The sequence below is a fragment of the Cnephaeus nilssonii genome (genome assembly GCF_951640355.1).
Source record: "Cnephaeus nilssonii genome assembly, chromosome: 11".
Taxonomy (NCBI): domain Eukaryota; kingdom Metazoa; phylum Chordata; class Mammalia; order Chiroptera; family Vespertilionidae; genus Cnephaeus; species Cnephaeus nilssonii.
In genome coordinates this window covers 50,178,012-50,322,190 of record NC_137082.1, presented here as the reverse complement: position 1 = coordinate 50,322,190, position 144,179 = coordinate 50,178,012, and the positions used below count along the sequence as shown (strand labels likewise).

At 37.0% G+C, this 144,179-nt stretch overlaps 1 protein-coding gene across 1 annotated transcript; it reads left to right on the top strand.

Annotated features, from left to right (window-relative positions):
• Positions 1-87,542: 87,542 nt before the first annotated feature.
• On the top strand, positions 87,543-88,037 carry LOC307107372 (peptidyl-prolyl cis-trans isomerase A-like; the record flags this gene model as incomplete). Its single annotated transcript, XM_079784628.1, has 1 exon — positions 87,543-88,037. The coding sequence occupies one exon, from the start codon at positions 87,543-87,545 to the stop codon at positions 88,035-88,037; it is 495 nt and encodes a 164-aa protein (XP_079640754.1).
• Between the last annotated feature and the right edge of the window lie 56,142 nt (positions 88,038-144,179).

The following is a 144,179-nucleotide window of genomic DNA, read 5'->3' as shown; positions in this document are numbered from 1 at the left end:
AACTGTGCAATTACATGAGATTTAGATTACAAACATATCAGTCCTGCCTTGTCATTCTGTTTTTGTATTAACTTTATTTTATTTTTAACTTAACAACCACATAATTAACCTTAAAATGTAGGCAAGGAAGAGTTAGCAGTGGGTCTAGAAAAAGCCACTGGACACCTCAGATTTGTCTGTGGCCTTTGGTGCTATAACCAGATGTCCAGGAATTGACTGTCTGGAATATAACCGTGAAGAATGTAGGCACTACTCTGCACTTAGATCTCACATATAAATGCTTTTAGGAAACTATTCCTGTCCAATCCAGATTGGTTATTAGAAATAAATTTGAAACTTGCAAAATTATGGGGTACCACTGTCAGCAGAATGGACATGAATCTTATATCTGTAGCTTTGCAATTACCAAATTATAAAAACAGAAATACTTCCAAATTCAGTAGCTTCACTGTACAATCCATGCTATAAGCATTTTATCTCATCACCCTGAAAAATGCACTTTATAAGGCTGCAGCTGAGAGAATCATGGTGTAACACTTCTCAATCATTAGTAAGTTTTCTTATTGGACAAGAGCTATAATTTGTGTGAGTCTATCTGACAATATATCCTTTTGTAGTAGTGCAAAAAAATAACATTTTTGAATGCTAATCTAAGAATAGCATCTAAAAAGAATATATATGTGTCTTTAGAGGCATAATGTTTTCATTTTAATGTGTTATAACTTCGTGATATGATTAGCCTATTATACTGTCTTTTACTTTTCATCAAGAATAATGTTTTTGGCCATGAAGGAAAGGAAAGCTAGCATTCTGTTGGTTTGTTTTCTTTTTATTTCTATCTGGCCATTTTGATTCTTCCCAGGTTTGGAGTATATTGTTAAGCACACTGTTTCATAGTAATGAGGAGTAGCCCACAGTTAGCTCCACTTCCTAAGCTTACTACCCCATTATGTGCTAGTAAATGATTGGTTAGCATTTCAGATGCAACGATAATCACGTATCAGTTGGAAATATGAAAATACTGTTTTGCACAGGAGAATAATAATGACATTTTTCAGCTTTGCTAGCACTTTCCTGTAAATTATTGAGTTTTATTTTACTATTTAATATTCCTGAATTAAACATTGTCCCATGAACAAATATCACCTAATCTTTAGCAACAGTAAACACAAAGTAAGAAGAGTTTTCAAAGTCATCTGTTAGAAAGGGTAAGTGGTTCAGTTTAAGTAGGTAATTATTTCCTCATAGTCACGGGCATATAAGAGATGAAAAATATTATTTATTTCATCTCAGCAGTCTGGCTGTTCCTCTTGGTAAATAAAGATGGTAAAGCCGGTTTCAGACAAATTATGTACAAATTATTTACAAATTTAAATTCTCTCTATGAAGTAAAATTTTAAAAAAATTGTTTTCAGCTCGACATGGAGTAAGGTGATATGATGAAATTTGTACTGCATATTAGTATGTGAACAGAAAAATGCTTTAATCCATATTACTGAGTCTCTGGCTCTTCCTCTGTGTGTGTGTGTGTGTGTGTGTGTGTGTGTGTGTGTGTGCACGCGCACGCTAATAAGATTTAGTTCTTAACATTCTAACTAGGTCTTGGCCAGGATCCTCTTATCATACCATCATCAAACCTACAAATCTACCTTCGTCATCAAACTTCCCTGTTTCTCCTGATACAATAGGGAATCATCCTCCACTTGGTTTCCTAGTCAGAACTGGTCTCATTCAGAACCCCACATTGTTCTGATTGTTTATAAATTATTATCTTATGGAAGTCCTGCAACACCACTCTTTTTGTCCCATTTGAATTATTCCTACCAAATACAATTTATCAAACCATAATCTTTCTGCAGTCTTATCTATTTTTTGAAAAAAATGAAACAAAATCAACCGCAACAATAATATATTCTCAAGACCATTTTGCTTTCTTCTTGTCATTCCATATTCTGCTCACATTATGCAAATTTATACAACTGTTTGATACCTATTCTTCCTGGTTTGCTCATTACGCATCCAGGATTGCATTTCTGAGTCTCCTATACACATAGGAGAACCATGTAAATAGCTATGGACCAATGATACACAAGCAGAAATGATATGACATCTCCTTAATGACCAAACTACTAATCATTGTTTCTGATTTATCCCTACTTGAAGCATGGGAAATGGTGAAGACTAGACTATAGTCTCCTTGGTGGCCACATGATGGGCACGTCAACATGGATGTTCAATCTGTGCTGGAATGCTCATCTCTGCTATTTACAGAGAAGTTCAATATTCATGATATTGACAGAGGTGTTTGGCTTGTATAAATTCAAATTCCTCATCTAAAGCTCAAACTATGTGTTCAATTTTCATACAAAGTAATAACTGCATAATTTAGATTTTAAATATAAATCAAACGATTCATAATATAAAATGTAAATGTTCAGTGCAAAGATGTTAAGTATGTTTTTATTGAGGGTTTTAGAAAAGAATACATGTCATGTTTTTATATGGACACAGATTATTTATTTAATTTTCTAACCACCTTATAAAAAATTTCTCTGACCATTAAGATTTGTTTCTTCAACAAGTCACAAAAAAGTATCCCTTGAGAAGCTTCTTAAATTATTTTACAAATTCAGATTCTGTTTTAGTTTCACTCATATGTATTCTTTGAAGAAATAAAATTGCACCATATCTTGAAACTCACAGAGAATCATAGCAAATATATAAATGGAATAATAGATTTAGAAATATAGGTCATATGTTCATGTAACATATTAAAATCATCTAATTTCTGTGCATTTTATGCCTTTAAATGTGTATAACCATTTATTATTTCACTAAATCTTAGCCACTATGCTATGCTTAAGATTTATAATAATTACAAATATATGGATTTTTATATGATTCTGAAAGTCAAGAATTACATCATGTTTTGTTATTTGTATATTTAGTTTATTTGTACCACTCAAATTTATTAAATTTACTCATTTTTTTTCATTTAAGACTGTTCCTTCATTAAAGTAAAAAATAAGGATGGAAAAGTAACTGGGAACAACAAATTTAAGGGCCTTTATTTATGTAAAAAATCCCAATGATCATTCTAAATTAACTGGAAAGATATAGTAAAATGTGTACTAATAAAGGCCATGGTCAGATTTGTGCTGAAATAGAAACCTACACTTACTGTAATATGGACACAGAATTTGGAAATGGTAAAAAGTGGTTGTGGTATGACCAAAAAACTATTATACTAACTGTGATAGTGGCCCAGCGAGCTGAAAGTTAGGAGTAAATATATAGAAAGTCATTAGATTAGGATATGTTTAGGAGAAAAATTTGTAGGACATTAGGGTAATAGCATATGAGAGAGAAAGAGTGAGATATCTTGAGGACTCTATTTCTTGTTTGTGCACTCAGATATCTGCCCCTCCCATGAAGTAAAATAGGGGCACCTCTCCAATGTAGGCAACAATGACCCATTTGATTTTAGACAGGTTGGGTTTGAATTGCCTGTGAGATATCTAAGTAAATATTCAAATTAAGAGCTGAAAATATGAATCTGTTGTGAAGATGAGAAGTCACAAAGTGTTAAATGCATGTGGTGATAAAAAACACATGTGTGAAAAATAGGGCCTAGAGAGAAAGTGTAGGGAGAGAAAAGAGGTAGGTTGTTAGACATACCTGCCCAGTTGGCATGGCTTAGTGGTTGAGAGTTGACCTATGAACCAGGAGGTCGTGGTTTGATTCATGGTCAGGGCACATGCCTGGGTTGCAGGCTTGATCCCAGTAGGGAGCGAGCAGGAGGCAGCCAATCAATGATTCTTTCTCATGATTGATGTTTTTATCTCTCTCTCCCTCTCCCTTCCTCTCTGAAATCAATAAAAATACATTTTTTAAAAAAGTGAATGGCTAAAACCAAAGAACCTAAAAGGTGGTGACCAAGAGAAGTTGACATTGTGGGAGACCAAGAGAGCATCTGTTGCTGCAAAGAAGTCCAGGAGAAGATATCTCAGGGAAGAGGGCATGACAAATATTGCAAAATACTGCTGAGGTAGCATATCTTACAAAGGTCATTAATGATCTTTTGAAAAATATTTTGTTGAAATGATGTGCTTAATAGATAGGAAATGATTGAGGAATGAATGGGAACACTAGGAGTAAAAACAATGAACTTAATAACTTCTTTTTAGAAATTGCTTATCAATAGTATAAAAGTGATAGGATAGAAGAATGTAAGACATAGTGTGAAGTAGGAATTTATTTTTCCAAGATGGCAAAGATTTAAACATATTTAAATGCCAAAGAGAAGGAATGAGATGGCAGTGTGAGGATGTATCTAAATATTCACTAACTTATTCAATTATTATTGATTACCTACTACATTTCAAGCCTCATTCTAGGCACTTGGGGTGCATCAGTAAACAAAACAAACACTTCTGCCACCATGAAGCTTACAATCCAGGAGGGGAAAAAGCAGTCAAATGGATAATCACTAATGACATGGTAATGGAACATGGCATCCTTAGAGGCAAAATAGTTAGACAGCCAACAGAGATGTTGTTTCACACCTGCCATCAAATTAAGGTGAGGATGGAGGAAACTGAGGGTAGTCACCTTCCTAAGAAGACATGATCTGTTGCTCACTTCATGAATCTAAGCCAATGTGGAAACTTCTCACTAAAGAAGTGGTTCTGTCCCCAAAAGAAATGATTTTGCAAAATCCAAATATATACTATAAAGAGTCCCTATATACTCCCTGTAAATAGTATGCTATTTTGGGTAAGGATATTAAACTGCTTAGAGTTAATGGTAGACACCAATGTTTAAGAGTATGGTTTAAAAGTGTAGCATACTAGATCCCTTGTGTACTTGGAATTGGTTCAGGAAACTTTCACCAAAGGTTTGCCCATTTGGGATGGGCTTTAAAGAATAATAATGAGTTTACTAACTAAATATGAGGTGAGGTGAGATCTCTGTGTGGGTGATATTTTGAATTTACAAATGGCTTCTGGAGATAATTCATTTTGGAAATATTATTTTAGTTTTGCAATAGGACTCAAAATATATTTCAAATAAGAAAAGAAAAGTGTAGTATACTTTGTGAAAACAGAAACTTTACAAGATTTCTAGGCCTAGTCTCAGTTCTACTACTCTTTTATATACGTGATAGCTCTCCGACATGCTCCTTTTTCAAAATGAGTTGTTTGTTCTTGCTCAAGGGTATTGATGAAAAGATCTCTTTATGTACAGAGGGAAGAGCGAGCATCATATAAAATATATTTTCTATGAACTACAAAAGGTAAGTCAGAGTGAGTAGTTTAACCATTTAAAACTAAAGTGTTCCTTCTTTCTATCATTGAGTTATAGGATAAACTAACTGTGTAGATTCTACTGACATCACAATCTACATAAAATAAGGCCCCATTGTAGTTTCCTTGGTAATGCTCAATGCATTTCCAAATATAGTTTGCTAAGATTATAAAAATTTGAATTCTACCTCTAACAAAAATTTTGACTTTCCAATAACCAAAAGCACCATTACAAATTATCTCCTCTTTTGTGGGTAATAGGAACTTTGCATTTGCAGGTAAAATATTCTTCAATTCTATTAATGACTCACTGGAAACAAAAGTAAAATAACATATATGAAAAAACAACTATTATAGTTAACATAGAGAACAAATTGATACAAATGATAAAAATATCACAAAAACAAGATGGATTAACATTTTATTGATACTTTAATTTAAATTTCTACTTTTTTCTATTGGTATATTTATATTTATTCAATATTATTTATTTTACTTATAATTTATGTCATACCTACCACTAACAGGGCTAGAATGCATATGAATAATGCACATATTCTATATGCAGGTTTGGATGTTAAAAAAACCAACAACTCATTGACAATTATACAAAAAATAATCAACTGAATGACCATAATGATTCATAATGTGATTAATTTCATCATTTCCTTGATGTGGACATTAAAAATGGAATGATCCTAGCTTAGGTGAATTTCATTGAAAAATATTTCATGTCTTGAAGGAAAACAAACTTTACTTTTGGCAATACATTTCAGAAAAAGATTTATTACATACATCCTTATAAATGAAGCTATGGCTAAACTGTATTAAAATCCCTATTTTAAGCTATTGTGAATTGTTTTGTAGGTATTGGCAACCTTATTCTAAAATGTACATGGAAAGGTAAGAACCAAGTATAGCCAATTTAAGACTGCTGGTGAACAAAGTTGGAGGACACATGCTACCTGATTTCAAGAGTTATTATAAAGCCACAGTAATGACACAGCATGGTATTGCTAAAGAATGGCACACAGATCAATGAGACAGAACAGAGAGTCCAGAAATACAGCCACACAAATGTAGTCAACTGACTTTTAACAAAGGGCATTCAATAGAGAAATGATATTTTCAACAAATAGTGCTGGAACAATTCCATCTTCATACACAAGAAAATAAACCTAGACACAGACCTCACACCTTCCACAAAAGGTAACACAAAACAGGCCAATATCTAAATGTGATGTATAAGATGATAAAACTTTGAGGTCAAAACAGAAGAGCAAATCAATGTGACTTTGGGATTGGTGAAGTTTTTAGATACAACACACACACAAAAATGCTACATTAAAGGAAAAATGCTTAGTTAGAAAGTATTAAAGTTAAAAACCTCAATTATCTGAAAAACCCACTTAAGAGAATGAAAAGACAAGGCACAGACTTGGGAGCATACCATCAAAACAAAACCCTGACGAAGTACTTGCACAAGAAGTATACAGATAACACAAAGTTCAATGATAAAACACAAGTAAACCATTGAAAAATGGCCCAAAGACCTAACCGGAGAAGATACACAGATTACAGAGAGCACATACGTGAAAAGATGTTCACTATGATTTTTTTTTATTAGGGAATGCAAATTATAACAGTAAAATACCACTACACACCTAACAGAATGGCCCAGATCCCCAAACTGAGGACACCAATTACTGGTGAGAAGCAGACACAGGAACTTTTACTTATAACTAGTGGGAATGCAAAATGGCATAGAAAGCTGAGTGGTGGTTTCATAGAGAGCTAAACTCAGTCTTAGCATCCTATCCAGCAGTCATGCTCCTTAGTACTTAGCCAACTGATGTGAAACTTTAGGTCCACACCAAACCCTAGGTGCAAATGTTTACAGTAGTTTTATTCATAACTAGAGGCCTGATGCATGAAATTCGTGCAAGAGTAGGCCTTCCTTCCCCTGCTGCCGGCACTGGCTTCCCTCTAGCATCAGGGACCCGGGCTGGCTTCCCTCTGGCCCCGGCTTTGTCCGGAAGGACGTCTGGAATGACATCCGGTCTAATTAGCATATCACCCTTTTATTATTATAGATTGAAAAAAACTGGAAGTAATCAAGATGCTCTTTAATAGGTGAATGGATAAACAAATTGAGTGTATCCATAATACGCAACACTGGACAAACATAAGAAGGAAGGTGCTATTGAGCTATGTATAGACGTGGATAATCTTTTTTTTTATTATTGATTTTTTTTTTTTTTTTACAGAGAGGAAGGGAGAGGGATAGAGAGTTAGAAACATCGATGAGAGAGCAACATCGATCAGCTGCCTCCTGCACACCCCCTACTGGGGATGTACCCGCAACCAAGGTACATGCTCTTGACCGGAATCAAACCTGGGACCCTTCAGTCCGCAGGCCGATGCTCTATCCACTGAGCCAAACCAGTCAGGGCTAGACGTGGATAATCTTAAATGCATATTGTTAAGTGGAAGATACCAGTCATTAAGGGATACTTGATTTCACTTACATGACCATAGTAAACAGGTCAGTGGGTACAACAAATTCAGTGATTGGGTAGGATAGTGCAAAGTAGACAAAATTTGGAATTTTTTGTCACAATGAAAGGATTGTGTGATGATGTATACATGACACTGTGCATTTGCCAAAACCCATAGAACTTCCTAGAAAAAAAATGAATGAACCTTAACATATACAAATGATAATATCAAAAATATATTTAGGAGGTTAGAGAACCCCATGATATAATGCAGAATGTATCAAATTGATCTCATTAGATTAAAAATGTATGAAACAAACTTACTGAAGGGAGTGGGAGAAAAAGCTGCTCACCTAACTTCGTAAATGAGTGGAATTAGTAAGACTCAATGTAAAAGAAACTACCTCAGCACCACCGTCCTACAGGTTATAAAGCCATTTCCCACGGAGCTCAGGGGACAGTTCTGAAAACTCTGTATGTGTTCACTGGGATTGAACAAAGCAGTAAGAGTGGGGCAGAGGGTGGGAGCCAGTGTTCTTACTGTTGGAGCTAGAGGTATGCAAGGGGTGGCCTGTGTTTTGTGTGGTAGCTATAAAGTTTTTCAGTGCTCAAGGCTTAATACAAAGAAGCAGCAGGACCAGGCTCTGTGGTCCACAAAACACAAATTATTTGTTATCTGGCCTTTAACAGAATGTGTTAGCAGACCCCTGACCTGAAGACTTGCTTTCATTTTCCTTATGCTATTAAATGTTGACAACGCTGCCTATGAAGGCAGGATTGTAGTTTCAAGGAAATTAAAAAAAACACACACAAAAACTGGATATAACTGAAGGTGATAAATTTATGAGAAAAATACCTTAGAAAAACCACATGTTAAAAATACTAACCATGAAAAAATATTGATTACAATGAGGGGAATTACACTTGAAGCTTAGAAATTTTAAATTTAGTAGCCATCAAAAGAACTGCTTAACAATGTACTAAACAGTAAGGATTTCTTTCGCTGAAATGTCCTATAGTTATATAAATAGATTTGAAAATATCCTGGTTGAATTCAGATAAAAGCCCTGTAATGAGTCATGAAAGGAAATTCTGGGAAAATTCTAGAGGCTAGGTAGTCCCTTTTATTTCCTCTCTGTGGAGATTCCCTCACATTTCCTGTCATGGAAAAGTTTCCCTCCCCAGAGGACAGATGGAAACAGTCAGAGAGAGACAGTGCAGGGGAAAAAATTATAATTTACTTCAACTCTCCTAAATTCTTGACTGAGATCCCCTGTATTAAAAAGTAAACTAAGCCCAGCCAGCGTGGTTCAGTGGTTGAGCGATGACCTAGGAACCAGGAGGTCAGGGTTTGATTCCTGGTCAGGGCATATGCCCGGGTTGCAGGCTCCATCCCAGTGTGTGGCCTGCAGGAGGCAGCCAAGCAATGATTATCTCTCATCATTGATGTTTCTATCTTTCTCTCTCTCTTCCTCATTGAAATAAATTAATATCTATATCTATATCTAAACCAGGGGAAGGTTGCAATGCAGATTTAAATCCCTGCCTTCTCCACTGATAAGAATTTCTAGACTCTAGAATCTAGAGGTTTAGACAACTTCCTCTTATGGCAACACAGAGAGAGACGCCTTTACAAAGAGAGGTTTGCCTTAGAAATGTTCATGTCTCCTACAGAAGATTAATAATTTCTACTCAGTTTGAGGAGCTTCTTTAGTGTTGCCTGTTTTTTAGAAAAATAACAAGCTTGGAATAATCCTACGGTAAAGAGGTGGATATTGGGGTGGCAAATTCTACTGCCTTGAGATGGTTTTAGTCAAAGTATTTAAATGTGTAAATTTTGAAAACAGCAGTAATGTAAAGCATTGTCAAACACCCTACATGAACTTGAAAATGATTTTGTTAACACACTCGGAAGGTTTTATGTGTAAAATTGAGCTGAAAAACCTCAGGTGTTCTCTTGGTGGTGTTTTGAAATATATTTTACAAGGAAAATCATTAAAAACTTACTATACATTCTGAGGTAGTGCAAATTATGTAAGGCTGTGGGACCACCTATGACTAATACAAAAGAAAGAATAACAGTAATCAAGTATTAAGTTATGTCGCTATTCCTGGCAATCATTGTGGTTTGGCTCAGATTTGGAGCCCCTTGGACATCCCTGAGCTGGAGAGGAAATGATTTTTGCATGTTTCAGACACACTTGAGTAATGTACATTCCAAACCTAGAAATGATAGAAATGAGCTTCAACTCCCAGGGGTTTGAGTTCCATTTACAGTTGAGGAAAAAAAATGTACCTTTCAAAAAAGAGGCACTGTGAGAAAAGCAAAATCCTACTACCTGAGCTGTTGAAAAATGTGATAACTGTTCTTTTGAAAGATCTTGAGCCTCCACAAGCCACCTTTTCTGCAGGCATGAGAAACGGGGGGGAAGGCACACAGGATCAGAGGAGAACTGGAAGCTTCAAACTCGCTGCAAATTGAAATCTGGATAAGAAGGAAGGAAGACAGTAGGCAAGGTAAAACATTTCGCTTTTATAAGATCCAATCCCCAGTTCCAAATCACCTCGTAATTTATTTAAGACTTCAAAAATCATCCTCTCAGTTTATTAGCAAATTTAGGTAGGAGAGACAATTTCTAAGCCAAATAATAGACTTGTGAATATAGATACGAAAAGCTGGAGAAATTAAAAAAAAATGAATTTATTCTGCTTTCAAAAATGATCCCTTATTTTGGAACAAGGAGATGAAGACAGAGGCAATGATGTACTTAATTTAACAACTTGGGACTCAAAAGACTAGCTTCTGATGAGATAACACTTCTGAGTTCTCATCTGCTAACAAACTAATGAAAAGTGCATGAATTAAAGCATCGAAGAAAAACATGTTGTAAACTTGTGTTTATAGCTCTATGTAATTACCCTTAGTCTGAGGTGGTATTCCGCTGGGGTTCATTAGCGTGGTCTCACCAATTGTTGATGTCCACTGTCTGTTCTTAATTGCCCAGCCTGATAGTGCTCCAGCTCTTAACTATGTTAGGCATTGCCTTTGCTTACTGGGATGTACATTATCATAGTCCAGATTAGAAATTCATTGACAGGCAAAAGCCTTACTTAATCATGTAGGTTACAGTCAATGGAATCCCTGTAATACTTTACAATGACTCCTACATTTTGGTAATATATGAACTGTTTCTAAAAAGAAAACAACCCAAAAGTCACTGACTCGTATTACTTCCCTTCAAATGCTACCTAAGCATATATAAGTGTAAAACTAGGTAGGTACAAAACTTCCACTCAAAAATTGTAAATGATTCCCTGGCAGGCATGGCTCAGTGGTTGAGCATCGACCTATGAATCAGGAGGTCATGGTTAGATTGCCGGTCAGGGCACATTCCTGGGTTGCAGGCTCGATCACCAGTGTGGGGTGTGCAGGAGGCAGCCAATTAATGATTCTCTCATCATTGATTTTTCTATCTCTCTCTCCCTCTCCCTTCCTCTGTGAAATCAATAAAAATATATTTTTAAAATTTGCTAAATGATGTTTCACAGTGCTTTCCCCCATCTTCCCCTTCAAATGTGTCACCATTTTTGTAGTCCCTACCTACAGGTGACAGTGTACAAAAAAGTGTCCTTGTTGGTAAGACTCTGTGTATTTTCAAAGGTCATTTTGACAGATAAAGTTTGCATAGAAACAGAGTAGCTTAGATAACTTTTGTTGGTTTTTTGTTTTTGTTTCTTTTTTCCTTTAGAAAGAGTGTTAACAGCAGGGGGAGGGGTGAAAAGAAAATGTGTAAATGGCATGTCCATAGAGCTTTGGAGACTCCTACTTAGCATTTCGGAAATACTCTAAGCGGAATGACTGCAAAATAGAATGGATTCATCTAGGAAAATGAGACCAAAAGCACACAGAATCACATCCTTGGAGAGAAAAAAAACTGACTTTCTCTCAAGAGATCTGCAGAGTTAATGGGGGAGTCTTGACCAGACCAAAGCATCATTTCCACACCAAGATTTATATACCAGTGTCCACAGGAGCTTTATTGGTAATAATCCCAAACTGGAAATAATTCAAATGTTTATCATTGTGAATGGATAGAGTGTGGATATACATACAATGAAATACTACTCAGCAATAAAAAAGAAATTAACTGTTGATTCAAACAATATGGATAAATTTCAAAATACTAATTTTTATTCACTATAAAATATCACGGCCATTGTTCCTTTAGTACTGTGACATATGATGACTGATTGCCATTCTTTCCTCTACTACCAAACTTAGAGCATCATTCACTTGATCTTGCTGAGAAGTTATCAGTTGGACACTGAATGCAGTTCTGTTGCCTAGCTTAGCTAAGACATGTGACGTAGAATCGGCTGGCTCCAATGTGACCATAGACATAGGTGCAAAGGCAAGTGAGTGCTACTTTCACCTGTCAGGAAAAAATGGTCATTCCCATGGCACAGAATATGCTTATCATCCATTTTATAATCAAAATGAAACCTCTTTGGTACATCTTAAACTGAGACAGAGCCGTATGTCAATTACTAGTACATCCCAATGAAACTGAAAAAAAGTGAAATCATAAAAATAAAAATAAAAAATCTCACTGAGCAATAGTAACTACATCCTTAGAAGCAGCATGACTTTAACCAAAACACTGCAGTTCTTTAAGAATTGTTGTACTAGTCTGTTAATAAATATGGTATTATGTATCTCATATGACTCCTGTGTGAATTATATTAAGTAGCTAGCCATTTCTAAGTTCAAATGCACTAACTAATATAAAAATTAACACTGAACTCTAATTTCTTTTGTAAAATTATAAATTTGTTTTAATAGAAGATTATAGATTGAGAAGATTTATAATGTGGGAGACACTATGTTTCACCAAACACCATGGCTTTTTTTGGTGATTACTTTTTCGTCTATTTTACATTTGAGAAATAATGCAGAAATGAGTCGTAACTTCAAAATCACAAATTAGAATATGTTTCCCTAGCCATTTGGCTCAGTGGATAGAGAGCCAACCTGTGGACCAAAAAGTCCTGGGTTTGAGTCCAGTCAAGGGCGTGTACCTTGGTTGCAGGCTCCTCCCCAGCCCAGGCCCTGGTCAGGGCATATGCAGGAGGTAACCAATCCATGTGTTTCTCTCACATCCATGTTTCTCTCTGTCTTTCCCTCTCTCTTCCACTTTCCCTAAAAATCAATGGGAAAATATCCTTGGGTAAGGATTAACAACAAGAAAAAAAACAACAACAAAAGAAGAAGAAGAAGAAGAAGAAGAAGAAGCAGAAGAAGAAGAAGAAGAAGAAGAAGAAGAAGAAGAAGAAGAAGAAGAAGGGGAAGAAGAAGAAGAAAAAGGAGGAAGTGGAGAAGGAGGAGGAGGAGAAGAAGAAGAAAGAATGTGTTGAATGAATTTTGTCCCCTGATTATAAAACAAATTTACTTTTTCTTAATTTGGGCAATTAGTGATATTCTTAGGTGTCAAATACATATTTTCAATTTTTCCTACTTTTGTTACATAATATATGCTTTTAATCTAGAAAGTATTAATATTTTCATTAATAATATATTTTTTTTTGGAAATTCAATGGAGTAAAACTTTGTGTTTTATCAAACACAAAGAAAGTGCATCCCTCTTTTTGTGCACATGGAAATCTAAACAGGACAGGTGTACTGTAGAGAAAGGCAGCTTGTTCCCAGAAAAATGATTCATTTCTGTCATTTACTCTGTCTGTGAATAGAGGGTCACAATTCAAAATGGGTATTAAACATCAGAGGTCAAAGAGTTAGGTAGATTTAGTGCATCAGTGCTGGTTATGCAGAAGGAGGAATGTTAAATGAATTTGCATTTAAGCTGTTTTGTCATTTGGTGTTACTGCTCTAGGCAGTCTACTATTTAATTGTTTGCTTAATAATATTGATTTATAAGAAATTATGAAAATATCCATTGGGCAATTTTATAAATGAGAAAATACTATAATTTAGTGATTATACATTGGAATAAAATGGAGTCTTTATTAGAAGAAATATATTCAAAGTGTTAAAGAAAAGGAAGGTCCTATTATTTAGGATCTGTATAAGAAGGAATGGCATCCTCAACACAGTTTTCATGAGTTCTGTCTATCATTTTCCTTTGGGCTATGACTTGGTTGTAGGTATGCGAGAAACAACATTTAATGCTACAACAACAGTGAGCTTTCTTCTCAGAGGTGATATGGATACCCCCCCCGGCTTAAGGATACAATTTACCTGCTGCCTACAGTTGTATTTTGTTAGTGAAAGGTCAACCAGTATAGTGAGTCCTGGATTATCTCAATAACCACATATACGTGGGAAATCCATTCAGCCTCCCAGACTGTTCTTTTCTTCCCCCTTATGTAAGTGAAATGAAATTATCTCTAAGATACCTTGTAGATATCAACATTCTAAATTATATTTACCAATTTTTCATAAACTTATTCAAAATAATAAATGTATCAGCCCAGGTCTTCCAGAAAGCATACACCAAAGTAGGTAAGATTATGTGCTAATTGCAAATGCATACAATTTTAAAAGTTTCTTATTCATACTCAGTAATCTCTGAGTGAATAGACAAGAACATTTTATGATAGATGTCTTCAGGTCATGAATTTCCAGTTAGATGTTTGCATATTTTATTAAAATGGTACAGTGTCCTTGCTATACAAAGGTTTCAGCTCACTTACACTATTCTGTTTCATTGGGCAATTGCGAGAAAATCCTTGGGCATTCTTCATGAAACTGCTATCATGGTTTACTTTAGTAAATATGTGATATTACATTTCCCAAATAATTTGCTAAAATGATTTCAGTAAAAATGAGTTTAATTATCAGGATGAGACAATTTTCTTAAGTGAAGTCATAACTAGAACTTAATGCAATGCCATTTGTATTAATTTGACAAGTTCCTAAATGCTATTTTATTGGCTTGCAACTATTGCTCCAAAACCTTCTAAGACATTTTGTTTTATTTTTCTCATTAAGAAGCTACCAAAGAATGTTATTAGACCTAGGTCAGACAGTAATTGGGATGGGTGTCTTTATTTAGATAGATCACCTTTGGAATAGCCACAGCCACAATGAAATGTAGGATTGGATGTTTCTTTTACCATATTCTTCCAGAAAAATTGTTCTTCCTAAGAATACTCTAACAATGATATATACTTATTAAATCTTAAAACATGTTATTTTTTTAAATTGTACGCTTATATGTCCAGGTAGGTTGTAATGTTGCTGAGGGCTTCGTCTTGTATGTCATTGCATAGTGGGCATGTATAATATTAATTATATAGCCCCCCCCCCTTTTTTTAGACCCGATTCCCTACATTGATTACCTAACACACAAAAGAATAGTTCACATACTTTGAAGTTGAGAAGTGGCAGATACAGAGAGTATGTCAGCAAATGGCTTAATGCCTGTCAGCCAGAGAGACCAGCATTGCAAAGCAGGTGACTAACAGCTATTTGCATCCTGGCTTCCCATGGTCTTTTCAAAATGCAGGTCTTGTTATGGCAAAAATGCTGCTATAATTCTCATGGCTGTTTGAAGATCAAACCCTTCATGTGGCTTGACTGGCCGACAGGTGCTCCCTGCTATCCAGTGTCCCTCACTCCATGTCCAGTCTACTCTCTGTGTCCCACTGGCCATTTTTTAGTACTTGCATTCCCTCATTCTCTGAAAGAGTTCACTTCCCATTTTCCTAGTGACTTCCCACTCCTCTTTTATCATCGCTTTCTCAGATAAATCTAATCCCCCCAAAAAAGCAACTTTCTTTCTTTAGTACAAATTATCTCATTATATGGTTTTATGGCATCCTATATAATAAAAGGCTAATATGCAAATTGTCCCCTCAACTGGAAGTTTAACCTGGAGTTCTACCAGTGGGCAGGGCTGGCTAGCCAACCTCCTGTGTCCCCTCCCGCCGGCCAGCTCAATTGCCCAATCGGGGAGGGCTGGCCAGACCCCACCCGTGCACTAATTCGTGCACTGGGCCTCTAGTATAGTATAACAGCCTGCAATCTTGCCTTCAGATTTTAAATTTTATAATGATTTGTAACATTCTCTGCCTAGTTGCCTTCTTCACTGATGTTTCATAATTAAAGAAGTTAAATGCATCTATTTAACTCTTCTGTTTAATTCTAACATGGTTTCACCACTGCCCAGAATAGGACAAGAATTCAATAAATGTTTTAAATGAATAAATAGTTAAAATTCTCAATGTACAGAACAAAAACTAAGATTAGATATTTGACACTTTCTGAAAAAAAAAACCTTAAGAACAAATATATTTTTCATCACTATGTATTCTAACCAACGAGTAAAGTATACTTGACATGATTTTTAAAATTTTTCATATGCCATGAAATATAATAATATCAAGATACAAATGTGCCAACTATTAAGCCAGAAAAATAATTCCAGTCATCCAAGCTATGGATGTAGAGCAAGGTAAGTAATATATTTTGATTTCCTCTCCTTCAGAGTCAATGTATCCAGCTAAGAATTTTAATTGAAGCTGGTAGTTGGTCAAACAACATAAACAAAATAAGTATTCTTTTTCCATTGACTTCTGAAAAAAATATCAGACCACAGAGGTGATTTTTAATGAAACTATTATAAAGAGTCCCATACTGTCATTGATTTTTTTCTCACAAAATACCAATATGCGAGCTGGTATAATTTGAAGCAATTGTGCTGTATTGTATTCCCCATAAGTGCTTTTTCTCTGTCTAAATAGAAATTGAGTTTCAACAAGAAAATAATCTTTGAACAAATCATATTTGGAAAAATATTCAAAAGAATAAAATTGATAATATTTTGGACTTAATACAGTTCATTTTGCTTTCAAGTACTCTTTTCTATGCTTTTCCATATTTATAGGTGCATTTTCTTCCCCCAAATTGCCGTTTAACTCACTTGAAATAACAATAGCTTGAAAAATAAACCCTTTTTAAAGAGTGTATTTCCTTCAGACAACTCTAAACATTTGGAAAAATTCATGACTACCCTCTGAAATAAATACAATAAACTATAAATGCATTAACTATATTTCATGTGGTTAAAAAGTATGTGTTTGGAATTTATATTAAGCCTTAGCTAGATGCAGAATCAAAAACTGACTAGTTAGGAGAGGCATTTCTTAACATCTTGAACTACTTTCTTACTATTAAAACTTAGACTACAGATTCATGAATGTTTTAAAAATATTCTATCCTATCCGAAATATTTGTGTATGATCAATGTTCATCAAACTTCAAAGCCATTTTTGAAAATCAGTCATTTTACAGAGATACATTCTTTTATGGAGTAAGGCAGTAACATTATGAATAGTATAAGAATTGAGGATAAATGTGATTATTTTTAATAGTTTATATGATTCAAAATCTTACACTATTTAAGATATTCTTTCCTGTTTTGTCTATCCCATAATTTTTATTACAATCAGAAGCAGTGCCCTGTCTTAAGTCTCATATACTTTTTATTAAAAATATTACGTTTAGAAACTATAGGAACTCAGAAGAACAATATTTTGTAATATGGATATGGAGCATACCCACTAAGACCAGTGCTGTTGAAAAGAACACTGAGTAGGTCTGGTAATATATCTTTCATTCTGTGGGAACCAAGGTCATCACTATATACCTCCTGTGTGGGAGTCAACCAAGGGAAAATATCTAAGAAAAGTAGGTTCCTTGTTTATAAATTGAAGGTTATCATCCTTCCCTTGTTGGATTGCTACCAATCATCCTATAAAAAGAGGTCATATGCAAATTGACCCTCACATGCTCACAAGATGGCTGCCTACAACCAGGCCGGAACGGGGGTTAGTGAGGGACGATCAAATGACTGAACAGCAGGCTGCGTGGGGCAAGCAGGCCACAGGAGGGGGCAGTTAGGGGTGAACAGGCCAGTAGAGGGGGACAGTTGGGGGTGACCAGGCCGGCAGGGGGGCAGTAAGGGGTGACCAGGCCGGTGCGGGGGGAGCACTTAGGAGCGACCAGGCTGGCAGGGAGGGGGCAGTTATGGGTGACCAGGCAGGCAGACAGTGAGTGATTAGGAGCCAGCAGTTCAGGATTGTGAGAGGGATGTCTGACTGCCGGTTTAGGCCTGATCCCGGGATCAGGCCTAAATCGGCAATCAGACATCTCCCAATGGGTTCCAGATTGGAGAGGGTACAGGCTGCCTGCCAGCCTGATCACCCCCTAACTACTCCCCTGCCAGCCTGATTGATGCCTAACTGCTCACCTGCCAGACTGTTTGCCCCTAACTGCCCTCCCCTGCAGGCCTGGTTACCCCTAACTGCCCTTCCCTGCAGGCCTGGTCACCTCTAACTCCCCTCCCCTGCAGGCTTGATCACCCCCAACTGCCCTCCCTTGCAGGCCTAGTCCCCCCAACTGCTCTCCCCTGCAGGCCTGGGTCCCTCCCAACTGCCCTTCCCTGCAGGCCTGGTCGCCCCCAACTTCCCTCCTCTGCCGGCCTGGTCATCCCTAACTGCCCTCCCCTGCAGGCTTGATCACCCCCAACTGCCCTCCCTTGCAGGTCTGGTCCCTCCCAACTGCCCTCCCCTGCTGGCCATCTTGTAGCAGCCATTTTTGACCACATGGGGGCAGCCACCTTGTGTGTTGGAGTGATGGTCAACTTGCATATTACTCTTTTATTATATAGGATATATATGTCAATTATATAAATTTAAATACAAACACTTTTTATAGGCTACTTTTAGATGCATACATATTTAAATATTTGTTTTACATATCTACAAATATCAATATTTTCCTGTTTTTATATTTAGCATATCAGTATATGTTTTGTATTTAACATATAAATAAATATGAATGCATATATGTGTGTTTTCTGTGTATTTACTAGAATGATGGAACATTTGACCACTAACATGATCCATTCCCTTAGGTCCACATTTCAGATGACCTACTGGTGATTTCCAAGTAGCTGTCACCACTTTATACCTGATATTTGGAAGTAAAAGTACATTTCCAGCCATAGAAGTCACATTTCTCTTCCTAATGGAGCAGACAGGTTAGGCTAACTCATTTGCCAAGTTTTAGGGTCAAGTTAATACTTCCAAGTTCCCCAGGCCTCTCACCCATCAACATCATTCATTTTGGCTTCTGATACTTATAAGTTGAGCAGAGTGATGGGGACCTTGCTTCTAAAATCACATTTTACAAGATTAGTTTTTAGTTTCCAAGCTTCTTCAAAATGCTGGGTGCACAATTGTGCCACTTTCGTTAACTGCTTTAAACTCATGTCTCACTAATATCCCCGTAGTCATTTGGTTCAGGCGACATAACCCCCTCAAAGTTTTGGAACCCCCTGCAGGCATTCTCCCCTTCATTTGCTTCTCCAGCAGCCCCAGGAATGTCTAACAACATTACACCCAGATTAACCCAGCTCCACCTTCAGAGCTTCAAGCCTCTGCTTAGATGTTACCTCCCACTTTGTTTTCTCTCATTTACTCAGTTAAAAACTGCAAAGCTCATCACAAAATCTTATCACCCTCTCCTGGTCTATTTTTCTGCATGCACCTACCATTTTCATCACCTATGTTCACTATATTCCATGTATTTACTGTTTATTTTTTTATTGTGTTTCCTTCCAACCATAATAATATAAAAGCAGGGATTTTTGTGTCTTTTGTTAGCTTCTGTTGTCCCCAGACCTGATGTAGTTGACTGACAGCTAGCAGGTGATAAATGACTGCATTCCTCAGCAGTGCTAAGATGAATGATTTGGGTACCTACTTAATAAGAACTTTCCAGTTAAAATAGAAGGACAGATGGTGAGCGCTGTTGATCACACTGACCCACAAGCCAGGGATAGAATGGAAAGCAGTGAAGAGGATGTGAAATCTAGCAGGTTTGTCCTGAACACCAAAGTTACTGATTTGTTTGGCCAAAATTGCCCTCCAAATTACCGACTAAAGAAATGCAAGTGACTTTGTCCACGTTTTCTTCCTGTCTCCCCTCCATCCATGACTTAAGAATCATCAGAAACATTTTAAATGTTAGAAATGTACAATTGCTATAGCACGGGAGTGATGCCTGTCTTCTCACAGGTTTCCCTTCCTCACTAGGATTCTGGCACCACCTTTCTATCACTGAAGCTCCCAATTTTAAGCCTCTATCATGTTTTACCTGAATGATTGCAATAAATATTTTACATATAGTTTACTATCTTTCAATAAGAATACATGTTTCAGATATTCTACAGATGAGTATATTTTCCAAAATTGTTATTATATTAATATTGCTCTATTAATATATTTTCTAATAATTAGCATGGCTACATAATAAGTATTTAGCTTTCCTATTTTATTATTTTAATATGTTTCACGATGGTTTACTACATAAAAGTGATTAGACAACTAGCTAGTTCCCTATTAGAAACTATGAAATAAAATATTTTCCCTTTCAAAATATTCAACATAACAAAATCCAGACAATTTTTGGAATAAAGAGAGTCAACCTAACATTTATCAGAAATTGGTACAGATTGATATGTCTATAATTTTTGGTTGGAGTATCCTATCTAATAAAGAGGGAATATGCAAATTGACCACCACACTGTAACAAGATGGCTGTACCCACAGCGGAGGCAGGGATTCTGTAACACAAGATGGCTGCACCCACAGTGGAGGCCAAGTTCCTGTAATGAGCCTTAACAAGCAATCAGCAGGGACCTGAGTCTGCTTGGTGCTGAGCCGGAGCAGGGTACCTGAGGCTGTGCCCCCCACCTGGTGGGGCTTGACAGGGAACCTCAGGCCATGCACCCTGTTCCAGTGCCAGGTCAGGCGACCTGAGGCCGCGCCCCGCACCTGGCAGGGCTTGACAGGGGTGGGGTCGGCTGGGTCTGGGTCTCTCGTGATTTCGAGGTGAACATGGGTGGGCGGGGACTTAACTCTGGTTCCCGTGGCGCGCCACAGACTGACGGGAGGAAGATTTTCATATACATTTTACTAATTTTCTTTCATCTCTGACACTTCTATTATAGAGAAAGGGCAAATAGCAATATTAAAATATTTCCTCTAATTAATTCTCTTTAAATGTGCATGAATTTTGTGCTCCAGGTCACTAGTATTTAATAAGCACAATGACAAAGTCAGAATATTCTAAGAGCAGTAACATTAATTCCCTTTAATTAAATAGTACTATATGCCAAAACACAAAATAAATTTTGAAACTGAAGCTAAAAAATGGGACAAGAGGTGTTCTAACACCATAGCAGGTAAGGCATTCATGCTTTTAAAAATTAGGCGAGTAGATAGATGTAGGTATGTTTAATTATCACAAAATAATATACAATGCAAAATATGTCAGAATGACAAGAAAAAGGAATGCAAATTCTAATATGCATTTGTAATATTGTTAAAAATTTTGTCAGGTCAATAAAGGCAATTAAAAAGAGAAGATTTTCTTTATTGTATCAGAAAATAAATAAAATTTAAATAGAATGTTGTTTGCTATTGGTTAGAGTACAAATGATACGTGTAGTCTAGCTTTCTTTTGCCCACAAGATTTACCTTGTTATATATATTTTTTCAGTAAATTATCTCAGGCTTGCCCTAACATTTAGCTAAAAATCTCCATTACTATGTTTTAGAGTAAATGTTTACTATTTCTCAATTATAGCTCCAAGAACTTTACATGATTAAGTAATTTAATTCCCAGAAGATACCTGCTCAATTTTATTATCATTTTATTAAAAAGAAGCTATCATACAAAGAAGTTATTTTCCCAAATCTATTGCTCATAGGCAGAAGAAGGGTGATTCAAACCCTGAAAATCTGCCTTGGTTCTCAAGGATTGGGAAAATGATTTAATCTTGGTAATAGGATAATATTTTAACAAACATTGGAATTCTATGTTTTACATAAGAATAGTTAGTAACCCAAGTAATATTTAAATATATACTATGTAAATGCCATTATATTGACTGAATTTACTTATATTAAAATTTAATGTAACTAAGATCAGTATGAATTATAAGACAAATTATTTTCATTACATATATTTTCATCTATTTTTGCTTTAATCTCTAATGTACAAAAGCCATAATTGGAAAATAACTTCTTTATTAAAGGCAGAACAAATTAATTGAAGTTTTTTGGGTATTTTTTTGGCTTGTATATTTACATTTTTAATCTTTTAAAAAATGTTTCATAAGTCACAGGTTTACTTTGGAACTATGACTGGCATCTCATATATAGACTAGTAAATGTAATGATTATTACAAATAAAAATTATCAAAGTTCTGAAATCTTTATTTCTTTTGTCTATAATATTGAAAAATATATTTGTAAAATCTCAAATTGAACTGAAATGCCAAATAATTTTTGTTTGTTTTGCAAAGAATCTGGTGATTAAAAATAATTATTGTAAAAAAACGTTTCCTATTTAACATACTGTGAGAAGAAAGAAGGAATTTCAAAATAAAATTGGAATGTTATTTACAGAGCTTTCATTTAGACTGAATAACATGATGCCTTTTACCTGGGAATGTATTTTAATCTGTAGTGATGGGCGAGAGCTGGTGTATTTTTTACTGCCATTTCCCCTGGTTCCCTCACTTGCTATGTCTAGTGTCCTATTGGATTTTGTTATAGTTTATGATTGCTTTCTGAAGAATGATTCTCATGGCTCCCAGTTCTTTCCTTCTCCAGTTTTTGCACTCTTCACACTTTTATTTATTTATTTATTGTTTTTTAGTTCTTTATTGTTTAAAGTATTACATATAGTATCACATATGTCTCCTTTTTCCCCCCTTGACTTCTCTCTGGCTACCCCCATCCCCCATCACATGCCCTCACCACCTTAGTGTCTGTGTCCATTGGTTAGGCTTATATGCATGCATACAAGGTTGACCTCTTCCCCCCTACCAGCCCTCACCTTCCCTCTGAAGTTTGATGGTGTGTTCGATGCTTCTCTGTATCTGGTTCTATTTTTGTTCATCAGTTTATATTAATTATATTTCATAAACGAGTGAGATCATGTGATATTTATCTTTCTCCGACTGGCTTATTTCACTTAGCATAATGCTCTCCATGTCCATCCAAGCTGCTGTGAATGGTAAGAGTTCTCTCTTTTTTGACAGCAGCGTAGTATTCTGTTGTGTTGATGTACCACAGTTTTCTAATCCACTCATCTGCTAATGGACACTAAGGATGTTTCCAAATCTTAGCTATTGTAAATTGTGCTGCTATGAATATAGGTGTGCATATGTCCTTTCTGATTGGTGTTTCTGGTTTCTTGGGATATATTCCTAGAAGTGGGATTACTGGGTCAAATGGGAGTTCCATTTTTAATTTTTTGAGGAAACTCCATACTGTTTTCCACAATGGCTCCACCAGTCTGCATTCCTACCAGCACTGCAGGAGGGTTCCTTTTTCTCCACATCCTCTCCAGACTTGTTGTTTGTTGATTTGTTGATGATGGCCATTCTGACAGGTGTGAGATGGTATCTCATTGTCATTTTGATTTGCATCTCTCGGATGATCAGTGACTTTGAGCATGTTTTCATATGTCTCTTGGCCTTCTGTATGTCCACTTTCAAAAAATGTCTATTTAAGTCTTTTGCCATTTTTTTTATTGAATATGATCCTATCCACATGAAAAAAAAGTTTCAAAAACTCTCCATTTCATAGAGAAAAGACTGGGAATTCCCTCCTCATGCAGATTCCTGGATATGAGGATTCAATATTTGAGCTCAGAGTGATGTGGCTGAAGGACTAGGTCATGATGGGATAAAGATGGACCCTGATGGCAGAGAAATAATTTTAATGTCACCATAGCTTCCTTGATCTGAAGAGTTTCTGCACTAAAATATTTTATTATAAATAATAAAGTTAGATGACCCAAAGAATATTTTAATGTACTGATCCTGTATCATGAGCTTCACATTCACTCAGAGACATTATTTCACAACAAGGAGGCATTCAGTTTTACATGCATTGACTGTAACTTCAAGTACTTTGTTAACGAATAGCTAAATCATGAGTTACTATGGTAGTTTTATTGCTTAAACAATTTCAGCATTTTAAAAAATTATTCTTAAATTTTTAAAATTAGAGGACATTTTAAATAACCTGTCCTCTATCTAATATGCATTTTAGCAGGATGTTAATAATATTAGTAGCATCTCTAGTTATTAAATATTTACTAGATTTTAGCTTAGAGTCATTATTTCATTCCCAAATGAGATTACTATCCAGCAAATCTATCCCCCCTATTTTTTTTAAATATATTTTATTGATTTTTTACAGAGAGGAAGAGAGAGGGATAGAGAGTTAGAAACATCGATGATAGAGAAACATCGATCAGCTACCCCCTGCACAACCCCTACCGGGGATGTGCCCGCAACCAAGGTACATGCCCTTGACCGGAATCGAACCTGGGACCTTTCAGTCTGCAGGCCGACGCTCTATCCACTGAGCCAAACAGGTTTCGGCAATCCCCCCTATTTTTAAGATTAATAAAAAAAAGAAGTTATATGAAGAAAAATAACATGTAGATAAAGTAGCATGGAAAATCTGACCTTGATAACCTCACAGTCTGACAGTGACCTTTAAGTGCCTTGACCAGCTTTTATACATCCTCCAATTATATGTCCAATTTAGAAGTTATAGAACAATTGATCAAAGACTTCCACGACATGCTCTCACTCCACCCCTCATGTTTCTTTGTCCCAAGCTTTTCTCCAGGGCCACACTGGATGCTCTGAGGCTCTGTGTCTACCCGCGGACCACTTAGACTTCCCAGAGCACTCAGCATTTCTCTCCAAACATATTCAGGCCACAGAGCAAGGAATAAAATGAGGACAAAACATATTTCATATCTTGGCTCTTTTCCCTTCATACACATCAAAAAGTTATCCTTTCCCATCGTCATGAAAGAGGTTACTTCTACTTAGTTTCAAAATGTTTTCTTTCCTTTTGAAAGCAACTACCAATATTTTCCGGTTCTTTGGGGAAACACAGGAGATGAAAACTGTAATCTTTTCTTTCTTTGAGAATAGCACTTTGGGGGAGGGGAGAGCATTTTCCACTGACACGCTTACAAATTATGATTGTTCCTTTTTATGTCAGTCCTCAGAAGAAACCCTGGAAATGGTAGCTTTACAGATTTAGAAAATAATGAATAAGGCCTCCAAAAGAAGAGTCCCCTGGCTGATGTTAGCTTGCTTCAATGATGACATTTGATAGCAGTTTTTGTTCAGCATAAGGTTCCTCTGGCAACTGTTTTATTAGAAAGCTGGAAATAGTGAAAAAGCACTGAAATATACATTTTTATTTTAATAGGACTGGTGATTCTGCCCCCCATTTTTGCTATTTTCTAATGCGGTAAAATCATTTAATGGGATAGACCATTAATTTAACATTAATTTGTTTAAAGCACAGCTATATTTTTAAGGGATGGAGAGATTCAGGAAGTGATTTGGCTTCCATAAACTTAGTCTTATGTATATGACCTTCTTTAGGATTTGAGATCTCATGCTAAAGGTGGTAGAGTGTCATGTGGTCCAACCTTCCAAGTGTGATAGATAGTACATATTTGTTTTTTAAAAAATGTGTTTTTATTTATTTCAGAGAGAAAGGGAGAGAGAGAGAAACATCTATGAGAGAAAAAAATATCGATTGGCTGCCTCCTGCATGCCCCCTACAGTTTGCCCTGTAACCCCTGCATGTGCCCTGACCTGGAATTGAACTGGCGACCCTCTGGTGCATGGGACAATGCTCAACCAACTGAGACACACTGGCCAGGTCAGATTTCTTTTTTTCAATGACTAGATGTGCATTGTATGTATTGAGAAGAACCCGATCTTTCCTTTGAACAGTGGACGACAGTGATGAATTAGTTGTTATGTGAAAAAACACTAGATGAAAGTGATTAATGAGCAATAGAAGCTAAGTAAAATTTTAATGCTAATATTAAGTGTATATTTAATGAGACTGCAAAACACAGTATAATAGAATATTTATTAATTATAGTTTATTTCAATTACTGGCTGCTTTTTTCTTCAGTCTATTTGTACAATATATTTATTGATGCCCAAGGAAGACAGAATTCTGATGGCAAGTAGACGACTCCCTAATATGAGCATATAGTCCTGACTGTAACACTTGAGTTACACGCTTATGAGATTCATTTGTGTTTGTTGAAAACCTGATTATGTCAGCTGACTTTGTTATTGATATTATTAAATTGAATTAAATATTTTATAAGCTTACTAGAGGCCCAGCACTCGCAATGGCATGGCCCCGCTCACCCGCACCCACCCCACCCAACCGCCTGCCACCCCACCTCGACACCCTAACCTCTCCATCCAGAGCTTGAGCGCACCTGGCCCCACCCCCGACCCCTCCGGCCTTCTCTGGCCGCTTCAAGCCCCACCTATGGTCCTGCTAGTCTCCTCAGGCTGGTCTCGCCTCTCCTGGGCACCTCCCCACTTCCACCCGGACTCTGGAGCAATGTGGCGGCTCTGCTCCATCATGGCGCTGGAGAAGAGCATGGAAGCCTCACACCTGCCGCAGTTTCGAGTGCCACATTGTACTCCTTCCCCTGGCAGGTGGGTGGCGGGGCGCTCTGATTGCAAGCGGTGGGTGGTGAAGGACTGGTAAGGAGGGTGCTATGGGCTCTCACCCCCGCCCTCCCTGCCTCGGGATGGTCCCGCCTCCTCTGGGCGCCTCCCCACTTCCGCCCCATCTCTGGAGCAATGCAGCGGCTCCGCCCCACCATGCACCGGCACACAACCTACTGCTGATTGGTCGTTACAGCGTGAGGGCATGACGATCATTAGCATATTAACTCTTTATTATATAGAATTAACTATGAATGCAAGAATAGATCAGTTTGAAAGAAAATTAAGTAGAATGTATTAGAAAAATTGGTTAATGTAAATTTCTCAAAATGAGATGCTTTTCTGAAATTAAATGCTGAAGTCAGGATTTAGCAAAATTTTTGGTGAAACTATAGGATGATGTAACAACTGGAAACCACCACAGGGACCTGTGCTGGATAGAAAAACCTGAACTGTCATTGATAGGTAACTGCAGTCTCACTGTGGACAGTTACTGTGGACCCAGTCACAGGGAGCCCCCACCAGAGTTTGAGATTTACCTTCAAGACCTTGATCAGATTCCAGTTTATATTAGAGAAAAATTCCTTTGGGATTCTGGCAGGAGAAGAAGAAAAGAAAAATGTTGGAGAGCACAGGAGACTTGGTTGGAAAGTTTGTAAGGAGGACATTCTGAGTAAAGGGAATTGTATGGAAGGCTGCATGACCTATTTATTGGAATTCTAACTTAGGGGAGGCTTAGAGGAGTATCAAAAGTGGTGCCCCTATTTATTCATTGACCTTTTCAAACAAGTCTGTGCATATGCAGACACCTGGGTGTTTACTGGAATCCTTATGCTTAATCCCTGGATGCCCTTGCCTAGAGGACAATGTAAACACATGTGTCCTCCCAAGATTACTCACCCTACTGACTATATCTAAAGATAAAAATTTCAATAAAAGACTAATGAGGCAGGCAATTAAGGCTGCCTGGCTTCTTCAGTTTGGCCATCCCTTAGCCTCTCTTTCACAGTCAAACTGTGTTGGAGTAATCCATTTATCCATTGCTCAGGGTCTGCTGGCCAGCCCTGGCAAAAAAGCACTTTGAACTAAACCAGAGCCTTCTATTCTTAACAATGCCTTAACCTGGGAAAACTAGCCAACCAGAGTCTAACCTGGAAGGGTGCTATTAGATGTAACCTAGAGAAGAAAAATACCATCTCCAGCTGACTATAGTCATCCTGTCCCACCTGAACGGGGAGGGAAACCTGAGAAACTCTTATGAGGCTCACAGTCCAGAGGCACAGGCCTACTAAAAGGCTAATCATAGGACTATAGGATGCTTCCACTCACCCCACACCTCACCACCACATCACTAAAGGCCCATTTACCCAGTCCATTGCATCCAGCTATCAATAAAAATTGCTGGGCATACAAAAAGGCAAAAACATAGTTTGAAGAAACAGACCAAGAATCAGAACCAGACATGACAGGGGTGTTGGAATTATCAGAGAATTTAAAATAACTATGATTAACATGAAAATGACTCTATTTGATACAGTAGGCAGCATGCAAAATTAGATGGACAATGTAAGAAGAGAAATGGATATTCCAATGAATGTTTGAGATAAAAATAATAACAACAACAACAACACTATAATAGCAATGATGTCTTTGACGAGCTCATTAGTAGCTGGACATGGCTGGCTGAGTTGAGAATCTCTAAGTTGGAGTTTATATCTATAGAATCCCCAAAAACTGAAGCACAAAGAGAACAAAGACTGAAAAGTAATCAGAATACCCAATGACTATAGAATAATAATAATAATAAAAGATGTACCATAGGCATAATGGGAAACCAAAAAGAGAGAAAAGAAAAAAAGGAGCAGAAGTAATATTTGAAGCAATAATAAACTGAGAATTTCTCCAAATTAATGTCAGACACCAAACCACATATCCAGTAAGCTCAGTGAACACCAAGCAGGATAAATGCCAAACTATACCTAGGCTTATCATTTCAAGTTACAGAAACTCAAACATAGAGAAAAAAATCTTGACATAAGTCAGAGGGAAGAAACACCTTCCTTCTAAAGAACCAAAGATAAGAATTACTTCCAAACTCAGCTCAGAAATCATGAAAATGCATCCTTCTGATGAGTGATGTTGATAATGGGGGAGGCTGTGCATGTGTGGAGACCGAGGGCATATGGGAAATCTCTGTATCTTCCTCTAAATTTTGTTGTAAACTTTATATTGCTCTAAAAATGTTTTTAAACAAATAAAGTGATGCATCTAGAACCTGTTTATCTTGTTCTGATTTATTTTAATTTTTAAACGTTATTGAGATACAACTTATATACAATAAACTGTATATATTGAATGCCTATGACTAGATAAGTTGCCACATACACACACATTTACAAGTAAATGGAAATCTCTGTCATCGTTAATGGGTCTTCATACCCCTGTATGTAGAACCTCACTCTCCTCTCTCTACATACCTGTCTCAAAAAATAAATCTATAGCAATAAATTATTTTCTATCTTAAAGGTTTTAATTAAATGGAATCATATAGCTCTCATTCCTTTTGTCTTTCTTCTTTCATGGAATATCATTTCTTCAAGGTTAATTGATGTTGGGTGCAACAATAACTCATTCATTTTGAATTCTAAGCAGTACCCTCTTATATAGGAACTAGAAACCCGTTGCACGAAGTTTCGTGCAATAGACTTTCACCTGGCTGCCGGCACCAGTTTTCTGCCAGCAGCAGTTTTCCTCTGGCCCCTAACTCCTCTACCTGCCTGATCACCCCTAACCGGTCTGCCTGCCTGCCTGATCACCCCTAACCGCCTCTGCCTCAGCCCCTGCCACCGTGACATTGTCCGGAAGGTTATCTGGAAGGACGTCCAGAAGACGTCTATCTGATCTAATTAGCATATTACCCTTCTATTAGTAAAGACTAGAGGCCCAGTGCACGAAATTCGTGCATGGGGGCGGGGGGGTGGGGGGCCCTCAGCCCCGCCTGCACCCTTTCCAGTCCAGGACCCCTTGGGGAATGTCCGACATCAGGAAGGTCGTTTCGCTGTCTGGTCTAATTAGCATATTACACTTTTATTATTATAGATGGTCTCATGACTTTACTAGTATTTCATATTTTGGGTTGTCAATAATCTTTATTTTGTTGCTCAAATGACTCCAGCTTTGGATAATGGGAGAACTTTCAAATGGCTCTTATATCCCTTTGATATGTCCCTATTTAAAAATATACACTATAAAAACTTACATATACCAATCTTTGGCACATATAATTTATAATCATGTAGCTTATTTTTTCTGATAATCTAGTTTTATTAACATTTTTAAAAGTTTTTCTGATATGTCAATTTGATTTGAATTAAATTCAACATCCAGAATGAGTGAAGATAAGGAAAAGCATAATAGAGGAAAAATAATGCTTCTTTATGATAGGAAATTTCCAAATATCTCATTTTATGTCAGTACTAGAAACCCGTTGCACGAAGTTTCGTGCAATAGACTTTCACCTGGCTGCCGGCAGCAGTTTTCCGCCAGCAGCAGTTTTCCTCTGGCCACCCGCCGATCAGAGCGCCTCCCGCCAGCGCGATCGGCTACCCCCAGAGGAACTCCGATCCGGGAGGCGCTCCGATCGGCGGGTGGCCAGAGGAAAACTGGTGCTGGCGGAAAACTGCTGCCAGCAGCCACGCAATCGGCCACCACCAGCGTCTTCCGCAGGCCCCATGGGTCCTTCCGCAGCGTTGGCCTAATGGCCGGTGGGAGGAGCGGGAGTCGGGGACTCGTGAGTCCCCGCCCCCCGCACCTACCGCCAGCCAATTGGCCACCCTGAGTCCTGCCCCCCGCGCCTCCAGCCGGCCCAATCGTGGGTGTAGCGGAGTGATGCAATTTGCATATTGCCTTTTTATTATGTAGGATGCCACAATCTATTTACTCACTGACTTGGTGGCTATTTAGGTTGCTTCTGGCTTGGTTTTTACAAATAAAGCTGCATTGACCTTAGAGCACAGATCTTTGTATGGCATGTGCTTTCCTGGGTACATAGGTATGAAGGGGTTGAATCATGGTAGGTGTGTGTTTAAATTTTTAAGAAACTGCCAAACTTTTCCAAAGTGGTCCTCATATTTCCCATTCTAACTAGCATTGTATGAATGTCAGCTCCGCCATATCCATGCTGACATCTGGAATGGTCTGTCTTATTAATTTTGGTTACTAGAATGCAGACAGACTGCTAACTCATTGTTTTCATCTTCACTCCCTTAATGATTAATGGCATTGAGAAATGTTTAATATACTCATTTTCCATCCTTATGTATTTTATAAAGTATCTATTCAAACTTCTTGCATATTCTTTTAATTATGTTGTTTGCTTTATTTTTATTAACTTTTATAAGCCATGGATACAAGGTATGTTTTTTAAATCATATATATGGTTTGCAAATATTTCTTCTTATTCCTGAAAGGATTTTTTCATTTTCTTAATAGTATTTTTTGCAGTGCACAGATTTTTAGTTTTGATGAAGTCCAATTTCCCATATCTTTTCCATTAAAAATCAGACTTTGAATTTCTTACTTAAAACTATTTGCATAACTCAAGGTCTTAGGTTTTCTTTTTTAAATATTGCTGTTTTAGATTTTGCATTTAGGATTATGATTCTCTTTGGTTAATTTTAGTAGGAATGATATATAGATCAGTGCTCATTTTTAATGCATGCAAAACTCTAGTTTTTGGCAACATTTATTGCTTGAAGACAATGAAACCGTCTCTTTCCTGAAAGAGGCATCTGGACAGGCATATGGTGGTAGCCAAAAAGTGTAAATATCTTTGTATTGCATGATGAAGCCCACTGGAGAGCATCCAGGCGAAAGAGGTCAACAGAAATATTGCCAGTCAATGCCAGTCAGCCTGTCATCTCCCACCCTGGGACTGTTATTAATGGCCTCAGGGATGCAGAAATCATATCAGCAGTTATGGGACCTAGGGATGGGATAGCAACTTGTGTTCCCACTTACCAAGATTGGTTAGTTACTGCTACTGGTGAATGTCCATATTGCCAGTAATTTAATCCAATGCTGATCCCCATATGACACATTCCATAGGGAAGCCAAATTGCTACCTGGTGCAAGGACTTCATAGCATCAGGCCCCTTTCACCTACTCCAGATAAGAACTTGCATTTTCTGCCTTCAGGACCTTAGCCAACTTGGCTATGAGGGCTTACAGAATGTTTGATCTGCTAAAGTAAAATCCTGTACACCATAACCTTTGACCATTACCCCCATTTATAGCACAGCAAGGGTACCGGTTCTTTTGGATAACACACCACAGAGAGATCGCAGCTTGTTACAGGAAAAAGGTAACCTTTAAAGCTGGAGCTGAGGCATCAGCTTAGAGATAAATACCTGCCATAAAGGATGCCCCCATCAGGATGTGGTAATCCAGTGACCTTTATAAGTGCTGTCATCCATTGCTCCATGAGAACAATTGGCAAATTTAACAAGCCAGCCTTGCCAATTGCCCAATGCAGAGATAGTCATGTAACCTGGTGCACTGAGACTGTTCAAAGATTTTTGTGTGTGATATTAATGGAAGTGTTTACTTCAGTCTGTTCTTCGAATTACTCACCTGTGGACAGACTCAAAATGTGACACTGCACAAAATCATATGCCCTTAGTTAAATGGGGAGGACTAAAAGGGGATAATGTCTAATCCTTTGTACACAGGACTGTTTGGTCAGTTGTTTTACATTATGAACAAGCTAGAGGCCCAGTGCACAAAATTCTGCATGGGTAGGGTCCCTAGGCCTGGCCGAGGATTGGGGCCTTCCAGCTGCCAGCTGGGCCCTCCCTTTCAGCTGCCAGCCGGGCCCTTCCCCAGCTTCCAGCTGCCGGCTGGGGCCTTCCTTCATTCTGTGCCGTCCCCTGGCTGTCAGTGCGTGTCATAGTGAGCAGTCAAACTCCTGGTTGGTTGAACTCTCGAGGGGGCAATTAACCTTTTATTATATAGCAGGTTTACTGTATTATTGGTCATGGTTTTCTTTTCTACCACTGCTTGAAAATATTTGATAAAAATAACCTAGCAAGAATTATTTGTCTTATTGATTTTTAAATGCCCTTTGATTTTGGACAAGTTCTGACAATAGGCCAATTAATGTCAATATTACTTAGGTTCTCAATTAATGATGCTTTTGGAAATTAAGCTTTTACTACCATCAAGAACCAATGAAAACAAATCTATTATCTTGCCTATACAGATATAGATAGTAATAGATAAAATATATTTTAAAGCATCTTCTATATGGTTTCAAATTTAGATGAGTTGGACACATTTCTTTTGAGAAAACATAAAAGACAGGTAAATATGCTCCTTCAAACTAATGCCATCAAATTATTACATTAAAGCCAGAATTGCAGCAAAAAGTATGTTACTCTCAGTATTTCTTAAAAATGTCAAAGATAAAAATAAAACTATTTGATCTGACATACATGATTCAGAATTTGACGGACTGATATGGTTTAATAGCCCTCAGTTAATTAGTGTTTTCACTTACATCATGATATCTCTTCCAGCTATTTCCCTTGGCCAACAAGTCAGAGGCTGCATGGCTAGAACAATCCAGAGCCTCACTGCTGTGCTGGCCCAGGCTGTGATACTACTGCTGACACCTCTTTGATATGTTTTCAGGCCTAAGTCCATTCTCCCTGCTATACCTTAGAACTCTGGGGACTCAATAAAGTGTTTGTATAGGCACTGTTGCAGCTCAGACAGCTCCTGAGGAGACCCTCACTCTGCTGTCCCTGAAATCCTGTGGCCACCCCCTGTTGAGATGGGCAGTCTTTCAATTATGGAAAGAAAAATAGTCATACTCCTGAAAATGTTGTCAGTCTCACCAATTACCTACATGATTTCCCAAAGAATAAAAATCTGTACTTATTAGCAATATAGAGTATCAGGAGCCTATGTTCTTATCAGAAATGCATTCAATTGTTAACTCTAAATATGCTGTTTTGTAACAAATCATTCAAATTAGAATAATGCTCTGATTTTTATATCTTATAGTCAAAATGTCCTAAGTCATGAAGAATTTCATGATAAACATCTATCTACAAATAATCATGTTTCCTTGCACTCTGCCTACTATTTAAAATAAAATAAATGAGGATTTCACTTCAAGAAATAGTTGACCCGAAAGATGTCAAATATTCCCTTGCAGAAGTGAAATGTCTGTCCCAGGCATCACCTTTGCTCCTATTTAAGTCAATTTGATTCTTCTGGAGAAGCATTAATTAAGTATTGTTGCCAATTAGTTCATTCTTTGCCCCAAATAATGAATAACACAAACGTTGAATCTTTTAACCAAAAACTTCCAATGACCTGGATTGTACTGTTCTTTGAAATTGCAGCTACAATTTTAAAGGAAATTTTCATTTTAATTTAAAATAATTACTCAGAAAATGATGTATTGTCAAAAAAACACAACTGAACTTTGCACATACACACACAAGTTCAATACCCTTTGGCTCCAAATGTCAGTGAATATGCCTTGATACAGAGTAAGGGTGAAATAATAGCTTTAATTTGCATTGTTTTGCTGCTGGCACCTTGAGCTCCAAACATGATATCAGTTAGTCAGGGCTCTCTGTATTTTACTAGTATAATGAATTATTAGCACATGTGTGCATTAGATCAAATGTTAGAGTTTTTCTAGGAAAATGATGTAGAAGTGAGTATGCCTATCATTAAAAGACCTGAAGGAGTGTTATGCAAATTATGAACCCCACAATAATAAATAAATGCATATACACTATTAGCACTTTCTTTGCTCTTCTCAAGTGATTATTAACATAAAATAATGCATAAAAATTAGCATTTCATTGCCACTCCTGTGCTAGGTGAGCTTTGTCATTGGTAAAATTATGTATTACCAGTCACATTGTTAAATAGTTGGATAATTTTTTAAGCAAATTGAAAACCAAAGACATAGGACTATAATTAGATATTTATATTAAAAAAACATATTTGACTCCTTATCTTTTTCTCTTATTAGCTATTTGGTTCTGAAGAGCCTGTTAGTCTCTTTAAATCAGTTTCTTTGCCTGTGAAACAATGGGAATAATAGCTGGTTCTTCCCTTTGATAAGTCTGTGTTTAACATTCCCTGTGGGTCACTTCATTAGCTACCAAATATTATGAACAAATGAAATACATTTCCCCTGTGCCCATATATATTAAAATTCTGGCATTTTGGTCATTAATGCAAGGGTGGGCAAAGTAGGTTTAGAGTTGTAATACAAATAAATAATATAATAATTAATAAATAATAATACAAGAATAAATGGTGAACATACACAAAATGGTATTTGCCTCAAGCCAATGATAATGCTTATAAGACAAGATCTTTAAAGAGTTGTAACTTACTCCAAGCTTGAGTATTATATTTTCAATTTCTGCACTACCTCTCCAAGAAGTCCTGCTTTCTAAGTAATTTCAAACCAAAAAAACAAAAACAAACAAACAAAAAAAAACACACAAGTATTTATTTTGGGAAGTATATGTATTTTGTAGGAAAGGGAAGATATTAACTACAGTGTAGGCTGCTTTCCTGACCATAAAAGCAGACTTCTGTTTGTTCAGTTTTCGAAGAAATGGAATATTGGGATAGAATAGTGACAATAAGGCATTTTCTAGCCATCCCCAAGATTTCTCACACTCTACATCACTTCTTCATTAAGAAAGTGAATCCATGCAGACTACTTTTGTAGCTGTAAAAGCACGAGTAAAGACAACTGCAATATTTGGAAAGGGTCCTGGACAGTTTTAAGGACAAAATCACCTGATAGTTACATGTGAATTTGTTAGCTAAGAACCAGTTTTTTTTAAAAAAAGATATAATAATCAAAATGAAGAAAATACAGCAACTGGCTTTCCAGTCTGAGATGCACTATCCTTGCAGGATGAAAATTGATATTAGAGCTTCTAAATAACACTTCTGAAATGGGAGAACACTCCTGCATTCACTATGTTCATGGTCAATGGATCTGTTCCTGTTCTTCCCTTGACTAATGTGAAATCATGTTTGTGGCCCATTTGTCATACTGATATCTATTTTCTTTCTTTCTTCTATTTAAATGTTCTTGGTGATAGTTCCCCTGTCCTGTGATCCCGATTTTTCTTTAACTCAGGGCAGGAGGAATGAGAAGGATGGAGAAAATGGGTAACTGAGATGAGCTGATTGATAAATGAAGTGTAAAAATGAAATGTAGTATTTCATATTTCTAACATTTTATTAAACACTAGAGGCCTGGTGCATGAAATTTGTGCACTCGGGGAGGGACGGTCTCTCAGCCTAGCCTGCACCCTCTCCAATCTGGGACCCCTTGGGGGATGTCTGATGGCCAGTTTAGGCTTGATCCCTAAACTGGCAGTCGGACATCCCTATCACAATCCGGAACTGCTGGCTCTTAATCACTCACCTGCCTGGCTGCCTGATTGCCCCTAACCACTCTGCATGCCAGCCTAATAGTCCCCTAACTGCTCCCCTGCCGGCATATTGACACCTAACCACTCCCCTGCCGGCATGATTGACATCTAACTGCTCCCCTGCCGGCTTGATCACCCCCAACTACCCTCTCCTGCTGGCCATCTTGTGACAATGTGGGGGTGGCCATCTTGTGACAACATGGGGGTGGCCATCTTGTGACATGAGGGTGTGAGGGTCAATTTGCATATTGTCTCTTTATTATATAGGACTAGAGGCCTGGTGCATGAAATTTGTGCATGGGGGTGTGTGTCCCTCAGCCCAGCCTGTACCCTCTCCAATCTGGGACCCTCGAGGGATGTCCGACTGCCCATTTAGGCCCGATCCCACTGGATATGCATCTCACAATCCAGGACTGCTGGCTCCCAACTGCTCGCCTGCCTGCATTCCTGATTGCCCCTAACCACTTCTGCCTGCCAGCCTGATCACCCCCTAATGACTCCCCTGACAGCCTGATTGCCCCTAACTGCCCTCCCCTGCAGGCCTGCCACCCCCAACTGCCCTTCCCTGCAGGCCCGGTCGCCCCCAACTTTTCTCCTCTTCTGGCCTGGTCACCCCTAACTGCCCTCCCCTGCAGGCCTGGTTGGCCCTAACTGCCCGCCCTTGCGGGCCTGGTCCTTCCTAACTGCCCTCCCCTGCTGGCCTGATCGCCCACAACTGCCCTCCCTTGCAGGCCTGATCCCTCCCAACTCCCCTCCCCTGCTGGCCATTTGTGGCAGCCATTTTGTGTCCACATGGGGGCAGCCATCTTGTGGCAGCCATCTTTAACCACATGGGGGCAGCCATCTTGTGTGTTGGAGTGATGGTCAATTTGCATATCACTCTTTTATTAGATAGAATTATTACAGTTTTACTATAATAACTTCTGGAAACCAATACATACTCAAACATCACTTTGGTATATTTGGAATGATCTGAAGAAAATTAGGTGTTGGTATCTGGTGGGTACACATGGGAAATATGGTATTGGTGCACTTGTGTGTGTGTGACAGTCGGAGATCACCTGAATCTCTGAGTATGTTCTCCTAATCCAACAATCTTATTTCTAGACATGCCTATCACTTTGAGTTAAGTCGCGAAGCTGTCTTTTTTATCAAGGAGGTAGGCTTTCCACAAAATAGTCTGAAAGCTCAAGAGCATTGATTAGGAAGTGTAAGGAGACATTTCTATGCAGGGTTTTTATAGCATTTTCAACCCTACTCAAAGTCCACTTTATTTCGGAGTGCTGAGAATTTAACAATTTTAACAGTGACCAATTACTAATAAAAGAAAGCTTATGGAAACCCTAAGGAAAACAGAAAAATGACCTAAGTAGAAGAAAGTTATGCACTTTGCAGGTTTCAAAATTGATCATAATTTATGTTTGGAAAGAAATTTTATGTGACAAATTTTTATAATAACTATATCACTAAATTTTATTATTTAAGTAATAGATAAATTAATAACCATCTATTTAGAGTGAATATTTAGTATATATAATCATTCTGCAAATAAAATAAAATTATTACTGTTTAAAATATTCTATATTGGAAATGACATTTAGCAAAGAATAATATTTTCACAAATAATTTACTTTTTATTCACAAAGAGATTGTGAATTATCAATCACTTTAAATCAGAATAAAAGTTTTAGAAATTTTATTATGGAATGGAATACTCTGATACCTTATATTTTTTAAATCTTCATCAGAGGATTTTTTTCCCATTGATATTTTAGAAAGAGTGAAAGGGAGAGAAGGTGGGGAAGAGAGAAATATCAATTTGTGAGTGACATATTAATTGGTTGCTCTTGCATCTGTGAGGCAAGGATCAAACCTGCATCCCAGGTATGTACCCTTGACCAGGAATTGAACCTGAGACCATTAGGTGCATGAGCAGACACTAATCACTAAGAAACACTGGCCCAGGGCAGCATAATATCCTATATAATAAAGAGGTAATATTCAAATTGACCATCACTCCAACACACAAGATGGCTGCCACTATGTGGTCAAAGATGGCCGCCCCCATGTGGACACAAGATGGCCACCACAAGATAGCCTGCAGGGGAGGGCAGTTGTGGGCGATCAGTTCAGCAGGGGAGGGCAGTTGGGAAGGGACCCAGGCCTGCAGGGGAGGGTACTTAGGGGCAACCAGGCCTGCAGGGGAGGGCAGTTAGGTTCAACCAGGCTGGCAAGAGAGGGCAGTTAGGGGTGACTGGGACAGCAGGGGAGGGCAGTTGGGGGTGACCAGGCCAATAGGGGAGGGCAGTTTGGGGCAATAAAGCCAGCAGTGGAGCAGTTAGGCATTGATCAGGCTGGCAGGGGAGTGGTTAGGGGGTGATCGGGCTGGCAGGCAGAAGTAGTTAGGGGCAATTAGTCAGGCAGGCAGGTGAGCGGTTGGGAGCCAGCAGTCCTGGATTGTGAGAGGGATCCCAGATTGGAGAGGGTGCAGGCTGGGCTGAGGGACACCAACCCCCACTACCCCATGCACAAATTTCATGCACTGGGCCTCTAGTTTTCATATATTACCTCCTTGCCTTTTCATTATAAATTAAAAAGATACATAAATAATATTCTTGATGTCTCATAAAATATACTATTTTATCCATATATTTACTGAGGGGTATTTAAAGGTTTTTGCAATAGAAATATGTAGTATATTACCAAAATGAACTTTCTATTGTTTATATTTATTTATCAAAAGAGGAAACAAATATAAGTCTAATTTTCAATTAACTTTAAATTTTATTGGAGAAATTGAAGAATTATAGAAGTAAAATATTTGACCAAAATTTATATCATATAATTTTAAAATTCAGGGAAATACATTGAATAAGTTTCCTAGGTATATAGATTGATCAAAATTACTTGCACTTTTAGATACTAGACTGTAAAATAAGGTATATTTTATATTTACATGATAGCATCATCCACTTTAAATTTTAAACAGCTTTATTAAGATCTAATTAATATGCCATACAACTTATCTTTATTAAGCGTAAAATTGAGTGGTTTTAGTACATTCACAAAGTTATACAGATCATCATCACTATCTCATTCTCGAATGTTTATCACCCCGCACAGAAGAAACCCCATCCCTCTTAACTGTCAGTCCTCATTCCCCATGCACCAGAATCCAGCAACCCTAATATATTTCTGTGTCTATGGATGTACTCACTGAACATTTCAAATAAAGGTTCATAGAAACCCTCATTCTGTGAATTGTGCCTTTGCTATTATGTCTGAGGAAAGAAACTTAGTATCAAATGTCTTGTTGTTCCTCTAGATCACTTAATGTCTAGTAGGTGTTCAATAAATGTTCAATGGCTAATATAAATGCAAATCATACATAGAAAAAAAGTAAAACAATGACAAAAAATGAAAATTCATATTTATTATGTTTAAATGTTCATATATCTAGACCATATATTTCCATAAATATCTTTGATATGTGGCTGGATTATTTAATTCTTTACTTGTTCTAGTATCAAGTTTTTTTTTATAAAACAGGAAAACAAAGAGGGTAAGCTAGTATGCAAACATTTTAAATAACCAGCAAAGCCATAGCATGTTTTCCTTTTTAAAGAAAAATTTGTAAATCTTTGTATAAATCTGTCCCATCACAAAACCTGTGTACTCTTTAAACAGGTCATTTTCTGAAAATTTATAGAAGTGTGTGTGTGTGTGTGTGTGTGTGTGTGTGTGTGTGTATGCACGCACGTTTGATTTTAAGTGCTGGCATTACTGTAATTTTACAAAGGTTTCAAAGAAACAGCTGATGCAGTTCAGATATTTATGCCAATTTACTTCTCTGGGAAGGCTTCCTGATTTACTACCCGTTGGCTGCAGAGGGCCTCCAGGTCTCACCAACACCGGGCAATTTGATAGCATGCCCAGAAATGCTTTCACAGGCAAACGTCTCTTCCAGCACTAGAACATTATCACGTAAGATCCCCACAGAGCTATTTCCTAAATTGTCTGAGAAAGTAGAGTGGGAATTACTGAAAAGAAGACTAAATGTTTCTCTTACACTATGGTTGGCAAGAGGAAAGCAACTGACTCTTAGAAGATGGGTCCAGGAGAGGAAAAGAGAAACTGCCTTCACCTATAACTTGCATTTTTCTAGATGTTCTCAGAGGATTGACTTGGCACATTTACCTTTTCCATGATTTTCAAAGCACCTCATGTCTCTGTTCTCAGCACACATAGAGTTCTTGGTAGAGCTGGATTTATTATTTTAAGACCAAATGCGCTTCTTTTATAATTTTCGTTTGGTTAAAGCTTGAGGCCTGTGCAGCTTGAGATCTTAGTGTCACTGATGGTTGTCAGTTAAAGCTCAGGGAATGCAGGTGGCTCTTCAAGACCCTGATTTCACTTCCTTTGCATATGTACACAGAAATGGGATCATGGATCATATGGTAGCTCTTTAACTTTTGGAGGAACCTCCATGCTGTTTTCCATGGAGTTGGCACCAATGTACATTCCCACCATTAATGCACAAGGGTTCCCTTTTCTCTACATCCTGGGCAATACTTATCTGTTGTCTTTTTTGGTACCAGCCCTCCAAACAGGTGTGAGGTGATATCTCATTGGTTTTGATTTGCATCTCCTTGTTGTTTATTGTTTACTTTACCTAGGCTCCCACAGCCTCCTCCCAGAACCCTTATGGCTTCAGACATCTCCAATCTCAAAATTGTCCAGGTCCTTCTATTTTGAATTCCCTCAGATTACTCTGAGCAGCCAGTGTTCCTGGGACTGTCTCCTCATGTAACTGTTTTAATTGACTCTCGAAGCATCTCTGAACAATATGTAAGAGATTGTGTCAATTGTGGAGAAAAAATGACCAAAAAACACTAAAATTAATAGACTCTTCAACTACAAAATGTCATTGTCTGAGAATGAAATCATATTATTGTTTAGAGTCTTCAGTGCTACCAAAAAGAGACTCTAGCTTGTTGCGATTAGTTTATTTTGAAACATTATCTTTGTTGACTTTAAGTTAAAATGAGAAGTTAATTTCCTATTATAACAAGGCCAAACAGTTTATTTTTCTGAAGGAAATGATTTCCTTTTACTCTGTGTGGACACACCGAGACCTCCCAGCACACATGTATTCCATTGGGGATTTGTTTGGGAAGAGGCCATGCTGGTAACAGGTTCACACTGATTTAGAAGACACTTACTGTAAAACTCGTAGGCAGTATCTATATATATTGCAATATCTGGGTGTTGGAGGTTTTTATTTGCATTCCTATCCCTCTGCGTTCACGCTCATCAATCACACAGAGAAGCTGACTTATATTCTCCACACTGCACCACTAACCGCATTACAGAGCTGAAAAACTTTCTCAAAGTTTAAAATGTGATAAACGTAATCAAATTGCTCTAGTCAAATTCTAACAGTGCTGAATAGATGACACTAATTACCTTTTCTTATTATGCTACAAATGTGGTTTACTCCATCTTTATTCATGAAGAAATATCCTGCACCCACGAAGGGGGCTGTGGCAGGATCTAATATTGGCTTATTTGTTTCCTCGGTTTTACTTCTCTCTTTTATCAGCATCCAAGAGATGTAATTTTAAGCTGCAATATTTTTATATGCAGTACTTTTCTTTTACCTACTTTGGGAGATAATTGTTACTCACTGACAATATTCACAATCCTACGTAAATAAGTGCTTTCCGAATGCCAGTAAAATGATATAACTTTTTTTTTGCTGTTGTTGTTGGAGCTTATTTTTGTTTTGGAGAAAGTGAGATTGTTTCAAAGCAGTTAACACCAAAAACAGATGCAGCATATACAAGGGAAATGCATCAAGATGAGAGAAATTGTACCAGTCTTTCCATGGAAAAAAAATGTAAATATACTTCTTTTCAAACATAGTCTTCGGTTTTGCATGGGGACATGCCTCAGTAATTCGCCTTGAAAATCATTTACAGAAGTAACTAGCTGAACTGGCTTACATGCTAAGTAGGTTAAATAATTCACATCCCTGTTTCCAGTGTCTTGATAGCAGCAGTTTCACAGGTCTGTCAGCTAAGGATTGCAGGCTCATTCTCCACCCCAGATGCTGGACAGTGGACACTTCTCTGCACATGCTTGCTTTGTCTTTTCGCTTGCAAGGTGAAACCAACCTAAGTATTTCTTCACGAGTCTCTAAAACTTACTCTAGGATATTCAAACAATAAGCATAACAACAGAAAGACAGCAGAGCATTAATTAATAGGAGAATCGTGGTATGTTGCACATGCCAATGAATTTACCTGGAGTTCAGTAGAAGATTTAAATAAGAAGAGAAATTTGGAAATTGTTAACATACATACGGAAATTAAATTGTTGAGTGGTTTGGGATTTCCACAGAAGTAACTCAGAGTGGGCTACAAGATAAGAACCAAAAATAAAATAAAGCATATGAAGCAACTTGCAGAGCAGGAAAGCATAAACCCAGGATGCTCAAGGCAATCTAGTTTTATGCCTGTTGTTCTAGAGCAGTGGTCGGGAAACTCATTAGTCAACAGAGCCAAATATCAACAGTACAACTATTGACATTTCTTTTGAGAGCCAAATTTTTTTAACTTAAACTATGTAGGTAGATACATTGTTATTAACTTAATTAGGGTACATGGTATTTTGTGGAAGAGCCACACTCAAGGGGCCAAAGAGCCGCATGTGGTTCGCGAGCCGCAGTTTGCCGACCACTGTTCTAGAGTATTAACAACAGTTCCTTTCAGTTTTAAAAGTGACTTGGTCCAGATCTTAAATTAGGCAGGCACTCTATTTATGGGCAATTATAATGAAATTATATTATATTCTCAAAGCAACCGAGCCTTAGTAGGATTTTTAACAGGGGAGTTACTCCAGGTAACTCATACTGTGAAAGCACAATTGATAGATGGCACCAAAGAACAGAATGAGGACAAGAGTGGCTCTAACATAGGGGACAAGGGGGACAGTGCTGTGGCGTTAAGTCAGAACCAGGTTTTGTAATCCTTTATAAACCACAATGAGAAGTTTGCAGTATTTCCCTCTTGTGTGATGGGAAGCTTTGTAAAGCATTAAGTCGTTTAATTATAAATCAAATTTATTCTTCTTTAAGGAATCATGTTGGCTGTTGTATGGAGATCGTGGTGGTACAATTGCAGAATCAGCGTGAGCATTGGAATGGATTGGGACACCACAACCAAGAATCATCAGGCTTCAGATTGAGATGGGAATAATGGGAAGAGGAGGATGTTTGTCATATGGCTTGGAGACTGCGCAGATGGGAGGTACTAAGTAGACATGTGAGAAAAGTGGCCTCAGGGATGAATGCTGGATTTACTGGTTAAGCAATAAGATGGGTGTTGTTTAGGTGAAGGGGTGTTAGTGTATAGGATTTAGAGAGAAAATGTCCCCTGATTGTAAATATTAAGTTGGGTAAGTCTTTGCCCAGACAATGAGAGAGTAGAGAATAGGGATCAACTAAACTCACTCAAAAAAATTCACTGATTAGCTAAGAGTCTCAAAGCTAATTCTCTTGAATCTTAATGAAGAATGTTGGAGAGTACTATATTATACAATCACATGCTTTCTGAGCAAATGTACCTTGCTCCACTTAACAGTCTTTAGAGTAAAAATATGAAAATATACACATAACAGATATGCCCTTTTCATGGACAATGAAATTAATAAACAGAGTTACCTGGACAAAAAGAAAATTAGGCTTGCAAATATCATAAATGCAACCATACTTTAAAAATATCTACCTGTCAGAATTTAAACACTGTTCTGAACTTAGCCAAAAATATGAAAAAAATTTCTCAAAACATGAAGGCATTAATGTATCATTAATTCTGCTTTATTGAAAAACAGTTACTTTTTTTACACAAATGAAGAAAAAAGACTCCATTGATTTTGAGTCTCAGACACAGTTCCTCATGTGAGTTGCTTTTATATCAACATCTGGCCTTGAGTAGGTAAGGGGAAAAGAAAACCCATTCAGGAGCCAAGTTTACTTTCATCAACTGTGAATACTTCTCAAGGCCATCTTTAAACACTTGTATTTCAGTGCAAGATAGAGAAACAGTAATTAATAAAAGAGTCTCTCTAGAAAACAAATTGGTCAGAAACAATTCTTTTTTAATATTGCTGGCAGTGAAAATGTCCTGTGTGACAGGTTTTGGCTGCCTCCATCTGCTGTGAGTCTCACTCTCTGCCTCGAGGATACTGTTCTGACTTCTGCAACTCCTTCCATTCAAGTACAACCACATAACAACTCCATAGAGTAAGTGGGAGTGTGAATAGCATTGGATACAATGAATAATTGCACCTGCTTTTTTCCTTTTTATGTATTTTAAGAATTTACATCTAAGACTTAAAGGCAGTGAGTTCACCCAGTGATTGCTATATTGGATTGCAATTGCTCTTTCTATTTCATTAGAAGTGGTAACATGTGCTCACACTTAATGACTATTTAATTCACTAATTTAGTCAACTATGACAGTAAAATCCTGTTGACTTTACTAATGAATTATTGCTTATCAGGAGTGATAACATTAAAATCACTTCAAATACAAATTGTCTTGAGATAAAAGTACAATGTAAGGTATAATGGTTCACTGTGTTCTGAATTGATTTTAAATCTATTTCTATTGAAGAATAGTTGATCCTTCAAAAGTGGGCTGAAGGCTCTTCCTTTCTCCCTAAAACTATACGCTATTAAAGTGCTCTTTCAACATGTCTCAAATACAAAAGAAAAGAACACTGAATATGGTATGTGGATAAATTTAGTCCAAAAAGAATTTTAAACATTTCAAAAAAATGTAAGAGCCTCAGAGAACTTACCATAAAAATTTCCAAAGATATAAACTAGTTGTAAAAACGAAAGAAAGCATGCCAACCTGAGGGTGATATTTTATTTAAAAACATCTTGTGGAAATTAGTATGAAAATTAGGGTTCTAAAAAGTGATGAGCTTCCAATTTTAACATTGAGTTACATCTCCAGAAATGGCCACATGGTTGAGGGACAATAGCACTCCAGGCATTGGCATCATGATGCAAAGCCATGAAATTATCAACAGAACAAGGACTTACCCATCACCTTGGAGTGTATTGCCACTCTAAATTTTTACTAAGAATGACCTGATTCACTCATAAGACATCTAAGTTGGATAACGGAGAAAGGAGGAATTTAGGGCAATGGTTGCTTTGCAATAACCAAAATGGCTGAAGAATGATTATGTTGGTGTTTTCACAAGTCAGCTGCAGGAGCATCTGATGGAGTCAAATGCTTGCATACCTACTTTGTAACTAACAGATGAGGCCTTTTTTAAAAAGGTGAGCTTAGCAGGGGTGGGGAACATCCAGCCAGTGGGTCATGTAAGGCCTGCAAAATCATTTGGTCTGGTCCTGCCAAGGCATTAGGGTTGAGTAAATTAAATGTTTGACCAAATATAACAGGCTAATACTTTAAGTTGCTTATTTTATATGGCCTGGGAATGATGTTATAAATATCCAAATGGCCCTTGACAGTAAAAAGGTGCCCCACTCCTGGATGGGATATGGAGGTTCAGTGGATAGGAGGTGGTCAAATAGTAGAGGTCCCTTATTGGATGGATCATTCATATTTATAGTCAAGTCTCTATGGGTCATTGATTTATGAATCAATTAGTGTATTTTTTCCCATTTTTTCAAAACTTTAAACTGTTTTCTTCAATGGGGATTGTGTATATCATTCTTTTTTTTTTCATTGTTTTCCCCCACCTACTCTGACCTATTGGCTCAAATATTACATCATTGGAGAAGCTTTCTTGACTATCCCTCCTAATGGAATGCCCTGCTATTATTCTCTGCCACTTCCGGAGCCTTGCTCTGTTTGTGCTCTTTTCCATGTTCCTTGGTGGTCTAGCATGAAAGTTCCAGGACCTCAGAAGCCTTGTTTTTCCTAGTGGGCACTCCAAAGCAGTAGTCAACAGAGTGACAGGCTTTCATTTAGTGCCAAAATGTATTGATTTAAAAAAAAAAAGGCAAACTCTTATTAATCAAGAACAAATAGCAACATATGAGCTTTCTAATAAATGCACAGGATAAAATTAAATTAGAGGGGAATGATCAAGGAGATACAGAAAACCTAAGCATATCAAGATACGTGAAAAAATTAGAACTCTTTCAAATAGATTCTCCCCATAGAATCTCCCTCCAGATAGTTTTATGGGTGAATTACTGCAAATTTGGAATAGATAACTCTGATACTAGTTCTACTTTTCAATGGCATGCAGGAAAAGGATAGCTTCTCAATATATTTACAAAACAGTGCTATCCTGACAAAGATGACTCATAGAGAATATTTGACTTATAAATATTGATTCCAAGCCATAAATAAAACATTAACACATAGAATCAAATAAAGCATCAAATGAATAATATACTCAAATATAATTTATTTTGGCAAGGTAGGAATGATTCAGAACTAGGAAATTAACTAAATATACTTTATAATATTAACTGGTCAAAATAAAAAAAAGTCTAAAAATATTTACTGGTGTTGAAAAGGCATCCCTGATGAAATAGTCCACTACAATGTGAACACCGGAATATTTTCTCAGCCTGATGAAAAGTGTGGACTAAAATGCAGAATGCTGAAAGGGGAGACATCAGGAGAATGCTAATTAGGAAACAGGAGGACAAGGAAGCTTTCCTTCTTTTTAAAATTTTAATGGTGTTATGAAATATGTAGACAATTCAATCAGACAAATAAATAAGATAAAAATGTATATTTTAAAATAATGAGAAATCAATATAGTAATATTAACATGAAAAAATTCAGAAAGTATCCTACTTATAAAATAATCTAGATCAATAGCTTTCTCATCTATGGTAAAAAATAGGTCAATGGGGGTAATTCTACTTGCAATAATAAACACAATATGAATGAAAATAAACTTAGCACAATAATACTCAATATACATCATCATGTGAAAATGTGCTGATGGGTGAAAGAATTGGACAAAAGGAAAACTTATTTTTCTTTGGATGATGCAACATTTTAAGTATGTTAACTGTCCTAATTTCAATTGGATCTCAGTGAAAACCACATAATTAAAAATAGTTGAAGACTGATATTTTGAAGAATAATTAAAGTAGTAATTGGGAAAGACAGGATATAGTAGGATCTTATTCTACTTATATTAAACATTAAAAGTTCCAATAATGTAAGCAAAGGAGTAATGAATCTGATAAAGGGCATAGATCATATAGCAAAAAATCAAATTTAAGATTACACAAATTTTGTATCTTATAAAAGTTCAATTTTATATTAGTGGGAAAATAAAAAAGGTGCTGGAATAATTGACCCATTGTTGTTATTATGACAAAAATAACTCCAGATAGAAATAAATGAGAAAGTGTGATAATGCATTATAAACCATTTACAAGAATATATGACTATATACATATGAAATCTTGGGTTGAAAAAAAGCATCTTTACAGTTATTCAGCAACCATAGATGCATATGTATATTGATATATTTTAATATTTCAAACAGTAGTGATAACTTGAAAATTAATACTTTAATTTACAACACAGATTTAGAAGACTAGACTTTTTTGTTTTGATTTTGAACATTTCTACTAGTGACTACAATAATATTCCCTGAACACATGGAGAGTCACTAGCCCTATCAGAGAGCACAGGTCAAGCAGACCTGACCCCAACTCACGGTAGTACACAAGCCCAGCCCAGCTCAGACAAAATCGACCAAACTCCAGCCAATTGCAGATTTCTGAGTGAAAAAAAAAAGTTGACATAAACCACTAAGATTTTGAGACTGTTACACAATGAGAACTGACTAATACATCTATTCTCTACATTTTGTTGACTATCTTGTTCACATATCTTGTTGGGTGTGTGCTCATACACTACACAAGCCTAAATATATTCCAACTTATAATTTACAGCCTTATTGTGAACATTTTTTCATTATTCATATGTATAAACATATGCAGGGAGAGTAAATTACATTTTTATGTTAGAAAATATAATTAAGAACTGAGATTAATATTCATTCCAATGTGTATTAGTGTGTCATTTCTATACTGTTTTCACAAAATAGAGCATTTTGAAATAAATAACATTACAATACAATTTTTATACTTCTACATTAAGTATGCAATTTATATATTACTAGAGGCCCGGTGCACGAAATTTGTGCACAGAGGGGAGGTGTCCCTCAGCCCAGCCTGCACGCTCTCCAATCTGGGATCCCTCTCACAATCCATGACTACTGGCTCCCAACTGCTCACCTGTCTGCCTGCCTGATTGCCCCTAACTGCTTCTGCCTGCCAGCCTGATAACCCCCTAACCACTCCCCTGCCATCCTGATTGGTGCCTAACTGCTCCCCTGCCAGCCCGATTGCCCATAACTGCCCTCCCCTGCCGATCTGGTCGCCCCCAACTGCCCTCCCCTGCAGGTCTGGTCCCCACCAACTGCCTTCACCTGCAGGCCTGGTTCCCTCCCCACCCCAACCGCCCTCCCCTGTCAGCCTGGTCACCCCCAACTGCCCTCCCCTGCAGACCTGGTCCCCCCGCAACTTCCAACTGCTCTCCCCTGCAGGCCTGGTTGCCCCAAACTGCCCTCCCCATCTTGTGGTGGCCATCTTGTATCCACATTGGGGCAGTCATCTTGTGTGTTGGAGTGACAGTCAATTTGCATATTACCTTTTTATTAGATAGGATGTGAGAGGTTAAACATGTGGTGCAAATGTAATAGAAATCAGCAGAGAATGTAGCTCAGAGACCGTCTCTACAAATAAGAGAATTAAGGCAAAGTAAGTGAATTTGCCTCATTATAATAACTTGTCACTTCCCTCTTAGTGTGTTAGTTTTTTCCTTTGCAACATTGGATAATAAGATAGATGACTTAAGTAACTCTCAGACTTCATCTAATAAGTGGGTTGCCTTTTCTACAGTTATTTTCCAGTTACCCCTAATTGATTCCTATCTGTCTTTGGAATAAAAACATACCAGTAGAAGTATACAACTCTAGACAATCTTACATCTACAAGTTTTGCTTTAACATTTGAAAAATATTATCAAAATCAGAAAAAAACAAACAAAAAACCTTTGACAAAAGCATTTGGGTTCAGGAGTTCAATAAACTAATCCCTTCCTTTTCATATTTAGCTCACAAAAATTTTTTAACACTGGCACATGTATCAAATGAAAAAAACAAAATAAAACAAAATAAACAAATACCTTTAATTGGTAAACTGAGCAGATGCTCAGTCCCAAGATTATTCAGTTTGTATCCACCTGGTAGAATATCTGGTTTATCCCTGCAAAGTAGGTAAATTCCTGCTTTGCAATAGAAAGCGGATAAGAACATATATTCTGGGTTGGCATCTAGATCATGAACTGAGAGGGAAAGGGGGTTTGAGGAAAGACTATGCAAGTTGGTTTATCACCTTCTTTTAATTTTTCCTCTCAGATAAGTTTTTATTCCTAGTGGTAAGCAATGATGGGGAAGGGAGACTTCTCTGGGGTTTAGAAGAAGTGGGTTCATAGGAACTTGATACTGTGGACAGGATGTTCTCCCCTGACCACAGGTGCCTTCTCTTCATTCATCAGTACATGCATAACCTAGAAAACAGCACCTGAGTCCTTCCTCTGTGATGATCATTCAGAGTTCATCTCGAAGGTGAACAATACAGCCCCTGCCTGCAGGAAAGTCAAATTCTAAAGTGAGCTATGAACAAGTCAACATGGTAGATTGGGAGAAATGCTGTAATTAAGTTAACTCAGGATGTTGTGGAAGAAAAAGAAACTGCATGTAAAGTGCATTTCTGTGGAGAATGACATGCATATGCCAACAGGTGGAAGGCCTCTGAGCCTGCTCTGATAAACGAGGGAGTTTTATATAGTTTGATTCTGAGACGTAATACAGGAGAGGTGAAAAATAAGATGAACTGAGTTTATAACTAAACTTCTATTTCCAGTAAGAGAATTAACATATTGTCCTAAAAACAATAGTGGTGTATTAAATAATGTTAACCACGTAAGCAACAGTATTACATTTGTATTCTTAGAAATATGATGCGGACATGAGTGTGTGAAAAAAGTTAGAGGGGAAATGAAAGGAGGCAGTAGGATCTTGCAGGAAGATGCCAAAACATTTCAAGTAAAAAAAAAATCATACAGAGCTAAACTAGGGTAGTGGCAGGGGATGGGAAAAGTGGCTGGTGTAGTCTACATATGTTTTTTATTCTGCCTAGCAATTTCGTTGTTGTTTTGATTTTGTAAGGGCACCCTCCTTTGCTTACTGTATAATATAAGTGAGACTTGCCAATACAGGAAACTACATTTGTTGGTACAGGGATGGCTACAGCTCCACATTGTTGAGTCATTGAAATCAATCCCCAAGACAAAAGTAATTGGGTATCTGTATGGAAATATATCCCAGGAGAGGGGCCAAATCAGTGCTTTTTGTAACTGACATGAAGTCACTGAAATAAAGGATAATTGGCAGTTAACTTGAGCCCAAAAAAATAGGTAAATAAGGAGACTTCTGTTATTAATCATTAATGCCTACTAAATATTATATAAACATACATAACATTGGTATAGGATTATACAGACAAATATAGACTTGGAAGGATAATAATATATTCTCCATATAGGCAGACTTTGCCAACATGGCATCAAATGCAAAAGAAAACAAACAATAGCATCATCAATAGCATCACCCTAACCCTCCCCCAATATGCAATGATTGACAGATTTCACTGTATTAAAAATGTAAAGGCACACATTTCCTTTGCTCTATAATACCCAAATTGAAATATTTAAATGAAAAAGTATTATGGAAAATAATTAAAGGAAGATTAGAGGCAGGCATAAGCTTCATATTCTTGGAACATTTAAAAAAAATCTCTCAAATGCTAATCAGAAAAGATAAAAATCACAGGAAAATGATTAGAAGACATAATCATTCATAAAGAAGAAATGAACAAGTAAATACATATGTTGCCAATAAAATAGTAAAAATGGGTAAATGATAACATCCAATAATAATCAAAACTTGATTGAAATGACTATAGTAAAAATATAAATTCGCCTAGGTATTTTGGAGTATTAGAAAGTTGGTAATCCACTGGTATATCTCAAAAACTGAAAATTTAACTTATATTTTAACCAATAAATCTACTTCTCCAAAAGAAAATAATATGCATGCATAAAATTACAAAAAAATATTTTTATTGGAAAAAGTATGCCACTGTAGTAAATTCATTTTTAACTTTCACAGTCAACAATAAGGTTAAATTTTGTTCTTTCCATGAAATGAGATTCATTTAGTTAATTAAAAATGATATAGTGGGAGAATTTATGTATAATATTAAAAGTAGAGATGTTTTGGAGAGACTTATTTTTGACATATTTGCCTCCTAGCATTATTCATTCTAACAGATTCTCATCAGGATATGCTAGGAGAAAAAGACACTCCATAATATATAGATATATAGATTCCACCAATAGCTGCATAATTCTCAACGACATAGAAAGGTTTAATAATTAAAGTTCCTAAAAATATATTTGCAATGATATAGCATTCACAATGGTATCACTGTTGCCTAATTTGCATTTTCAACCATAACTGTTGCCAAAGGTAATTGGGTTGTGTGGGTCCTAAGTTTTGTCATTTTTTATCGCTTGCTCCTTTTTATTCCCCCTTGGTTGACTATTTGGTGAGGCTATTGCAAATTTCAAGGAAAAGAAACATGCTCAAAGAGTTCTGAGTGATGATGTTTTATTGTAATGACACTGGAAGAAATGAGAAATATAATCCTGACTATGCAGCTACATGTTCATGTCTCATGAAACTAAATGTTTATATGGACACAAGAGTAGTTAAAATCACCCTGATGAATCACATGCGATTGTAATACTTGAACTTCGGGAGCCCACATTCATTGCTTCTTCAAGTGGAAGTGTGTGCCATACTCAGATTAGTCCTCTGACAAAACTGACTGCCTCCTCAGTCTTCTCTCCATGTCACACATTCTTCTTAAGAACTTTTATTTTTGTGGAACTTAGATTCTTTCTGTCCCCACTTCACATGTATTCTCTTTCTCTGTACCTTACATTCAATATTTTTTTTTTTACAGGAGAGTTTGTTTCAATGACAGTCACTTGTACTCTGGTTACATCAAATACAGTCACAAAGCAAGATGACATGTGCAAGGAGCCACCATTGAGTGATTTGCAATAGTAATGTTAACACACTGGTATAAGGACGAAGAGAGAGGGATAATGAGCATCTAGGTGGATAATGATACTATGCAAGAAGATGAGAATTATAAAGGACCAGATAAATTAATGCATCACACTCTTGCTCTGTTTCCTATTTTGAAGGCGGCATTTTTTATGAATAATTGTGTGACTTTTCAAACTGAAAAATAAATTTGACATATGAAGGATATATTTCCTAAGTTAGAGCCTAAGTCAATATGCCATGAGAAAATTGAAAATAGACCAAGTGATCAAAGCCTTCAGTTTTGAAATAGATCCTTTGTTGAACAACAGATGAAAAGGAAAAAAATAAAGAGAGATCTGCCTTTTAGGAGACGTTGTCAAGGTATCATAATCAACATAAGGGACTCGGAGTAAAATAGATGTGGGTACTGGGACTTAGGGAAGTCACAGCACAGCTCTCCTCTCATCTCACAGCAGGGAAAGCACTTAGAGAGTCCTTGAGTGGCATGATGAATCAAATCACCTGGGTCATTTCTTTTAAAAAAAACAACAACACATCATTCTAAAGATAGAACACCACACTCAAAAACACTACTGGCCAGCATCAATGGAAGCAAAGAGACAGACTGGGAGAATGCACATTCAAGGCCGGGGTGAACACGGTGGCGCGTCTAAGATGCCCATCCCTGTGTCCCTGCATCCTGGTACGGAAACCCTTGTGTACTTACGACTTCCCCTGAATACAGTGCAGAGATAAACGAAGACCAACCAAGTGAGAAAAGAAAAGGTTGTTCATTCTGAGCTTCTTATAGCATGGGAGTCAGCCACTGATGCTTGCATTTTGGCGGAGATCGGGAGGCAAGCAGAGGAGGGGAAAGCTTTCTGGTGGTAAAAGGGAGGCTCCTGAGGCTGTGGGCCTGGGGAAGCTTCCATTAGGCCTAGAAGAGCATGTGCTCCCCAAACCCCAAATAGAAATTCTCGTGATCCAGAAGTCTCCTAATTCCGGAGCATCAGTGGCAATCCTGATCAAGCAAATAATATCGAGAAGAAATGGCTAAATAAAAATCGATTAATTTGAGAGTTAACAATTCCTTTCTTACTGCAGTTTCTTTGTGAAATATCTTAAAAGTGTTAATTCTTTGTGAATTCATTGGAACTTATGATTTATTTTATTCCCCAAATGTTCAACCACAGTAGGTCATTTAGATGACGAGACTATTCTTGGGTTTACCTATTGACTTGGGAACTTGGTACGGTGTTCGGTGAAGTGGATTTTGGACCCAAACTCGTAGTGAAATAAAGAACTTACTGAACAGAATCCACAGTTACATTCGGTATACGGAGCGAGCTGCACAGGCAGTGGACCAAATTGTTTCTTTCCTTTCTTGCAGCCAGGCTCTGTGCAGCACCATACTTTGTACATTTCTTTTCTTTTCATTTAAGGTCAGAGAGTTCACATGCATTGTTTCTTTTATTTTGTAACATTTGACTTCTGTTTTTTCTTTCCCTCTTTCTCTGCCTCCTGTAGCTGCATTTGCCAGATTTTCTGTTGGAAAGTTTGAATAGCGCTACAGAGGTTCAGCAGGAAAGATGGCTGGGATCTCCTCGCTTGTCAGAGAAATCCCAGGGTGCCTCTGCTATATTACCAACACATTGATTGATTTCTCTACTCCTGCAAGTCTGTGACATTATTGCACCATTTAGCTTCCAAAGTGAGAAGTCTTTGCCTAGGAGAAGTACTGTGTTACAGGTACCCTCAGTGGGATCCATGACCGAATATCACTTTGCAATCTGAAATATCACTCAACAAATATGACCCTAAAGAGAAATATTGGACAATGGCTTATTTCAAACATATTTCATATAACATGGATGTATTAATCACCAAATTCACGAAATAATTTACTTTTCTTCTTTATCTTTTTTTCAATATATTTTATGCCTTTGGATTAATTAATTAATACCCATAAAACAAATGGAAATGACATTAGTACCCATTAAGGGTGGCTGTTATCTTTGAAAGAACTTTTTCCTAAGTAGGTTTTTATAGATGAGGTCTAGCAAATGTTTATCATTTATTGTGATTTTACTTGTGATAATATATGGTTTTGTTTTATTCATTGTTTCAAAAATCAAATAGTCAATACCCTATGATTCAAAAATAAGCTGAAAGAAATGTATCTAACCATATATTGAGTTGGTACATAATACACACAAAGAAACCAATTTACTCAAGTTACTTTACAATACAGTGTTTTTGTTGTAATTCCATGTGGGTTTCTGAATATCCAAAAAACAAGGAAAAATTATGCTTTAAAATGCATTCAATATATTTATTATTACTTTGAAGTTATTATTATATATGTAATATAAGACATATAAGTAATTATATTACTTAAAACAACACCAAGATTATATATATATATATATATATATATATATATATATATCCCTACTGTGAAATCAAAGAAGTTAAAACAAAAACTATATAATCATACACTTCAATGGAAATTTCAGATTTAATTTATAAACTCATGAACTATGTAATCCTTTGTTTAATATGTTTTCCTTTTGAGAGCTGAGTTTTATCTCAGTACATGATTAACATACTTAATATAATAAGCGGAAAGAAAAAATAATTGAAACTAATAATAAATAAATGGATCTTCTGAAAAAATAATCACCAAACTAATAAAATCATCTCCTAACATCAAAAGAAAAAAGGTTGAGAGAGGGACATAAAATAAAATAAATACAAAAAATAAAAACTGGCAAGGGGGAAATAATCATTAAAAAAAAAAGAGAGGCGTTAAGTAGTATATTGAATGAGGTTATACAAAGATATGTGAATACCTAGATGAAATAGGACTAAGGTGTCTATCTATCATCTATCTATCTATCTATCTATCTGCTAATATAAATTCCAATAGAAAGAGCAAGTTTGAAGAAAAATTATATGTAGTAATATCTACAGATTTTTCTTGTCTCATAACTCAATAATTATCAATGACATAATAATAAAATCCTATTATAAAAGAAAATAAAAAAGAGAGGGAAGACAGGAAAATTTTAAGTGCATGCAAGCATAGTGAAATTAATAAATTAGAAAATGGAAAGAAGGAATGAGTTTATTTGAACTAACAAATAATACTCTGTGAGAAAAATACCCTATAATGAATGAAGTATTATTTGCTAGATATTTTATAGTGCACAATTGCCTATGTTCAATTTTACTTTACCAGTCTTTTTAATGGCATTAGTAAATATTAACTTCTTGTAATTTCTTCTCAGACCTAATATTTTGAAAATAATGCCCCTAAACTGAAATTTTAGCAACTAGTGCTGTTCACTTACAAAAATGTAAATATTCTTAAGTAAAACTATTCTCCCACAGTTCTTTTCTTCCAGTTTTTCATTTTGCTGTAACTAAGGAAATTAGACATTTAGCCTCTTCATTTGAGAGATTAGGATGAAAGAGTTATTAAATAGTGATGTTCAAATTTACATCTAGTACATTTTAACACACTTTGAATTTGCACCTTAAATAGGCTGACATGTGGCAAATTAAATTTAATGTTGACAAATGTAGAGTAATGCAAATTAGTCTCAGATATAATAAGCAACATAAAAATTATAGACAATTAAAGTGATATATGAAGACCTTGAAAAAGACCTTCAATTGTTTACAAACTTTCAGGAACCTTCTCTGAAAAGAAACTCAATGGTCTTTCTTGAAATGTCAGAAATTAAATACAAAAGTCTAAATACCTCCAGCTATATACTAATTGGGCCACATGGTTCCAAACTGGAAAAAGTTACATTCTTTTTATAGCCAGTGCATCTTCTAGAGAGACAAGTAACATCTCACTGTGATGCTTTCTAAAATATTTGCACATAGTAGAGACATTTTTCTGTCTATTAACATCTGGAGAGGAATTTTAGGGGCAAAGACCAAAAAATACTGCAAGGGTATTTGGGCATAGAACTCCAGCTCAGATCTCGGCCAGTGAGAAAGAAACTACCAGGTAGCATTGCTTCATCATGCTCCTAGGCACTGCTAAGCTATTAAGACACATTGCTGTCTTAGCCAGGTGAGAATTGGAGTGCCTTTTTCACTGTCTGGGCATAAACATGAGATTAAAATCTGCTGTAACTCCTTCTAGGCTATAAGATTCTTGAGGGAGCAATAGAAACCCACTGACCCACCATAAAAGAATAAAGGCAACACTGGAACTTCAAATGCTTTCTTTCTTTTTCTTTTCTTTCTTTTTTTGGCCAGTTTCTTTAATCCTTAAAAATCACACCGAGGGAGATATTATTTCCCTTCTTTTAGTTTTCTCTAACCTTAAACTGAAAAACTCAGTCTGAAATCCTATTCACATAATAAATGTGTCACAATATAAATGAATTAGAATTTCCTGTTTGATGCTTTTAATACTAAAATTAAACAAAATTGTGCACTTACACATATATTTTATGGATAAATGCATATAACATATCTGTGTGACTATACATTTACTAAATGCATTTAATTGCTTTAAGGAATGCACAATTTAAAATATTAGACATAGTCTCACATTAGTTTTTGCCACACTGTTCTATGTCCATAAAAGAAGAGCTTCAACAATCAAGATAAATAAATGTGCTGGTTTCCTGAGTTACAAGCGACTTATAGAAGGATAATAAATTAAACTTAAAAGTATAAAATTTAATTTTTAAATTTTTAATTTTTTAATATATTTTATTGATTTTTTACAGAGAGGAAGGGAGAAGTCTAGAGAGTTAGAAACATCGATGAGAGAGAAACATCGATCAGCTGCCTTCTGCACACCTCCTACTGGGGATGTGCCCGCAACCAATGTACATGCCCTTGACTGGAATTGAACCTGGGACCTTTCAGTCTGCAGGCTGACACTCTATCCACTGAGCCAAACCAGTTAGGGCTATTTTTTTTTTAATTTCTTTATTAAGGTATTAAATATGTGTCCTTATCCCCCCATTGCACCCCATCCCCCCACTGCACCCCATCCCCCCACTTATGCCCTCACCCCTCTGTTGTCTGTGTCCATTGGTTAGGCTTATATGCATGCATACAAGTCAAAATTTTAAATGACTTTCAAAACAAATTTAGATGAGAGAGTATTTAATGTCTTTGATTTAATTCTAGCTATGATTCTGTAAGTTATAAACCTGTGGTTGTTATGGGCTGTCTTATCTGTGTCTTCTCCATAGCACTTAGTACCTAGCTGTACACATGAACATAGTTAAATGCTTTTGATAAAGCTGGCATGCTTTCAGATAAAATTAAGTGGGTTGACAGAAACAAACATATATTAATAAACTATTTTAAGACATATTTTACAATGTACACATGCAGATATTTAATCTTCATAAAACACAGCAGAAGTATACAATACTAGTCTGATTGATAGGATATTGCATATGAGGATGGAATATCTTTAATTTCAATCCAACTACCATTACAATTTTAGAATAAAATATATAACCCCATCCAGAGATTTAAAAGAGGACCATTCATAATTCTTCATGAATCATACATGTGTAAATATGCATCGGTGTTTACAACTCATGTGAACTGAGAAATAAACATAAATAATATCAGGGTGCATATACATAATTTTGTAATCGTGACTATAACTAAATCCCATTAGTAATTGTTAACTAAAATAGTAACTGATATTTCAACCTCCATTTCCCCACATTATTAAAAAGGGAGGTGCTGGCGAATATTCTACATCTGTTAATACTAGTATACCTGAGAAAGCCATTCCACATTGTATTCAGAAAGTTTAGTACAAAACTGTTATTTTTTCTTTTAAAGCATTCATTTTATGTTCATTTACAGAATAATGTTCTTCCCAACTGAGCTGGACTGAGGGATGCTTATTTTTATACATAATACCAATAAATTTGTTCAAAGAACACATCTGCTAATGGCTAAAATGATTGAGTAGGACAATGGTGACTTTGTTTAGCTCTCTACTGACAGCTATTCTAAAAGGTTTATGTTATTCATTTTGGATCACTGATAAGTGTTGTGGTACAGCAGGTGAAACACTGATAAAATGCTTTCAGAGTTGGCACTACAATGTTATCCCCAGGAGGAAAAAATAAACTATATATAAATACATATAATTTTAGTTATGCAAGGAAAACAGTGCAAATTTTATGTAAGTTCAGGTGTAAAGTTATGATTTTTGGGGAAAGTGAACCAGCCTTTCACAACTTTATTGCTTTACTTTATTAGTAAAATCTCTAATATTTTATTACCTTCATTTTATGATGCTTTATTCTGAAAGGAATATTCCATCTACTCAGCAGAAATACAAAAGTTTCCTTTTACTTCTAACAAGTCAATGGAGACTTCAAGTGTTACATGCAGTCAAATAAAAGAGACATGCTTGTGAGTGAATTATGGGAAAGTATTGTCATCTTTCAAGAAAACGTGGTTATTTACTGTTCTTAATATTTTATATAATTGTTTAGGTATTGTTTTTTAAATAAATCTTTATTGTTCAGATTATTACAGTTGTTACTATTTTGTCCCCTGTAGCTTACCTCCATCTGGTTCCCACCTCACCCCATACCCTTACCCGCCCCACTGTCCTCATCCATATGTATAAGATTTTTGTCCAATCTCTTCCCACACCCCCACACCCTCTTTCCCCCAGAATTGTCAGTCCACTCCCTTTCTATGCCCCTGATTCTATTATATTCACCAGTTTATTCTGTTCATCAGTTTTTTTATTCACTTGATTTTTAGATTCACTTGTTGATAGATATGTATTTGTTGTCACTTTATTATTCATATTTTTTATCTTTACCTTTTTCTTCTTCTTCCTCTTCTTAAAGAATACCCTTCAGCATTTCATATAATACTGGTTTGGTGGTGATGAACTCCTTTAGCTTTTTCTTGTCTGTGAAGCTCTTTATCTGACCTTCTATTCTAAATGATAGCTTTGCTGGGTAGAGTAATCTTGGTTGTAGGTTCTTGCTATTTATAAATTTGCATATTTTTTGCCACTCCCTTCTGGCCTGCATAGTATCTGTTGAGAAATCAGTTGACAGTGGTATAGGTACTCCCTTGTATTTAACTGTTTTTCTCTTGCTGCTTTTAAGATTCTCTCTTTGTCTTTTGCCCTTGTCATTTTAATTATGATGTGTCTTAGTGTGGTCCTCTTTGGATTCCTCTTGTTTGGGGTTTGCTGCGCTTCCTGGACTTGTAAGTCTATTTCTCTCATGCGGTGGAGAAGTTTTCTGTCATTCTTTCTTCAAATAGGTTTTCAATATCTTGCTCTCTCTTTTCTTCTGGCACCCCCATAATTCGGATGTTGGTACACTTGAAGTTGTCCCAGAGGCTCCTTACACTATCTTCATATTTTTGGATTATTTTTCTTTTTGCTTTTCCGGTTGGGTGTTTTTTGCTTCTTTGTATTTCAAATCTTTGACTTTATTCTTGGGATCCTCTAGTCTGCTGCTGGCTCTCTGTATATTATTCTTTATTTCAGTCAGTGTATGCTTAATTTCTGATTGGTCCTTTTTCATATCCTTAAGGGTCTCACTAAATTTCTCAGAGGTTTCTAGAAGATTCTTGAGTAACCTTATAACTGTGGTTTTGAACTCTATATCAAGTATTTTGCTTTCATCCATTTCTTTCATTTGTGACTTGTTTCTTTGTCTCCACATTTTGGCTGCTTCCCTGTGTTTATTTCTATGTACTGGGTAGCTGCTAAGTCTCCTTGAGTTGATACAGTGGCCTTGTGTGGTTGGTGTCTTATAGGGCCCAGTGGCTCAGCCTCCCCAGTCACCTGAGGTGGACGCTCTTGGTGCACTCCTTTGTGGGCTGTTTGCACAATCTTGTTGTAGTTAACCCTTGATTGCTGTTGGTATCACTGGAAGGAATTGATCTCCAGGCCAATTGGCTGTGATGAACAGCTGTGTCTACACTGGAAAATCTGTTGTGCAGGAGACACCCTAATGGGGCAGGACTTGCTTCAGTTGGGCTTTGGTGCTCACCAAGTCGGCTCCTTGAGTGTGTCTCTTATGGATGTCAGTATGGTCTCACTATGATCTCTGGGTACACTGGCTCTTGGATCTCCAAGGAGGTGCGAGGTCAGCCACTGTCTGGGGCCGCCCAGCAGGAGCTACAGAGACATCTCCAGATTCCTCCTCTTTGTATGGGGTTTGGAAGTGCCCAGATGAGGCCCAACTGGGAAGCAAGGCCGGCAGGACCTTGGGCCTTCTTTTGGAAGCTCTGGGGCTCTCTGACCCATCTGCAGTTTGACAGGTTTTAGGCGAAAGGACAGTCCATGCATATGCAAAAGCTGATGCCCACAGTTTGGGTGAGGTTGTAAATTGGGTGGGGCAGGGTCTCTGGGAATCACCAGAGTGGAGCAAATGGCAATGGCTGCCAGTCAGCCCTGAACCAGAGAAGTCCCCAGTTCTCTGCGCCCCACGCCCCCGTGCAGGAACAATGATCGCTGCAAGCCCCTATAAGAGAAAGCTGCTCTCCTGTTCCTGTTCCAACGCCAGACAGCCCAGTTTCTCCCCATATGTGCCTGGGTCCCCCAGAGTCTCGCCTGGAACTGGAGTTCAGAGCAAGCGGGATCTTGTATCTATCTCCCTCCCGATTAAAAGAGCAGCACATCCAGGTGCCAGCACTTTCCTAGCCTCCGCACCTTTTACCAATCTCAATGTGCTTTCTTCACCTCTCTAGTTGTGAAACTTCCACTCAGCCAGCTTTCCCTCGGTTTTGGGTGGTAGTTGTTCTGCCGTTTAGTTGTGGTTTTGATGTGGTTGTGAGAGGCAGCAAGTATATGTGTTTACCTATGCCACCATCTTGGTTCTCCTAGGTATTGTTTTTTGAGTCCACTGTTTATAATTCTGGTGGCTTGCATAATATAAAGGCACCATATATCTTCATCCAAATATGTAAAAACTATATCTTCCCATCCAAATAATTTTATTTTGATTTTTGCCTTAGAAATTGGGAGTCTATTATTAGCTATTAATTTGTACATAATATGCTGAAGGATAGATATATAAAATCTTCATTTTTTCTCTCTAGTATCTAATTCAAGTTTTATAGTAAAGTATTGAAAATACATGCTTTATAAATAAATATGCACACAAAGACCCATCTCGAAGTCAAATGTACATACTAAATTATCAATTGTTGTACATTTCCCTTATAACAATAAAAATATTATTATTGTCAAAACAATGAAAATTATGAAAAGGACATAGGGAAATTTAGATACAGGATGCTTTGTGGTGTGTTCCCAGTGGTATAGTTTGAGTTCACCTTTCTTGATGACTTTGAGGTGAACACACCACCTCTTTGCTCACACTTGCTCTCTCAGTTTTGAGGAATAGACTCTTGTTTCTATAGGCTGAACTTGTTTGATAATAGCATATCATCTTGAGTCATGGTGATGAAATTTTATTCTAATTTTTTAAAAGTCTAATTTAGGCTTTGATTAGTTGTAAATGGAGAAGCCCATCTATTCACTGCTAAACAAAGTATCTTAGCTTCACCCAAACTATTACAGTTTTTAAAACCCTGTTATAACCAGATCAAGAAAAGTGTGTGGAGGTTGAGATCACCATTAATTATTTAACCTTATTTTGTCCTTTTGAAAAACATAGTAGTTTTCAAATGAATATTTTTAAATCAGAGAAGAGAGGGATGGAAAAAGGGAGGGAGAAAGGAAAAAAGGAAGAAGGAGGGATGGAAGGAGGGCAAGAAGGAGGAAGGGACAGGGAGAGCAGAGAGGAAGAGACAATTTGTTATGATTTTCCTTCCATTCAAGAGAAAGAAAAGTTGGACATAAAGAAAACACACACATCATTTAATCCTCCTGGAACTGTGTTTTGTGATTTATAAAGCCTATAAAAATACTATCACCTTAAACATTATTGAGTATGAGATGTCAGAAAATCCACTGGCGATTTTTATACTGGGATACCTTAAAGTGAATGATTAAGACATTTTTTATTGAAATAAGTGATAGTTATTACTAGATATCTATCTTATCTAATTTAAATGAAACCATACTTTAGAACTTGCTATGCCAAATGGTGAGAGACAGAGAGAACTTAATTACTCTTATATTCTTACTCCTGTAGGAAATACTTGTATATCTCAGTTAAAATTGTCAACATTATAGGTCACTATTTCTTCCTGGGCTCTCAGAAAGGAATAATCACTATCATTTTATATACACCTGTATGTTCCTGTCTGCAAATAATTATAGGTATCTCTTCATTGAACAACTATTTACTGAGCTACCGTTCCAGGTACAGAGTACCTAACAGCCAATAGAATAAAAAAATTTTTTCTATTCTTTTGAAATTTATGTTCCAATAGATATATGATAAACAAATATTTTTAAAACTAAAATTGGATGCTGTTAAGTGACCCGAGAAAAATAAAGCCTAGAGGGTGATGGGAATTTTGAAAGCAGATTGAGATTTTAATTGCTAACCAGGAAGACCTTGTTGAATAGGTAATATTTGAGCAAAGAGTGACTCACAGGAGGTATGGAGTCATGGAGATACCTGATAGAAGATGAATCAAACAGATATGTTAAACACCAAACCTTGAAATGAGGAAATGTGTATTGCAGGCATAACCAGGACAAGTGGGGTGGCTGGAGCAGAGAGAGTGGGCCGGGAGCAGAAATGAGAAATATATGGATTTGGGGGCAGATCATGCATAAACTCAGTTTTGCATAGATTATGGCTTTGCTCTGAGTGAAAGTAGAAGGATTTTCAGGCATTATCTAATCTGGATATAGTGTGTGTGAGAATGACAGGAGCCCAGTATGACTGCACAAGTTGTAGCTTGAGCAATAGACAGAGGGGACCATCAGTGAATGAGAAGGAGCAATATCGGCAATACTTGCAATATTAACATTCAAGTAAAGAGGTTGAATTAGACATTGGCATTTTAAAAATATATAATATCCATGGAAACATTTGGTGTGTTATTTATAAACATTGTGTTTTACTGGATACATCATAGTTTTCTCATTTCATTTCAATATTATGATGCTTCTAAAAACAAGAATTTTTAAAACTTACATTTAAATAATGAAGTAAACTTACTTATTGCTGGAAGAGTGCTTTAATCATTAGTGATTATTTCCTGTCATGTAATAGATGCCTTATGAGCAGTGTAAATATAAAACAACAGATATTTATAAGCTCTCTATCCACTCACAAGGTATGTTTGGGCAAATATGATCCTTAGGAAACACAATAGCTATTTTAACTTTATGCCTATGTCAAATCTCCACAATTATGCCTGTCAATCTTCCTGTTCCTATGTAAAATGTAAATGCTTTTAATGAGATATTTCAATAATTTTCAAAAAGTGTCAGGTATTATTTTAACATTAGAAAATCTACTCCCTTTATGTAATAATTATAAAATACTAGGTTTCATTCTTAAAGATTACAGATGCTAATGGTTTTCTGGTTGGAGTGGTCACCATGTCCCAGGGATGAGTCTAATTGACTTATAACCTTTCTAATTGGTTCTTTGATAACCCATAATATGAGTACTATTTTACCAGTGAGAAATTTGGGGTTCAGAATGTTGAAATATCTCACTAACAGGCCAAAAGTGAGTACCTGTTGAAGATTATTTTTAAACTAAGAAAATAAGAATTCAGAATATGTTCACTCAGCTTGCTTTCCTCGTCTACTCTATAAAACTGAATCAATTTAGGACTTATATGAGGGAGAAGGGTCCTGAAATAAAGACCACAGAAGTGCAACAAAAAGAAAGTCTTTGTTCACTGCTAGGAGCAGAAATAGTTTGGAAAGTAGGTAGCAAAGGTTTTATATGTTATAGGCATTCATATTGGTCAGAAATAAAAAATGGAACAAAGAAATAGAATTGTGATGTACAAACGAGAGAAAATGTTTCATTATCAGTTCTTGCAAGTAGATGACCTGAGGATAAGCAAGTCCAGACAGTACTTTCTATATATTTGAATTTTACAAAAAAAAAAAAAAAAAGGAAAAGTTTAAGCAAATCTGGGACAGTACATCTGTAGTTTCTAGTTTCAGGTTCAGAAAAAAAATTACTATAGACACAATTCTTGGTATAGAAGTTGCAAAAAAGTGAACCCTTTACTTGTATTATTCCATGTATTGCTATTTAATGACTAACAAGAACAGTAAATACATTCGGTTTCCATTTGTATCACTTTCCAATTACTCAAATCTTATGCAATAGCTGCGTGTGTTACATGTCATTGAGTCCACTCTGACTCCTGGTGACCTATGCATGACTGATGTCCACAGTGTCTTGTCCTCAACAGCCTTGGTTGCTCCTATATAGTCATGCCTATGCTTCTTTTACGGAGTCAATCCATCTCATATTTGGTCTTCCTCTTTCCCTGCTGTCTTCTATTTTTCCCAACATTATTGTCTTTCTCAAAGAACCCTGCCTTCTCATGATATGCCCAAATTAGGTCAGATTCAGTTTTGTCATTTTTGCCTCCAGGGTTGTTTCAGAATTAATTTTCTGTAGGGCCCACTTGTTTGTCTTTCTGGTAGTTCTGGGTAATAATGGTCGAACTCTTCTCCAGTACCATATTTCATATAAATCAACTTTTTTCTTATCAGCCTTCTTTACTGTCCAACTTTTACATCTGTACTTAGCACAGCTGACTCATGAACAATGGGGGTTAGTGTGCTGAACCCTGCACAGATGAACATCCAAGTATAACTTTTGACTCTACTTTCAGTCCTTCTCATCCATGGTTTCAACTGACTGCAGATTGAAAACAGTACTTTCAATTCATGGTTGGGAATCTGCAATTTGGAAAGCAGGGCTGGGAATTTGAAAATGCTATTTTCAATCTGTGGTTGGTTGAATCTATGGATACAAAACCCACAGATACAAAGGGCCCACTATTTATTGAAAAACAAAATCCATGTATAAGTGGATCCAGGCAGTTCAATCTGTGTTGGTCAAGGGTCAAATGTAATTAGGAATACTAGGGTGTGGATGATCTTAGCCTTGGTCTCTAATGACACATCTTTGCTCTTGGAAATCTTTCCTAATTTTCCTGTCATTGTCCTTCCCAGTCTCAGCCTTTTCTGATTTCCTGGTTGCAGTCTCCATTTGGATTGATGACTGAACCGAGGTAAGCAACATCTCTAACAATTTCAATGTCTTCATTTTGTATGTGGATGTTGTGTCTTCTGTAGTCATGATGTTTTACCTCTTAATGTTCAAATGCTGCTTTGCTGCTTTCTTCTTTCACTCATGTCAGAAGTCATTTCAAATCATTGCTACTTTCTACCAGGAAGATGGTGTCATATGCATATTTTGTTATTAATATTTTTTTCACTCATTTTTATTTCTCCTTCCTCTGAGTTTACCCCAGTTTTTCATATGATATGTCTATGTACAGATTAAACAAACAGGGAGCTAAAATGCACCCTTGTCTGACACCATTGCCTATTGGAAACTTTTGTCTCTCCTTATTGTGTCCTGTTGATAGTGGCTTCCTGTCCATAGCACAAACTACTCATCAGGACTCGCCCATTTCTTTCATAGTAACCCATAGATTTGCATGGTACATGCAGTCACAGGCTGTATTCTATAAACATAGACTCTACTTCTGAAATTCGTTGGAGCCCTCCAGTATTCAGCTAATGCTCAGAATTCACTTTGAGTGTTTCTACCTTTTCTGAATCCAGCTTGAACATTAGGCATTTCTTGTACTGTATAAAGCACAAGCCTTAGCTGATCTGCATCTTGAGCATGCAATAGTTATGGAAACAATATTTGAAGCTTTTTAAAATATCTTGCTTCACTGTGAAATATCATTTTAGTTGAGGCTATCTAGCTCTGGAGTGACTTAATAACACTGTCAAGTTAACCTTTTACATATAAAAGCAATATCTCCAAGTACCTAAGACAGGATTTGAGACAATATAGAGCAAAGACAAGTTACAAGTTACTACCTACTTATCAGTTTCAATTACTAATTTCAATATCCTTCAGTTTTTCAGTTAAATTCACTCTATCTCAAGGAAAATTATTGAATTTTATATAGAAAATTTACTTCCTCTTGTAAATAAAATTGTAATGTTTTCATAGTAGCAATGGCATATTTTATTTGAATCTTACAATAAGCATGTATTGATTGCTTACTGTTGAAAAAATTAGAAATATAAGCACAGATGCAAATTGAGAAGTGCATATTTTGTTTACATTGCCTAATAGTAAATCCTGTTTTGTTTAGCACACAGAATAGAACTATAAACTCCACTTAGTCTTATAAACTTTTGAGGGTAAAAAATATCATTAATTGTGATAAGAAGAGATGAGTGAATGTAAGAGGCACAGCTAAAATTTTCGGTGACCATTCAAGAATCCGGCCATGTAATCTAACTTGATTGATCTCACTGATCATAGGTGGCCACACATTAAAACCATGAGCATGAATTCAAGATTTTCTCCTATCCACACTGAATTTTCATATGGGCTACCGGCAAATTTAATTCATCACAGTCACAATATTTTGCAGATGTAATAAGAAAATATTTTCAGAAGAGGGGGAAAAAAGCTTTTCTTAAGGGTAGTACTTTTCTGTAGCATCTTGTAGTTCCTATGCGGCTAATATTTTTAAAACAGCACAGAACTATGATCCACTTCTCATTTCTTGAAAGACAAGATTAAATTACATTAAAATTCAACCAGATAGAGCGTGAAGTGGGCAGTTTAGAGAAAGCCTGAGTTAGACTTTCGAGGAAAAGTGGCTTTCTTTTTGCACGCGTTCTCTCAGGTTTGGAGGGATGACACACAGATACCCCACAGAGTGAGCCAAGAGGCTTCCCCCACTGTTTTTCTTCAAAAGTGCAGAATAATTAGCGTATAGAACAGATGTCTGATATTAAAATACTATGACGAGTATCTTGCCAATTGTTCTGTATAAAAGACACACAAAACAAACAATAAAAACCCCACTTTATTAAGGTGGCATAAAATAACAAACTAAGTCATTTTAATTGGGTCACTTTATACTGCTAAACGCTAGCATAGGATTTCATGTGTTTAAAAGTGTAGACTCCTCGTATAATATGAAAAACATGATCCCAATTGCTCCATTTTTCTTTATACTTGATACTGAACAGTTTATAGAAGGACACATGCATGTTGTATTCCCTGATAACCCATATGGGTACTCTTTGTCCACTGCCTTTACAATTGAAGGACAACTTGAATCTGTATTGACATTTTGGGACCACACGTTCCCTAGAAACTCTATGCATTTTACACCATGATATCTGGCACTGAGGTTTAAGATAGATCATTTTGAGGCTGCTTCCTACAATCCTCCATCAATTCAAGATTTGCATTTAAACATCTATTGAGGTTTAACACTTAAAGCAGTTAGTTGTTTCAATTGTCAGGGCCCAGGGCAGGCCACCCTAACTATCAGAAAAATGGTTGTAAAGTTTCCTATTTGAGCTCATTGGGGTTATTATTCATTTTCAGATTGGATTTGGTTTGATATCCACTTAATTAAATACCTCCTGAAAATTTTTCTTTTGATTACTGAAATACTACAGTCACTTAATTATGTGCTTCCCATTTTCAAGAAATGTTTCATTTCTTATAATTACATTAAGGGAGGCATTCCATGATACAATTTTGTATCCTTGACATCTTTTCTGCAACTTTCACTTTCTTTGTCTCCCATTTTCATTCCCTAGAGTCTTGAGTCAATTTAATAAAGCTGTGTTGGGAGGATTCATTTTTTTATTTACAATGTCTATATCTTGACTTACTTTTATTAATGTGTTTCTGTTCTTAGGTTTCTTTTAGAACAATAATGATGAAAGCAATATCTTTAGAGATCTGAGCCTCTACTTCATATAAAGAAATAAACTTTATTTTCCAATCTGAAAAATATAGACTGACACCATGATATTTGGGAAAACAACACATAAATAGATTGGCATATTTATATATAAATATATCAATAACTCAGTTAATAAGAAATGGTCTAAACACCCTAATTTCAGGCAGAAGTAAAAATATTGGAAAATAAAGCAACACATGATATGTTGACTATACAAAACTGAGGTTTAAATATGAAATGCATGTAGGTGAATGTGTATTTCATAAAAATATTTTTTTCAATATTTTCATGTCTATAATTCATCAAATATGAATGTGATTATTATTGTCATCAATTGTATGTACAATATTAAGAATGACTATTAATAAAATGAGTATTATTAAATTTTATATCAGGGAATAAAATAATGTCATTAATTAAATAATTTAAAGCTATGGAACAGCAACATTATTAATAGGAGTTTTCTCTGGTCACTGAGATTTAAGGAAATTTTTTTTATTGTTTTTTAAAATATTTTTTCTTGATTTCAGAGAGGCAGGGAGAGGGAGAGATAGAAATATTGATGAGAGAGAAGCATTGATCAGTTGCTTGCTGCACACTCCCTAATGAGGATAGAACCTGAAACCAGGGCATATGTCCTAACTTGGAATTGAACGGTGACCTCCTGGTTCATAGGTGGATGATCAACAACTGAGCAACACTAGTGGGACTGTATATTGGTTTTAAAAATTGTTTCTACAATTAGCATAGTTTTCAGTTACTGCACATAAATTATATCCATGAGTACATATACAGATCTACAGAGCACACACCCACTCTGTTAAGGTGTCCGGCCATGGGAGAGATAAAAATATGAATATTTATCCTTGTGCCTGTGCAGCCTAGAATTTACTGGTAGTAGAGTTTAGGAAACAGATACATTCTACTTTATTATTGAACTGAAATGCAAATAAGGGGCACAGATAAAATACTCTGGGGGTTCAACTGAACCCCAAAGGAAATGGAAAATTTGGTAGGAAAGGATCTGAAAGGCTTTGTGAAGATATTTGATGAGAATTTTAGCAATTCTGTAAAATCTGGAAGTGCTATCATGAGACTAAGAGCATTCTAAGCAGTTGAAAGATGATGTGGAAAAGTATAACTGTGCTGGCCAGGAAATGCATTAAAGGAGCCATCAGTAGCTGAGTCATTTTCCCATGGGGGAAATAGCAGATCCTAAAGTGTTCTACAGAAAATGGAGGTGGCCATTTCTGAGGATGACCTTAATTGCCAGAAAGGAAAAATCACACATACTTTGGTAGGCAATCGAGAGAGCTTAAAAGCATTAAAACAAGGAAAAAAAGCAGCTTATCATTTGTGTACCTGTCCTGTGTCTGTATGTTCATTTGAGTTTCTCTGGAGACAGAGGCTAAGACAAGTACTGGGTACAGGTAGTTTATTGGAGAGGAGATCTCAGGGGAATAAAGCTTGGGAGAGGGAGATGGAGTCAGGGAAGGGAAAAAAACCCACAATTGAATGGTGCATTATCCAGCTTGCTATTCTGTGCTCTGGCACCATAGTTTGGTGGCATGAACTCACCCACACTTCTCCATGAACTTGCACAGAAGCAAAGTGTTCAGAGTAGGGGCTTTTTCTGAGGCAGAAGATGGAAGTGTATTTGGTGCTTAGAACAGATTTTCTGCTTGGATCTAAGAACCCAAGGAAATGCTCATCACAGCTGAGGAGAGAACAGAAGTGGAATGAGGGATGTCCTCCATGCTTAAGTTTTTAGGGAGCTTATCTTATTTGAATTCCTACAATGACCTTGTGAAGTAAATATTATTGCAACTTAGGTTGTATTTTAGGCTAAGTTTTATGTCATGACAACCTTTTATTCTCCCTATGTATTTCACACTACAAATACCCTAAATTCTCACCATTACTTGAAAGGTATTTTATTCTATGTCTTTTCATATACAATGCCTGTATTTAAAATATCCTCTTATAACCATGAGCAGGTTATTTGTTTTATTAAGTTTAAAAAACACACCCAGTAGCTAATACAATACTATATAACTTATAATGCTCAATATTTCTTCCTTCTAGCACAAAGCTTGCCAAATAGACAAAAGGGTTGTGTTTTTTTTTAAAAAAAAAAACACAATTGTGACTTTAATTTTATGTCACAAGTGGATTGTCAGTTTCAATTCACAGTCTTCTTTGCTAAGTATACCAACCACCCTGTTGACCAATTGACAGTTAGGATAATTACAGTTAAAATACACTATAAGTATTAAAATAATTCTTCCTGCTTGGTCTTGCTCTAATTAATATTCGCTTTTAATCTGTTGGTAGGAGAATGTTCTGTTCCTTATATTTACAGTAATATCATTGTGTTTTTCCTAATACTGGATTTATTAATACTGGATTAATTCTTAATGTCCTTTCATTGTATTTGTGTTTATACCATTGAAATATTTTATTTCATTCCTAGACAGCTCTATATACAAGGTATATTAAAATTAAAACACTAATGGCAGAATGTGGAACAGCATATTCTCATCTCTTGGGATCTTTCTACACTGCTTGTTTTGTATGGAATGAGCAGAGATTGGTATTTGCATAGATTAGTTCTCAAGTGTAGTTTCCTTTGTAGCCTAAGTCAGACCCAATGGCAATTTCCTAGCAAGTGTTTATTTGCAGTAAAATGCTACTTGCAAAGTAGCATTTCCAATAAAGTACTTGGACTGTGAAGATGACAGGAAGAAATCAATCTGAAGTAAAATCAGTAAAGTTCATGTTGCATGTGTCTGGGATGTTTGTTGTTTTATCCCTTCTTTCTTTTTGACTTATGGTCACAATCACAGCACTTACAATCTCTTACATACTTATCATATCAAACTTGTGGGGTTATTTATGTTCCTAAGTGGATAATGAATATCTCATCAGAAATGTAATTTCTTATAATAGTGTTTATTATATGAAACCTTAACACCCCAATGTGATCATATTTGGAGGTAGAGATTTTGGAAGGTAATTAGGTCAAGAAGGTACAGCCCTCACGAGGGTATTAGTGCCTGCAATAGTTTGAATGTCTGGGTCCCAAAAATTCATATGTTGAAGACCTTTTCCCTAAGGTTATGGAGTTAGAACCTTTTGGGTGGGACCTTTCGGGTGACTTGGTTGTGAGGGTGGGGCCCTGATAGTTGGGATTAGTGCCTTAGAGGAGAAGACCCACAGAATTCCTTAGCCCCCTATACCTAGTGAGGTTACAACTGGAAGACATTCCTCACCAAACACCAATAGAGTACTATTTGAACACAATTGTGATTCCATATTATTTGTTCTGGACAGTTTGGAAAAAAGTGTATAAGAAGTGTCTTCCCAATCACTCAACACAAGTACAAACAAGTGTCAGTTCTTCCAACACATTCCCCCCCCCCCATTTTCCTCCTTAAATATTCAATTGCCATTACAATTTATATGTCAATAAGTTATTAAAATTTTTTTCTGAAAATTTAGTAATAAAACATGTAAAGGTAATGTAAGAACTGAGGCATGTTTTGTGGTTACATTTGGTGTTAACATTTTTTATGATGAGCTCTTAATTGACACATTATTGTAAGATAATTTTTCAAGGGTCTGCCAACACATGAGCCCATACAGAACCCCATGCTTTTCATCAACTGCAAAATGTGTCATGTTCTAAAATCAAATGAACACAATTTATATCAAGCAAACGTGGGCGGCATAGATCTTCAAAAGTTTGATAATAATGTACCATACTGTCTCTCTATTATTAAACAAACAAACAAACAAACAAACAATAACCCATGCTCAAATACAAACAAAAATCAGAATATATTCTGTGAAGAGTTACATAGCTTGATGATATTGGCATGTCCATTAAAAGTTGTACTGTCATGTATTTTTCATAAAACTTCATGTAATTTTCCTGCTAAATACAAATAAAGAACATAACTTTGTTATACTGAAGTTATATAATCTCATGTGCCTAGTAGTTGTTATTATAGTTTACACTTCATTATTGAACATATTTTACTCTGCTGAATATTAAAGGAAAATGGATTCTTAACTACAATATATTTTTAGGACAGGGCCTATGTCTTACTAATTATTGTCCTTTATAAAATTCATATGCGTAGTGCAATTTTATTCAATTGTATCAAATAATACACATATCAACAATGATTTATATTGAACACAGATATAATTGTGACAGTCTGACCAGTGGTCGGCAAACTCATTAGTCAACAGAGCCAAATATCAACAGTACAACGATTGAAATTTCTTTTGAGAGCCAAATTTTTTAAACTTAAACTTCTTCTAATGCCACTTCTTCAAAATAGACTCACCCAGGCCGTGGTATTTTGTGGAAGAGCCACACTCAAGGGGCCAAAGAGCCGCATGTGGCTCGTGAGCCGCGGTTTGCCGACCACTGAATTAGACAATCTCATATCCAGTTGAGTGTTCTTTTAGAAATTCCACAGACATTTATTATTAAACATAATAAGCCAGGAGCTGTCCTAAGGTGCCTGAGATTCACTGCTCATTGAGCCAAAAAACACACAGAAATCTTCATACCTGTATGTCATACTCAGTGTTGGGAAGCAACCAACAAATGAAGAAATTAAATTATTATTGGAATTATAAATAACAGGTGACATGATTAACTTTCCCTGTAAAATACATAAAATATTAATGGGTATTATCTTCCCCTTAGCACTGAAAAAATGGCAGGTACACAGTAAAGTGAACAGCAAGTGGCAGAATGACAGAAGCTAGAGTGTAAGTGTGCATCCAATGACTGGAGTATGTTAGGGGATTATGAGGCGTGTGTGTGTGTGTGTGTGTGTGTGTGTGTGTTCTTTTAGTGTCTTCAAAGCTCTGAGAAATATGGTCTTTTCCTTAGAAAACTAACTGCAGGTTTTGCTTAATACATGCTATAATTTCTCTTAGAGCTAATAATAAAAAAAATCCCTCAATTGTTACATCTAATATGAATTAGGATGGTTCAACCCAGTGGAATTCCTACAAGGTAACAAACAAGCCTGAACAGAAGGTTTGCACTTCCCTGAGAACTAAAATGAGCAGGAAAAGTATTCCCATCTGATTCATGTAGAATGTTTCTCTACCAGTCACATTAATTATTTGACAAGCTGAGAACACATATTGACAACTGACTCTCCCAAGCAGGCTGTACAATCTGAAGGAAATGTTTTGTTCCAATGGAAGGAATGTGAATGATGGCATATCACATATCTCAATTCTGAGCATGGATATAAGACCATATGCTAAAGTATAAAAATGATTCATCTGTGTCCTCTACCATGTGGAAAGTGAACATAATTGTGTCTTCAAGAATGCCAGTGTTTGTATTTACATTAGAAACCACATGGCTGAATATTGGTTTGTAAGTCATTCGATTGCTGGAGCATTTTTTTACAACTAGTTTTGCTAATGTAGGAATTATAGCACTTTCCTGTGACTTTTGTATGACTTTCATAGGACTGCCAAAAATTGGTGGCTTAAAATGACAGAAATTTATTCTCTCTTAATTCTAGAGGTGGAAGGCCAAATTCAAGGTGTCACAGTGCTGCATTTCTTTCAGAGGGTCGAGGGGACAATTTGTTCCTTGCCTCTTCTAAGATCTGGTGGCTGCTGGTTTCCGTGGTTTAGGGCCACATGAATCCAATCTCTGACTGTTGTCACAGCCTTCTCTTCCATGTGTCAGATCTCCTTATTATAAGGACACTTGGGATTTGATTTAGGGTCCATCTGGATAATCCAGGATAATCTCCTCTCATTTGCAGAGACTGGGAATTAGAATGTGGACAGATATTTTTCATAAATATTAGTTCTTACCCAACAAATACAATACAGCATGTGGAATTAGGAAAGGTTGTAGAAGTGTTCTCAGTTCTGATAAAGTTGCTTCAAAGAATTGCTCACTTCCAAGTGAAAATAAGTAAGTGAGCAAACCCAAACTTTCCTTGGGATTTCATTGAACAAGGATGGCATTTTCAGAACCTCATGAAAGTAAAAACTGTGACTCTTTTGTTCTTTTCTTCCCAGCAGAAGTGTTCCTAATCTATTTATAACACATTGATTTATTTAAAATGAAAAAAAACACACAAAAAACCTAAAGTGGTCTTTTGTTTCCCCCTCCTTTTCTAGCTGTCAGATATAGATTCTTATGCTGATTTTTCTTTTTATTGCAGGATATATCTTAAAGGACTAATAAAAAAGGTTGGCATCATCAAGGCAGCATTACTACATATTTATGAGTGCCCCAAGGGTCTGTTAGGGCAGCTACTGTGGTTGTGCCTCCATGCAGTGTGTAGTTAGTGGGGGAATTTGAATATTGCACACGCAATAAGGTGTCTATTAGAAATAGATGGCCCTTCTATTTATAAAATTTGAAGTCTTCCAACTATTCTTGATTTGTTTGAATACTTTTTCATAAACAAACACCATTGGATATAGCTGTGTCTGTCAGAAGACTAAATAAATACATGTTTCAGCTTGAAAACAAGCATGATGACATTGTTGGGTATGTAGTAAGAAGGCTGTAATTATAGATAGATTTGTTTTCCAAAATTAGAGACTTTCCCAGATAGTTCTCTGCATCTGACTAGTTACTATAGATTAGTCAATGTCATGGCTACCTAAGAGTGTGGCAGTTAAAACAAAACAAACCTTCAGAATGAGTATAAATGAATATTCATAAAGGTGATACATGATTGTTATTATATGCAAATAATCTCAAAAATAGTTTAAGAATTTCTGTCACTTTGTAACTGATGAACACTTTTCTGGTATCATTTCTGTGCAATTAAACACATATGTGACTCAAGAGCCAGTTTATTTCATTTTCTATCTTACACATGCTATGCCTGAGAATGCTATTACTTGTTTCAATATCTATTTTTAAGTAATTTTAAGCAAATATATTCTGAATCCTATTGATAATCTATTATCAATTGTTCAGTCAATGGTGACAAAATTAGTCTGTTGTCCATAGTTTCAAACATATTAAAAATTACAGAAATAATAAAACACTCAAGAAAATGCCGGGCACATAAGATAGGTCCAAAAAAATTGAATTGTTTTATTACTTTTCATTACCTTGACTCATCTTTAGATATTCCTCTATAGAGAGCAGATGCTATTTTATGCAGTGTTGTCAAATCTGAAAGTTTTAGAAACACTAACTTATTTAAAATTTAATCACACTTTTAATTTCTTTTCCTTTTCTATAAAGTTTTATTTTAAATAAGTAACATTTTAGTATTTAGCTAATGGGTCTGCTCAGTTACTTAAATATATCTGATTCTTTACTTCATGTAGCCATTTTATCTATTTGTTGACAGTATTTTGAAAATAATGAATGACTTATTTGACCCATGAGAAAACATATCATAAATGTGTGAAGCTTGGGCTCCATGTATTATCTTTAGGCCTTCACATTCATGGGAAGAGGCAGCTTGGAAATGATCAATGGGGCTTGAAGTCAGAAGGGCCGGTCTGAAAGCTCTTACAGTTCTAACTCACCACATGCTGTGAGGTGAATCCCTTCATCTCTGTTTCTTCAGGATAAAGTGCAGAGCATGACCTCCAAAAAGCCAGCCAGCACAACAGACTTAGCACGCATCTTAATATGATCTGCTAACTGGTCCTTAAGGCAGTGACAGGACATGCCAGTCAACAAGTTTGGTTCCAAATGAAGTCACTGAAATGAGCCATCCAATGTCAACATCCAGCCAAAGGTCCTTCCACAGTATAAGTAGGAGTTCAAAAAACATTTTACATTTTATTTTTCCCCTGAGCTAACTCCCCCTGCTTTTTCCCTTCACATTTTAATTTATGTGAGCATTTTCATCAGTAGTAACTGGAGCACAGAGCTAAGAAGTATGGATTGGAAGCCTGCTCTTTCATAAAATCACTGTTTTACCAGGAGCAAGTAGTTTATCTTTCCGTGCCTCTATTTGCTCCCGCGCAAAAGTGGAAGAGGTACTATGAGTATCTACTTGGGAGGGCTGCTCTCAGAACTAAATGTGATGATACAATATAATGCCACTGTAATACAGTATTTGGGGGGTGACATTGTTATCAGATTCATGAAATGACCAGGAGGGATCTGTTCAGCCAGCTGCCCATAAGACCCAGGGCTGAGCTGGAGTCCTCCAAATCTGTCACTTTGCCAGCAAGACTCGCTGCATTCTGGAGGCCATGGTCGACTCTGGGTTAATGTATTCTTGGGAAGGACTTGGGGTCCTTGGATGCTTTGGAATTCTACCCAGTCTAGTTCTCACTCGGTACAACCCATTGTTATCAACCCTTACCTCTGTGTGTAACCTACACACTCCCATTAGAAGATTAGACCTTAATCTGGGGTTTTTGATAGGCAGGTGGAGGAGAGGATGGTTGGGGTTAGCAGTGGTAATGGGTTCAAGATAAAGGAAAAGAGCAAGTATGTATCATCTCCACATTTGATTTATCTTGGTGTTTTACTGTGTCTGTATAGAGATTAGAAAGACATATTTTAAGCATTATACAAAGCTATTATTAGTACTCACATTATCATTATTATCATCTTCATTCTTTCCTGCCCAGATTCCCTGGCACATGGTACCCCCAAATTCATTCCCTCTTCTGAGATCAATTAATTCATATTTTATCTTTATGTTATAAAACTTCCCTAATTAGAAATCTTTACAAAATTATCCATTTCATGCATTAAAACAAGCATGTCAAACTCAAAGGCTAACAAGGGCCAAATAAACGAGGCATGTGGCCTGTGTGGACACATGTTTGCCATGCTTGCATTAAAGGGTTAGCTGCTGGAGATCAGGCCCAGGTTATTTCTTACAAACTTTGCACTATTCTACAGTTTGTGACACACCCTTAAGTACCCCAAAACACTTAACAAATAAGTGAGATATATCTGTTTTTAATTATTTTGTGAAAATTTTGTATGAAATAAGATAAAAAATTAGTAAAAGGTGTCAAAATGAAAAGTAAATATGAGATCTCATTGCCTGTTACAGTTCAGTACATCATTATTAAGGAAGATGAAGTGTTGGAGGAGGGGACTAGTTGAAGAGATAAGAACAAGAAGCCAAAATCGGGGAAAATGATTGAAAGTCATTTCCTACATATTGGACTTAAAGCCAAGGACTTAACATAGTTTAGGTACTAGATTTCAGCCTCTCCTGCTCATGGAACCATCCAATCCCTCTCAGAGGCCAGTGCCCATTCCTCAACCACAACAATGACAACAAAGGTGGACATAGGTAAGTCAAAGAATTTCAAGATGGGTCAAAAATATAATGACTAGTAATTTGAATTTCTGATGAGTCTAGAAATTACTATTTAATCTTGTAATCAAAACATTTTACTTGCAGTGGTCAAGTCCAAGAAGTATTTAGTAAAAATATTGAACACGACCTTCAATACCCCCTGGCTGAATAAATGCCTACTTGTAAAAACTCATATTTTGAGAGATAACCAGTATGAATTTGAGCATTTAGAGAGAGATTATGATTTCAACCAAGTGTAACAAAGGACAGGTTCTTCCATTTCAAAGTTTTATATATAATACAAGCACTTTTCTTTCATTTACAGAATCCCCAACATACAGTCTTTCTATGAAAATGGTTAGAAGAAAAGTCAAAGGAATCTCCATAGAGCTCTAATTTTGTTGGTCAAAGACATAAAAAAATAAGTTTATTTTATAATGTCCTACTGGGAGCTGAAGGAAAGGAAATCTAAAATTTAAAAAAAAATCTGTAAAAGAAGATAATTATACAAAACCACAAAAACTCCAAAACTCAAAAATACATAGACATTCAAAAGAAAATTATGGGAAGATGGCAGAGTAGGAAGTACCAGGAATCTGTCTCTTACCTACACAACAATTTATCTGGTAGACTCTATCTTATGGCACTATTTTGGAGCTTTGGAGTCTGTTGAAGACTTACAATTTCCAGGAGAAGGTTTTCATAGTAAATGGTGGTTAATTATGGTCAATAGCAGTTCTTTGCTCAGCAGTGATTATCCATGGCTCTTCTCAGTCAACCTTTATAATGAAAGTACTTAAGGGACAATTTACCCTACTGACTGGCCATTAAGAAAAGAACAACTGCCCTACCCATTTTCTTTTCTTTCTTATATACTAGTATATCTATATGTCTATATATCTATATATTGATTTCAGAGAGGAAGGAAGAGGGAGAGATAGAAACATCAATGATGAGAGAGAATCATTGATCAGCTGCTTCCTGCATGCCTCCTACTGGGGATCAAGCCCATAACCCTGGCATGTGCCCTTGACTGGAATCGAACCCAGAACCCTTCAGTCCACAGGCCTACCCTCTATCCACTGAGCCAAACCAGCTAGTGCCTTACCCATTTTTCTAATCCTGTTACTTGCCATGAAATACTTCAGCTGAGAGAGCATGACATAATGTCAGACTACATCCTGAAATTCTATAAAATGTGCACTAGAATGAATTGTAAAATTTCCCAGTAATTGATGGAATCATTAACAACAACCATTAAATTTTCTTTCATTGTAGTCTAACACCAGGAATATAGTTCCAAGAAAATATGTTGATTTGATTATAGCAATTGATACTATGCCTGTGGATAAAACTCTAGGTTGGGAAAGGATCCCCTCAAGGATTTTAAAGACCTGTTGCCTTGTGTTTTAGTTTCCATGATGCTACAGAGAACTCTGATGACTCTGATTACTTTGTGTATCTTGTATCTTTTTTCTTTCTATATCTGACAAAATTATTTTCAAAATAATACTTGTCTCTAGAGTCCCTTATAATATTCATATCATTATATATATCAATACAAGAGGAACTGAATATATATCAAAACATAAACAGCTTTTTAATTCAAATATTAGAAAGTTATTTGAGCAAATAATAAAAAATGAGGGAGAGAACTCATGGACATGGACAACAGTGTGGTGATTTCAGAAGGGTGAGGGCATTGTGGGGAGGTGGAAGAGAGCATAGAGGGAGAAAAGGTGATGAAAAAAAATAAAATTTTTTAAAAAAGTAAATTATTTTATTTTACATCTAAATTAGCAAGAATAATAAAACATTAGCCTGGCTAGTGGCTCAGATTGAACATTGACCCATGATCCAAGAGGTCACTCGATCAATTCCCGGTCAAGGCACATGCCAGGGTTGAGGGCTCAATCCAAAGTAGGGGACATACAGGAGGCAGCAGATCAATGTTTCTATCCCTCTTCTTTCCTCTCTCTAAAAAAATCAATTAAAAAACATTAAAATAATAAAACATTTAATTTTTTAATCAACAGTGAGTTCAGTTAATAATTGGCATGAAATGTAAAACAAAACAAATATTTCTAAGATAGTAATTTGCCAAATACAATGCAGAAATTAACAACAAATTTAATTATGGTGGTAGGTAGATCATAGAAAAATTTTACTGGAATGGTCATTGTTTAGATTTTTATTTGCTTTATTATCTAAAGACTTATTTTACTGAGTGACTTACCTTGGCAAGGTCTAACATTTACTATGTTTAATTATAAAAAGAAAAATAAAGTTTCTGTTTTCCATGTAATATTACTACTTAAGGGAAACTGTGTTCAGCTATCTTATCAAGATACTAGATACTGAAGTCATTATCTGAGTTCCTGTAACTACCTGAGTGCTTGTTCTTAGAAATAGTTTTGTGGTAGAAGATTATTTTTGAAAAAAATAAAACACAAATTCAGATGTCAGAGTAGTTGGATAGAGTAGTTTTGGCAGTGTGTGAAAATGCATTCTGAAGCTAATATTTGTCATTTAATGTCTACTCAATTTCCATGACCCAGATACCTTGCTTTCCCACAAAATATTTTTCCCTTGAAGAAGATGATGCATTATTATTTCATTTAATATTTTATACCCATCAAATGTTATTATAAGCTTTAAAGGAGATTAAAATATGCAAATTTTTAAGCTAGGTTATTATTACTTCAATTCAAATAGCAAATTTGGAGGAAGGAAGGGAGGGATGGCAAGAGAGTTAGGTTTGTGTCTTCATTCTTGTTAAGTAAAAATATTTGTGTAGGGTTTTAAGCATATGCACAAGTACTGAAGGCCATGTTTTCTTCAGAAAACATTCAATTTTTCTGTAGTTTCATGTGTGTTCAGTATCATTATCTGGAGCATTTCTCAATGAAATTTCCTTGAATGACAACAAAAAGATTTAATCAGGATACATTTTGATAACAGCTGAAAGTTTTTTGGCTTTTTTTTAAAACTAGCTTTGACTAAGGAGACAAGACAATTTAATAAAATGGTGAACAGCATTTCTGCTGACAGATCTGATATAGCAAGACAGTGACTGTCACATAAGAGGCGACCACACATACGTGCTCATTCCTTAGTTTTTTCTTTCCTCATAAGGCACAAACGGAAGCTATTTCTCCTGAGGTGGCATAATTATGGTGGAGCTTTGTAGATTTTACCCACCTCAAGACAAAGAAGACAGCCAGTGCTCACATTAATATTTGCCTGCAGAATGGCAGTTGACAGGAAAATAACTACCATTCATCATTGAAAAGTGTTCAATTCTAAATAGTATGTGCAGCTATCATGAGCCCAAACTAAACTCCATCCAACTATATTTTAATGTAGATTTTCAAAAATAAAATATAACTAGAAACACACACACACACACACACACACACAAACACACACACATATATATATATATATAAACACAGAATGAACTGCAGGCTCTGCCAGGAGGCTTCCTCGGGCTATTTTAAATTGCATAACACCTCATCATGAGCTGGCTTAGTCCTAGGCAGGAGGCAGACAGTGGGCACATTCTTGAAGCTGTAATAAATATCAGGTTCAAAATACTGATATCAAAATTTGTGTCATGTTTAAAAACAGCAAGGGATAGAAATGTCACATGCAAGATCCCCCCTCTTTTCTTTTAGAAGGTTGGAAATTGGATTTGCTTCATAATCTCTCAGAACACACATTTTGTGCAAATAGAATGTATTCTAATATCCTGTTTAGCGTAGCACAATGAGCTGTATCATTATGGGACAGAGTTTGATCTCTTAAGAATGTTGGCTTTCCTTGAAACATCTTAATCACATTGAAAACTTCTTATATGACATATGAGAACTTGAATTTGACATACATTTTATAAATATTTTATGCTTATTTCGTGTGCTCCCCTTATCTCTATTATCCTGAATGTATTTATTTTGAAAAGAATTTGAAAATGAATTCATGAGATCATTAAATGTAACTGCCACCACTGGAGTGGAAGAAAGTGCTTTGTTTCTGAGCCTGTGAGGCAGCACAAATCCCATTGGTAGACAAAAGCTTGCTGTGCGATATAAACTGGACATTTATCTCTGATCATATAAAAGGTGTAGACTCAATATTAACACATGCAAAGAAATTCTAAAGTAGGGGTGATTCTTCTCAACCTTAAAATTACACTTTTTAGGGAAATATAAAAATGCCCACTTTATAATGTGCCAGCCAATGGAGTTACAGGTTGTCATTCAAATGGCATCTTTGGACCTTGCATGGCTCATCTGTGAAATGTGCTGATGGAGAAAGCACCATAGAAATAGTACACTGTCACCGTGCTAGCTCCAAAGGCATTGCACCACAAAGGGCGACAGTGATCACAAACAATGTTAATGATTAGAACATTGCGTCAAGTCTTTCACATTCTGAGGAATGAGAGACCTGTACTTTCTGGGTGTTCATTAAACCTCTAATGTAGCTCGTTGACATTGGCACAGAGTTCAGTTATGGTGCAGGAAGCCCGGTGCCTGGCTGTGTGAGCATGTGATTCCACTGTCAGTTCCCCAGTAACAAGGAGGCCACAGCCATCCCTTTGCATTTCAGGAATAGTGATTGATCAGGCTTCCTTTGCATTTTTCCTTTCAGAGAGGAGAAACCTAGGGCAGCTAATTGAGGAGAAGTGACATCAGTCATTTGAGTTCCCCAGATGTGGCATCATGCATCATCCTTAGGTGATGCAAGGAAGGGAGTCAATTAAGGGGAGCAGGAATTCAATACACTGGAGATATGAACAAGGCAAAAAAAAAAAAAAAAGTCATATCCTGGAGCCAGAATTCATTCAGTAAGAATTTTACTGAAACATTTTTAAAACTGATGATTAGAGTAACATGATCCAAAAATACACTTTCAAAGGAAATGGCTATAATTAAAATGTGCAGAGGAAAAGAGAAAAAGAAAAGTTAAACAAGGGCATCCCTTTATATTTGTCTTCTATAAAAGCAACTTTTATAACCCAGGCCTACACAGGGTTTCTAGTATCTCACGGTATTTCATAAACTACGCTAAGTTCTAAAACCGGTGCCAATGTTTAAATGTTTATAACTTCCTTTCAGTCATGTTCTTTCATATGGTTCCAAGTGTTTGTATACATATATATTCCTGGCTATACACATTGTACACATTTATTTCTACAAGCGTTCAGTTGTATAATTGGAATTACCATTGCGGCCCCTGACTAATTATTAAAAAGAGGTCAATGAAAAGGCTTTTATTTATTTATTTTTTTAATATACAGGGACAGAGGTCTGAAGCAAAGCTCCACGAGGCAGGAGAAACCAGGACCCTGCCACCAGTGTGGCAAGTCACATATGACTAAAGATATTAGAAGGAGGTGCATTTTGACGGCAAAGAAAGGACACAGGGAGGGGGCAGGTGAAGTTGGCAGTCAACTGGATCAAGTGCAAACAACTTTGGAAAGGTCCACAGAATAATAGTTGGCAGCCCCGGCGCCTGATCAGAGCCTCTTTGAAATGGCTCTGGGAGAAAATGCTTCTCCTGTCACCTGTGGACTCTATATTCTACCTTGCTTTGACCTCTCAAGATCCAGCAAGAACACTATTCACCGAAGACTCTGTCAGCCGATCTGCCGGATTTCACAGCAGACATGCTCGTGTGTGTTGGCATGAAGAGCCAGAAGGGATCTCCTATGGCAAGAGAGCTGCATTCACCTCTTCTTAAATCAGTGGGTCGTATCAAAGGGAACCAGTGGTTTTGATCCGATAAGAAGAGTATGTGATATTAGCGTACATTCTCACCCACTGTTCTGCAAAGGGGGTCTGTCAGAGTTCTGACAAGAGGAAGTGGAGAAAAAAAATCAAACTGTTCCATTTTCATATATATGGAGAGCACAAAGAAATACTGATTTAGTGCCTAAGCCACGTAGGGTGTAACAGGAGCAGATGAAAGATACTTTGTCCACTGGTGGATTCTCTTGAAATATGTTGGAATGTGGACGGCAGCGTAATAGTGCATTCAATAAACAGCCTTGCAGGAACTGAGGCCACCTGACTCAAATAATTATCCAAATGTGTTTCCCTAGGAAGCAGGAAAAATAAATGTGAAACAGTATATATCAGAAATTCATAGCGAGGCTAAATGAGAGAGAGAACTGAGAGGGGCAGGGACACGCTATGTAGCTAGAAGCATTATGTTCACACACATAGATTTGAAGGAGATTGAGATGGTGGGATACTTCTGGCATAAACATGAGGTAATACATGGTATTTCATTGAATTCACTGGAGGAATTCTTTGGGGAAAGAAGGGATGGGGTGAGAATATCCCAGAATCCCAGTAATGAGAAACAAAGCCAAAATAATCTGATATTTCTCTTTCATTGTGAGATTATTTTACTTGCTGCCTGGTACACACTCTGCGGCCATAAATTATGTGTAAAACAATTTAGTCCCCAGAAGCCTAGTTACTTGAGCAGCATTATGTTTTGCATGTTTACTTGTAGTTTCTGTTAGGGAATTATCCAAATGGGGACTCAAGTCAGAGCACACAACATTCAGAAAGACACAGGGTCACCTTCTAATAACGGATAACAATGCATAGTCAGTTACTAGGAGGAAGATTGATATTTTAAAATCACAACTAAGATGCCAAGTACCAATCAGGTAAGCAAAAATAAAATGTTTTGCTTCCATTCAACATTAGGCCTAGTATGCTTTGAATCTCTCCAGATAATAATTGGGGACAGTCTTCACATAGGATGTCAGGTTGAGAGCTTACCTGTGACCTCAATTTTAAAAGGAGGGACACAATGACTGAATTCTAGACCTAGTTCGACTAGCTAGAAAACTACCCCTGCAGTAAATGTTCTAGTAGCCCTTTTTGGATGGAAATTAAAATACATAAATGGCAGAATATTAACAAAATTTTTTCTTATGCACCAAGTGGCAATCTACTTTCTTACATGTATCTGTTTATTTTTGGCAAATTTTATTATTTTATTATTACAAATACATAGAGAATCCCAAGTGTATGTAGTTTGTAATTATTTTGTAACAATATGAGCACATCTATCCTATTTAATAAAAGCCGAATATGCTAAGTGTCCAGTCACCCAGTCGGCCATTCAACCAATCAAAGCATATATGCTAATGATATGCTAAGGCCACTCAACTGCTCACTATGACGTGCACTGACCACCAGGGGCAGACGTTCCAACCAGTAGGTTAGCTTGCTGCTGTGGTCTGGCCAATTGGGACTGAGCAAGATGGGACAGACACACCCTGGAGCCCTCCCGCATCCCTCCCTGGTTGCCCAACCTCCTGCGTCCCTCCCTGGCCCTGATCATGTACCAGTGGGGTCCCTCGGTCTGGCCTGTGCCCTCTCACAATCAAGGACCCCTCAGGGGATGTCGGAGAGCCAATTTCGACCTGTTTCTGCAGGCCAGGCTGAGGGACCCCACTGGTGCACAAATTCGTGCACCAGGCCTCTACTTTAACTATAATGCAAGTCAAATATAGAAAAACTAGAGGCCTGATGCACAAAATTCTTGCTCAGATAGGGGGACCACAGAAGGACTCCAGGGTGTGTCCGGCCTATCTCGCTCAGTCTTGATCAGCCAGACCCCAGTAGCAAGCTAACCTACTGGTTGGAGCATCTGCCCCCTGGTGGTCAGTGCACGTCATAGCGAGCTGTTGAACTGCCTTAGCATATCATTAGCATATTATGCTTTGATTGGTTGAATGGCCGACTGGTCGACTGGACACTTAGTATATTAGGCTTTTATTATATAGGATTTCTTAATAACCGTGATCATGCCTCTTTCTTTAGGGTAGCATTTAAACTATTCTAACATTTATCTTTATTGGTGAGTTTTATTTTTTCTAAAATTGATATATATGGAATCACATTGAATGTATAATTCAGTGTCTGGTTTCTTTACTTCAAACTTTTGCTAGTGAAATTCTTCCATGCTTTTTTCATGTAGCAAAACAAATTATCTGCTGCTGAATAAACATATTAAACCCTCCTCTCCCACTTCCATACTTAGTGGCTTAAATCAACTTTACAAACTTCTAGTTTCTCATAGTTTTGTGAAGGTGGGTCAGCAAAGCATCTCCTTTCTGTTCTACTCAGAATTGCCTTGTAGGCTGAGGGCTGGGACTTAGTAAGATGAAAACTTACTAAGTCACATGATTGATGCTTAAAATGAAAATATGTCTGGCACACTTTGTCATATTGGACATCAGTCTATTCTATGTCAGAAATTAGCAGAGTGGATTAAACAGTCTATGATTCAATTACATGCTGTCTGGAAGGGACTCACTTCAAATACAACAACATGGAGATTGACAGAAAAATGGGAAAAAAAGAAATATCATGCATACAGCTATTAAAACACAACAATAATAAAACCTGAGCTACTATATTAAAAGCCATTCATGTAGATTCAGAGCAAGGAATATCACTAGAAATAAAGAGGGGCATTGACTAATGACAAAATAATGACCCTAAATGTGTACATATCAAACAGTAGAGCTTCATAGTAGGTGCTGTGAACACTGAAAGAGCTAAAAGGAGAAACAGGACATCCACAATTATAAATGTTGGAACTTCTACAACCTTTCTCTAAACCAGAAAGATATAAAACACTTGAATGACACAATCAACCAACAGAATCCAATTGACATACATGTATAGTTAAGAACTGTCAGAATTTGTGTCAGAGACCTCAACTTAGGAATCAGGAGGGCTGGTGGGAGGGTCTCACACACCCTGTGTCTCTGGAAAAGCCCTCCAGGAAAAACTAGGTTTACAACAGAGTTGTCTGGTCGGAGCAGCCCCTTGTCTTTCCTCAGTGAAAAGGGGCTTCCTGTTTCTTGTGTCAGGGTGTGCCTGTGGCTGTATGTACCAGTTTGCAATTATCTTTCTGCCAAATCAATCACTTATGGTGACAAAATTTCTAGTTGACTTTTGTTTACTGTTGGCAGAACAAAAACTTGTTTCATAGGTATTGAAAACTGTAATATAGCCTAAGTTATAATTGTTGCCTTAAATAGCTATTGTATTTTTAGATCACAATTCAAAATTGTGAATGATATTTGTATTTTTGCAAGTGTACAAGTAACATTGGTGCTGTTGATGTTTGTATTGTAACAAGTGTATTATAATTATCCTACATATAACTTAAAATCTGCTAGGCCAGCATATTTAAGGGTTAACTTATATAATAGGATTAATTGAAATAATTCCCACACTATTTCAGTTTGTTCTTTCAAAATGCATGTTCTTGCTGATCCCACTGCATCAGTCCTTGTCCCTCTTCCAGTGACCATATGGCATCTATGTGAATGCTCTATCATTGCCTAACTCTGTGTGCTCTAACAGCACGGCAATTCACTGCATTTCCAAAAGCTCTATCATGTTTATCACTGATGGCCATTTGATATTTTTATCTTATCATCATGATGTATTAGTGCAGAAAATAAAATTGGTATTAGAAAACCACTGGAGGCTTTGTGAATCTGACTGATATATAAAATTCTATTGTTTTTTAAAAGATCAATTGCTTATATAGATGCACAAAATTGGGAAAATAGCTTCATAATTTGTAAAAAGAGCAGCCATAGGTCCATAGCAGATGTATAGACATGTCAGATTGCAATAGAAGCCTCGTAATTTGACAAAAGGGTGTGATTAGAGGATGCTTAAATTCATCTGCTTTTTTTTCTCATCTCTGTTTCTCATGCTACTTTAAGGACTATATACATATGCACATACACACATACTTACATACACACATATATGCATACACGCATACATACACTACGTGAATCCTTAAGATTTTTTCTAAGCATAAACTACAATTTTATAATTCCAAATGGTGTCAATTCTTATGGAAAATTTTAAGTATTTCTGCTCTTCAAGAGGACAGTGATATTATCAAATTTTGATTTCTACTTCAATGTTCAAGGAAAGGATAAAGCCAATTCCATGAAATATAGCAGACATAGGGAATTGACAACTTATATTTTAAGACGACTGCTCAACATTTCAATAATTTCATATTATTTCAAAAACTATGTTGATGCTTTGCAGACACTGCCACCCCGAAACCACCGTGACCAGCCATGGTGAACCCCACCATGTTCTTCGACATCGCCTTCGAGGGCGAGCCCATGGGCCACATCTCCTTCGAGCTGTTTGCAGACAAAGTTCCAAAGACAGCAGAAAACTTCCATGCTCTGAGCACTGGGGAGAAAGGATTTGGTTATAAAGGTTCCTGCTTTCACAGAATTATTCCAGGATTTATGTGCCAGGGTGGTGACTTCACACGCCATAATGGCACAGGCGGCAAGTCCATCTATGGGGAGAAATTTGAGGATGAGAACTTCGTCCTGAAACATACAGGTCCTGGCATCTTGTCCATGGCAAATGCTGGGCCTAACACAAACAGTTCTCAGTTTTTCATCTGCACTGCCAAGCCTGAGTGGCTGACTGGCAAGCATGTGGTCTTCGGGCAGGTGAACGAAGGCATGGATATTGTGACAGCCATGGAGCGCTTTGGGTCCAGGAATGGCAAGACCAGCAAGAAGATCACCATTGCTGACTGTGAACAACTCTAATAAATTTGACTTGTTTTTTATCTTAACCACCAGACCATTCCTTCTGTAGCTCAGGAGAGCACCCCTTCACCCCGATTTGCTTGGAATGTTCTCTAATCTTTGTGCTCTTGCCAGTTTATTAGGATCCATAATTTCCTTACCCCTTCCCAGACTAGCTGGATTGCAGCATTAAGTTTATGATTATGAAATAAAAACTAAACAGTTGTCTGCCAAAAAAAAATATGTTGAATGTTAAAAATTTGGAAAACAACATATTCAGTTGATGATTATGGAGCAGAATAATAAATATATTCTAAAATATTCATATTTAATGAATACTATAACACAAAAGAGTTCATGGTCATGATAATTTTCTTGAAGATATTACACCACTCAAAATAACATTATGGTAAGATGGAGGTGCTTTTACAAAAATGCTGTTTATAAGTCTTAGTGAATGTCAGTGAGCCTATCAATAGCAACATTAGGGCTGAGTAAATGAATCTAAAATAAGAAAATAAAAGACATAATCCTAGCATCAAGTGTAAATACCCTATAGTTTTTACAGTAATAATAATGTAGGTCATGCCCTTTGAATACTTTCCGATATTCCTTTCTACAAATTAAAAATACATGTTGAAATGTGTTATTAAAAACAATAAAATAATTGTGTGTTAGTGTGAAAATATGTTAAGCACCTCTACACAAGAAGTAAACATACTTTCACCTTCATGTCAAGTAATGCATTTTTTTTGTAGGCAAGATGTCAAAACAATTGCAGGTGATTTTTCACATCCAAATTTTTAAAATATATTTTTATTGATTTCAGAAAGGAAGGGAGAGGAAAAGAAAGACAGAAACATCAATGATGAGAGAGAATCATTGATTGGCTGCCTCCTGCACGCCCCACACTGGGGATAGAGCCTGCAATCTGGGCATGTCCCCTGATCAGGAATCGAACTATGACCTTTTGGTTCACAGGTCGATGCTCAACTACCGAGAGACACTGGCCAGGCCACATCCAAATTTTTATAGCCATTTTTATAGTGAAGCACTGTCAACAATAATATTCTAAGAATGATACAGATGTGACATTCTGCGTTGTAATTGATCACAATGCAAAAACTACCTTCATGTATTTGGGATTGTACCCTCCACCCCTCCATTCACCCCTCCTGAAGCAAGCCCCAAATTTTTTGATGGATGATTTCCATAGTAGAAAGCACTGAGGCAGTCACACATTCAAACTCAGGCTCCTTGTCCTTCCACTAGGAAGGTGAGTCTATTCAACGAAAAAGGACATAAATATTTAAAGGACAATCTAGAAAATAAAAATATTTAATCCACCACACAGTTTCCTTGACATCATTACAACAAAATAAATCCATCTTCTTTTATTCTCTTTTGGGGGGAAAAAAGAGAATATGTTCTCCATTTAATTTAAGTGGAATCGAAAATGTAATCACACAATTTAAAATGTGCTATGCCACAGGCACACTAGTTATGAATTCAAGTGCTGGTTAATGAGATTTTTTTTAGGCCAACCCTGCCTCCTGTGACATAGTGCATTATACTCACCGAACACATGCGAGCAAATTATGAGAAGAACAAAAGTAGGGAATGCAGGTGCCTGGCTCTGCGAGGAGTCCCAGCTGCGCCGCCCTTTGTAGAGCTCCGACATGACATAATACCACCATTCGCTTAGGCAGAGGGTTGTAGCTACAGGATTTTTGAGATAGGAACTGAGTGTACCCACCTGCTAAATGTGGATATATTCTCATGGCTATTGAACTTGAAGTGCTTCAGGGTAAGAAAAAGGCAAAGATGTGTTATTGTCTGTCTTTAGGGAGCAGAGCCTATACTCATCACCAAAGGACAAGCTTGACTGTCCCAAATATGCCGCCTGAAATTCTCTATGAAATGCCATTTCACAAGTACATGGAAAGAATGACAAACTCTGTCCAACACTCTCAGTAGGATTTCAAGAGAAAATTATAAGCAGATTTATCTCAATGCATAGACAACTTAAGCTTCAAACTGTATATATATTTGGGTTCCTAAAGACAAATTTACTGAATGACTTTAATTTATAAGTAACTGACAAACTCAATTTGGTTTCTACAAAAGTGAAATTCAATTGGTGCACAGACATAATTTTTTTGTATCCAGAACTCAACCGCCCAGCTTTATTCAAGCATTTTTGCTTTGCTGGCATCACCTTGCCTGATAAAACTAAAACAAGATTGGCCGGAACACCATTTATCTTTCCCTGGTAAACCCATTTTTATCTGTCACAATATCTCTAGGGACAACTGGGAGGAAGACATGGGGCTGGTGTGAATCTTATCTGTCTCCTCATCACTTCTGTCTCAGCTTTCCTGTTTCTGCTGAATTTTATATATGTTATCTGTTATGCTCTCAAATAATACTGAAAAATACGTCAGATGCGTTCATAGCTCAAAAAACTACCTAAACAGTTAGATGCATGAGGCTCATTGTTTCTGATTCAAAGGAAGAAAAGAACAGGAAGCATTGAAGCTGAGTTATTTAACCCTGGATAGTGAGGTTACTTTGCCTAAAATCCTTGCACCATTTTGCCCTTAAACTTTTACCTTTCTGTCATTTCCCCTTCCCCTTCTTCTCACCCCTCCTCACCTCTCTACCTCAGGCTGCCCTTAGAAACACCAAAGGTTTTCTTAATTGCTACGCACAGTGATTTAGTCTACACACACACACACACACACACACACACACGCTCAGTCATTCCTGGTCCAACTGGGCATCTCCATTCCTTGAACAGAACAACTAATAATCTGATGCTGAAAAAAAAGAAAATTTACTCCCTAAAAAATTGCTGATGGTCTGCTTTTCCATACCAGCTTTATGTCCAATCTTGAATCTGTCTAAATCTGTCTAAATAATGAGAAGAAACATGTGGAAGCTCACATCCTAATTATAAAAAAACAGGAGCATCGTACAATGTCTGAGGAATCCATTGTAAGAGCAGCGCATGGCGAACTGCTGGTAGTCAAGTGAGGGGTCTATACAACACCTTCCCTCCTTCCCCTTGTGCTCCAGCCACACTCACCTCTCCTATCTCCTCAGTCAGGTGGCAATGTTACAGCTCAGGCTTTTATCTTCGCTTCCCTTTCCAAATGTCCTTCTTCTGGTGTCCTTTAGTCTAGCTGTTAATTTCCCCATCATATCCCAGCCCAGAATAACTACTTTACTCACATATATTCCTCAGTGTTTCCCTGCTCACCCAATGCTTCATTAGAAATATATATGTACAAATAAAAAATATATATATAACATATATATCATCCTATATAATAAAAGTGTAATATGTTAAGTGTCCGACTGATCAGTCGACCATTCGGTCCACCACTTGACCAGTCACTATGATGTGCACTGACCACCAGGGGGCAGATGCTCCAACCAGTATGTTAGCTTGTTGCTGGGGTCTGGCCGATCTGGACTGGGCAAGAAGGCCAGACACGCCCTGGAGCCCTCCCGCGGTCCCTTCCGGGCTGGCCAGCCCTGGGCGAGACAGCCCTGATTGGCCCTGATTGCCTGCCAGGCTGAAGGACCACACCAGTGCACGAATTCGTGCACCGGGCCTCTAGTATATACATAAGTATACACATATTTACATGTAAAATATATGTATACACATTATATTTGTATGCATATATAAAAGCATATTGAGCCTGTGTAATTTAAATTTTTATTTATTTTTTTAGAGATAAAGGAGGGGAGAGGGTCACAGAGAGAGAAACATCAATGTGAGAGTGAAACATAAATCTGATGCCTTCTGCACAACCCCTACTGAGGATCCAGCTCGAAACCCAGGCATGTACCCTGACTGGGAATCAAACCAGCAACCTTTTGGTGCACGGGATGAAACCCAACCAACTGAGCCACACCAGCCAGGGCTATCTGTAATTTTTTAAATGAAGCATAGGATGAGCAGGGGTACCTACCTCTGGACAATATAGCAGCATTTATGTGAGTTTCATTTCAGTAGTAGAACCATTTGTTTCTATTTTTGAGCTAAACTATTTTAGTCATGAAATGTGGTTTTCTGGTTAGACTACCTTATTCCTACTTGTGTTGTCTTTCTAAAAAAATAGAAGAATATGTATATTTCAAATATAATAGGGAAGTAGACTTTTAAAGAGACTTTTAGCACTAATAGTTTTTAATTTAATTCAAAATAAAATGACCCAAAAGTTAGATACCAAGCATTTATTTGAGAGTTCTTCCTAAGTTATTTCTCCAGATTAATTACACATTGAATACTCTCAACGTGAGTGCATTTAAAACAATGAATTAAAGTTATTTTTCTTTTCATCTGTGTCTTTTGAAATAAGAGAATTTTAACACTGATAGAAAGTAGAGTTCATCCAACCCATAGCATCAACTGAACACTGCTTTGAGAGTGTTAACATAAGAATATACTAAAAAAACCATAACTGAAATCCTTTAGGTTTTTCCTCAGTGATGACCCCACAGTGGAAGCCACACTCGAGTGCAGTCCCTTCCAGCATTGAATTGATTCTGGTTTGGTTTTGTTTAACAGGAAGATGTGACAGATGTTATACTATGTGACTCATGTCTAGACCATCAGTTGACCCTGTCCCAGATGCCATGGGAAGGCAGTTTCTTGGGAAACATCAAATCAGAACTGTCCACCTCAGCCCATTCAACCTTCCAGCTGTGAAAGGTAACTACACATTGGTAAGCCACTGAGTTCTAGAATGATTCCTTACACAGCAATGGATAATTAAAATAATTTTCCATTTCAATCAAAGTATGACAGTATTATTTTTCTGAAATAATTTTGCTGTGTTTTTTCTTCTCCAGACTCATATATACTCCCTCCTTATTTTACTGGGTATGTGTAATGAGCTCCCAGCTGCTTTGCTCTGCATGTCATTTTTTTATTAGTTCTGTCCTCTCTGTCTTTGCTTATTCTTCCCATAGTCCTGGAATACTCTGCCCACATCTGTCTAGAATTCTGGTTAGCCATCACCTCCTCCGCAATGATCTAGGTTCACCCCAGGACTTACAGAGCATTCTGTTTACACATCTATCATGGTATTTACCACATTATATTATAACTAGAGGCCTGGTGCACGAAAATTCATGCACTGGAGGGGTGTCCCTAAGCCCAGCCTGCCCCCTCTCACAGTCCAGGAGCCCTCAAGGGATGTCCTACTGGCCTCCCTCTGCGGGAGGCAACCAGGCTGATCAGGAGAAGGCACCGCCCCCATCACCCCACCACTGCTGCTGCCTCTGACCTCCCTCTGCGGGAGGTGACCCAGCTGATCAGGGAAAGTCACTGCCCCCATCACCCTGCTGCTGCTGCCACTGCTGGCAGCCACAGCCCTCTTGGCCTTTGCAGCTGCTGTCACAGCTGCCAGCCCTCGGTTCTCGCTTCTTAGTGCTGGCTCTGCCCCCCGCCCACTGGTAGGTGGGGGGCAATCTGGGACCAGGCCGGCTGGGGGAGGGGCTTTGGGAGGTTGAGGCACAGCAGGTTGCACCCCGTTCAGCCTCTGCGGAGGCGTGGTGCCAGGACTGGGCCCACACCACTGCCTCTGTGGAAGGGGCAGCACTGGGACTGGGACTGTGCAGCCCCCTCTCCTGCTGCCTCTGCGGAAGGAGCCACAGTGCTAGACCAGCCCATGCCGCTGCCTCTCCCATGCCACCTCTGTGGAAGGGGCCGTGGCACTGGACGAGCCCGCGCTGATGCCTCTTCCGCTCTGCCAGCCTTCGGCCCTCACAGCTGCCAAGGCTGCTGGCCTTCAGCTCTCTCAGTCGCTGCAGCTTTGTTCAGAAGGATGTCCAGAAGGATGTCTGCAAGACGTTCAGTCTATCCAGTCTAATTAGCATATTACCCTTTTATTAGTATAGATTAAACTAGAGGCCCAGTGCATGAAACTTGTGCACTGGTGGAGTCCCTAGCAGCTGTCAGCTGCCTCCCAGGGCCTCCCTCCTTTCCCCCGCTCAGCCCCACCCCCTGGTGGAACTCCCAGTTGAGGGGACAATTTGCATACTATGCTTTTATTATACAGGACTAGTGACCCGGATCACAGATTTGTGCACATTGAAAGAAAATTAATTAGAAGGTGGCCTGCGGGGCAGGACTGGGAGAGATGTGCCGGACACACCCTGCAGCCAACCTTCAGTGGTCTCCCTGGCTGGCCACACTGGGTGTGGCACCATGGCTTGAAGGGTGTCTGCAAGTGAGTGGGGTCCCTCTGACAGGTGGGGATCGAGCCTGCAGGGATCGAGTCAGATCTTCAACATCCCCCAGGGGTTCCAGAGTGCCACAGGGCACTCTGCAAAGTTGCTGTCATACAGGGTATGGAACGCAAATGCAAGTGTGCGGTAAACTAGATTCGGGGCTGACAGTATCCCGGCAACAACATAACTCATGGTTGAATGTGGAATCGTGTGGCCCTGTGAGGAATCAGGCTCCCTCCTCTCTGGCTTCAGGGTGCATCACCTGAGAACCACGGCTGCCAAGTCACTGCAGCTCAGCAGCTCCTGTGTTTAGCGTCTGCTCCCTGGTAGTCAGTGGATATCACAGTGACCAGTCAGCCAGTGGGAGGGACACTTAGCATATTAGCCTTTTATATATATAGACTAGAGACCTGGTGCATGAAAATTCATGCACTGGAGGGGGGTCCCTCAGCCCGGCCTGCCTCCTCTCACAGTCTGGGAGCCCTCAGGGGTGGGAGGCAACCTGCCGATCAGGGGAAGGCAAGACCCCATCATACCTCTGCTGCTGCCACTGCTGGCAGCGCAAGCCTCGGCTGGCCCTGGTTACCTGAGCCTCAGCGGCCCTGGGCAGCTGGAGGGCTGAGGGGATTGGGGGACTCCAGAGGCAGGTGCACGGAGTGGCCAGACCCACCTGGGGGCAGGCCCAGCCATGCCGCACACCTGTTGCCCCAGCAGAGCTGAGGGGACTGGGTGCCACCATCTTGTGGCTGTGGGCACTGCCATCCTTGAGGGCATGACAGTCAATTAGCATATTCCCTCCTTATTGGCTCTGGGCACTGCCATCTTTGTGAGGGCATGATGGTCAATTAGCATATTCCCTCTTTATTAGATAGGGTTGCTCTATTGCTCATACACAGGGTGGTATATATGTATATTTATAGATACACTAATATATAATACATAATAAATAATACATAATATATGCTATTATATTTAGATATATAATATATAAATATATAACATACTAGAAGCCCAGTGCACGAATTTGTGCACCAGTGGGGTCCCTGAGCCTGGCCTGTGCACTCTCGCAAAAAAAAGCAGCAGGTGGCCAGAGAGGAGCCTAGACCAGGCACTGCGCCACTCCCACTCATCCCGGCCTCACTGCTCCTGCAGGCACCGCTCTCAGCAGCATGCTGTTATAGAGGCGGGAGAGGCTCGTGCTGCCACAGCTGTGCACACCAGCCATGAGTCTGGTATCTGGCACCCCTCAGTCAGCTGAGTGGCACTCCTGCTGTGGGAGCTCACTGACCACCAGGGGTCAGATCCTGCATTGAGTATCTGCCCCCTGGTGGTCAGTGTATGTAATAGCGACTGGTCAGTCATTTGGTCACTTAAGCTTTCATATATATAAATAATACATGACAATGCATTCCTTTACCAATTATTACAAAACTAAAAATGCATCTCAAGTTAACACAACCTAGATTGAATTAATATTATCTTAATTGTAATACTCTACAGAAACTTACTCCAGTATATGTCCTATCACCCTCCTTTGTATTGTTATAATTATACATAGTACATGCTTATATGCTAGCAGCCTATTAATGCAAATTTATACTTATTAATAAACAGACAATAGAACATAATGTTACAAACACAAATACTTTTATACTGTTTTTTTATAAAACCTCTTCAGTTACTATACTGCTGCTCTCTATTTTCCATGTGGGTTGGCTCTACCCTCAGAGTCCTTTCATCCCAGGCTGAAGGACGCCCTAGAGTGTTTCCCATGAGATGGATCAGTTCTACTAGTTAATGGAAATTGATAAGATGTGCTGCAATATTATTTCTCTATACTTGAGAATGATCCCTGTCTGATTTCTGTACATTTTCTGTGTCAGCTGCTGTTCTCTCTCTAGAATATAATTCTATATGCTTTTGTATGATAAGATCACTTTGGGTTTAAAATATAAAATGGAAAACCACTCTCCCCTACTCCTGCTTCGAAAAACTGTAAAGTGCTGGCCAGAAATTGAATAGTTGAGATGTGTACTGCAATCCTAATTCTTTAAATGAATTATTAGTGGGACATTTATTCTCTCATGTTCTCAGTCAAATTTTTTGTTCATTCTACCATTCACTATGTTTGACCATCACTAATTTTTCCTCAGAATCCTTCTCAATACATGGCTGGTGCTACAGAAATTACTATAATAACCAGATAGAAATTCTGAAGCTACAAAATAAAATAAAATAAAATAAAATAAAATTCCATTAGAGAAATGCCATAAAAATTTGAGCATACAGTAGAAAAAAAGACAGTGAAATTGAAGATAGTGCCTTCAAAGTTTTCCAGTGAGTAGCAGAGTAAGCAAATTGCAAAGTATCTATATATATAAAAAGCCAGTGAACGTAATGCCATAATGACCGGTTGCTATGATGCCCACTGCGGCCAGTGAACTGGCCCGATTGGGGGGTGGGGCCAGCAGCCAACCTCCCAAGGCCCCTACCCCCAACCAGCCCTGCCCCTGATCGGCCTCTCCCACTGCTATCGAGGGCAGGGCGGCTGGCCAAATCCCTGCGGCCCTTCCACCCGGCCCAGCCCCTGATCTCCCCTGCACCCCAATAGGGGGCGGAGACTACCAGCCAACCCCCTGCAGCCCCTTCCCCCAGCCAGTCCCATCCCTGATTGGCTGCCAACACCCTGATTGGTCCACAACCCTGGTCGGCCCTACCTCAATTGCCCCCACCACCCCAATAGGGGCCAAGGATGGCTGGCCAACTTCCTTCAGCCCCTCCCCTCAGCCAGCTCAGCCCTGATTGGGTCCCATTCGGGGCGGGCCGGCCAGCCAACCTCCTGCCGTCTCCTCCTCCTGACAGGCCTGGGCCCAATCCACCCTGATTGGGGCCGGGCCAGCCAGACCCCACCTGTGCACAAATTCGTGCACTGGGTCTCTAGTTATTAAAATAAACTAAATGGGATATAAGGCAAGAAGACATTTTCCTAATGATCTTCTAAAATATTTATTCTTTTACCTTCTCATTAAACTTACAATCCACCTGCAATTAGTTTGTAAGGTCTCAGGTTAGGAGTCATAATTTATTTATTTATCCACATGTATAACCAATTGAACTACACCTTTGTAAAAGTGACTACATATTCCCCATTGTGCTGTCAGGCCTTGTCCTAAGACACATTTCTGTACTCAGTGTTCTGTTTCATTGGGCTAAACTGTGTCAATATCACATTATATTAAATTCTATAGCTTTACAATAAATTACTATTTCATAAAGGACATTCTATGTCACTTTCTTTTTTAAGATTGTCTGGTTTCATAACTTTTAGTTCTTTTTCATGTTTACATATATTTTACAGCCAGTTTGTTATGTTCCTCCTGAAAAAACAAGATGGGCTTTTGATTAAGGAGAATACATGTGCATGCACACACACACACACACACACACACACACATTATTTTACCTATCTAATGTTGGAAATCATTGTAATATTTATTTTAGTGTTTATATTTTTTAAATGTATTGCTATGTTATTTATAGTTTTAACTAGGGAATTTATGATTTAAATTTCCACTTTTTATGTAGACATATTTTTATGTACATTTATATTTGAAAGGATGGGCAAATAAACCTAGAAGTTATAATTATTTATCTAATATTACTCTTTACTCACAAAATTATGTCATATAAAAATGACAATTCTATGTGCTTTTAAATATCTTTATATGTGTATTTATATCTTTTTTTTCTCACTCTATTTGTTAGGATATCTTCTATAATGTGACTAGAAGCAGAAATCATCAGAAACTTTCCTTCTTTCCTGTTGACTTAAAGTTGCTGCATTTATGTATCTTTTTGAAGTCTCTAGGATCTATATTGATATTATTGTTGTTTTTTTCCTGAAACTTCTATGTTAAGTATAATTTTCTTTGCAGATATGATGTAGATTACTTATCTAATATTACTTATACTGTGAAAATATCGTATGTATTCATTGGTTTCCTGTGTTTATTATTTACTTAGTTATTTTTTATTTAGTGAGTTAGCTTGCTGCATCTTTTATTTACTGAGAATATGTGTCCATTGTAGAAAGGCAGTGGACCACAGTGTTTAACCAAAAATCTTAAAACACACGTTTGCTTTTTAAGCCCAGCTCTAGCTTCTATTAGACATTTCATCTTGAGTATACTTCTTATGTTTCCTGTGTCTGAACATCCTCACTTGTAAAAGAGGAGAAATAATAAAACAACTGATAGTGTTGTAATAGGTAAATAATTTTATGTGAAGTTCTTATATCAATGCCTACTCCTAAAAAGCGTTCAATAGGTGTTATAATAATCCCTCCAGGGCACATGAAATTCTTGTAGTAAAATAATATCTCTCTCCATTTACTTTGAGATATCACTCCACTAACTTTCAGGCAGTGTGAACTGGATGTGATGCACACAATGGACATTCCAGGGGTCAATCCTGGTTGATCTAATTATTCTCTGGATTCCATATTCTTGACCACTCTAAATAGTCTAGCACAGTTCAGGCAAAACCATGAGTCACATAGACCTAATGCAACTTCTGAGAGCAGAAGAGTGTTTTCTGTCCACTAAATATGAATCTGGTTGTTACAAAGTTTATCTCTTGTAATCATTTTGTCACAGATTAATAATGAAATAACATTTAAAATAAAAGGAAGAGAAGACAATCGAAAAATAGAAGTAACTTTTCTTAATTGTATCTTTTTAATTACAATACACCTATACCTAAAAGCCTTGTTACCCTGGATGTTTTCTTTTAAGGTAAGTTAATAAATTATACTTCTACTTAGTGGCTTAAGTTGGTCTTTGTCGCTTTTATTCAACAGTCATACTAACATCTGTTGCTATGATTGACAGCTTTATCAGAACCAAGTAGTATAAGTAGTATACCACCAACTGAATAAGGTGACAGTAAAATAGCCTGGTCAGTAAAAACTCACACTGTAACTACCACCTTTTAACCAATGGATTTGTCCTCACAGGACCTCAAAAACAGCCCATTCCAAGGCAATTTGAAAAGAAAGTATGTTTTAATTCATGGCTGATATTTCTTCAAAGGACCTGAATTTGGCTTTCCAAATTCAGACCCAGAATATAGACCAGTTTTTAATAACTGCAATTATCTGTTACTCCTGCAGGAAAGTAGCATAAGAATATCACCCTAAAAGATTGTCATCAGAATTAAATGATGCATTAAATGCTTATTAAAATGTCATGTGAAAACTAAATGCAAAATAAATTTTAATTACTACTAGTGATAGTACTAGGGATTGAAAATTTTAAAGTATATTTTATTGATGTCAGAGAGGAAGGAAGAGGGAGAGAGAGATAGAAAAATCAATGATGAGAGAAACTCATTGATCTGCTATAACCTGCATGCCCCCCTCATTGGTGTTCAAGCCCACAAACCCGGCATGTGCCCTGACTGGGAATCAAACCATGACCTCCTGGTTCATAGGTCAATGCTCAATCACTGAGCTAAGCCAGCGGGCTGATTTTCTAAATTTATCTTTATTGTTCAAAATATTACACATGTCCCCTTTTTCCCCCCATTGACCCCCCTCCACCCCTCAGCCAATATCCTCCCCACACTACCTTCATGGCACTATTATCTGTGTCCATGGGTTATGCATATAAGTTCTTTTGTTAATCTCTTCTCACCCTTTCTGAGATTTTATTATTTGCAATATTGAAAGAACTTGCCATTTTTATACATAGTTTGAGTTTTATGTTCATAGATTTATTGTTTTGAAAAGCAGGGAGCTATGTCTGAAAGGCCAATGTACGGTAGTATAGTAAAAAGCATCCTAGCTTGGCTACTAGTTCCAAAAATGTCCCAGGGAAATGCCTTCATGTTCAGGTTTCATTTTCTTTCTCGGTGGAAGGAAATCATTAGCTGTATGGTACTGTCAATAGTACATGTACCTTTCTATTTTGCTTTATTTTTTTTAAGGATGGGCTTTTTATCAATGATTATTTAATGATCTAGAAATACTGGGGTTTGGGAACCAAGAGAACTGGTAGAGTTTCCGAATCACAGTGATTGAATACAGTAAGTGTTATAAATCCTGGCTGAATCTAGGGATGAATACAACTCCAGGTGGAGATGTCCTCATTAAGCTCCAAGAATTATGGAGGCTGATCTGGAAAGAGGATCATTTGGGGAAGTTTTCTCTACCTGTGCTAAATTTCTGGGATGTTCATGCACAGTGGCCTGGCGAGGTGTTCTTGAGCTGCGATTCCATGCCATGGAGATGAGTTTGGGGCCTTCCATAAATCAGAATTATTCCCACTTTGACAGCCTAATTGGAGTTTTGTTGCAGCTGCTGTTCCTATTTGTTATTACACCCAGCAGTTAATTATAAATGATGTTAAAACATTCAGGCATTCTGATTGCTAATTTGGCTAAATATTACCTGTCTTATAAATCTAAGTAATAGGTGTCATGTGGACTCAAATGGGTCCTAAAACAGATGGTTACACTAAAACGTACATAGATGTCATGTAGGAGAAGGGTAGGAAAGAAAATGAGCTTTGTTCTAAAATGCTTACCTTTCTCTTCGCAGTGGCAAATGAATTGAACTGTTTTCTTTTTAAGTACTTTCTTTTAGATTTTTCTCTTTTACTTGACCCCCAATTAAATTAATCTAAATTAACACCATTCACTTCTTATAAAATATATATAAGCTAAAGTTATAAATAGCTTACTCCTCTTTTGAAATCACATGAAGATAATATCAAACAATAAAAAGTCCACATAAAATTATAAACTTCTCCAGTGAATGAACATATACTCAAATTTGAGGGGAAGAATATGAATCTCAAAGCATTTGCTAATTTTGTGAGTGCATTTTTCTCTTCTAAAGTACTTTATTTAGGCAACATGACTTATGTGCCCTTTTTTCAAATGTCTCACCCATTAGCCTTCTCACTTGACTTCTTGTGGCTACTCATATATGAACAAACTCTGTGGACCTTCTAAGACATAAATGTTTGCCTACTTTTGCTATAAAATGGATATGTTTAATACAGTTGTGTTTTATGTATATATTTACATTAAATTCTTTTCATTCCATTTTCATGATGTAGCAATTCAAATCAAACTTCTAAATTAAGTATATATTTCAAACTTTCTAGTTGTTTTGGTGTGAATCTCTACATTGTCTCCAGCAATTAGCCTATGTACTTCTTAAGTTAGCTTCAGTCACAGTTATAATGCCTTTCCTTCACATTAATAAACCTCCCTTCCTTTCAATATTTTGTTCTCAGGCTATTTACAGTGAGAAACTATTAGTTGAAAAATGATTTTCTTTCCTTGTTACACAGTTGATGTCTACTCTTATATTGAAGCAATTACTTCTATATTTCCTAAACCCCATATTAGGAATTAGGGTTAATAAACTAATAAACACACACACATATAATTTGTAAAGCCAGAGCTGAGATTCTCAGTACTAAGTTTGTAAATTTAGACTTTAAAATTACCAAAAGCTTAAACATTCATCAGGTAACAGCATTAGCTTTGAGTTTTAAGTCTCATCATAGGCTCTTAGGATTTCCTTTTATTAGTAGTTAATTGGCAACTTTAGCTGCAGAAATCTATTTTCAACCCCTTTGCATTTCTTAAGTAAAAGTAAATGGGAAAGATGATGAGAGTATTATGGTCCTTAGCTTACTTAGATTGTCTTGGGATCATGGTTAGAACATGGATAAGCACAAATCCCAACTCTGAATCCAGCTTGCACTCTGGCGCTGTGCCCTGAGACATGATATTTAACTTCCCTTTGCCCCAGTTTCTTCATTGGCATTTGGGAGGCCAAATAAAAACTAACCTCAAATGATTATGTTGCTCATTACATGAGAGGGTCATGGGAAATATGGACCAGTACTTCTCAAAAGTTGAACATTTTGATCTCTGGATGATATCCTTTATTGCTTATTGGACAACATGCTTTGGCTTAAAAAAATGAACATTTATTTAAAAAGCACAATTATTTTCTGGTAAAAGGCTAACCCATTTGCAAGAAGTATTTAGAACAGACACTGAGAAGAATTTTGCGGAAAACAGCTAATTGTATAACCTTAGAAGTCTGTGTTTGTTTTTCTCCTTTCTTTATTTTAATCATGGTAAGAACACTTAACATAAGATCTATTCTCTTAACACATTTTTGAACACACAATACAGTATTGTTAGTTATAGGCGCTATGTTGTATGGTGGGTTTCCAGAACTTACTCAGTTTATACCTGTTCAACAGCAGCTTCCCACTCCACCCCCTCCATCCAGTCTCTGTGGACCACCACTCTACTAGTATTCTTTGGGCAAGTCTTGACCTGTTTATAATGTATTTTGGTGTATTCCCTACACAGCTGCTACAATGCATGGTGGCCTAAATCCTGCAATTGACTTGCCATTGATGTCTTTCAAGATTAACTAAAAACAAAACCAGAATAAAATACAAAATAAAATAGAAAATTGAGATCTGGAAAACAAGTTGCTTCTAACTTGACTTAAAAAGAAAAGCTAGATAAACTACAAGATAATATTTTTTCTTGAATCCATTTGAGCACTGAGGTTGCAATACAACCAATTAGTTGGAAAGACAGGTCCACTCCATGGGAGTTGGGGTGTGGACGCTGGGTCATCTATGGCAGAGCAACAGAGGCATCATCAAGTGCCAATCACAACACCCCGCCTCACCTGCTCCTTAACATAACAAGATGCTTGTACCACTGGGGAGGGTCAGTGAGCCTGTCATCCATTCCTGGGGCAGAGGGGAAGACCCAGTAAGGCTGGGAGAAAAATAAAAAAAACAACAACAAATCCAACAGCATCTGCCACCAGAGGAAAAGACAGAGAAAGCCGAGTCCATGCTTATGCTATACTCATAGCATTCTAGGGCTCCCACCATGAAGGGTGGGGCAGGGCATGTTCTCTCACACAAGATTCACCAAATGTATAAGACAGAGCTTGGTTATCATGGAGAGGAGAAACAGGACAATCAAAAAAGCTACACTATATAATACCAGGCACATCTGAGCCACATGTCCTTGGTGTTAGACTAGGACAATAAAAAATAAACTTACCTTTCCCATCAAATTTGCAAACAAGGGGCAGTGAGTAATTGTTATTTGTCACACAATGAGTATAAAAGAGTGGGGAAAAACACGTCTGGGGCACTGGTACACAGTGAAGTTGCCAGGAGAAACAGAAATATAGCAAAAAATATCTTGTTCATATCCATCTCTGTTCCAAGTATAAAACTAGAGGAATTTAAAACCAGACCTACAACAAACATAGAAAGGACTTCATAGGTGTGATTGAAAGAACTAATTGCAAACTGTATGAAAGTGAGTATTTCCAATAATTCTCTATTTTTGTTGTAAAGTTTCAGAAATAAAATGTGATATAACAAATCATAAAAATACTTAAATCGGTTTTACTACTAACAGTCCACAAATTTAATAGAATTGTTTCACTAAATCTATGGGCTTTGCATTGGACACAATAAAATATATGCTTTCTTCTTATTAAAAATGAGGCTATGCAACCCATTATTTCCATTTTATTGCCTTCAACTACCATGGAGTTCAAGTTACATATTCTCATTTACAATAATTATCTTTAGCCTGGGTTTTTTTAAAGTAATTGTAGAGTTCTTATTGTATTTTAATGTTTTAATAACATTATGGAATTGGTATTTTTAATTAAAAAGCCTCCTATAGTGTCTTGGTAAGTATACACTTAACATTTCTGTGATATAGATAGATGCTATTATGTACTCAATACATTCTAGGCCACAGGATTTAGTGTTGACTTACAAAGCCTTTCTATGGAAATGCTCCAAGAGACCTGAGATCACACAATAGCAGAAATGTATGTATATTGCCTCCTAGGGCAACTCACAGCTGTTACAATGCATTGTTGCCTAAATCCTGCAGTTGAATTGTCATTGATGGCTTTCAAGATTAACTAAAAACAAAACAGAATAAAATACAAAAGTCCTCTCTCAAATGTTTTCCAAACTCCAGAGTTTAACTTGTTTGTTACTCTCTGAAACAGAAGAACAATTTAGATGTCTAAAATTGCAGTATGATTATTTGAGTCGTTCAGTCAGCTTTTTATTTTCATTCCTGCAAAAGAAAAGTTATATTATTTTTGACAAACGAACACCTTATATATCCTTTGATCTAATCTTATCTCAAAGAAATATATATATATATATATATATATATATATATATATATATAACCATAGAGTCATTCAAACTAGTTCAAATATACAGTTGCTATGAATTTGCACAAATGCCTCTAGCTACACTGTGATCGAAGTTTTAATCCAATAGAGAAGATGAACCTTTTTTTCTCTCCAGTGCTTCTTAGGTGTTTTAGTAGAGACTTTAACATTTCTGACCAATAATATTATATTCAATATTTTATTGTTTGGCAATTTTTGTTCTTGTTTTACTGTGTTTTAATTTTTTTTTTAATTGCACTATAAGGAAGTTACCAGCATTCGTGTATATTAGTTTGATATTGCTGCATAACAACCCCAAAATTAGTGGCTTGAACAACACACTTTTATTATCTCAAAGATTCTGTAGGTCATACTTAGCTGGGTCCTTTGTTCAAGATCTCACAAGACTTTAATCATTATATATCCCTCTGAGTTCCTTCTTGCAGCTCTAGGCTCTCTTCTAAGCTTACAGTAATGTTGGCAGAATTCAGATCCTTGCATTTGTAGAACTGAGGTCCTCCTTTTGTTGTTGGCAGTTAACTGGGGTATTTTCTATAATTCCTACAGGCCTCCCCCAATTCCGTGCCATGTGGCCCCCTCAAGAATGCTAGTCATGGAAAATAGCATACCAATGCCTTTGTCATATCACATAATCAAGCAAGTGATTTCCCATTGTTTTTGTGATAGAACTCAATCTAATTAGGGAATTGTCTGCCCCATCATCTTTGCCTCCTCCTAGTGGTTAAAACCACAAGTTTGTGACTTATTGGAAATCACCATAGTGTGTATAGATTCTAGGACTGATTATTCTCAACACTGGATTTTAAAAATATATATTTTTATTGATTTCAGAGAGGAAGGGAAAGGCATGGAGAGATAGAAATTTCAATGATGAGAGAGAATTATTGATTGGCTGCCTCCTGCACGCCCCACACTGGGGATTGATCCTGCAACCTGAGCATGTGCCCTTGACTAGAATCGAACCTGGAACCCTTCAGTCCGCAATCCGACGCTCTATCAACTGAGCCAAACCTGCTAGGGTAACATTGGATTTTTTTATTATAAGAACTCTTAACCTTTTTTTTTCTTCTTTGGATCACTTCTGGATTTTTGTTGCTGATGGAAATGGTTATTTCCACAGAGTCACAAGACTAGCATTTTGGGGACCCATATATGGGAGGATGAGATGTAGTGCTAAGATTTATAAGAATAGGAATAAAAGACTGCCCCCGGTTCCAGGTGTCTCATCTCCATCTGGCATGCTTGTCTTCTTCAAGTCCAGAAGAAAGGCCAGGGTCCATGCCATCAGTTCAGTCCATGCCAAAGCTTAGTCCAGTTCAGTCTCTGTCTCCACCACACTAGCTCAGTCTCTGTTCCTGGCTGTGCTCCAGCTCATGCTGTGTTGCCATACTAGGTACCCAGGCTTGTGCTTGAAGCCTGCTTGGAGCCCATGCAGCTGCCAGGCCTGCACTTGGAGTCCATGTGACTGCTGGTCCCACATGGCTGCCACATATAAACCTGTGAGTGCATGTTACCCAGTGAGAGGCCTTTGTTCAGCTCTGTTTATATTACCTCGGGCTTGGGAAGGAGTCAGCCTTCTTTAAACAAACCAATCAATTTCCCCATTCTTGCAGGCTTGTGCTAGGCCCTCCCCCTAACCATTCTAATTTTTAGATCTTTGCTGGCTTGTACTGGGTCCTCACCATAACCAATATGATCTTTTATCCAGATTAGACACCACCCCTTTATGGTTGCCATCTTGACTTCTATTGCACATGTCCAAAAGTCTGCTGTCATCTGGTTTCTATGGGGTATGTGCTCAGCAGAGGACTTTCTCCTTTATTGTTTTATCTTTCCCTGGGTAATCCCAGATAGTGGTCAGTAATGATTTTTCCTGCTGGCTTCCTGGATTAAGTCCTGAGGTCAGAGGATGCTGCAGTCCCCTGGGAAGCCTAGGAATGCTGCAATTTACTAGTGAAGCAAGCTTATTGTCTGAGTAAGCTTCCCAGTGTATTAGGCTAAATAATGTCTGATTCTCTTTGCTCCTTTCTCCTTTATTAATATCTAGCTACCTACACTAACATTTTTACCTATCTGTGTTCCAAGTTTGCAAACTCTAAGACTCCTGAATAAATACTTATCATTTCTTTTAACCAAAGCCCTGGGACTCCTTTAGAGTTTGTTGGACAATTGAAATTCAGGATATATTTTTTAAACTACTGGCAACTGATTATGTTTACCTGAAAAAATATCTTAAAGTGGAATGAGCTACATTAAAATAGACCTCTAGAACCTAGCTATGAAAGACAGAAAGCAAATCAAATCATAATTACCATCCAAAGAAACTGAAAGTGGGAAATCCAGAATAAGATTGGTCTACCAGTAGTTATCTCTGGGTGGATTAAATTATAAATGATCATTTATAGATATTGTACAATCTTCTCAAGTCAGCTTGAGGAGATATGTTTGTATGTGTGTGTGTGTGTCTGTGTGTCTGTGTGTTTGTGTTTTAAAACTCTGCATATTCATTACAAAGTACCATTGAGACATATTTTGAGTCTAGTCAGTTTCTGGGAGATATGGCTAAAGCAAGAAATAAAATAGGGAAATGTTTGTAGGGCTGCAAAAAGGGGAGCACAAAGGAAGAAAAGAGAGGAAGAAAAGGGAAAACAGAAGCAGCAGCAGTGGTGGGAGAAGGTGGAAGATAATGGGTTGGAAGAAGTAGGTTGAAAGAACAAGTGCAAGATGCGAAGAGGAGGCAAAAGAAGAAAGCAAAAGGGTCCATAGTAGACAAATTTCCCTTTGTCCCTGGATCTCTACCTGGAGGAAAAGGAAGGAAAGAAGCAGGAACTGTCTCATTGGCATGAAAAGGCAGCTGCAACATCTCAGCAAAAGTGTCACTGTGACTGCCAAATGGGCTCCAGAAAAAAAAAAAGGTAGGATACAAGGATATAGAATCAACAGCAATGTGCAACCCACGGCTGGTGCAAATGCATTGCTTCTTATGAATTGAGCTATTTTGCAAGAAGATGGAGATCGCCTAGGAGTTTGTTTAAATATTTGGAATTTTATGCCCAACTCCAGACCCACTGAATAAGTTTCTGCATTTTAACAAGATCTCCACTTGATCTGTATGCACACTGAAGTGTAAGAAATATTGCACTATTCTCTATGGATCCCTAGGGCAACATTAACATGGGTTTACATTCAAATAAATGAAGAGCCAGCCACAGGGGTGCTTTAAAAGCGACCTGATATCTAAGTCAAGTGACATTCCAGGGAAGGTGGTAATTCTCGAGAATCCCCTAAGAAATGTTGGCCTCTCATATTATACTTACTCATGGGGTTACATTGCCTAGGAAAATAAATGCTTGTTTGTAGAAGTGGTAGTGAGAGTCTATCAGCAACGGTAATGATTGCATTCTTTTCCCCCCTTATATACACTACAACCTTAATATGGTTTTATTAACAAGCTACTTTTTCAATAAAGATACTTTTTTTACCAAAAAAAATATTTTCAAGAGAACTGAATGAATGTTAGTACATCAGTCTATGACTAGGTATAAAATTATAGCCTTATTGATCTTACATATGACATTTTATCTTATTCTTATTTGTATGATGATTTAATGTGAGGGAAACTTCACTAGAGTATGTTATTAGTGCAACCAGATTTACACACCAGAGGCTAAGATCTATCGTCATATCATTATGTCACACAATCACCATTTACATATATATATATAATATTATCATTATACATATATAATAAAAGTAATAAGTTTAAGTCTTAATTTTTACTAAGAAATTCATATAATAATAAATTCATCAACATTGGAATGTGTGTTTCTCTACATATAGATCACAGTAACTGAATTATTTGATGGTTCTTCTTTGTTCTCCAAATTGAAAGGGAGCCGAATAAGTAATCCTAAAATATGCCTCTTAGCCCTAAGGATTATTGTGAGCTGACTATTTTTAAGAAAGAGCAAGCACTGGAGAAACTCTAAAACCCTACCAGGCATTAGCCTTTTGTAAGAGACATTTCCACTTCTAAGAGAAATCTCCATTTGTACCAGGAAGAAGATAATGACTAAATCTTTAGAAACTCTTATCAATGTGTTACAGTTGTAATTAGTTAGTTATCAATATCAGTAATAGGAAAAAAGCAAAGGGGAGGCCAGGCATTACAAGCATGGTCATCTGAGCAGCTTCACCAGAAAGCAGCAGTTTGACACTCCCCAGGGAACCCCTCACTGGTCCATTCACTGCAGATCACTGCGGGAGGGACTGCACAAAGGAGAAGATGGATGCATGAGCAGTCAAGTTGGGTTGTGGTAAGGAAGATGCTTGCCTGTCAGTCTAACCTGGGAAAATGATAATGGCTAATGGGGGTGGAGCCATTGCAAACATGTGAAATTCTGAAGGATTCATTGGAAAAACTCCTAGTTAAAATCCCACCCAAAAAGGAATTATCCCTCTCTTGTTCTGCTTGCTTGTTCTTGCACTCCTGTTTCTCACTTTCTCAGTGCCCACAGTCACCCCATGCCATGTGGCCCTGGAAGAAGAAGCTTGGCCCATGGCCTTGGGGACCCCCACACACAATGGACTACATCTGGGAACACAAACTAAACAAGCCAGATGTTGGATGGGATTGTGCAAATAGGGAATGGAAAGTCTGGGCAGTGGTTCTGATCCTAGCTCTGCTGAAGAAAAAAAAAAGAGAGAGACTTTTTTTCCAGGGAAATGGAACCCTCAAAACCCAGGGTTTAATTCCAGAGATATAAAGCTTTCCACAATACCTAAGATACCTCATCCTCCCTGGGAGTCAATAAATTCTTGTTCCCACTGCATTCAAGAATCCCACTTCCACCAGCAACCGGTGGGGATGTAGAGGACACCCCACCAATAACAAACGGAGAAGTCAGGAACTTAAATCTGCATAACAACCTTACCCTTGTTTACTGTGCTTTTGTTGGTCATCTCCCCATAACTAGCTCCACCAAAACCACCATCTTTATTTTGCCTTTAGCTGTAGATGGTATTTAAGGTGGTGGCTTGAGCCATTTCAGGCTGTTACTCAGTTTTCCTGGGTCTCTCCCATGTATGCAGGAGGTAGACATGTTATTAAACCCTGTTTGCTTTTCTTCTCTTAATATGTTTTATTACAGTGGCATCTCAGCCAAGATTTTAGAAAGTTATTGGGAAATTATTTTTACCTCCTACAAAATACTCATTTACATTTCACTTAATGCCAATTTCTACTTTATGTTTTGTTTTGTTGTTTTTTTTAAATATATTTTTATTGGTTTCAGAGAGAAAGTGAAAGGAGAGAGATAGAAACATCAATGATGAGAGAGAATCATTGATGGGCTGCCTCCTGCATGCCCCCTTCTGGGATCAAGCCTGCAACCCTGACATGTGCCCTGACCAAGAATTGAACCATGACCTCCTGGGTCATCAGTGGGCACTCAACTAGTGAGCCACTCTGGATGGGCTATTTATGCATTTTTTAACTAGACAAGTTGGTAAGTGGGTTATACGTGAAAGGTCATAGAGAATATTTCTGAATTTTGAACCAACTTATAAGAATTTGAAATAAATACCAGTGGAATTTTTTTTTTCATAATAAAGATTTATATATCCATGGCTTGAAAAAAAAGGGTATTTCAGGTCATATTTTTAGGTATCCATCTGGATTGAAAATATTAATTATCACTTAATAATAAGGGTAGGAAAGGAAAATTTCATTCTGAGATAATAATTCTCACCTGCTGACTGAAGACTGAACATTTTATGTCATGTGCTAGAAAATACAATCAGATGTGGCAAATTATTAGCTGACAAAATTTTTTACACTCTTACTCATCTATTTTCCTAATTTGTTTTGTTTCTTTTGTGGGTTAGACAATAGTACTTTTTAATAACATGCATTTTTTGAACTAAAGTAGTAATTCTTCCCATGTAACATAATTTTACTTGAAAGAATGACTGACAGGCAAACTATGATTATTCAGAGTTGGGTACATGGTAGACCTCTTCTCAAAAATGAAAGAAGTGAGTGGGTAACTTCAAGGTAAATAACTGACAGTATTTTTTGCCAATGATAAAATTTATGCCTCAAGCAAAACAGAAGTTTGGAAAACTTGTGTCCATCATCATGAGCGTGACAACTTCTCAACACTTACAAACTTTCCTGATGGACTAGTGGTAACATTAAGGAATGTGACCGCATATGAAAACAGTTCATGCTAAAATCAAATAATATGTCTTTGGAACTAAATTATCAACCAAAAGATGGTGCTTTAATGTGAAAAGTTCTTCCCACTGTGGGTACCCATAGTCCTTTCACCATCAAATATTTATTGAACACTTACTATGTATTAGGTTTTGGGATAGAGTAGTGATAACACATAGACAAAATCCCAGAAACTGTCTTAAGAGTTTTCATATATTGATTAAATGATTATAATAATGTTATGAGAAAAGTAGTATAATAAACCTCATTTTGCAGTTGAGGAAATTGAGCCATAGGGAGGTTGAGTAACTTAATTAGGTCAAAAGTTTGTGTTGAAAGCTTGTAAGTAATGAAACCAAGCCCTTATTAAATCATTTCATCATGGTACATGGTGCAGGAACAATATGATATAGTTGAATCTCATCACACATATTTTAAGTTACCCTCTGTCTCTTGAATAAAAAAAAAATCTGACATTCAGAGCATCTTTACTCAGAGCCAGGCACCCTTCAAAAAGTAGCATAGAAATGAATCCTTACACTGATGATGTGGTATCTTTACAGATGAGGAAACTGAGGTGCACATACTTTATGTAATTTTTAAGTGTCAGAGATATAAGAAGAGTTTGGGAGTCAAACTCAGGCCTTCTGCATCTTGAGATCCTTTTCTTAACCATTGGGCTGCACTTCCTCATGAAGCACAAATGTGCTTGGCTTCACATTCTCAAGGAAACAAATACATTTATTACCAGGCATTAAGATTAGAGAAGCTTGATGTAGAAATAGAAAGGAGTCAACTCTACAGGCAAGAAAAACCTATTTTTCAAGTAAGTTTTCTTTTTATTGAAATATATAAATTGCTTGAGTCATGTAAAAATCATGCCACATTTCAGTTTTCCTCATATTCGTGCTAAGACTTTATTGTACATTTTTTTTATTTTCCCTAGAGTTTCTATTTGCTTTTGCTGTTTCCTGAAAAACAACAAAAATGTATACTTTGCCATATCCCTGAATTTTAACAAGCTTCTTAAACAAATGATCTATGTCATAAAATTCACTTTTTTAAAACTACTTTAGTTCAAAACTCAAATAATCTCATAAGTGCTTCTGTACACTTCAGAAATAATGTTTCTGCAGACTTCCCATTTTGCCATACAGGATTTTAAAAACAAACAAACAAAGACACATGTTCCTAAGAGTCAAGGTTTACTAAAATAGATTTTTTTACTGCTTTAAGAAGGACATTCTTAAGTGAGTGTGTTAGATGATGAATCCAATGCCTTCTGGTACACCAGAAGTTTGGTGTCATCATCTTTATGTCTGTGCAGGCAATGGCAGTTTTATCTACCATTGCTTTTGTACAAAGTGCAAATGTCAACACAGTGAAAAAGGGACTAACCTATTAGTATTATTATGAAATCATTTTGACCTTGGGGAAACTCTGAAAGGGTCTTAGAGAAACCCATTCATTGGTGGACCACCCTTTGAGAATCATTGAGCTGTAGAAACATTCAATAGGCAAAATTGGCAGACTCTGTTGTTAATGAATGAAGGGATGAAAGGTATAGCAGAGTCAAGAATGACTTGGTTTTCCATTGTGGAGTATGGGGGAGACTAGAGAAGGAATAAGTTTGGGACAAAAAAAAAAGATTATTTCCATTTTGGGGCATAAAGTAGCTGTAAGGTATTCTATTTGAATTGTTTGGAATTCCAAACATTACAGTGAAATGTTGTATACTAAGTAGATTGGTGAAATTAAAAAGTCAGACAATACTAAGGGTTGGATAGAGAGTGCATTATCAAGAGTGTCTGTCTTCTGCTAGTTGGGAGTACATTAGTATTACCATTTGGAAAATTTCATGTTATTTTGTATGAATTGAACATTATATTCCTTACAATTCAGAAAATTCACTTGTAGGGATATACTCTACCAAAAATCTAGCACTGGTACACCAAAATAACTTTACAAGAAAACGTATAGTGGTGCATGTTAAAAAAATAACAAATAAATACATATGCATTTTTTCAATTATTCTGTCAGATACTATATCTAGTACTTACCTAGTATGTAACATTGTATATTTATTTTTGTGGGAACAAGGAGAAAGCACCTAAAAAGAGAACAGAGGCTATTTATGGTGATTAAAGGATTAGATTCGGAGGTGGGGATCTTTGGGAGGTGATTAGGTCATGAGGGTGAAGCTCTTAGGAATGGAGTCAGTGCCCTTATATGAGTCTATAACCATTAACTATTCTGTCACCTTTATTAGATAATGTCACCATTTGTTCATTTCCATATGTTCAGCAGCTATGAGCTCAAAGTAGGCCATAGAGTAGCGGCCAATGAATGCTTATGGAATAATTGAATAGACCAATAACTGAGAAAATCAGGAGTTCTTTCCTTTACTTTATTTTTACTTTCTACAAACTTGCAAAAATAAATCACTAATCCCAGTTTATATACAGCTTTAGTTTTTCTTTTCAAGCCTCCTAGTCATTGATTCTTTTCAGCAACAAAATTGATTCCTTTATTTTGATCTTTTAAATATGTCTACTGTTCTCTCAGGAAAGGCAAAAACAAAACCTGGGATAAAAAGGAATTAAAGAGGAAAAGGAAAAGATAAAGGCATGAATTTATCACTAACTAAATCATCAATATTTGCTTAAGATGGAATTTACTATACATTTCTAAAAATGTTAAGAAGATTTATCAATTTCTTACCTCTCTCAAAATAAGATTTTAATTTGTGAACTAAATTGGATTTCATATGTTTTGTACCTGTGAATTTATTTTGCTGAAGCCATGAGTTTTAGATGGCAAAATAAATTTTCCTTTCCAAGTTATTTATATAAAATAATATCAACATGCAGGCATTCTTTTTTTTTGTAATTTTGCAATTTTCTGAAATTTTTGAGACATTCATTGATAAATACAAAGTGAATAATGAGGAAAGATTAAAATGTAACAGCTCTCTTCACACCTTTTCCTGCCCTGGCTCTGCTCCTGTACATGGCAGACAGGAAGCAATGTGTTATGAATGTCTTGTAACCACTCACTTTATTCCCTGCAAGGTCAAAACAACCAGTCAACATTTATTATTTAGTCACTGAATGCAATTTGATAATAAACTGCTCAGGAGTTAACAACAGTTAACCACAGCTTAATAGTTTAGTTTCATTATTGTATAAAACTTCTAAACTTACATGCTTAAATGTAAAATACCTTTCAAAGTACAGACACACCTCTCTGATTCAAACCAATGGGAACACATCTTTGTTTAATTGTAAATGCTTTGCTTTCTTCTCTTTTTGGAAAGGGGTAAAATTAAATTTCAAATTAAAATTTAGATAATATATGTACTTGAAACAATATTTTTTTTACATTTCTAGGGGAATGTAATATCCCACTCTATCTATTGATCTAGTCATCTAGCCATCTACCTATCTGTCTATGCTAAAAGATGTTTAATATTAGACATTTCATTGGTTTCACAAGACATATAGTAGAGCTCTTGCTAATGTTCCATTAAGAGGAAACATCTATATTTAAATTTATCCCATTTAAAAACATCTGGAGCTTCAGGCAAACTTCACATATGGCACTGAAATTCTGACTAATCTTTCATTTCTAAAATACTACTGTTTTATCAAGAACATCTGATTCAAGAAAGTGAAATGGACTTCTTACAGAAACATTTTATTCTGTTTATGCTCAAAGTTTGCAATTGAGCTGCTATTTTTTCAATCTACAAACTGGGATATGAAAGACATGAAGGTGGATGTAGTTTTATCAGTTCTGACATAACTGATTCTTAGAAGTATAAATGACAGGTGAAAATTAGACGTGAAGATGTTACCATTATTTTCCACTTTCTTAGTAGATAGCATTCCTAATTTCTGATGTGCTAACTGGTGATGACAAGGATCGTTTTCGAAATGATACAGTATTTGGTGAAAACCAATCAACTGAATGGTTAACTCATTGAGCCAGCACAGGATGGCTAAACCTCAATGGTCTTAGCAACACATTGCTGAAGCTACTTTTCTATGTGACATGATCAATACCTGTAGCTTTGTTAGGTGATGCTAAACCTCACTGGCAAGTCCACAGTTGGGAGGCCAGGTCATAGCCTTGAGAGTCACCCCCAAACTAATCAATCTGAGGTTCGACGCTGAGGCATGACAGGAAAATGGACTTAAGAAAGTTTGTTTGCATCAATGGGGACTCTTCCTCAATTCCTCTCAGTGCCTCTTCTCTGCTTCTTTGCTTCCCAATGCACTCAAAGCAGAGTAACAGTTTATGAGACAGGAAAGCTGTCTCCATATAAATAGTACACCAAAACTTTTATGACCCCTTTTATGCCACAACTTAAATATTCACTGAAACAAGGGTGATGCTTCATCTTGATGGCAGGATAGTTTGACTTTTTATCTACCTTTTTATTGATTTTTCTCCTTAAAAAAATCCAAAAAGAAAGATGTTTGTGTGTACTTGATAACAAGAGAAACATGTTCTTGTTTTTGTGTATTCAATAAGAAATAATGGAAATGTGCCTTTGAAGTAGAAAACCCATTTTAGAAAATAATTTCAAGTCTTTATAGTCCCTAAATCACCCAATTTTATTACATTGAACAATTTCCTAACCTAGCATATTATAGTTAACATGGAAAAATATGAAAGCAAAATAAACTATGATCAACTGAGCAAACAAAAATGGCTTTTTTTTTTTTGGCTTCAGTATTTTGGCCATTTCTGATTCTCATCCGCTTTCCCCCAAATCTCAGTTGCTGCCACTTGTTATCATCTTGTCTATTATGAAACTGAGACCCAGGAACAGCTCTCACCAAGTCTGCAAACCACGTAATGGGAAAGATTCAGGATGCATCTTAAAAATGTACAAATTAATTAATCAAAGATATATCTACAGAGAACTCATACAACTTAACAAAAAGAAGATAAACAATCCAATCAAAAAATGGGCAAAGGATCTAAATAGACACTTATCGAAAGAGGACACACAGAAGGCCCAGGGACATATGAAAACATGCTCAAAGTCACCAATCATCCAAGAGATGCAAATCAAAACAACAATGAGATACCATCTCACACCTGTCAGAATGGCTATCATCAACAAGTCAACAAAGGATAAGTGCTGACAAGGATGTGGAGAAAAAGCGACCCTTTTGCACTGCTGGTATGAATGCAGACTGGAGTAGCCTCTGTGGAAAACAGTAGGGAGTTTCCTCAAAAAGTTGAGAATGGAACTCCCATTTGACCCAGTAATCCCACTTCTAGGAATATATCCCAAGAAACCAGAAACACCAATCAGAAAGGATACATGCACCCCTATGTTCATAGCAGCACAATTTACAATAGCTAAGATTTGGAAACAGCCTAAGTCCCCACAGTAGATGAGTGGATTAAAAAACTGTGGTACATCTACACAATGGAATACTATGCCACTATAAAAAAGGAGGAACTTTTACCATTCGCAAAAGCATGGATGGAACTGGAGAGCATTATACTAAGTGAAATAAGCCAGTCGGAGAAAGATAAATATCACATGATCTCACTCATATGTGGGATATAATTATCAACATAACTTGATGAACAAGAATAGGTCCAGAGACAAATGGTAGGGGAGGGGGGATTAGAGAGCCACCAAAGGACTTGTATGCATGCATATTAGCATAACCAATGGACATAGACACTGGGGCAGTAGGGACTAGACCAGGCTGGGAATGGCTGGGGTTAGGGGGTCAACTGGGGAAAAAGGAGACATATGTAAAACTTCAGACAATAAAAAAATTTAAAAGATATATCTAGAAAGTCAATTTTTATTTTTCTAAAATGCAGAGAGCTCATAAAAATAGCCTAAATTTACCTGTTTCTGTATCAGATATTATAATTTAAAATTTGGAAGGCCCTTTTCCCCAGATACAGCATGGTACATGTAATAGACCTTGAAATGGGGCAAAAACGCATACAACTGGTGACCCACACAGAAGAATAACTCACAACAAAACTGTTCCATAGGCACATTCTATTGGAGAATCCCTATATTATCACAAGCAATCTCCTTAATGTCCTTAAGTACAAAGATAAATGTTAGTAGTGGATGCATATTTGACCAGTTTTTTAACCTACCTGAGCACCAGGGGCACTTATAGTAGATAATATATCATAGTCATGAATTAATTAGCATTCTAAATGCCAAGAAAAATGAGATAGTGGCAACAAATGCAAGGTATAAAACAGTAACTGTATGATAAGTGGGTCATTCAATGTTTTTATTAAATTAAAAACATTCATGACAAAATCTAACACTGCAATATTGACTGAAGAATTTAATCTTGTCATTTTATGGAGTGGGTTGCAAAATAATAAATTGTTCAAGCTGAATAAACTATTGAATACTTTTAGACTCAAGAGAGTTGTGGATTTAAAACAGACTCCTGCTTCCTCATTGCTCAGAGCTGACAGATATTAGAGCATTCATAATAAACCTGCCACTAGGTTGTTGTTGTTTTTATTTCACTGACAGAAATATATCCATTTAGGGCTGAAATATTATCTTTCAAGAGGCCTAATTTATGAGGACCAAAATAACTCATCCTAAAAGGTCTCTTCTGACTTTATTTATTGGGAAATATTAAGACTTTGATGACATCCCTTAAATCCTGTTAACTAACATAATGATTCTGAATAAATGGTAAATAACTCAAGTTTGATTGTCAAAAGGCTGAGTAAAGTGAGTATAGTTAAAGGGTTATGAGTATCAAGCTAAGAGCAGGGTTTAAAACACGGTTTTGTTTAGTTACATTAGTGCTTCAATGTCACCTATTAGCAATCCTACAAGCAAACTGAGCCTTTGTATTGTTTTCTTCAATGAAGAAAACACAATCTTAAATTGTTTTGGGGTAGGAATAAGATCTAAAACATGAGCACCCAGCAGAGAATAAAAACAAACATATATCTCCATGATTTTCACTATTTATATACGCCCTTATATCCTCCAAAGCATCACAACATATGTAAGCCAAGTTGAAAATAGGTGGGCACAATTCAGCAAACCAAATTTTGGACCCTCTAGTTATTCATTTTATTTCTTCATGAGGAATATTTTATCTCTTAGAGGTTAGTAAGAGCAGGAAAGGTTATATAAATAGAACTATTTATATTATGTCCTATTCTGGGCCTGGCTTCTTTCACTTAGCCATATGCACTTAGGATTCTTCCAAATTGTTATGTGAATCAGTATGGCACAATTTTCAATTCTGAGCATTATTTCTATATATGGATGCACCATAGTTTGTTCATCCATTCTCCTGTTGATAGACATCTGGATTCTGTCCAGTTTTGTTAATTACAGAGAGGCAATAAATTTTCTCATGGGTCTTTGTGGTAAAATATGTTTTCAGTACATTTGGGTGCATACCTAGAAGTGAGACGGCTAGGTCACTGATAAGTGCATTATTAACGTCGTGAAACTCACAAGTTGCATTCTAACACTTCTCAGCATTGGCCTTCCTACCAATAATGTATAAGACTTCTAGTTGTTACATTGTCAACATTTTGCATTGGCAGATATTTTTAACCACTACAATAGAATAGGTATCTACTAATACCTCATTGTGGTTTTAATTTGGATTTAGCTAATGTCTAATGATGCTGTGAATCAGTTTATATGCTTACGTGTTATCTGTGTATCCTTTGTAGTGAAGTGTTGTTCATAATATGCGATTGACTTTTGTGTATGGACTTTATAACCTACTTATATATTCTCTCAAGATTGAGAGAAGAATGTTAAAATTTTTGAGTATAAATTATGTACTTGTCCGGTGCTCCTTTCAGATATATCAGTCTTTGCCTTATGTATTTTGTGCTCTGTTATTAGGTGCATACACATTCAGTGGCATATGACTTCTTGGAAAATGATCCCTTTATTATTACATAATATTGCTTTTATCTCTGATAATACTCCAGGTTCTGAAGTCTAATATGTGTGAAATTTATACAGCTATGCTGATTTTCTTTAGTTAGTTGTTTACATGATATATCTCCTTCTATTTTTATACTTACATCTGATATTTTTATGGTAAATAAAACGTGAGTTTCTTGGGGAAAGAAATATAGTTGGTCTTTACAGTTTACAAAACTGAAAATATTTTAAATGATATCTTGAGTATACTTACATTTAATATGATTATTAACATGGAATATGGTTTCTTATTTTGCTAGCTGTCTTCTCTTTATTCCATTCTATCTTTGCTCTGTCTTTTTTTTTTTCTTCTTCTCTTTGGCTAACTGAGTAGTTTATATCATTTTAAAATATTTTATTCATTCCCTTATTGTTTAAAATATACATTGTTAATCATTTTGAGTCTATATTTAATAATATCATAATACTTCTCCAGTAGAATATAGACCTTACAAGAGTGTATTTCCAATTCCACCTTTCATCCTTTTCTATTATTGTGACATAGTTCACTATTACATGTTATATGTATATATTTAAATAGGTTGTTCTGGTTTATTTTCTTTAGAAGTAATATTTAAAGCAATTAAAATACATTTAAATTTACCTTCATATTTTCCAAATCCACCACCCTTCCTGGTTTCTGCCCACTCGCATTTCTCATTGATATGATATCCTTCCGCCTGCAGAAAATTCTTCAACATTTGTTATAAATTAAGCACTCTTCAAATGAATTCCGTCATTTCTGTGTTGGTCTGAGTAAGTCACTATTTCTCCTTCAATCTGGAAGGTGCAGTCACTGCGCACAGAATTCTACATTGACAGTTTTGGTTTTTTGGTTTCCTCCAGAGCATGTGGTTTTCCACCTGTGTCCTTAGGTGACAGATTTGGTCCTTCTTCCCCCTGAAAATTAAATTTGGCTCCACCGGAGAGATGAGCATCTGGGTAGAAATGAAGTTCCCACAGGGCCTGTGTTTCCCCTTTGCTCCACCACACCATAAAAAAAGCTTTTGTCAGAATACTTTTCCATCTTCCTTGTGAGAATGTGGTGTGGATTACATGGGATAGAACCCCATAAGCACACACAGCCTCTCCCCTCTGCTCCCCCCCCCCCCCCCCGCATCTGTGACCCCCAGGAGTCTTACTCTCTTGAGCCAATCCACACTGAACTTTCAGCAATTCCTTTAGAAGGTTCAGCTTGATCTTGATCTTTTCCTTGGCTGATCCAGGTGACTTAATTAGTGTGATTCTCAATTCTCTGAGGGGTTAAGGAAAACTATTAAATGTCCATTCGTTCAGGTTTTCCTCTTTTTGTTTGCATATAAATAGAAAGAGCAAAACTCTTTCTAGCTTTCTACATTACTAACCTGGTGTCCAAATATTCTTTAATCCCCTAGGATACTTTGAATATTGCTTTGAATTTAGCACGTGTCTTAAACTACTTAAGTGGTTTTTATTCATCATCTGTTAAAACACATGCTTGAATAAATCATTTTACTAAAATAAGACATATTTTATTACATGAACCAAATAGTAATTCATAAAATGAAGTAGCTTTCTTTGATAATAAACTAATTCTTGTCAATCATTTTGGTCTGTGATTTAAAACAAGTCTGATTGATCCAAGCACTTCTTTTGTTTTGTTTTTTTGTTTTTTTGGAAGACAGTGTCTTAGCTCGGGGCTGCTAAAAGGCAATGCCATAGACTGGATGCTTAAATAGTAGACAGGATTCTGGAGACTGGGAAGTTCAAGATCAAGGTGCTAAAGGTTTGGATCTTGGGGAAAGCTCTATTTCTAGCTTGTGGATAGCCACCGTTTCACTGTATACTCACAGGACATTTCCTTTTTGCACATATCAGTTGTGTGTGCATGTGTGTGCGCATGTGTGTATGCATGTGAAAGAGAGAGAGAGAAAGGTCACAAGTGGTGACTCTGGTCTCTTCCTTTTCTTATAAGTATACTAACCTCATCATGGGGACCCAACTCCTCATGACCTCATCCTATATAATAAAAGCCTAATATGAAAATTGTCCCCTCAAGTGTGAGTTTGACTGCTTGCTATGATGTGCACTGACCACCAGGGGGCAGTGCAGAACATGGTGGGTGTCAGCGATGTGGCGCTGGTAGTGGGAGGCAGTGGAGGCGCTACTGGCCCCAATGGGCCCCGACAGAACGGGACCACAGAAGACCGTCAAAGACACAAGAACAGATGGTAGAGCAGATGAGTGGCCGGCACCAGGCCAAGGTGGGTGCAAGTGAGGGCCCAATCGCCCCACCAATCACTCCGCAGATGGCAATCAGCAGCAGCAGTGGGGGGCAGGGCCACTGCCCGGCTCCCAGGCACTGAGGGAGCCGGGCGGGGCCTGATCACCAAGGGTGGGGGTCCGATCGCCCCATTGATTGCTCCACAGATGACAACCAGTGGGGGCTCTGACACTTCCATTACAGAGAAAGGACAAATACCAATCATCCAATATAATAAAGAGCTAATATGTTAATTAGACCAAACAGCAGAATGACCATCCAGATGACCTTCTTGATGAAGCCAGGGATGTGAGGGCCAAGGCAGCAGGGGCTGCGAGGGCAAGCTCCTTGCATGAATTTCGTGCATTGGGCCTCTAGTCCTATATAATAAAGAGCTAATATGTTAATGGTCAAGAAGCCCTCACGCCATAATGACCGATCAGCAAGAGGCTGCATGCGCATGCGCGGGGCGGGGGGCAGAGCCTCCGCCTTGCTCTGGAGATGGGGCAGAAGTGGGGAGGTGCCTGGAGGAGGCGGGACCAGCCCAAGGCAACTCGAGGGACTGAGGGCAGGGCTTGAAGCGGCCAGAGAAGGCTGGAGGGGTCGGGGGCGGGGCCAGGCATGCTCCAGCTCTGGGTGGAGAGGTTAGGGTGTCAAGGCAGAGCGGTAGGCAGGTGGGTGGGGCACACAGGTGGGTAGGGCCATGCAATTTCGCATGCTGGGCCTCTAGTATATAATAAAGAGTTAATATGCTAATTAGACTGAATAGCAGATTAACCATCCCAACAACCTTCCAGATGAAGCCAGGGCTGCGAGGGCCAGCTGAGGCAGCCAGGGCTGTGAGGGCCGAGGCCCTTGTACAAATTTCAGGCATTTGGGCCTCTAGTATTAAAATATTTCTTCTAATTATTTTCCTTTCAATGTGCACAAATCTGTGTACCAGACCACTAGTCTAAACATAATCACCTCCCAAATACCTCACCTTAGAATACCATCAAAGGGGGGTAGGTCATCAACAGATAAATTTGGGGTTAATACAAACATTCAGACTATAACAGATGCATTTCTGTGTATGTTCATATACTTTCAAGTTGACTATTTAAAGGATTGAACACAATGACTTAAACTGAAAGAGGAAATCAGCCACTGGGGGTGGCCTCAGGACACAGGCACAGCAAACTCTAATGAGCAAAGTTACATAACATTACACTACTCAAGGGAATCAAGGACTAAAGTACATAACTGACTAATAAAATTGTATCTATAAATAATATATATTGGTAAACAATGGATGCATACTAATTGCTATCTCTAAATGCTATTACAAATAGTGCTTTAACCAATGGTTTTATTATCAACAAGATACATGTTGTAACACTCCCCAGTCCGAATTATATCTCTGTGTTACTTTAGCACCTCAGAAGCTGTTTCCAAGTTGAAAGTTAGTTATCTGTTCATTCACCATGATTGGGAACTAACTGGATTCTCATTCTTTTCATTTTTTAAAAAAAATTATTTTATTGTTTAAAGTATTACAATAGTAGTACATATGTCTCCTTTTATTCCCCATTGACCTTCCCCTGGCCTCCCTTAACCCCTGGAACATGCCCTTAACCTCCCACCCCACCGGCCACAGTGTCTCGCATCCATTGGTTATGCTTATATGCATGCATACAAGTCCTTTGGTTGATCTCTCACCTTCCTCCCCTGACATTCCCCAGCCTTCCTGCTGTAGTCTGATAGTCTGTTCGATGCTTCTCTGCCTCTGTATCTATTTTTGTTCACCAGTTTATAATGTTCTTTATTATCCATAAATGAGTGGTATTTTTCTTTCACTGACTGGCTTATTTCATTTAGCATAATGCTCTCCAGTTCCATCCATGCTGTTGCAAATGGTAAGAATTCCTTCCTTTTCATTTTTGCTGTTTTTTCTAATAGGGTTGTTGGATTTGGTTAAAATAGTATTAAAGTTGTTTTTATTACAGTAAAAATTTATATTAGCTAAATCAAATCACATGGGAATGAGTGGAAAATAATCAAAGGTATTCACAGCTATGGAGTTTGCATCAGTTAATAGAATCTCAAGTTAATAATGTTCCCTTATTTCCAACTGCTCTTCCAAGTTATTTTCCAGTGAGACATACTTTTATGTTTCCATTAATAAAAACATCCAATTAAATAAAAGGTAATCACCCTATGGTTTTTATATCTGATCCACTCACTATAACTATTTTTAGACCATATATTAAGTATGACATGCATTCAGGAAGATACACAAATCACAATGAATTTTCACAAACTGTCCACTCTTCTGTCATCAAAACTCAAATCAAGACACAGAGAATGACTAGTATCCTAAAAGATCCTGTTTCATTCCCTAGACCTCAAAGGTAACCACTATCTGAATTTCAAGCAGCACAGATTTATTTTGTTAATTTGAGCTTTACACAAATAAAACTCAATAGTCTTTGGGTCATTGAGAAATATAGTATGCTTTTCTTCTCTTATAATATTAGAGTAAAAGTATCTTACTCATTCACTTCTTAAAAGTTATCCTGAAATGGCCAGACCAAGAGCCATCATTGTAAATTTTATTCTGAAAAACATTGGAAGGCATGTATCATAAAACATGGAAGCATTGTCAATCGCATTAACAGTAGAGTGGGAAAATGCTTGGTGATAGGTTTAATAGCATCAATGCAGTACAGTTATGTCAGTGAGCAAACTATTGTTATATGCTTCAATATAAAAAAAAATCACACAAACATAATGTTGAGTGAAAGAAACTAGACACAAAAATGTGGGTATGTGGTAAGCTTCTACTTAGATACAGCTCACAGGTAGACAAAAACAGTCAATGTTGATAGAAGTCAGATAATGGTAATCATGGTAGTAAACCCTAGAAGGAAGCATTTGGGAGGCCTCTGGGATATTGCATAAGGGTATATTTCTTAATCTTTCTAGTAGTTTTATGGCTATGCTTAATATGAAAATATACTGATATACATTCAGGATGTATGCAAATTTCACTATACTTTAATACAAGATATTTGTTTTAAATAATGAAAGACACAAGAGCAGATGAGCAGATGAGAAAGAGTATGACCAAGTTGTTATAAAATATGACAACTCCAATCAAAACTAATTATGAGGTAGGATTGTTATTAATTTGGAATTATTTGTTGCAACAAAATGAACTCAAAATACAGTGGTTCGAAGAAGACCATTTTCCCCACACTGTAACATTCTCTGTGTGTGGCTCCACAGGACATTCCGTTTCCCAGGTTGATGGGAACTTGGCCACTACCCACAAATGACTGACATCTCTAGGGTCAAGAGCCCTGCTCCACCTGAATCCATTCTTCAAGTAACAGGAAGGGGAAAATATCAAGTCTATGGCAACATTTCTGCTCAGCTACCAATGGATAAAATTAGTGATTTGGTCACATGTAACCTCAAAGAAAACTAGAAATGGTCCTTTCTAACTGGGCATCAACATGTGCCCATGTAATCTGGGGCAGTTCAGGAGAGAAGAGATACTGGGGCATCAATTAGCAGTATCACACAGTCCCATAATGTGACTGCATGTTGTCTGTGAATATAATTCCTACAGCGAGGGGGCAATTAAAATCCCAGGTTTGTAGGATTATTTTGAGTATTAAATAAGAAGAAATATGCTGAAAGCTCAGCAGTGTGGAATATTTTGATTCAGTAATACTCTTATTTTATAAATAAAAATGTATGAATAGAGAGATAAAATATTAATAAATTTAATCATATTTAATCATTCATATAATGGATCATTATATTATTTAATAAAGATCTATGTGATACTATATTTAAAATATTTTAAAGTAATTATTTTCATAATAATATAACATTGGATATAAAATAAAACAATTTTATTAATTTGGTTAAGAAAATAAAGTAATTTATTTCCTAGTATGCTGTGTCCACTCGTACCAGTCAGTGATGTATTTGGGAAGTTTACTTATTCATAGCACTTGAAGCCCTGTCTACCCACACCCCCATCACTGCGGCCGTCACCCCAGGGATCTCTGATAAGTGCTGGACAGGCTGGCTGTCCACCTGCTCTCAGTATTGCCCTGAGTCTTCTTTCAATCACGTGCTAAATCTTCATTTTCCTGTATTGCTTGACAAATACAGAAAATATGCTTTAAATAAATAGTTTCATAAGTGATCTGCAATGTTTTATTTTTATGGGAAAATACTGCTATCTAGCTTAGAGGTACAGAACATAAAGATTCAACATTTATGAAATGCTGATGCAAGATGAGAAACTGTTGTTAAACTATCTGACATAAAATCAGCAACACAAATTCTCATGCCCATCTGTGATCTCAAGGCAGATGCACATTTGCTAATAATCGCTCTTCAGAAGGCAGCCCTGGGCTTCCAGTATCACACAAAGTTGATTTTTAAAAGGAATCTAGAAAGGGAGATCCCTGTTTGTGTGGATGCATTGGGGGAAAGAAAAAGGAAGAATACAGAATCAATGGGAAGATAGAGTTTATGATAATATTTAATGTAACTGGAAAGTTATATAAAACAATTTTAAAATCATTTTGAAGTGAATGAGTAATAGTATTCAATGTAAGACTGTGGCAAGGTATTAGGATGGAGAGTTCAGTCGCATTCCAGTCTGAGATATAGTAAGAGTCTAGATGGATTTTAACATAGCTTAGTCATTTTCCAGAAAACTACAGCACTCTTTCATGTGGAATAAATGAACATAATCATGTGCAGGCACAAGAAGCCATAGAGAAGCAATTAAATGAATGGAGTATACCAGTAAGGCTGGGCAGCTTATCCTTAGAGAGTAGAAAACATTTTGATAAACCTCAAGCTGATTCACTAACGCTATATCTCAAGTCACTGGATACTCACAAGGTATTTAGATTTTTCAGAAATACGGACAGTACCTAAAGGCAGACCAATATATAAAAACTACCTTTCATACTATCCCTTTCTTTTTAAAGACAAAGTTGTTGTTTTTTTAAGTAGATGCAACCAGGAAGAAAATGTAGGCAGACTCATGTTCTTAGGTCAGAATAGAATCAGTCTTATTTTTTGGTGCCAGATATAATCCCTTAAATGAGTTAAATCCTTAGATAGCTAAATAAATATATAAGAAAATTAGAGAGTTGGAATATTAGATAGAGGAAAAGATTTAATTTGACCTTTCAATTATTTAATTACATTCTGTTGATAGAAATATACAAATTAGTTATCTAAATAAGATTTCCCGATAAAGACTATTAGACTTCTAAACACTTTTCACAATACTATGAAAAATGTAAAAATTCAGTTTAATTACATCCATTCAATCACATCATATATGGTAAGACAATTTAGATATGGGGTAATTTTTCTATATTTTGACATTTTGAAATATTATAATTTATATATAATTTTTATCAAATAGTACTTATTATACCTATTTTATGTTTCCAAAAGTATGTACCTTTCCCCAATATATCTAATGTTAACTAAACTAGTATCTTAATTAATACAATTTCCAAGGGCTTGTTGAATTTACATGGTTTCATCAATGTTGTAGTTTAATAGACAAGATGGTTTTTTTATTCCAGCGCTAGTGGCCCGGTGCATGAAATTCGTGCACATTAAAAGGGGATTAATTAGAGGAAATAATTTAATATTGCTATTTGCCCCTTCTTTATAATAGAAGTGTCAGAGATGAAAGAAAATTAGTAAAATGTATATGAAAACCTTCCTCCTGTCAGAGTCTGGGGCACACCACGGGACCCAGAGTCAAGTCCCCGCCCACCCACATGCACTTCAAAATCACATGAGACCCAGACCCGGCTGTCTTTCCCCCCATTAGGCTAGATCCAGACATGGCCATTCCCACCCTTGTCAAGCCCTGCTGGGCAGGGGCCGTAGCCTCAGGTTCCCTGGCCCGGCGCCAGGACAGGGGCATGGCCTGAGGTCCCCCAGCCCAGACCGGGGTGGGGGGTGTGCCTGAGGTCCCCTGTCAAGCCCCACCAGGTGGGGGACATGGCCTGACATCCCCTGTCAAGCCCCGCTGGATGGGGGCATGGTTTGAGGTCCCCCGTCAAGCCCCGCCAGGCGGAGGGGCGCAGCCTCAGGTCCCTTGACGCAGCACTGGGAGGGGGGAACAGCCTTAGGTCCCCCGTCAAGCCCCACTGGCACGGGGGTGCAGCCTCAGCTCCCCCATCAAGCCCCGCTGGGCAGGGGGTGTGGCCTGAGTTCCCCCGACCCAGCACTGGGGGTGTACCTTTAGGTCCCCTGTCAAGCCCCACCAGGCAGGGGGGCACAGTCTCAGGTCCCTTGGCCCGGTGCTGGGGTGGGGGGTGTGGCCTGAGGTCCCCTAGCCCAGCACCAGGATGGGAAGTGCACCTTGAGGTCCCCCATCAAGCACTGCCGGGCCAGGGGCGTGGCCTCAGGTCCCCTGGCCTGGCACCGAGGCGGAGGTCATGGCCTTAGGTCCCCCGTCAAGCCCTGCTGGGTCGGGGGCGCAGCCTGAGGTCCCCTGTCAAGCCCCATGGGGGTGGGGGAGGGTGCTGATTGCTGGTCAAGGCTCCTTATGGGAACTTGGCTTCAGCTGTGGGTGCAGCCATCTTTGTGATGGAGTGATGGTCAATTAGCATTTCCCTCTTTATTATATAGGATTTTATACACACACACAATTAGTACTCAAAGTATATAGTATTAAAGGGTATTGAATGGGAGAATGACAAAATCATATAAAGGCTCCTAGGTAAATAATATGGTTCCTACAGAATGAATAGTAACTTGAAATCTTGGAGAAAGTGATATAAATTATGAACTTGGTTATTATAAGGCTGGTGCCCAGGACATCATGGAAGCTAATGTTGGAGGACACTCCTCCACGGTCCCCTTATCCTCCTCCACATCTTCTTGAACAAGCCTAGGATACAAGAATTCGACTATCTTTATTTAGGCCAGTGGTTGGCAAACTGCGGCTCGCAAGCCACATGCCGCTCTTTGGCCCCTTGCGTGTGGCTCTTACACAAAATACCACAGCCTGGGCGAGTCTATTTTGAAGAAGTTGCATTAGAAGAAGTTTAAGTTTAAAAAATTTGGCTCTCAAAAGAAATTTTAATCGTTGTACTGTTGATATTTGGCTCTGTTGACTATTGAGTTTGCCAACCATTGGTAGGCTATTTTCCAAAACTCTGTTTTCAGTGAGCACCCTTGAGGGATGAGATACCTCCCCCACCAAAGAGCAGGCTCACATGTTCCTCTCCAGCAACACAGCCACTGCAGGGTTCCATTTGGGCCCACCTGTATTTCCCAGGTGGTAACTGGGGTACGGGGAACTGATGTGGCCACCATGACCTTCTGGCAACTGCTTTCACTGTAACAGTCTTTGATCTCTAGCCTAGAAGTTTTGTGTCTTCTCCCAGCATCCATATAACCACTGTAATCTTATTCGCTAGCTTGCAGTAAGATAAAATCTTGGACCCTTCATAGTTGTTGACAACTAGAAATGGATGTAAAACAATAGCTATAGCTGAAGTGAATTTTGCAAATATGATCAACTAATGAGATGCTGAGTGAAAGGCAGAGGGGAGTTGCCAATGTTTAAGAGTGGGGAATCAGGGATAATGGAAATGCTTAAGCCAGGAGGAACCTGTCTGAAAAATTAACAATTTTAGTAGTATATAATTTATTGCTTCAGAATGCAAAGAACCATAATTCATTTAAGCCATATCTTATATGAAAAATCTGTATTGGTGAATATAAATGAGCAGCAAAAGGCTCAAGACTGTGAAAACTATATAAAATTCGGTGATAAGAAGCTTGGGATGAGAGCCCATCTGTGTTCTAGTTAATATGCCTGAACAACCCAATCATTGATGATACATATAAGATTTTTTCCTTATCATGTATGAGAGATATTGAAATGTAACATTAATTAATTTTTTCCCCTATGACCTGATCAATGATGTTTTTTAAATCTATATTTCCTCTCTCTGGCCATCATTTAATTTCTCAATATACAAAAATGAATTGTCTGCATTAGTCTCAATTGGCTTCATTTAGGTGCTACAAAGACCCCTTGGTAATTGTCAGGTACTGAAGTGCAATTCAGGATATCAGCACACCCCTCCGTTCATTGTCTTGGGTGTAGCAAGAAAATGGACCATTGAGTGGCTTCCAGAGTCTCCTAAAGAGGAAATTTTGAAGTAATTTATGTGCCTTGGAGATTAGTGTTCCACGTGCTGCGCATCTGAATCTCCATTAAATCTGGCAGGGGACGATGTCACTAATGGCCAGTTAATTAGGGGCATTGAGCAGTCCTTAAAGGAGAGTTGGAGTATGTGATGTCATTAGGCTGAAATGTAATTCCCAAACTTTATCCTTGTTAAACCAGTTTTGTTTTTTCTGCCTGCCTCTGGTATGTGCAGTTTTAATTAACACTCAGCATGTATTTTAGGACACAGAACAAAGCTGAAAAATGCAATATTATCCAAACAGCTGCATAAAGTGGGGTTATTTAAAATTGTGCTTATATATTTCTTGTCAATTTAAAACTAGAATGACTAAAACCATAAACTAAGTAATTAAAGCTAGTGATGTCATAGGATAGATGATGATGGTATTTTCTACCCCAGATTTTGTGTACAAATGCTCAGACTTTCCATGTACATCAAACACATCCTGAGTCTCTTCTCTGCCCTTTCAGTAATGGTAGCTTAATGCACATAATGAAGTTACTTCTCTAGTAGGGGTGTACATGAGTCTAACTTCATAATCCTACAAAAACAAATGTTCTGACTATAAAAGTTAAATTAGTGACTAAAACCATAAAAGTGCAGATGTTAGGAAGATTCTAGAAGTGGATGTGTGTGTACCAGATCTTCTGAAAACAAAGGCCATGCATTTTCATTTGTGTATCAGCTCAATACACAGAGAAAACGATGGGGCATAGTGAGAAGAAATTAAAGGTGTTGCTAATATTATCTTTCGATAAACTTGATTTAGGTTTTCTTTCCAGGTGTATTTACATGACTTGAGGTTCAAAGAAAGAGAAAAAGAGAAAGGATGTTTATGATTTGAATATAATATTTTCAAAGGTCTAGACATTTCTATATAAGTGATAAAGTTAAAAGGAATCACGAATGTTATCCTTGAAGTATTCAGGTGTGCTTACATGACGAGGTTCAAAGAGAGAGAAAAATAGAAAGTATGTTTATGATTTGAATATAATATTTTGAAGAGTCTAGACATTTTCTATATAAGTGATAAAGTTAAAAGGAACCGTGAATGTTATGCTTGAAGTATGGATAAATACCACCTAATCCTCTTTTTTGAAGGAGAATTAATTTGTGTTATTGACTGCATTAGTAACTTCTTTTAAAAGCTCTGTCAGAAAGATAATAATAGCACATAATTAAAGTAGCCCAAAGGAAGATGTGAAATATAGGTTTGTTTGCATTATTCTTCAAATTTTAATTTTAAGGGAAGTCCCCAATACAGTATCCTGCTTGTTGAGAGCTTTGTGAGCATCAGACAATTTTAAATATTCTCATACAAACTTCCTGGAAAGTTGGCTTCTGCCAGAATGTGGATCTGTTCTTCTCCCAACTCCACTGGGGGCTGAGTAGGGGAAAGGATTATATTAAATTGGGGAATGAATTAAAATATACCCTTAAGTATATGCAGCAGATACTTGCTCCAGCTGGTATATGCATTTGTTATTTTCTCAAACTTAAACTTCTATAGCCTTGGTTCTTTTTGGATTTTAGACTCTGTGGTTATGGGAAAGTTAGAGGTACAAGTCAGTTTTTCATGTAATTGGGACTGAAAATATGCTCCCAAATGTAATAACACTATGATAATAAAATAACAAATGACACAATGAAATAGCAAAGCAAGATCCATGCTCAAAATTCTCACTGTTTCAGGTCCTTCAAGATGCAGATCCTAAGACATGATACAATGTAGAAGAGATTTTTTTATGGTGATAAGGAAGAAAGTCTTCAGACTACAATAGCATTCTGAGCCTCAAGAAGGAGGGTGGGAGAGAAGGAATGTTACTTTAATAGAACAGCAGGATGTCAGTTCTAGTAGTCTTCTGCAACCCAATACTGTATGATTGAGCCCAACTTGCCCATCACAAGGGTCCCTCATACTGAGGAGGGAGCCACCTTAGCAGCTCTGCCCTGAGATCCTGGCTGAATAGCCTGCAGAAAGTAGAGCCTTGGTGCTAATATGGTGGTGGGCTCCCAGCAAAGCACCTGGAGTTGCATCTCAATTATGCTGCATGGAGCAGATCTGCGTGGTGCATTTCCCCACACAGGGAGCAGCACCCCATGGTGGGGCACTTAGAAGCAGGAGGCTGAAGGGACATACTTATTATAGTCACCATCTTTGAAGTTGACCTTGGAGCCACAACTGGTGCTCATCCTCTCTTTCCTCCACTATTTATTCACCATTTTCCCTTCCCCTTAGCTATTGAATGGTGACACTAACTTCCACTCTCCCAGCTAGAATGCAGTCTTTGGTGTTCTTTTATTATCTTGACCTGAGTACAATTCTGGAGCTTCCTCACACTGATGGGTTTTACCCATAGGACAGGAGACCAAAATGGGATTACTGCAACTGCTAAATATATCAGTCCCAAATATATGCTTGGGTACTGAAGAAATGGCCAACAAGTAGCTCTGTGGCCATGTGAAACTACTGTGAGCCACATTCTAGTAAGGATTCAACCTGAACCCACTTAAATGGGGTGATCATATTGACACGTTGGGCCTCCATCAATCAATGCCAATGTTTTATCATAGGGGCCACATTTCTTCAATTTATCCTCAGTTAAATGAAAGACCATTTTATTTATTTTTAATATATTTTAATTTATTTCAGAGAGGAAGGGAGAGGGAGAGAGAGAGATAGAAACATCAGTGATGAGAGAGAATCATTGATCAGCTGCCTCCTGCATGGCCCCTATTGGGGATCGAGCCCACAACCCAGGCCATGTGCCCTTGACAGGAATCGAACCAGAGACCTTCAGTCCACTGGCTGATGCTCTATCCACTGAGCTGAACAGGCTAGGGCTGATAGACCATTTTAAAAACTAAATTGTAATATGTTTAAACTTATTGATTCTATTCATATAAAATTTGCATTACAGTGAAAATGTCACATTCTCTCAGTCAAGGCTGCTTACTATAATCCATGTTTCAATCTCAGATGATCAACTCTTTTTTATAAATCATTTGACAGGTTTAAAGCAGCAGTGTTCTCAAATTTGGTGATGGCAGTAGCCATGGCAACCACAGACCTCAAAGGCTACCTCTGTGGAAAGTCCAGCTGTTAGAACTTGGAAGCACACCACTGTCGGTCTCTCCCACTCACACCTGCTGTGGTGAGAAAGGCATCAAATGCGGTCTCCAGTGGAGAGAAGATTGGAGGCACTGCCTGTGTTCCTGCAGATACAGAGACCTAGGAACTTTGTTTCGAGACATAAGCCTAGCATTGAGCAGATTATTTTTATTTTATGGTAAATGGAAAGACTCAAACCAGATTGCATATAAGTAAAGCATAAGTAAAGCATAATGGAGATGAGAAATGTCTAAGAATGAAGAGGAGACAATGAATGTAACAATTCAAAACATTGCCTAGATCAAGAAAATAATTTTAATGATTTTCTGAGTGTCTCTAAATGTACAATTTTGCATTTCTCTATAGTAAAAATTTAACTAAGTTTTAATGAGGATAACATTACAAACAGTAAAATTATCCAATCTGAGTGTGAAGCTTGATGAGTTATGACAAATATAAGAAAGATCACCACCATGACAACTGAGATACAAAACATTTTTATAATTATAAAAACTTCACTCCTGCTTCTCACAGTCACCCCACACCCCAGGATCTGGCAAACACTAATCTATTTTCTGTAGCTACAAGTTTTGCCTTTTCTAGAATATCCTATAAAATACATTGAATCTTTCACATATAAAATAATCTTGAGATTAATCCATGTTGTTTCATATATCAGTAGTTCATTCCATCTTACAGCTCATTGCATATTCCTTTAATATCATATGTGCTGATGTGTTTATCCCTTTGTAAATTGGTAGATATTTTGATTGTTTCTAGTTCTGCCTATTATGAATAAAGCTGTTATCGATATTCCTTTATAGACCTCTGTATGGGCATATTTTACATTTCTCTTGGGTTAATATCCAAGAATATTCAGAGTGACTGTACCATTTCATTCTCATCAAAGAGAGTTCCAGTCGCTCTACATGCTTTTAAGCATTTGGTATTGTCAATTTTTTGTTTGTTTGATTTTAGTTATGCTAGTGGCTATGGAGTGGCATCTTATGGTGATTTTAATATGAGTTTTCCTAATGAACACTGATGTAAAGCATCTTGCTTATTTGCTATCTAGATTCTTTGATTATGCATCTGCTCAAATATTTTAACTTTTTTTAGTTCTTTACATATTACTGACACAAATATTTTTTCAGATGTGTGTTCACAGGCATTTTCTTATACTCTATGGATTATCTTTTTACATATTTTTTCAGTATTTTAAGACACTGAAAATTAAGTTTTAATTCTGATGATTCCAATTACCCAATTTTTAGGGGCTCTGCTTTTTATATGTGACATAAAATATTTGCCTATCCTTAGTTCACAAATATTTATTTTTTAAATATATTTTATTGATTTCAGAGAGGAAGGGAGAGGGAGAGAGAGATAGAAACATCAATGATGAGCGATAATCATTAATCAGCTGTCTCCTGCATGGCCCCTACTGGGGTTTGAGCCCGAGACCCAGGCATGTGCCCTGACCTGGAATCAAACCATGACCTCCTGGTACATAGGTTGATGCTCAACCACTGAACCAGGCCGACCAAAGATTTCTTATCTATGTTTTCCTATAAAATATTTACCACATTTGGTTTTGATTTTCTTCTATGACCCATTTTAAGTTGATTTTTTAATAATATAAAGTATAAATTGAATTGTATTTATTTGCATATGACAGTCTATCTGTTCTAGTATATGTTATTGAAAATACATCTCTAACATTGAATTACCTTTTTGGAAAAATAATTAACCCCATTGATGTGGATCTATTTCTGTCTTCTGTTTATTTTCTATTTGTCAATATGACTATCCTTATCCAAATACCAAAATAATGATTTTACTTCATTCCACTCTTGAAACTAGTGCAAAACATCCATATATTTTTAATGTTTTTATTATTTAGATTTTTTTTGCATTTCCATAAAAGTTATAAAATATATTTGAAAATTTCTAAAAACACTTTTAATATTGATGACATTGAACCTATAGATCAATTTGAGATAATTGATGTCTTAAGAATATCATGCCTTGAATATTTTAACATAGTATAACTCTCCATTAATTTAGGTCTTATTAAATGCATTTTATTATATTATTTTAAATTTTAAGAGTACATATATTTTACATATTTTTGTATATTTATCCCTAAGTAGTTCATGTTTCTGATTTGATTGTAAATGGTACTGCACTCCCTTTGTAAATTTTAATTGTCAGTTGCTTATTACCAGAATATAGAAATATGAAATCTTCTTATGGATTTTATATCCTAAAATGTTGTTAAACTCATGTATCACTTATATTCACTTTTTTTTTTACATTATTGGCTATTTTCTACCTAAACCTATATGATAGCAACTAATAAAAACAATCTTTACTCTTAATTTTTCAATGTGTATGCTGTTTATTTTTTTAATTCTCCTGCAATGTTTAACTGCCTCTATCCTTCACTGTGGTGTTGTTAGAAATGATGTAAGCTAATATTTTTAGCTTGTTGTTAACCTTAGAAAGAAAATATTCAACCTTGCACCATTAAATACAATATTAGCTGCCGGTCCTTCTTTGGGCATATCTTTATCTACTCTATTATCGGATTGAGGCAGTCCCTATCTCACTTGCTAACATGTGTTCATTAAATTGGGAGTGGGGTAGTTATACTTATCTCAAACAATCTTTATCTGTATCATGAATGATAATTTCTCCTACATTGCTTTACCCAGTTTAACTTATTCCTCTGTATTTTCCGTAACTAATTTAAGCTTTTCCTCTCATTGCATTTTTCTATTTTTTAAATTATTAATGTAATGAGGTTATTTTTGAACCTACTGTACCTTTGTAGGTTTGAAACCTTTCCTTTTTTATGTCATAGTGCAATATGAATAATGTATTTTTATGTCTCAATTTATTGAGACCATGTTATTTTACAGCTTAAAGAATTTATGGCAAATTTCCTCTTCTTTAATTTTTTCAGAGTAGGGAATTAAAATGCAGTTGTATCTATTATCCTGATGGTAAAATTACAGCTACCTACTTAATGATACATTAAAAATTGTACATTATAAACAAAAAGTGGATATTTAGAAATATTTAGGTATTTACAGTCACAGAGATTGGGTAAATGTCAAACATGATTGGAACTGAAAATGTAGAATAACAAAAGTCTTTTTACAATCATCTGTATCCCTTATTTTTATGGAGTTACTTTACATGTTTTTTATGTAAGCTGTATTTTTGTTTCACATGTTTCTTCTATTCTTCATTTCCATTTTCATATGTGTATAGTATTAAATAAATATATGCTTCTTTTCTAGTCTTACTTTAGAACATAAAGAACTTTATCTTCTTTAATCCTGCATTTTCCTATTTATAAGAACTGTATTTTCATGAAGAAAATATATCTTAATGAATAGAACATATCTTAAAACAATGGATTTACTGCCCCTTCATAAAGAGGAAAAATGAATTCATACTTCCAGCCCTCACTTATCATTATATACCTCTAAATCTCCTCCACAGTTGAGCCTACCTGATTTAATTGGTATAAAGCACAATGAAAACAATTTTGAAGACTTTGGGGGCCAGTTACTTGTATTTTCTAAATTAATTTTCTCCTAACCAGAGAAGAGCAAAGAGAAAAGTGAAATGTACAATAAAAATAAAAATTATTTAAAAAAATATCTCCATAAAACCTTAAAATTGTTCTCTGGAGTCCATTTTAGGATTGCAAAGTATGTGTATAAGGCAGAACTTTCTTTTCTGCCTTAAAACAAAATTTTAATTTAAAAAGTTCAGGCAACCACCAACAGACAAATAACAAGTAAGCCCAAAGGGGAAGACTGCGTAATTACAAGGGCTCGCAGCCTGAGATATTTCTACACTCTGGCACTCAGCTCCCTGGAGTATTTTTCACACCTGCTAACCCAAATAAATGTCCACATTATGTGATTTTTCCTATGTCGCTTTCACACTCAATCCCAGCCTTGTTTAGAAACATCTTCTTTCCGATGTGGTATTCCTCTTAAACCCAACACTCCCTCAGCATAGGCGAGCGTGATGTCAAATTATCAAGTAACTTTGTAAACCTTTTCCCAAGAGTCTCATTGCTTTAATAGCAGTTTGTTTTGTTGTTGTTATTGTTTTAAATATGGTCAATTTGGAAACTTTTTATTTCCTCTACTCTCTCCTTGTATTGTCTTTTTTCTTTTTCCCTTCTACCATTTCAAACTCCACCTCATGTTTATTACACAAATGTAGGTCAGGATCATGACTATGCTAATTAAGAAACATTAAAATGAAACTGTTAGCACTTCATATTGATTCCATCTGAAGAAACAGCAACTTTTAAAGTTGTGCTTAAAAGTCACTGAAACACTTTTCAATATGAGTTGATTTATTGTTTCTTCCAGCAGATGCAATTGGAGTTGTGTTACTTAATATGGATTTTTAGCCATCTTGAACAAAGAAAAAGTTGTCAGTAGTTAATGAAAATATGTTCATCAATATGGTTATAATTACATTTTAATTCTATTATATATAAACTGTTTTTATACCCCCTCTAACTATATACAATTGAGATAGGAAAGAAATATTCCACCATGGGTTACTGACCCACAGGTCATTCCTGATTATGGAGCTACATGCAAGGGATTAAGAAGATGAAGTGAGGTCCAAGTTATACTAGTAAGTATCAAGATAGTCTCTGGTGGACATAAACTTTACTCTATTATCAACTTAGCACATATTTTATTCTTTTAAATATGTTTTTATTGATTTTTTTTTAGGGAGAGAGAGAGAAACATTGGTGAAAAAGGAAACATTGGTTGGCTGCCTCCTGCATGTCCCCTACTGGGGATCCAGCCAGCAACCTGGGCAGGTGCCCTGACCTGGAATCAAGCTGGCAAACTCTGCGTTCATGGGACCATGCTCAATCAACTGGCCATATTAATTACTTCTTAATGAAACTATACTTTGAGAGTGAATTCCCTAGAAATGAACAAATTGTTCAGCCTGGATTTCTAATCCTAAATAAAAAATTCATTGCTCCTCCAAATCAATAGGAGGTTTATAGAAAGAATGCATAGAAGAGACAAGATATACTTACATGAAACTAAGACTTGAAAGTAATTACATCTATAGATTCGTTTGGTGTCTCCATTGGACCTGGGACTTTGGAAGGACAGTCTATAATTGTTTATGTCATTGAACTTATTAAGGAAAGCTTGATAGTAAGTAAGATCTCTATTTGTATCTCATTAGACAATCTGATCTGATGTGCTCCTTCAGAAACATTTGTTTTCTTCATTTCTCCCTTATAAGAATATTGATATTAATTCATACATGATCTTGTTCCACCTTGTTTGAAGTATTTAAATTAATACATTACAATATTGCTAACATTATTAAGCATCTTAAAATGTTCTGCTTTCTGAATATTTGACAGAATGTTACTTATCATCATTACAGAGCTATCTATCTCCATCACTTGCATTGCATGACTCTTCTCTCACACAAAGTTGATGTGGAGAAAAAATAGGAATAGTGGCTAATTATGTTGAACATATTTTCATGTGCGAACTTGGCATTTGTATGTCCTCTTTGGTTAAACGTCTCATGTCTTTGGCTCATTTTCTAATTTGACTGCTTTGGTGCTGTTGAATTTTGAATTCTTTATATTTTCTAGATAGTAGCTGGCTGTTGGCTATGTGGATTCAAATGTTTTCTCCTACTCTGTCGCTTTTATTTTCATCTTTTTAAAAAGGTCATCACTGAGCAATTTTAAAAAATGTTAATGACATCCAATATATATGTTGTTTCTTTTATAAATCCTACTTTTATTGTCAAGTCTAAGAACTTCTTGCCTATCCCTAGATTCAAAGATTGTCTCTTTTTTCCCCCCTAAAGGTTGTATATTTAAATCCATGATCCATTTGTGTTAATTTTTGTATAAGATGTACAACTTAGGTTGAAGTTTATTATTTTGCTACGGATATTTAATTTTCTAGTACTGTTTGTTTAAAAGGCTATCTTTTCTCCATTAAATTGCTTTTGCAACTTTGTAAAAAATCAATTGGGCATATTTTTGTGGTTCTATTTCTGAGTTCTTATTCTGCTGCATTGATCTATGTGTCTATCCCTTCTGGAAATTCTTTCAATTACTTTGGCTAAATAATAAAGCTGGAAATCAGGTACACTGATTCCTCTCACTCAATTTTTTTTCTTCAAAGTTGTATTAGCTGTTCTAGTTATTTTGACATTACTTATACATTTTAGCATAATCTTACATATCTTGCTTTAAAAATCTTTCTGGATGAGTAGGTTTTTAATAAAATATTTTAGAATATTATTTGATGAACTTGACAATTTTGAAGAGAACTGGTTAAGTATTGGGTAGGATGCCCTTCAGGATTGTTCTGATTATTTTTTATAGTTAGGTAGGGGACATTGATTTTTGGGAGAAGTATCACAGAGGTTGTCATTTTCATCACTTCATATCAAAAGCACATCCTATCAACATGAATTATCACAGATTATTGTTTTATTTAAACCCATGGTTTTAGATCAGACTGATCAGTATTTTTCCCCATTGCCAGAATTTATAAGCTATTGTGATTCTGATTAATTTATTTAGCCCTAGATTTGGATTTCACATCTGAAAAATGGGGAGAAACAGTACCTACCTTATGCAGTTATTATGAAGATTAAAAAGATATTTTAGTTGTGTAAATGTTTGCTATAATATTGAATGATAATTAGGCCAAATAATTTATCCTAATATTCCTACTCATTTCAGGATTCAATATCAGATTCTGACAATGGGCCCATTTATTACAAGTATTGAACAAAGAATTCCACTTTTCTTTTTTTCCTTGTCATGCAGTTATTGGGTGAATGACAGAATAATACTGTAAAATGGCCAATAAAATTCAATCATTTTCTATTTTTAGATACTTATATTTGGACCAGAGAGTTTAAATGACATGTGGATGTGACATTATTACAGAATTTGAACTACATTGCAGGGTGTCTAGCTCTGTTTCAGAAATATTTCTTTCTGCTGAATGTTTTAATTATTTTTGGTCTGTCTATATTAATCATCTCCATGGAAATCATATACTGACCTTCTCAGTCATGATGTAATTAATTTTGACTTCTGGAGAATCATTCTTACCATATTTAAGATTCATTTATCTTTTTTTGGTATAATAAAGATATCCCAGTGGGTTCTCTGTTCAGTTTTTTGCCACAGTGTCAACCAGTGTTTCACAATTTACTCACACAAAATTTGTCAGGCAGGCCTCTTTGTGTTTAACTTGAACTTAAAGTGATTAACCTGCAGATACCTGAAAGCAGGGAGACAGGGCTCAATATGTATATACCATGTATGGTGCATTGATAGACAAGAAGGAGCTATATGATGGCTTCCTGGGCATATACTGTTCGAAGTCCTATTCACATTCAAGCCAACAGCTTCTTTTCAAAGTTAATGCACTCAAGTGGATGCCAGCAAAATAAATGGCATGAAAGCTGTCATAAATCTTATAATAGTCAATAAGATTTTTGGCAAAGTGTGCATCAACATAAAGGGTTTTTTGTTTCATGTTAAAGGTGTTGTTTATAGGTTGATAAATGGCATGTGTATCAAAACCCATCTTTGTGTCACTCTTATACAAAATTAGCTTTTAGCAAAGAAGGAGATGGCATGTTGTCACCAAGTTTTAAATAAGAAACAGAATTTATGCTCATAGGCTTTTTCCCCCTCAGAAATAGGGCAGAAATCTCTCTCTACCCGTCATATTTACAAGGTTAGCATAGCATGGTGCATGTGGTAGAGGTTCAATACATATATGGTGAATGAATGATTGAATGAATGAATGAATGAATTATAATTAATACTTTATCTAATGATTATGACCCAAACATGATTTTACTACCAATGTTCAAATATTAAACTTGTCAGTAGTGCAGTGAATGTCAATGTATGAGGGATATCTTCTTAGTAGAAAGGAGTCCAGAGTTAACATTTTATAGTTAGTTCTAAAGGAAAATTGAACTCTGGATCATATGTGAATTCAGTTCCTATCTCCCATATAAGTCCTACTCTTGTTCTTTCATTTTTCTGAGTAGATCTAATCCATTATTGGCATACTGTCAGGATGTTTGGGTTTCTAACCACCTTCCTCAGTCCATGCAACCACCTCCTGACGAATTTACCCAGTTTCCAGTTCATCTCCTGAAGCTATACATGAGGGTGAGAATTGCCACCATTTACAATATTTGTCAATTCTCCCCTACATCCCTTTCTTCTGGTTATATGCACTAATTTTATTTTTGCTAGATTTTTATAGATGTGGTTATTTAAGTTGGTCCTGAGGTGATCCATGTTACCTTCAAGGCATATTTCAGATTCATGACAATTAATGTGAGATTAGTCAACATAGTTGTCCTTTTTTTCAACAAAGTTCAACTGCACAAGTAGAAAACAACAGAAGCTAAAAGTTGTTTAATCCCAAACATAGATTTGAAATTCTCTGCTAGGGAGTAAATAAAATAAAGAGGGTGGGGATAAGGGGGAGAGATCAACCAAAAGACTCATATGCATGCATATAAGCATAACCAATGGACAGTGACAGCAGGGGGGTGAAGGCATGTACAGGAGTGGGATGGGGGGCAATGGGGGGAATATGGACCCATATGGACACATATTAATCAATCAATAAATAAATATTAAAAAAGAATCATGGAATTACTATTGGGAGGTAAATATATCAAATGCATGAAGCCAGTAAAAACGAGATAAAACCAATGGACAATGGTTCTTGGTATGGTCCAAATATAGTCCAAATATATCATAAGTAGAGAGAGTAGAATATCTGAAATGGAAATATGAAGGCATTACAATCATAGGTAACAAATAGTTCTATTATATGAAAAAGAGAATTAGTCAGTGAGGTATACTATAATGAGAAGATAATTAAAAGAGAAGTTCAAGGATCTGAGAAGTTGGTTATTACAAAGATCATCAATAAGGATATTGATATCACACAAAATATATTGACATAATAGTGTTACTCATTAAGGCACAATTATGAGGATTGAAGAGGAGTGCCCTGGGAACAGTAAGAGAGAGGGGGAATGGACCTGTTTATTGATTGGTTGGTTAACCTGGGCCCCCTGACAATCAGAGGTCAGGGTGAAATTATGCATGCAAATATTTGATTAGGGGTTGAGTGCTCTCATACTGCCACTCAAATCTGGTCCCAAATGCCAGAAAGAAGGGAGAAATTTTGTATGGAAACATCGTGTATCACGGTGTAGTCTAAGACATAAGGAAGTCTGCGAGCCAAAGTCCCCAATAGAAGAACAGACCCATCTTGCAAGACTGGGTCTACCTTAGACCACCAACAAATAACTCTCCGTTATGGGCTGGAAGCAGCCCCACGGCAAGACTGGCTTTGGTGAAAATGCAGCATCGGTTTTCAGTTGGCAGTAACTGAGGCCTCTGGTCAGTCACACTCTGACATTTGGAGACCTCTGAGACACATTCGCATGGCCTCTACCAATCAACTTCACCTCGCCGAAACCGGTTTGGCTCAGTGGATAGAGCGTTGGCCTGCGGACTCAAGGGTCCCAGGTTCGATTCCGGTCAAGGGCATGTACCTTGGTTGTGGGCACAACCCCAGTAGGGGGTGTGCAAGAGGCAGCTGATTGATGTTTCTCTCTCATCGATGTTTCTAACTCTCTATCCCTCTCTCTTCCTCTCTGTAAAAAATCAATAAAATATATTTTTAAAAAAATCAACTTCACCTCATAGGTTAAGGAAAAAGGCCAAACATGGTCCCCATGGTCCTTCCTTGCTTGAGGGAACATTCAGCACAAACCTTAGTCCAAACTACAGAACCATGGCTCCCAGGGTCCTTGGAGCCAGTTCACATCCTTTTCTTCCTCCAACAGCTCCTCTAAAGTCTCCTCGCTGTTGACTATCAGTTTGGCACGCCTGGTGGTTTACCGGGGGGTGTGAACAAACTCTACTAGTGAGGCATCTGAACCCTCGATGACCTTGCTGTTTTCAGCCTGGTGTCGCTGTGTGGGACTGTTCACTCTCACGATGGGCCATGGGAATAGGAGATGTCAGCCCAATGGAGGACCCATGTTCTGTGTTTATCCCTCCCTGCTACACTCCAAAAGCAACATTCATCCTGCTGCAGGTCAGGGTCCATCAGTCCTTGTTTTTGCCTGCTTGTCTCAGGGATCAGGGAGTCAAAAGTATCCTGGCCCTATCTGGTTTGGCTCAGTGAATAGAGCATCGGCCTACGGACTGAAGGGTCCCAGGTTCGATTCTGGTCAAGGGCACATGCCAAGGTTGTGGGCTTGATCCCTGGTAGGGGGCATGCAGGAGGCAGCCAGTCAATGATTCTCTCTCATCATTGATATTTCCCTCTCCCTTTCTCTCTGAAATCAATAATATATATTTTAAAGAAAAGTATCCTGGAAGTAGATGTAATCTTTAGTTTAATGGGACCCTTGCAGTGATCACCAGGACCTCAAACCTGCAGAGCCCAAGCAGCTGGAGCTTCCCCAGGGGTAATCCTCTAACTCTTGTTTCCAGAGGCCAAATCTTAATGATAGATATTCATGCACTGGGGAAAAAGGCCTCCTAGGAAGATGAATGCTGACAAGCAACTTTTAGCCACCAGCCCAAGTTATATCTGTCTCTATATTGAATCATTTTTCATGATACTCTCTAAAGCAAAATTATTTAAAATAATTATGATTAGTAACTATAATAACTATCTCTTAAAATGATTTTCTCATCTGCTTTTCTTTTTTTTTTACCTTGAGGAAAAGCAAATCTCTTTCTATAAAGCTCATAGATTTAATGATGAAATGTTGTGCAAAGTAACATAAGCTGGCCAGTTAAAGTGATAATATATTAACAAGATAAATTCACAAAACTGAGAGTTTGTTTAATACACCCTGCCAAATAATTTTTCTAAATCACTTTCAGGATATTAATGTTTTCTTAACTACAGATGATAAATGCATTCATTTAAAATAGTCTGTTCAATGTAACAAGACCAAATTAATTCTTAATTATAAGAATTAATATGTATATTAAGATAAATAATGAATAAAAATAACTGGAAAGCAAAAAAAAATTTAACTGGAAAGCAAGAAAGAAGAGTTAAACTTACAACAAGCTCTAAGTATACATCACTTGTGTTGATTTCTTTTATTTTGAGAATTCTGAAAACTTATTTTATTGACCTTCAAAATTCTAAATTTGACAATTTCTTATAAAAATGTTTGCAAGTTATTAAAGTAATATAAAAATAATATTTTACTCAAGTATAAGGATATATATTTGCCAAGCAATCAATGTATCACCATTAATATAGAATTATAGCAAAGTTACTATTCTGGGTTAGTCATCAATACATGGAAATGTATCATCATATTTCTGGAGCAAAATGAATTTAAGTATGCCAATAAAATAGTGCACATAGTAGGGTGCTATTGCAAACTGATTATTAATTATCAACTAAAATATCACATCATTTCAACATCCCCTGGACTCTGGCTAGTGCACCTTATGCAAATGTCTGCATCATACCCCCAAGGGTCCCTCCTTTAAGCCCAGAAACATAGAGTTATCACCCACTGAGAGCAGATGAAGAGTACATTGGACTGGAAGGGATGGTTTGGCTTTTGATGTGGGATGAAGAAGGCATATGCATAGGTGAGTTGCCTAGTGTTGGGTATCAGAACCTGAGCCCTGAGGGTACAGTGAATACATGTAAGAGTGTGGCCAAAGCTATCATAGCAAGAATAGA